This window comes from Squalius cephalus (genome assembly GCF_949319135.1).
Source record: "Squalius cephalus genome assembly, chromosome: 7".
Classification (NCBI taxonomy): domain Eukaryota; kingdom Metazoa; phylum Chordata; class Actinopteri; order Cypriniformes; family Leuciscidae; genus Squalius; species Squalius cephalus.
The window spans coordinates 33,956,332-34,099,054 of record NC_137128.1 but is presented as its reverse complement, the minus strand read 5'-3'; the positions used below and the strand labels follow the sequence as shown (position 1 = coordinate 34,099,054).

General features: G+C 39.6%; 7 protein-coding genes and 1 pseudogene across 10 annotated transcripts; 4 read left to right on the top strand and 4 right to left on the bottom strand.

Moving 5' to 3' along the window:
* Positions 1 to 6,111: 6,111 nt before the first annotated feature.
* gadd45bb (growth arrest and DNA-damage-inducible, beta b) lies at positions 6,112 to 7,852 on the bottom strand. The gene is made up of 4 exons (XM_079876816.1): positions 7,660 to 7,852; positions 7,446 to 7,547; positions 7,128 to 7,353; positions 6,112 to 6,792 (listed from the first exon to the last, which is right to left on the bottom strand). The coding sequence occupies exons 1-4, from the start codon at positions 7,701 to 7,703 to the stop codon at positions 6,688 to 6,690; spliced, it is 477 nt and encodes a 158-aa protein (XP_079732942.1). The 5' UTR covers positions 7,704 to 7,852; the 3' UTR covers positions 6,112 to 6,687.
* Positions 7,853 to 11,368: 3,516 nt separating this feature from the next.
* On the top strand, positions 11,369 to 22,494 carry map1sb (microtubule-associated protein 1Sb). The gene is made up of 7 exons (XM_079876423.1): positions 11,369 to 11,575; positions 13,070 to 13,171; positions 14,297 to 14,379; positions 15,565 to 15,705; positions 15,893 to 19,004; positions 19,084 to 19,289; positions 19,580 to 22,494. Exons 1-7 carry the CDS (start codon positions 11,428 to 11,430, stop codon positions 19,736 to 19,738), a joined length of 3,951 nt encoding a protein of 1,316 aa, XP_079732549.1. The 5' UTR covers positions 11,369 to 11,427; the 3' UTR covers positions 19,739 to 22,494.
* A 21,086-nt stretch (positions 22,495 to 43,580) lies between these two features.
* On the top strand, positions 43,581 to 53,924 carry LOC307161204 (interferon-induced protein 44-like; annotated as a pseudogene). Its single transcript, XR_013824069.1, has 7 exons — positions 43,581 to 44,162; positions 44,261 to 44,312; positions 52,153 to 52,348; positions 52,424 to 52,572; positions 52,695 to 52,866; positions 53,121 to 53,221; positions 53,318 to 53,924. The product of XR_013824069.1 is annotated as an interferon-induced protein 44-like (transcript).
* A 662-nt stretch (positions 53,925 to 54,586) lies between these two features.
* On the top strand, positions 54,587 to 58,497 carry LOC307161203 (interferon-induced protein 44-like). Its single transcript, XM_079875814.1, has 8 exons — positions 54,587 to 54,705; positions 54,943 to 55,429; positions 55,516 to 55,567; positions 55,703 to 55,898; positions 56,008 to 56,160; positions 56,278 to 56,449; positions 56,704 to 56,804; positions 56,901 to 58,497. Exons 2-8 carry the CDS (start codon positions 54,949 to 54,951, stop codon positions 57,084 to 57,086), a joined length of 1,341 nt encoding a protein of 446 aa, XP_079731940.1. The 5' UTR covers positions 54,587 to 54,705; positions 54,943 to 54,948; the 3' UTR covers positions 57,087 to 58,497.
* Positions 58,210 to 62,757, bottom strand: rabgap1l2 (RAB GTPase activating protein 1-like 2). The gene is made up of 9 exons (XM_079875816.1): positions 62,450 to 62,757; positions 62,148 to 62,317; positions 61,456 to 61,524; positions 61,201 to 61,311; positions 60,992 to 61,096; positions 60,807 to 60,890; positions 60,649 to 60,720; positions 60,338 to 60,529; positions 58,210 to 58,497 (listed from the first exon to the last, which is right to left on the bottom strand). The coding sequence occupies exons 2-9, from the start codon at positions 62,256 to 62,258 to the stop codon at positions 58,279 to 58,281; spliced, it is 963 nt and encodes a 320-aa protein (XP_079731942.1). The 5' UTR covers positions 62,259 to 62,317; positions 62,450 to 62,757; the 3' UTR covers positions 58,210 to 58,278.
* Positions 62,758 to 67,297: 4,540 nt separating this feature from the next.
* Positions 67,298 to 84,373, bottom strand: fam163aa (family with sequence similarity 163 member Aa). The gene is made up of 4 exons (XM_079877525.1): positions 83,967 to 84,373; positions 71,504 to 71,603; positions 71,187 to 71,301; positions 67,298 to 69,017 (listed from the first exon to the last, which is right to left on the bottom strand). The coding sequence occupies exons 3-4, from the start codon at positions 71,277 to 71,279 to the stop codon at positions 68,658 to 68,660; spliced, it is 453 nt and encodes a 150-aa protein (XP_079733651.1). The 5' UTR covers positions 71,280 to 71,301; positions 71,504 to 71,603; positions 83,967 to 84,373; the 3' UTR covers positions 67,298 to 68,657.
* Positions 84,374 to 88,371: 3,998 nt separating this feature from the next.
* On the bottom strand, positions 88,372 to 102,200 carry nrd1a (nardilysin a (N-arginine dibasic convertase)). 2 transcript variants are annotated; one of them, XM_079877521.1, is made up of 31 exons: positions 102,128 to 102,200; positions 101,491 to 101,727; positions 100,976 to 101,225; positions 100,639 to 100,720; positions 100,384 to 100,537; positions 100,129 to 100,202; positions 99,925 to 100,020; positions 99,714 to 99,836; positions 99,569 to 99,626; positions 99,418 to 99,491; positions 99,262 to 99,331; positions 98,773 to 98,850; positions 98,498 to 98,618; positions 98,123 to 98,181; positions 97,949 to 98,003; positions 97,683 to 97,787; positions 97,419 to 97,542; positions 95,394 to 95,480; positions 95,180 to 95,299; positions 94,979 to 95,030; positions 94,638 to 94,788; positions 94,423 to 94,550; positions 93,209 to 93,371; positions 93,092 to 93,123; positions 92,843 to 92,981; positions 92,695 to 92,742; positions 91,507 to 91,559; positions 91,335 to 91,418; positions 89,539 to 89,746; positions 89,342 to 89,431; positions 88,372 to 89,244 (listed from the first exon to the last, which is right to left on the bottom strand). In XM_079877521.1, the coding sequence occupies exons 2-31, from the start codon at positions 101,664 to 101,666 to the stop codon at positions 89,029 to 89,031; spliced, it is 3,270 nt and encodes a 1,089-aa protein (XP_079733647.1). In that variant the 5' UTR covers positions 101,667 to 101,727; positions 102,128 to 102,200; the 3' UTR covers positions 88,372 to 89,028. The 2 variants fall into 2 exon arrangements, with proteins under 2 accessions (XP_079733647.1, XP_079733646.1); XM_079877520.1 differs by having other exon boundaries at positions 101,491 to 101,791; positions 102,128 to 102,192.
* Positions 102,201 to 107,267: 5,067 nt separating this feature from the next.
* LOC307162253 (SLIT and NTRK-like protein 3) lies at positions 107,268 to 112,259 on the top strand. Of its 2 annotated transcripts, none has more exons than XM_079877464.1 (2): positions 107,268 to 107,778; positions 108,892 to 112,259. In XM_079877464.1, the coding sequence occupies exon 2, from the start codon at positions 108,916 to 108,918 to the stop codon at positions 111,556 to 111,558; it is 2,643 nt and encodes an 880-aa protein (XP_079733590.1). In that variant the 5' UTR covers positions 107,268 to 107,778; positions 108,892 to 108,915; the 3' UTR covers positions 111,559 to 112,259. The 2 variants fall into 2 exon arrangements, with proteins under 2 accessions (XP_079733590.1, XP_079733589.1); XM_079877463.1 differs by lacking the exon at positions 107,268 to 107,778 and adding an exon at positions 107,907 to 107,955 and having other exon boundaries at positions 108,892 to 112,253.
* Positions 112,260 to 142,723: the final 30,464 nt, after the last annotated feature.

Sequence of the window (142,723 nt, the reverse complement as noted above, 5' to 3'; positions counted from 1 at the left end):
TAGGATTGGGTCACTGTGATTATTTGGAACAGTCTGTTATCTGCATGGGTCGTTCTATCTGCAAAGTGTCTAGCTATCTTCTCTATCTGCGTGTTTGTACTTGCATCAAACAATCTGAAAACACTGTAAACATGATTCAACGCCGGCATCCAATAACATTCGTGGAATAGTACGGTACAAGATGTGTTTGTTTGCATCTGACTGCCTGTTTGTTTACCATTATTGGACTTGTTTTTTTATTTTATAAAATACTGACCCTTGCACTTCCAGTTAGTTTAGAGACGATTCAGAGAACTCAACTGCAGGAAGTGAAAGTTAAGCCACCCTCTTGTTTTGTCTCCCCTGAGCAAGCACTGTTAAAATGACCTGCTCACTCAGACATTTGGAGAGACTCATTGAACAAGATGACCTTTGATGACCTAAAGTGATCAGGTGGCCTTTGACCTCAGTGCTTAAAGAAGACAAGGAAGAAAAAAATAGGTTTGCTAACAGCTAAATAAGCAGCTGTAAATGTGTTTCCTATTCCTTTTTTTTCTAAATACATTTTTTACATTTTGTTACATTTACAGTAAAACACATCTAGCAGCTGTGGATCAGAACTTTACCATAAAAAATATTCACAGTGTTGTATTGGGGGGATATGATTGTAGCAACACATATTTGTATATTTAATAGTTATTAACTTTGTAATTAATGTTAAAATACCAACACTGTAAAAAGTGATCAGTTGACTTAACTTAAAAAAGTGAGGAAACCCATTGCCTTAAAAATAAGTAAATAAACGTCATGCTTAATTATGTGTGATTGTCAAGTTCACGTAACTTATTTTTTTCAATATGCATGACGTTTATTTACTTAAGGCAACGGATTTCCTCCCTTTTTTAAGTTAAGTCAACTGATCACTTTTTACAGTGAACCTATTTGACCAAAATATTGTCTAAAACATTTTTTTCATGCATAAATCAGATTTTTTAACAATATTTTGCAGTAGAATTGCATGTATTGTCTTTCAAAAATAATTTTAGTTTACTAATTAACAGGTTTTTACTGTAACATTTTTACATTCTTTTTCTCTGTTGTTTTTTTTGACAGTGTTATCTGAGCAATAGACAAGTAACTGATTTAGCTAAAAATCAGAAATTTAAAGTTATACTTATAATTATTGGAATAGCGTGTTTTTAGACTCAGATGCATAATTTAAGCATATGCTATGATCCCGATCTAGAGATGTTGCATTTCAGATCTGATTGAAAGTGACATTTTTGTCTATAATTACTGTTGTGCATTGTAGGCCATGTGTTTGGAGTAGATCTTAAAACCTGTGACTGCCTTTCTTTCTGCCACTGTGGTTCTGACCCCAAGCCCTGCAGAAATATTAGGTTTGGCATTAGCGGTCGTCTCTCTCCGCCACTGCTGATTGCCCCAGACTGATTGATTTCTGCTGAGGAAACAGGAGCCTAATAACGACTTTCACATATGAGCACGACACGTGACTTTAGAAATGTTTGCTTGATTGATTCGTTTCGGGCAACACTGAAGTTAGATCCGCTTATTAGTGAAAGTGACAATACAACTTCAAATGAAAAACGGGTTGGTTTGATAAGGCCCTGCATTTGGAGAATGCAAACAGATTAGGAGCATGTGACATTGTTTAAAGCTAATAAACGTTTTCTGTGTCTAAGTTTTGTGGCCCAATTCATCTGATCAGGGCTTTGTGTTTGGCATTGTCTTCGTGCAATGTGTGCTGTCAGATTACAGACTCAGAGCTGGCGGGCGCGTGCCTGACTTCCCACTGGCTCCGGAGCACTTAACTTCTGCTAATCAATCAGTCCCAGGAGGGAGTCCATGTGTTCCCATCTTCAGTTTAACGTGACCAATGAATGAATCTCTGTTACCAACGGTAACCCCCAATCAGACAGATATGGTGTTGCCTGACTGTCAGACTGAAGAGGAAGTGGAGAAACCACTGAGTGCTCTTATGGTCTGCACTCGCTGGCATCACAGAAAGTAGCAGTCATAAAATATCATCTACACGCACAACACAGACAATACGTGAGCTTAGAATTATAAGGTTCTATCTCCACTTTTGGTCGAAATTGAGTTTTTGACATAATCTGATCCATTAGGTGTTTATTAATGCCTGTGTGGTGTTATTTTTGTAAAAAAATATTTTGTTAGTAGTTATTAATAAAATAAAAAGGTTCCATCTCAGTTGTGCCAGCTGGGATGTAAAAACTTTGATGCTCAATATCTCGGAACTACCCTAAACGGAGATAGAACCTTATAATTCTAAGCTCACGCAGATTATACACAAAACACATCGTAGAATGGGAAATTTCTTTGAAGTATATGCTCTAATTGACAAGTTGACGATACACCTTTTGTTATCGATATGAACTCTGTTTTTGGAGAATGAAGAGGGTCATTTGTATTGATTTTGAACTGGTGCCCTTCAGTCGCAAAAATCCATGTTTGTGTTGCTATTCTTGCTGGTTCTTCCGTATTTGCAGACCATTAATCTCCAATGTCGTAAAAGGAAACATGCTGTGGTGGCAACAGGAAATGTGGGCTGTAAAGCTGTGCATGCTGATGAGTTTATTTACCATAGGACAGGCCCACAATTTGACAACAAGGTCCCATTGCGTCAAAGAGAACGGTGCGTGGATGCAGCATTAGGATTCCACGATTAATGATATGTGATGCAAGAATTAAACAAGCAGGCGAAAAACAATAAAATGATATGTGATGCACGTTCGATTGATTGTTGTCATAAATGAGTGTGTCTGAACTTCTATAGGCTTGTCCCATATGCCCTCTGTCTATGCTACTGCTTCAGGACACTTAGGTAAAAACATTAGGTTACACTTTATTTTAAGGTGTCTTTGTTAACCTGTAATTATACATTTAAGTACTGAGTAATATTAACTACATGTACTTACTATAGGGTTAGGAATAGGGTTTGGTTTGCTTTAGGGTTAGTTGCATGTAATTATGCGTAATTTATAGGTATTACTATAGTAACTGCATGTAACATAAGTAACAATGACACTGTAAAATAAAGTGTTACCAAACATTATAAATATACATTAAAATGAAATGAATTAATTGATTTGTACAAATGTATAAATGTACAATTTTGCTTTAGGCCATTGTTAAACAGACCTTGGCATTCAGTCAGAACTAATTTAAACTACTCACAGACATGAAATGTCATGTGACTGCTCTGTTTGCTGCTGCACAACAGTGGACTTCATAAGGAACGGAGTGATGAGAGGATCTTATTTTTCGCGGCCCCTGACCTTGGCTCAGAACATGAACTCATTAGTGTCTCAGACAGAGAGGGGGGACCCAGCTGCACATGACTCTCGTTCTGACTTCACACTATTTCAACAACATGGTCATCCATGACCCCAGTTAAGCATGCATAGCACGTTTGAACCTACGGTATGTTTTATACTGACTTTCTGGGAACATCTAAATGGTTGCATCCAATATTTATTGTTATTTATAAAGGTTTAAATGTTCAATAAGTATTGGATGCAACCATTCAGGCATGTGAAGGGTGTTCATTTAAAAATATTAAAAATGTTTATTGAAATAATTTCAGTAATAAACATAATGTGGGATTTTATTCTTTATATTTTCTGAGCAACAGGAGCCATGCACATGACCACGAATTAAGAATTCATTCCCACGTTTTAGTTAAATAGTGAACATGTACTAATTATTTCCCTCGTTTTAGTTATATCACAGCCACGATTGAACTGAATTTAAACAAGGGAATGAATTAGTACAACATAGCCATTATTTAACTAAATCAATGGAACAAATTAGTAAATAGTCATGATTTAATTAAGACGAGGGAAGCAATTAATAAAACATGGCCATGAATTAAGTGGAAACGAATTCTTAATTCTAAATAATAATCTATTTTAGAACTATTTTGAATGCTACAGATCCACAATCTGACTTCTGGCTTGAAATGAATCAACACTGAACTGATTTCAACTAAATAATGACTGTTTACTATTGTCTTTTTAGAGCAGAATTGAATTCTATTTGCATCATTGAATCATTGTAAAGCTGCTTTGAAACCATCTGTATTGTATAAAGCCCTATAATAAAAGTGACTTGACTATGTGCGAAGCTCCGTACACCAGTGGCTTCATTTGGATAAGTTAATCATGCATATTTCTGAAGCTCAAAGAACGTTTTCTGTTGGAATAAATATGGAAAGGGATGTTTAAACCTGCATTTTAGCCTGTGATTTTCTTCATTTCATGATCTTAAAATAGATTGCCCTATGAATATGCACACTGCAGACATCATAATTCTACTATGCTGTGTTTATATTCAGACTATAGTGTTTATGTCTGATGTAAAAACCCCACCATGCTCCATTTTTTGCTTTTCAGTGAACATTTGAGTCAGTGACATGCTCAAATATAGCTCCTTATAGTCTAAGAATAGAACGTGCAGTCAGACTATTCATGGCAGTGGCTGTTACCTCAGTATAGCGAGTATCGTTGTTAAAGGGCTGTGCTATTGCTGCCATGGAAATAAGAGCCTTCTGTTCCTGTTTTTCTTCTATTTTCTCCCTCCGGCTTGACGTCAGCGCAGTCCTGAAGTGCGCAGCTCAGCCCAGCAGCCGCCCAGGGTACGCACCATGCTTTAGTCATGTCTGTCTGCAGAGGAGCCCATCAACGTCAGCTTTGTGCACGGACAAGTGCCTCGGGTCAGAAAACACTGTTTTCTCTTGGGCTTTTACAATGAAGACACAAATATATCTGTCAGTTGCTTACTGATCCACCCCACCTAAACAATGGCCCCTGTTGATGACTTCATAAAGTGGGTGATTATTGCTCACTAACTTTCTTCTCATCACCCCTCTTGAATTGTGCCATTGTTTTTTTTGTTTTTTTTTACCCCTCTCCAGTAAGTGAACTTTTTTTTTGGCACAAGGGAACTGTAAACACTGCCACATGTAAGAACAGAGCTCCCTGTGAAAATACAGACATGCCATTCAACCTTTCTGTACAGCATTATGTTCTCAAGAAAAGATGTTTTCAAGATTTGCAGATGTTGATGGATGAGTCATGACATTATTCACTTCATTTTACTAAAGTTGTAGAGGAGTCATGCCCAGATGTCTCAGATGGTCTTTAAAAGAATATGGCGTGAGTCAGTGCATTAGTCTTGTGGGAAGTCATGGTGTTGAAGATGTGGGGGTCTATCACGTGGAGCCTCTTTCAACCAGTCCATTTAGCTGTCTGCAAAGTTAATGGGAAGATCACAGGCTATTTGATCAACGTACCCCTCCTGCATGTTTACTGTGGCTTGCAGGCAGCCTGACCTTTCACAGTCACCAAAGAAAAGGTCAGTGAAGTCACAGTGATCAAGCTATTTTCCCCCCTTTTTTTGGTCTTCTGAAAACAGCTCTAGTCTGTTGCTAATATGTTTGTGCATGTTTTCATGTCCAATCTATAAAGACATTGTTCTTTTTGAACAATATATTATTACATGACTGTGCCACTTTGTCTTTTTGGCTGAAGGCTAATATTAGAATCAGTGTAAAAGAATAGCTAAGCATGTTGTGATTTATCTGACTGTAGTTTCTCCTTCATCCTCTTGAGCAGGAAGATATTAAAAAGCAAGTGTAGAATGTCTATCAGCAGAGCCGTGTTCTCAGGTATATTTTGCGCCTCTTGCAAACAAAGCCATTTGTTTGAGAAACCGATAAGGAACCTCTTACTTTTGTACACATAGTGCTGCGTCTAGGCTGCATGATTTATGATGCAGGTAGGGGAAAAAACAGGTGTCAATATGTGAACAGCAGTCTTCTTGGGAATTATGTTTATTTACTATTAATCATAACTGTCTGTTGTCCCACAGAACAATTTAAGTCAATCTCTTCCTTATTGTGTGCTTAAAATAACATCTGAAATGATCATACTGGCTATTCCAACAAGGAAGCAAGAGTATTTTTAACTCATTTATCTTTTTATGACCAGCTCTGAACTGAACTCATGTCAGTCCATGTGAGAGTTTTTGCTCTAATGTCCAAAAAGATGCACTTTCTGATTTTAAATCTGGCATAAAAAACACAACAGGAACTGTTAATTTTTTTTAGCCATTAGGCATAAAATTTATTTCATAAGAAAAAGTACACATTTGTAAATGTATAAATAATAACCAAATATATTATTTGTTTTGAATGACATCAGTGTTGTGCATAAATAAAAAATTACGGTAAGACAAATTCAGCCCTTAAATAGCAGTCTCTTATTGAAAGCAGAAGTTCTTTTCCTCTGAAGACCTGTCACAATATTGTCAGGTCTGAGTCACGTGTTATTCATTCATTCCCCACGTGGAGTGCAAAGTGCGGCCGTACGCCGCCGTCTGGAAACATCCCGTAGCATCCTTGCTGCATCCCTCCAGAGGTACAACACAGTCCACAACCAACCCTTGGTGCTCCTTTGGTCCTTCCAAAGGGCGATAACACCGACCACGCATTATGAGGAATGTGGACGAATGTCTCTAGTATCCTCTGACACTTCGGATTCCATAAACATGGAAGTGGAAGCTCTGGAATGGACTATTAGACAGTCCCCTTTAATTGATGAGCGTGTCCTCAAAGGACGACATCAATATTCCTTTTCTCTTCAGCACATTTCAGTGCAGAATAGCTCAACGCTCTTGCAGGGCAATAGAGGGCACCCACTGGTTCCTGCAACGGCTTTCCTTGCAGTAACTCCCCACCTCGTTCAGCTTCAGATGCTCAGCTTGTGGGTTCTATGAGAAGGAAATAAATATGATTAGTATGGCAAATCTTTCACTATAGCTTGTTTTGTACTTCCCTAATTTGTGTTAAGGGTGCAAATTGCTTCCGGAACGCCAAGCTCATTATCAGACGCACTTAATATTAAAACTGTCTCATTCAAGAGATTTACACATCACAAACATATCACAAAAAAGCTAGTGTTTTGTTAAAAAAGTTAAAGATAGTTAATGACAACAAAAGCGATGTAATCAATCTGCACCCTTGCCCCCGAATGTTATTTTATAATTCGCACAGTGTCTGTTAATATGCATTTGTTATATGCGTAAAAATAGGCTAGGCTACTTACAGTGACAAGTATGCAGTGGAGGTCTCTTGGCTCATTGGCGTTGCTGTCAGTGGAGAGAGGTTCCTCGAGAACCTGTGCTAAACGCCTCATGCCGGACACACGCACAATGTTGATATCGATGTCACAGCAGAAAGCTTGGATGAGCGTGAAGTGGATCTGAAGCGCAACATCACTTTCGTCCTCCTCATCGGTCGCCAAAACGCACAGGACCACGCAGTCTGGGTCACTGTAAAAGTTAACAAAGCATTTAATTTAATATTCTATTCGGTATTTCCAATTTGCTCTAATGCATGTTACTGAATTGAGTAAAATACTTACACATTCATGAGTTGTGCAGACTCGTAGACTCCAACTGTCAGACAGTTTTGTCGTTGCGCAGCCACTAGCAGCTCCTCGAGAGCTTCACGTACTGTTTCCATTCTTTAAAAGAAAAAAATAATTGTCAGTTTTAATTTATGAAACATTTAAAATGAGAAGAAGGAAAAATATATATATTTTGAACCTCCTTAGTTATACGTAACAAGTAACTTACTTTCTGTCAGTGCTGCTGCATCCAACAACTTCCTCCAGAGTCATGTTTGTCCTTAAATTATATTATAATCCAGAAATCGAAATACCTCCAAATAATATAATTCCAAAGAATATGTCGATCTTTGAAGGCGGTTGTAATCCACAGAGATTTCGAGTGGTTTCTCTCTCGCACTGTCGCTACTCGTGTTTGACTCGAGCTGTGTGGGAGCCGAGGCTTTATAGCAGGAGTTGAGTAGTAGGCGTGGTTGAAACTGCAGTCGAAACCTCATGCTAGCTGCCTACGAAGGTTTCTATGGAGTCTCCTATTGTGTGGAGTATTGTGTCATCTACAGTTGTCTTTGTGTAGGGAACGATCAATGAGCTATTTTCCATAATGTAATCCTGCAGTCTAATCTGTTAAAATGAATTTTCATTAATACTGATAGATGGTTGCTGATACCTATTGTTAAACTTTCAAAAGAAAAAAAATACATTGGATAATATTTGAGATAAGCTAATATAGGTATAGGTCTATTTTATATGTGCATTTTCACTTTATATGTTGTTTATTTTGCAGTTGGCATTTCTATTGCATTCTCACAGACGTGTCTGTTTTGCAGTGGCATTGCAAAATGTTGTGCAAAAAGAATGAAAATAATAATAGCCTACATAGGCTATCTTCAAAAAATAAAAACATTATAATGTCAACTAATGCACGTGCACTTTTACATTAAAACGGTTGCATTCAGACTGTAAAATACATTTAAAAAATGTCTCATTAAAATAATGTAATAAAATAAATGAAACATTAGGCCTACGCATTATTTAACCTTGATATTAATCTATATGTTTTTCATTATTGGCTCAAATAATAATGATAATTATCATCCATGTATTGCTTGATGCAAAAGTCACCCATTCCGCATAACTATTTTGAACAGCCATTCAACTGAGCCCCAGACTGTCTCGATTGTCCAGCGCTCCATCTGGTGGCGAGAAGTGAGAACTGGAGGCCTGAGCACTGGGACAGGGAGGGACATGTACGGGCACGTACCTCAGAAATTAAGGTGATCATGAAGGTAATCATTCTCTGATTACATCAGAACTAATAACTAGATCCGAGAATTACACGAACCTCCGCGATTTCGTTGGTTTCGCTGCTTATGGTCAGATATCATTAACCTAAATCGTTTAGCTTTATTGTTGTGTCAGGTGATGATAATGTGTTATAACAAAATAAAGATGAGTTGTGAAGCGAAACACGCTCGGAGGTTTACTTGATTGTCAGATGTTCGCCATTTTGCATGATAATCAGTTCAACCAGGGCTGTCGTGATTAGATTACATCATTTCATTAAGATTATAGTGTGACAAAGTTTGTTGCACCATGAATCATCTGTTGAAAACGTGTTTATCATCTTAATCCTTTTCAGGTGGCATCAACGATACGACCTTGCAAACATAAAGAGTTAATAGTTTAAATGATAAACGCATAAAAGTTTTATGTAGGTCTAGCATATTGTACAATTGTATAGCACAATGGCCAGTCTGTCGATTGCAATCTTATTTCATATAGCCTTGTACACAATTTAAGTTTTACATTTTGATATTTCTTAATTCTTTTGATGTCCATAATATCTATAGACTATGCATGCACTTCATTAAAATATTTAACTATTTAGGCTAAATATCTATAGGCTACTTTGGCTATTTCTTAGCTTTGCTTTAAAAACCTTTTTCCCGGTCATGTTTGGCACATCTAATAATATTAGTTATGTACAATTGTATTTTCTTTAACAAGGTCTAAATCTGTATTTAAAGCTTTGAAATGCTTTTCGATATGCTGTGACAAACTTTTATAGATAGATAGATAGGCCTAGATAGATATAGATAGATTTTATGTATTAATTTCTGTGATTTGAGATTTTATTTAAAATTATAATGAAACGATATGTTTTTAAATGGTTTACTTAGATTTTTTACTTTGGATAGCCCCAAAGGGCTACACAATTATTTAGTAGTTATTCGGAGGTCGACCCCTGGCGGTGTGTGAAGGTCTTGCAGGGTTCAGAGACCAGAAAGGCTAATACTAAATACTGTATATAAAAGTTTCTTTAAAAATATGAAAACAACTCAGTCTCAGAAATTGAGTAACTCTTCAAATAACCTTTTATAACATACATGCTTAACAGATTAGCATATAAATGTAAAAACAGAAACAGTGAATCAAAGTTTCCTATAGTTTCCATATTGAATGGCCAGCAGCTATCAGCATGTAGCCCAAGACTGGTTGCCCACTAAGCTAAGCAGGGTTGAGCCTGGTCAGTAACTGGATGGGAGACCTCCTGGGAAAACTTAGTTGCTGCTGGAAGAGGTTTTATTGGGGCCAGCAGAGGGCGCTGCTAACCCTGTGGTCTGTGTTGGTCCCAATGCCCCAGTATAGTGATGGGGACACTGTACTGTATCAAAAAGCACCATCCTTGCTTCGGATGAGACGTCTCATTTATGACCACATGAGAGTCAGACGAGGTCCAGTGGTCATAAAAAATCCCAGGATGTCCTTTGGAAAAAGAGTAGCCTGGGTCCATGGCATCCTGGTCAAATTTGCCCATTGGCCTCCTAATCATCCCCATATACTGATTGGCTTCATCCCTCTGTCTCCTCTTCACCAATAAGCTGTCGTATCATCCAGGTGGATGCTGCACATTGGTGGTGGTTGAGGAGATTTAATTATTTTCAAGTTCTGTTTTAAAAAGTTAAAAAAAAAAACTTAATTTTTTTTAAGTTCTGTCTTTCATTATGGGACATTGGAAAAATGAATGAAGAGAACCAACCATCTTGAATAATCTCATATTTAGATTATTTATATATATATATATATATATATATATATATATATATATATATATATATATATATATATATATTACAGATAGAGGAACAGCAAGAGGTTCTTGTGAAGTTAAAGAATAATAACTGGAAACTGGAAAAAAAAAAGTTTAGTCTACATCCTTCGGTAATTAATAATAATAATAATAATAATAGAGTAATAATAATAATAGCCTAATAATAATACTGTCCTGTCCTGCAGTGATAAGTGATGAGCACTTTTTCGACCACTTTGACATTAATTACTGAAGGATAGCGATTTGACAACAAAAAAAATACTATTTTATTACAAGTTAGCTGAAAATATTTTACAGCGATACTCGTATGTAGTCTCATGATACTCATGATATCATGCACTGCAATTTGCGTGTTGTTCGTGCATGCATTTTTATTATTGTTGACCATCATTTCATCACTCACATGTGGTCTTCTTTTTTTAAATCTTAAGTGTGATACAATGTGAACATTGTGCAGTAGGCCTATACGTAAAAGTGCAAGTTGGATGCCTTGTGGCTGTCCACAAGGATGCCTCTTTTTTATTTTAAAATGCCTTAAGATAGCTAAATATGTTTGTTTTTGTTTTTTTTTCATTTATTACTGCTGTGTAAAGTGACTTGCAAATTCAAAATAAAGAGTTACTGAATGGTTGAGTTGTTTTTCGTTCATCAACAACTGAATGAATGCATTTTACTGAACTTGTGTATTTCCTATTTGATTCCTGTTAAATGCAAAAACAATAAATGTTGAAGATTGCTGCAATAGCCTAGTGATGCTTGCAACAAGGCGGTCTGAATCCTGGCTTCGATTGGCCAGCTTCAGTTTCATTCAAATTATCCGCCTGTTCCTTCAATAACGCTTGAATCGAATGCTTGTGTATTACATCATAAGAATAACTTTCCAACATGGCGTCGGGTGTAACGGCAGCGATGGAATCAGAGGACCTGACAGCCCATCCTGGATTCAGCAATGACAAATACTCGATGTTGATTATAATCGGTGCGCTCTATAGACCGCACATACTGGACTATATTGTGGTGGAGATTGAACGAGGTATACATTTTTAAATGTTGGATTTCTAGGAATAATAATAACAGTGTTAATCCAAACTGTTATAATATTTATTTGATATCATCATTATTTCTCATATCTGTGTGTCGTAGAACTGGTTGCGAGCATGTGGATATTCCATTGATTTTGTTATTCAGCGGTTCGTTCTTTGGTGAATAGAGATGGATGAAACACAGTCAACACAGAGCGACTCATTGCGCCAGGCACTTTCTGTCGCGTTCAGCAATACATTTTTACGCATATTTCAACAAGCTCTCGTATACCGTATAGACTATCTTTTAAAGCTATAATACCATGTATATTCTGCTACAAGATTCGCGCAGCTGTTCCCTGCACTGCAGTGTTATGACATCAGTAAATACAAAAATAGCCACCTTGTGCATCACCCTTTCCAGTATGCTGAAGTGTCACTGGTGTCTCGGTTTATTAGTAGGCCTATGTGACAGTCATTATATAGAAACGAATTCGTATTTTAAGTAAAGATGTGTTCATCACACATCAACAGTTTAGGCTGCATGTTCACACCCACCCCAGCGGTCATTTTTTTGCTTACATAATTTTAGTGGCATCACCCTGATGAGAAATCCAACTTTGATTTTGAAGTTGTTAATCTAGTTGTGTTTTGGAACAGCTGGTCTAAGATAGCCAATGATCACGTAGATCAGCTAGAAACCAGAGCATGCTACAAAACAAAAAAGCTACTAGTGTAAACTGGATTTTCCAGCAAGGCAGTCATCAACATTTCAACAACAGAGACAGAGTTGCCATTATAGTCATTAATTTGAGGCTTTAACAATATGTCAGATGTTGACAGCACAGATGTCTGAGTGAATCGATCACAAACTGAGAAGAGCTTGTCTACATGGTGAGCAGGCAAAAATGGAAATCTCTTTACAAAGAAATATGAATAAGAGCTTACAGTCAAATTAAATGATTTTTTTTTTCATATTTGCTTTCATTTAAGATGGACTTCACACAGAATTAATATGTCAGGTTTTAAATCTTACAATATTACAGTATGCCTTTATTGTCAGTCCACCTTTTTTCATATCAGGAAATTTACCTGACTTTACTGCTGGTAATGCCGACATTGTTAAATGTTTGTTTGTTTGTTTGTTTGTTTATTTATTTATTTCAGTGCAGGATTTTTTATGGTCATATTAGATGAGAACATGCTGCTCAGAGGCATTGGCGTATTGGAGACCAATGCCACAAAACAAAGCTTTTTTGATAAGCCAGTCAGCCAACTATCTTATTTGTCTCTTAAAGCCACAATGAGTCTCACATGATATTTCAATGACATGCTGACTGCAGTGCTTTTGCTCTGGGGGGTTAAGGCTGCTTGCTCTCAAATCAACGTTGTTTTTGTAAACCCAGTACAGTAAGTGCCAATAAGGACATTAGCACATGTTTTAATTCATTGAATTTTGATAATGCTTTCAATTCGTAAAGATAATTGCAGCTCCTTACAAATAGGTGTTCGGGCATGGGATGTGGACCTGGCAGTGTGTAACTTGGATGAGCAGCTGAAGCTCTTTACTTCTCAGCATTCTTCATATGAATCAAAAGACATAAGAGGTAAACTTTTTCAAAGTCATACAGTAGACATAAGTTTGTGAGGTAGGCATACAAAAAGAAGCAAATTTGGGTTGGCAGTGAAAGACATGAGCTATGCTTTTGAGGAACACTGTTGGGAATAATTTGGAGCTCATGATATTTAAGTGTGGGATGCAGTCTTATGAATTAACAAAGAAGCAACTGTGTAGTTCAGCCCCAGAACAGCTCCATTTAAAGTATCAGACATGCACAATGCTATTCCACTTAATAATGGTATATAGTCATATTTTCAATATTAAATATGATATGTAAATATAAATATAATAATGAGTTATGTACACTTATTAAATCCATTACCATAATCTGATTATGAAAATATTTCAGTTTAAAAAAACAAAACAAAACAACAACAACTGCATATTCCTATGTTAAAAGAATTATGGGTCATGCCAAACATGAGAATAGTGGATATTTATGTATTATTTATAGGCTAATACGTGTATATTTTATTGCAGCCTGTCTGATGTAAAAATGCATACGTATGTTTTCTTGGCTTTATTGGGAGAGAATCATTCATTCATTATAATTTTAATATTGTGTAATATAATTATAAATTTACATTGTGTAATGAAGACTGTGTGAACTGTGTACCCCGCACAATCGCAACTTCTGTACCTCCCACTTCTATTATTCAGTAAATGTTGTATTTAGGTTGGCGTGTTGGTCCTAATTTGCTATTTCCGTACACACAGCAGAAAGACAGGAAGGAAGGGCTTTCTACCAATTGTTCAGACTTTGGCTGCTGGTGAAAAAACAGCAGTGGAACATATTCTTGCATTAGTTTTGAAAGTGATTTTTCTGACAAACCATAGTTAGACGTTTGCATATCTAATACTCATGAAAAAATGTCTTGTTCTTTTATTTTGCATTGCTCTTACACAGTTCTTACACTGTAGAGGTGCATCATTTTTTAGCTTAGTTTAGTTTGCTTTGATTTACCTTATTGTGCAGACTTTTTTCATATTAGTATGCAATGCATTAATATTTGCCGTTGAGAAATCCACATATGCATGCCATCTTTGTGTACTTATTCTGATTATTTCCCTATTGACCCATTTTATTTGTCTCCCTGCAATTCCATCTTAGGTCAGAAGACATTTCATTTCAGTTCAGATGTACTGGAAATTAAAGTTGTAGTAAATCCATCTGAAGGGTTTCTCTACTCTGAGGTGTGTGACTGTTAAAGGCATCTATTCTTCTCTTCCTCAATTCTATTTATTTGTATTACACAATAATCAATAAATTAGATTAAATTAGATAGATATGTAATAATTAGCACATTAGATATGTTAAGGCTAAATTTAGTGCCTTGGCAAACAGTTAGCAGTCCTGCAAGTAAAATTGAGTGTCTTTTTTTAACGTAAACATTTGTAACAAAAAGTATATATATATATACCACACACTCACACACAGATGTGTGTTACCTGTATACAGTGCTATGCATAAGTTTAGACACCCATGCTAAAGTTGACTAAAAAGAGGAATAAAAAATCATCTTTTGGAAATTGAACTTAATGCCTTAATTAAAAAAATTAGGAAAAATCCAACCTTTAAGGACACCAATTTTCCTTGTGAATGAATAATGTATCGTAAATAAATAAATGTTCTTCCTTAAAATACAGGGTGCATAAGTTTGGACACCCCAATGTTAAATTCCCATAGAGGCAGGCAGATTTTTATTTTTAAAGGCCAGTTACTTCATGGATCCAGGATACTATGCATCCTGATAAAGTTCCCTTGGCCTTTGGAATTAAAATAGCCCCACATCATCACATAGCCTTCACCATACCAAGAGATTGGCATGGAGTACTTTCCATAAGATCATCTCTCAATGCAAATCAAATCAGCTATTAGGCTAACTGAAATAAAACCATGCCAATCTCTAGGTATGGTGAAGGCTATGTGATGATGTGGGGCTATTTTAATTCCAAAGGCCAAGGGAACTTTATCAGGATGCATAGTATCCTGGATCCATGAAGTAACTGGCCTTTAAAAATAAAAATCTGCTTGCCTCTATGGGAATTTAACATAGGGGTGTCCAAACTTATGCACCCTGTATTTTAAGGAAGAACATTTATTTATTTACGATACATTATACATTCACAAAGAAAATTGGTGTCCTTAAAGGTTGGATTTTTCCTAATTTTTTAAATTAAGGCATTAAGTTCAATTTCCAAAAGATGATTTTTTATTCCTCTTTTTAGTCAACTTTAGCATGGGTGTCTAAACTTATGCATAGCACTGTATTTACTGTATTCCTTGTCCACTTTGTAGAAACATGATATGCATATATATATTTATATATTTTTTAAATATACATTGAAATATTATTCATTATTTTTTTAAAAATTCAGGTCCAGAGCTTGATATCATCTATACCTCGGCACAAATTGCTGGTGCTCACGGGACAGTCTCTTGAGGACTCTGGGGATCTGGTCCTGCACACGGGGCAGTTCACTCCAAATGATTTCATCCAGATCTTTTTAGATGAAGAGGTTTGCCAGACTGTAAATGTGTATGCCAATATTTTAAAGTGTTTTCCTCACATTAATAGTGGATTTGAAAAAGTAGCTATATTTGAATATAATATGATTCTTCTGAGCATTACAAATGATTATGTTGTACTCTAATGTAATTTATCATACATTTGAATTAAAGCTGTTTTCTGTACATTTCCAACAGATTCAAGTTCTCTTAAACTCTATAAGCACACATGGCAAAGCAAACCTCACCTTAAGCTGCCCTAAAACTGGAAAATGGAAAAATTCAGTGCTAGGGAAGCACAACATACATGACATTATCGACATAAAGGTGAATCCTCTAATGGTACTACCCAAAATGGGGGGCCTTCAAGAGTTCACGGACCACATTTTTGAGTCCATAGAGCCACAGTCTCCATTTGATCTCTTAGAGCCACCTGGCACAGTAGGATTTCTCAAGCTATGTCGTCCGTGCTGTTATGTCTTTCCAGGAGGGAGAGGTGACTGTGCCTTTTTTGCTGTCAATGGTTTCAATATTTTGGTAAATGGTGGAGCAGATCCACGCTCTTGCTTCTGGAAACTTGTCAGGCATTTGGACCGTGTTGACTCAGTGCTGCTTACACATTTTGGAACAGACAACCTGCCGGGAGTTAACAGCCTGTTGGAGAGGAAGGTCGCAGAGGTTGAGGAAAATGAAACTGACTCACAGGAAAAGGAGCAATGGGCAAAGAATCTAATCTCTCCAGAGCTTGGTGTGGTTTTCCTAAATGCCCCAAACAGACTTAAAAAACTTCAGGGTGATCCTAATGTACTACGAAGCAGTGATCTAGCAGCAGTTATTTTACAGCATTTGGAAAAACTAAAGATCTCACCAGAACCGCTTTTTCGCAATTCAAGTGGCTCCATTGAACCAGTTATTCTTTTCCAGAAAATGGGAGTGGGATGCCTTGAGCTTTACATCCTAAATCCAGTCAAACGTAGCAAAGAAGTAGAGTCTTTCATGAATAACTGGCCAGATAATAGTTCCAAATCCAAGAGCTTAGATGGCCACCTAACCTCTTTGGTCTCTATATGTGCTTTGCTTGTTTGGCATCCTGCTAACCCAATGGAGAAAATCATCAGAGTTCTCTTCCCTGGCTCTACACCACAAGGAAAGATAATGGATGGTCTGGAGAGACTGAAGCATCTAGAGTTTCTTAAGCGCCCTGTGGTGTGCTCAAAAGATTTTGAAACATCAAAATCGGATAAGAATCCAAAAGTTGCAGAGAGTCAGGACAGTTCCAAATCTGTCAAAAATGAATCCAGACCAAGTAATGGTGCTTCAAAAGACCGAGCTGTTCGTGGAGATCTAGAGCTAAAAGACAAAACCAAAGGCATGAATGGGAATGATCTGAAAAGTGAAGAAAAGTTGAAATCTGTAGAAAGCAACGTGAAACCTAAACACTCCAGACTAGTTACAAGGAAGGAGTCTTTGAAGGACAAGAGCAATGAAAAAATAAACATATCAGACTCAAAGAAACAAGAAAATGGACAAAGAGAAATGTCAGGTAGCAAAAATGCTTCAATGAGAAGACCAAAGTTAGAGAGCAGACCCGAAGAGAGAAAAGCAACAAAGCCTCTTGGAAAAGATATCAAGAAAACCTCTGCAGGATTAATGAACTCAAATAAGCCTGGAAACGTAAAAAACGAAGCAAAATTACACAAACAGGCTGAGGACAAAGCCAAAAACTTTAAATCTAACAAGGAGCAGCAGAATCGGAAGTTGTCAACAGACTCAGAAGATATAAATTGCTCCATTATGTCTTCACCAGAAGATATGACCGCAGATTTTCTGGAAATGGGTCGAGAACAACATGATTTACAAACTGTTGACTTTGGGAACATGAAAAATGTCTCAACAGGTAATGTCCAGTCTATATGTAGTAGCATAGTAAATCCTAGCAAGTCCAGAGCATCTGCGAGACCCTTTGTCAAAACAAAAAATGAGCTCTGTGTGAATCTAGACCTCACTCCCACTGAGTATACTTTACTTGATGGGACTTTTAAAGATGGGCATGAGGAAGTTTGTGTCAGTCCCGATGAAAAGACGTTAGAGCTAACATCTCTTAGATCACGTCCAAATAGTGCTGGTCATACTCCTTATCACTTGTCACCTGAAGAGACCTGGGCCTCAAAAGATCATAGTAGTTTTGGCGTTAAGATGTGTCTTGGTTCAGAGAGCCAGCAGATGGGATTGTCCAAGTTTTCAGAGTCCGGATGCCCTAAAAGTAACCAAGAAAGTATCTCAACTTCCTCCAAAGAGAAGCATTCTAGTTTTCTGTCTCTCAGCTCTTTCAAGGATATAATGCCTGATATATCTCCCACTGTTACCACCACCACACACTCAATGCCTGCAGAAGTAAGTTCACCACAGTCCACTGAGGTTGATGAATCATTGTCGATGTCTTTTGAACAAGTGCTGCCAACAGTGAGCGAGTCCACCAACGAAGACGAAACATCTTACTCCAATGGACACCATGTCAATTCTGATTTCAAAGTAGGAATGTCTTTGTCTTTAAAGAAGCCTCACACACAGAGGGCACCTCATGATGGCCCGGAAGGGTGTTCATCTGGACCGCATTGTCTAGTATTTGATGGTACCCACGATGTTGACCTTTGCTTGGTCTCTCCATGTGAGTTCAAACATTTCAAGCCGGTTGGCGATCAAGAGGATCCACTGTCACTAGGTTTTAGTAACACCAGCCCATTGAACCTTTCTGATGATAGTGACCACTCCCAAGATGTAGCTAAGCCCCTTCCACCTTCATGTTCAGGTAACAAGGCCACTTATCCAGCTCAGGAGACCCCTCTCACTTCTGCCAGCGACTATTTTTTCATGGCAACAGACTCAGATATAAATCCTGGTGTAGAGGATTGCCCATCCATTACTGCAGACGGACTTCTGGATTCTGATGAAGAAGGGGTTGTGAACCTGCAATCCCAGAACCTAAATGATGGTGTGAATTCTTGCAGAGGGAATCATCCTTTGCCGAAGGATCCCCCACCCGCACCTCTGAAAGACTTACCTCCTCTTCCACCTCAGCCTGGTGCTTGTATGCCTGATCCTGTCAGCAACATAAAGCCTGGTGCAACAAAAGGCAGAAAAGCAGCAAGAGTTACACAGAGGTTAACATCTTCTAGTGTTTTAACACAAGGCACCAAAACCAGGGCTGGCAGTCAAGGTACTTCTGTTAGCGGCTCAAGAAGCAGCTCAGCAGGGGACATAATGGCTAGTCGTAGCACAGGCTCTGGTTCTAAACGATCGACAACAGCAGGTTTGAACTGATTTCACATTGTTTATTTTTGTATAAATATATTTATCTGGTACTGACTGGTGTCATAATGCATCAACAGGTAGCAAGGTTGGCACTTCAGTATACTTGGACCTGGCTTACCTTCCGTCGGGCCATGGAGCTTCCACTGTTGATGTTGAGTTTTTCTGTCGCTTGCGATCGTCCTGTTACATAATAAGTGGAGACGACACACTCAAAGAAAGCTTGATGAGGTCCATTCTGGATGCATTATTGGAGGGAAAATCTGTATGGCCTGAGGATGCACCGGTATGTATGAATATATGCAGAAGTCGTCAATTCAAAGAAACTCCACAGAACGTTGGCCTCTCTATCGCCATCTGTGGTTAAACATATAATTGCAAGATACTTTAATTGTTTTTTGTCATGCCACTTTCTGTCATGCCACTTCTACACGGATAGTTACCTATGGTTGCCTGTGATCACCATATCAGAGTGGACCCAAAACAATCTTCTGTAATGCACCTTTAAAAGCTACTACATTTTTGTGGGGATAATGAAGCATACTTAGTCTGTTTTATCTTTGTGTAAACTTCTAGGTGACCCTGATTCCCACGTTTGAGTCACTGATGATGCATGAGTGGTATCGGGAAACTCAAGAAAAACAACGGCAACTGGGCATTACAGTCCTAGGCAGCAACAGCACTGTGGCTATGCAGGAGGAAACATTCCCTGCTTGTAAAGTAGAGTTCTGCTAGATGGACCGGGATATGACACATGCTTTATATTTTCCATCTGTGTATCCCATGCTTATTTATAGGGATGCACCGATACCAGTATGGTATTGGGCCGATACTATGCAATGTAGCCTACTCGTACTCGTAAAAATGCTCCGATACCAACAACCGATACCAGGCAGTGTGTAAACAGTGTTTGTGTCCAAAAAAAGAAGGCTGTCTATGAAGTAAATGTATCTTATTAGTGGAATAATAAACAAAATATAGTAACGCCTATATAGCTGTGGTGCGCGAGCTGATAAGAGAAAAACGCGCAGCGGCACAGATGCGAGAGCTAGTCGAGTGCATCCCTTTTCACAGACGTCAGTGGAAAGTTTGTAGTTCAGTCGGATGTCAATGCCAAAGAAAGTAAAACGAGGATTGATGTAGCTTATTATTTGTTAACTGACGAGAGAGAGAGAGAGAGAGAGAGAGCGAGAGAGCGAGAGAGAGCGCACTTCTGTTGAATGCTCTTGATTGCTTATCGTTCACTCAGCACGTGTTATTTGGATTAAAACTAAATCGTATATGTAAGTAAAACATGAACACCTGATTTATGTATAATGAGTGGTTCCCTACATTATTACAGGACGTTTGCAGGTCAAGAAGTTCCATGAACGAAACTTCCAAGCGAGCGCTCCGAAAACCAACGTCTTGATAGACAGCGCGTGAATTGAATTGTCTTTTTTACGTCTTGCGCTTGTACGGACGAATTCACACAAGTTTATATAAAAACGCCCGTCTTGGCAAGTATCCCAGTAAACAAAATCGGTTATATCTCAAGTGAGCGTAGACAGTATTCAAATGGGGTCCGTGCGTTCGGTCTTAAAGGGGCAGCAGGAAATAAACCTGCTGCTGTGTTTTAATGTTAATCAAACAATGGACAAATAAATTACTCACTGCTCTTGACTATAGGCTACTATTTTCACCTTTACAAAAAGATTCATCTATATTTAATTTATACAGTAAAGAATATGCAATGTTTTTTCATATTTGTTTACTTTTTTTCAAATTTTTGTACCTGTTAGATCTACCCGAAAAACTCTAAAAACACTGTTTATTTCATTTGTAGCCTTTCTTTGGTCTATTGTATTTATTTGTGCTATGTGTAATTTGATTATTTGTTCTTATTTTATTACTGACTGCTTACTTGTCTTTAATAATGTTTTAAATTCACATTAATTAGGCTGGTAGTTTTTTTCAAAATTGGAATAAAGAATTGATTTTTCACTGGTGTCTAAACATTTGTACCACTGACCCAATCCTCAGCACTGAGCCCTTCTGGAGCTGCTCTAAATATGTGATGTGCTATTAAATTAAAGATAAAATATGATAGAGCAATAGAATGAACAGTGAAAGTAACAGAAGCTCATACAATGCATTTTAGCAGGCTTAATTAAGCATGAAAATAACTGAAGGAAATATATATTTGATGAACAAATTAAGCCAACTAATATGATTTAGATTCTTTTGGCTTATCTTCTAATACATTTAAAAATTAGAAATGTAGTGAAAATACAGGTATCGGTATCAGCGAGTACCAAAAATGGGAGTATCGGTATCGGACTCGTTCTGGAAAAAGTGGTATCGGTGCATCCCTGCTTATTTAAAGGGACACATACACAAATTTCACCACCATTCATATGTACAGTTATGTTCTCACCAGATGCTTCACCAAACAACATATTTTGCGTTCGTGAAGGATTCCTAAGCAGGTAGTTAAGGACTAAAATACACAGTAAAATCACAAATATTAAATCAACACCTATATATGTATTTACTCAAGGAGTATAATTGCACTGATTTGTTATTAAGAAGAGTATTTAATAGATTCTCACTACACAAAAGTAGACAGTAGTAATTCAATACTGCAAACTTTAACATAGCCCCCGAGGTCAGATCTTTCTATGGAAGAGGTAAACACACTTCTTTGGAAAATGCATTATTTTGGTTTATGTGGGTGAATGAGCTAGAGAATTGCATTGATTATGCCATTGTGCATGAAGACCATTGCATTGCTCTGAAAAGGATAGTATTATACCATTTTCCAGTCCCTTTGACTGTATGAGGACCGGTAGCTTCACGCCAATTCACACAGATATGGTATGAATGTACTGCACTATAATAGAAAATCACTATGAAATCTGTATAAATATGACGGCATGTAAGTGACAATTTTAGTTCATCCCATTTGGAAATGTGATAAGTAGAAGTGGCAACTGTGTGACACCAAGTATAAATTGTAACTGCAGTACAGAGCCTCTGATATCTACTGTATGCCTACTGTGCTTCTGTTACTGACTGCTGATGTAGTGCATACTGCTCCTTTATTTTTCTAGATGCATCTCCTTAATTCAGCACTGTAAAGAGAATGTCTGGTAGGTTTGTGGGGCACAGAATAATTTTGAATTCATGCATTGCTACAATCATATAGAGGAAAGTGTAATATAGGCTATGTAATATGAATGATATGAATTAAAACATTTAAATGTCATTGTAAATACTTTGCTGATTCCTTGTCAGTGTGATAGGCTAAAACAATCACACAATGCACAGACATCATTTGAGGAAAAGATTGCTAAAAGTTGAGAGAGAAAAAATTCAGGTAATACTGCAAAGTATCAATAAAAATGGTTGAATATAATTAAATTGGACTATCCCATAACAAGCAATCATTTAAACAATGTTAATACAATATTGATGCGTCAATGCTAATTAATAATAAAAGTTACAAAGTGATGTTGGTTCAATATTACTTTTGCACCCACACTTAATGTTGAAATAATGGTGAGATAAAAAACAATGGTAATGTCACTGAATTAATGTTATGAAGTGATGTTTCATCATCCCTTTTGCAAAAACATTTAATGGTGAAACAATAATGAGATTTCAACAAAAATATGAAAATGTCATTATACTATTATGTTGATTCTATTCAACACAGATCTTTTCTGTTATAGGGATACTCCACTTTAAAATGAAAATTCTGTCATCATATACTCACCGTCACCCTCGTGTTGTTTCAAACCTGTATGAATTTCTTTCTTCTGCTGAACAGAAAGTAAGATATTTAGAAGAATGTCAGTAACCAGACAGTTTCTGGTCTCATTGACTTCCATAGTATATATTTTTTCCTACTATGGAAGTCAATGAGACCAGAAACTGTCTGGTTACTGGCATTCTTCTAAATATCTTCCTTTCTGTTCAGCAGAAGAAAGAAATTCATACAGGTTTGAAACAACATGAGGGTGAGTATATGATGAAAGAATTTTCATTTTAAAGTGGAGTATCCCTTTAAAAGAACACCTTCTACCCAGTGTTGTATTTAATCTTTTCAATCTGGTATCCATGAGCAAGCACTCTCTCTACACTGCAGAAGTGTGGAAGATCTGAAAACACAGACAAACAAGTAAGCTGTTGACTTGTATCTTAAATCAATACAGAAATTGACCATGGTGAACATATTTAGACAGTTTGTGAACCCTGCCTTGTTTTCAGACAGTTTAATATAACTTATAAGTCCAGTACAAAAGTTACTGCCACTCATCAAAGACAACTGTCACAGTTGCTAGGCGACAAGAACAATCCTCCGTTGGCTTGACCGTACCATTTAACAATGCTCGTTCCGACCTTCGTGGCCTCCGAAGGGTGCAGCCTCTGAATTGGGACACAGTTACAGTTTTGGAACCGGGACACTGCCGGCACAAAGTGTGATATTAGCAGCGAATAGCCAATCATATGGCTTGAAACATAGAGAAGCTGCATGCGATTCACTTTTCATGAGAGAGTCAGTGTAATTCTCTATTCTGCTCAAGATTAAGAGATTGAAGACTGTGAAGTATAAATGCATTTACACTGCAAGGAGAAAATATCTTGCAATATCAGTGCAAGAGAAAGTTGTGAAGTTAGTTTATATAGCTGATCAAATATTTCAACCAGATGGAACTGGATAAATATTCTGAATGTTCTGTCATTATTTTCCTGTTATCACTGTAAAGCTGCTTTGAAACAATCTGTATTCTAAAAAGCGCTATAGCAATAAAGGTGACTTGACTTGACTGTGAAATTGACTGCAGGGCGGGGTTTTGTGCTTAACTGGTTTACTGGAAATAACATAATTAAGCAAACCTGTACCTAGGGTGACCATGTTTTAGTTTTCAGAAAACAGGACGGGGCCGTGGTTGATGGGCGGGGGCGTGGCTTGGGAGGCCCCATCCGATTGGGGTGAATGCATCAAAAAATATTTGACAAATGCATTCACAACCTTGCAACTATGTTATTGTACTTTAATACAAGGGTGTAACTTTGGTTTGAGAAGTGGGGGGGACACAAAATTGGGGAAAATTTTTTCGATTTGAATCCCATTTCCTGCATTTACATACATTTAGGGACTATGGTGATACAAAATAATTAGTAATAATAATTTTGAAAATAATTAAGTTGATTATAATGATAAATTCTGCCAAAAAGAATAGTAGGCTACTAAACTATGTATAACAAAAATATGTCTTACTTTTTTATTGTTTAATAGGGGCCGATTGCCAAGACATGAGAGAATCATTTTATAAAGTTAAAAATGTTCACTATTAATGTTTTGTGTGTAAATAAAATTGAAATAAAGTGAGACTCAATTTCCACTGTAATGTAGAAACAACATAAGGACAGTATATTTTAAATAATTGTTTAATAGCATATTTTTATGAATGAAGGCCTTTATCACTGATATTAATACCGATGTCTCTTTGAAAATGATTTTTTCCCCCAAATTTTAAACATTTATTAGGCTTCAAAAATATAACAACTTTTAATTTAAGTGAACTTTAAACAATCCTCACTTAAGCCCATAATAAATGTAATATTTACCTGGACTCGACTGCCATTCTTAAGTTGTAATAGATCAGAGACAATATATCACAACTCCCAGAACATTCAGGGCTTGTGCTTTCAATGTTGCTGCGTGTTCAGCTCCTCCATCTACAGCCAAAGTCCATCATATTCCAGAGAGGGATACTGATACTAAAAATACTAATAGCCTATCTATATTCTATAGATCAAATTTGTTCTACTTAAAAACTTTATTATTAACCTACCCCCTTCTACTGAGTTTAAAATCATCTTTAATGTTAATTGCTGATTATCTTTCATCTGAAATTCTTCAATTATCTTACTTCTTTCCTCAGAATATTTATTATACTTAATAAGTACATGCTCCACTGTTTCTCTGATTCCACACCATTCACATAATCCTGTAGGATGTTTTCCTATTATTTGCTTTGTTGAATTAAGTCCTGTATGTCTCAGTCTTAATCTAGAAATAATAGTCTTCCTTCCTTCTCCCACTTGAATTCCTTCCTCTACCTACCAATGGTTGTATTATATGTAATTGTCTACCCTTTTTCTCATTATCCCAATACGATTGCCAATTTTTATTTATCTCCCTTTTAATTATTGATTTGATTTCTAATTTGCTATACCTAATTTGCATATCTTTGACATAGCCTGTTTTGCTAATTTATCTGCTGCTTCATTTCCAGACACTCAGTGTGTGCCGGAACCCATAAAAACTGAACTATCTTATTTGTCTGTTGCATCATGAACAATATCTGTAGGATTTCCAAAACGATATTCTGTCTAGTATCTGACTTTTAAGCTTCCAGGCACATCAAAGCTGAACTTGAATCTGAGCAAATTAAAGTTTTACTTAGCCCCATTTCATTTATTTTATTAATTGCTACCATAATTGCTAGTAAATCTCCTGTAAACACAGATACATTATCTGATACTCTTTCCCCTCTTGCCACTTTTAATCTGGGAATGATATACGCTACCCCACCTGTCACTTCTGTGGATCCTTAGATGCATCTGTGAAAACCTGTATATATTGTTCATACTTAATACCAATATATTCTTTTGTCATCTCTGCTTCCAACATCCTCTGATCTTTATTTTGTCTTGATTCCAATAAGAATAGATCTACATTTGGTTGAGGTAAAATCTATAATGGTGTTGTTGGCAATATTACTGCTGGAATAACTCTATACTAATTTAATTTCATATCCTGAACTAAATCCTTAGTAATACAGCCAAAACTATTAACTTTCCCTTTCCCATATTCCCAACATGCTTCAAGTATACCTTTTGTTGGATAACTATCCTTCTGCCCTTTTAGGTTTACCCAGTATGCCAGTATCAATTGTTTCCTTCTTAAGTGAATTGGCATCTCCCCCATCTCCACCTGTAAAGCTGAAACAGGAGAGGAAGGATAAGCTCCACAACATATTCTCAAAGCTCGTGATTGAATTCGTTCTAATTTTCCTAACTGTGACTTAGTTACTGTTCCATATGCGATACAACCATAGTCTAACACTGCTCTTATCATTGTCGAATAAATAGTTTTTAATGCAACTCTATCAGCTCCCCGTTCTCATCCTGAAATACACCTCATTACATTTAAAATCTTCTTACATTTATCCTCCATCTTATTTATGTGTAGCTACATTCCATGTAACCTTTATCAAACCACATAGGCTACCTAAAAATCTTATCACTGTAACTTGTTCTATCTCTTTGTTGTATAAATTAATCTTTAAATCAATACTTGACCTTTTATTTGTAAAAAAATATATATTTGGTTTTCTCCACTGAGAATTTAAAACCCCATTTGTAAGACCATTTCTCAACATTTTTTAAAACTGCTTGCATTTTATTAACAATATAGCCTACTCTACATGCCTACCTCTAAGCCACAGAGCTCCATCATCCGCGAACAGCGATTTATTTACATTCTTATCTATTGTGCAAATACATCATTAATCATAATAATAAACAACAAAGGACTTATAACACTACCCTGAGGAGTTCCATTATTCTGAGGAGTTCAATTATTCCTTTCCTTGATATATTCTCCAATCTTTACTTTAATATTTCTTTCAATTAAAAACTCTTTAATCCACCGTCGAGTCACGCTGCTAAAATTGAAATTCTAGGTGTGTTCGACACACACATAGACTGTAAAAAATGTTCGACATCGGCTGCGGCTGAATGTAACCGATCGGCGAGAGCAGCCGCGTGCAGGCGTGGAGGAGCTGCAAACGTAGACGTGAAGTCGGACACTTTCTGGTTCCCGTAGTGACCGGACACTTTCTGGTTCCCGTAGTGACCGCTCACGTGGTGTTCCCTTACGAGAACGTTCTCTCGTACTGCGTTGCAAACGCTGTGGGAAAACTCCTTTTCTCGAGAATATTGAAGCCTTTATTTTAAAACGCATTGCATGCAGCACAGGCGAGAGCATCAGGCTCGCGCGAGCGAGCTGATAGGCTGTGCTGTGGGCAACTGCACGAACCAATGGCGGATCAGCAGAGGCGCGCGAACCAATCAGGTCGCTTGGCACACTGCCAGTGTCAAGCGCGCGAAACTGCACGTGATCAAAGCATATAAATATAGATAATAATCCGCCATTTGACAGATTTAATCTCCTTCAGCTCTCGACTCACCTCGTCGCTGATCTTCTCCGGATAGAAGCCTCTCGTCGTCGAACAACCGTCCAGCGGAACAGCTTCGCATCCCGGCATCTGCCAGCTGAGCGTTTCCCTGTGGCATCCGACGAGTATCCTTTTTCTCTATCTCTCACTTTCTAAAAGAGCTAAATCGCTGTTTTCACAGCGCGCGGCGTTGTTTCAAATGCCGCTCTCTATTTGTGAATCCTGCGGGGTTCCCCTGCACGTGTCTGACAGACACACACAGTGTGCGGCCTGCCTCGGCCCTGAGCACGCCGAGTCAGCGCTCACTAAAGGCGGCTGCCTTCTCTGCGACGGGATGCCTGTTTCTACTCTCCGCTCGAGACTCGCGCTCGCTTCGTCGGTGAGTGGTCCCGCCCGTCTTCCATCTTCGGCGCCTCGCAAGCCCCGTAGGAAGAAGCGGCGCGATCAGAGGCGTCCTGAACGCGGTGAGTTTAGCGAATGCACGCCGGGCCTTTCTCCACGTGCTTCGCCCACGCCCTCTTCTCCAGTTCTGTTCTCTCAGAGCGACCAACGCCCCTCGTCTGAAGCGGCGGGACTCGTCTCTTTTGGCGGATCTGTTGAAGAAATGGATGACGCAGTTTCTGTGGCGGCATCTGAGAGTGAGGATTGGTCGGGCTCCGCGGACCCCGCCCCCCCCTCTCTCAGTTAAATCCTTCTGACACCCGAGCGAACATCGACGCCGAACTCTTCCGTGTCATGTCTCGCGCTGTCGACGAGCTGGGACTCGACTGGCTTTCCCCAGCCGAGCCCGCCAGAAGCCGCCTCGACGAGTGGTACCTGCCGGGGCGCCAACAGGCCCCTCGTCAGCGCGCCGCTCCATTTCTGCCCGAGGTCCACGAGGAGCTCACTAAAAGCTGGCGCGCGCCCTTTTCAGCGCGAACGCGCTCATCGGCTTCTTCAACGCTCTCCACTGTTGACGGCGCTGAAGAAAAAGGTTACGTGTGTCTCCCCCCACTGGAGGAAGCGGTCGCTGCACACTTATGCCCTCCCACTGCAGGAAGTTGGAGGTCTAAAACTGTGCACCCATCCAAGCCGTGCAGAACTACTTCGGCCATTGCCAGCCGCGCTTATGCTGCCGCCGGTCAAGCCGCCTCTGCTCTTCACGCTATGGCGACCCTCCAAGTGTTTCAGGCAAAGCTCCTCCGCTCTATGGATGAGTCAGGCCCTGACCCAGACACTTTTAAGGACCTCAGAAGTGCGACGGATTTGGCGCTACGGGCCACAAAAACCACCGCTCAAGCCCTGGGCCGCAATATGGCCAGCCTGGTTGTTTTAGAGCGCCACCTGTGGCTGACTTTGACGGAAATCAGGGACGCAGACAAGACCGCCTTCCTCGATTCTCCAGTCACGGCATCTGGTCTCTTCGGCCCATCTGTCAGCGGCTTCGCAGAACGCTTCACTGAGGCTCAAAAAGCTTCCAGCGCTATGAAGCATTTTCTACCCAAACGCTCCAGTTCGGTCCAACGGCGCCCCAAGAGCACGCCGCGACCTGAGAGGGTAGCTTCAGAGGTCCTCCAGCCCCGCCCAGTGGCTGAGACCAGCCAGCGCCTGAAGCATGCAAAGCGGTTCCCGTTCCCTAAGCGTCAGGGCCCGCGGCCGAAGCTCACGCTCGATCACGAGCCCAAGAAGCCGTCCTAACCGGCATAAAGAGGGGTCATTGTCCCGCCGCGGCCGGACCAGCCCCGAAGATCGCTCGAGTGCTACTCTCAGCCCCCTCTTCAGTTCAGGCGGTTGGAGCAGTTTTAAATGCAGTACATGGGCCCGTCACCTGTCACGCACCCCTGCACACAAACGCTGTTTTAACAGCGACCCACAAAAAGCACAAATCGAGCAAAATTTCCCCCTCACATACATGTCAGTTCGAACCCCCAACTCCGGGTGTTCCAGATATGATAATGCCTCTGGCTCTGCGGGCTCTAGCTTGGCAAGCTATCCCCGGAGTTTCAGAATGGGTGATGAACATCATAAAGCGCGGTTACTCGCTTCAGTTCGCCCGCAGACCACCGCATTTTCACGCGGTTATACAGACCACGGTAAGGAGCACACTGAGTCATGTCCTCCGCACCGAAGTGTTAAGTCTGCTGGCCAAAGGGGCCATCGAGAAGATCCCCCCTTCTCAGAGCGAGTCAGGTTTTTACAGCCGTTACTTTCTTGTTCCAAAGAAAGACGGCGGCCTGAGACCCATTTTAGATCTCAGACATCTGAACAAGGCTCTCATGTCACGGCCGTTCAGAATGCTCACGACCAGACACATCCTGGCGCAGATTCGCCCAGGCGACTGGTTTTTCTCAATAGATCTAAAAGACGCTTACTTTCACATTCAAGTGAACCCCCACCACAGGCCATTCTTGAGATTCGCCTTCGAGGGGCAGACATACCAGTACACAGTCCTACCATTTGGACTGGCACTGGCACCTCGTACATTCACGAAGTGCATGGATGCAGCTCTCTCCCCCCTGAGACAGCGGGGCATGCGCATCCTGAACTACCTCGACGACTGGCTCATATTGACTCAGTCAGAGGCGGAGTCACATACTCACAGAGCCTGGCTCCTCAGACATCTGGAATGTCTAGGGCTCAAGGTCAATTTTGCCAAGAGTATTCTGTTGCCCAGCCAACGTATCACGTTCCTGGGAACAGTTTTCGACTCCGTAATTATGAGAGCATGGCCCACACCGGCCCGTGCTCTAACAATTCAGCAGCTCGCGACATCGTTCACAGAGGGCTCTTATGTACCCCTCAGAACGTTTCAGAGGATCCTTGGCCTCATGGCCTCTGCATCATCAGTACTCCAACTCGGCCTACTGCGTATGCGTCCTCTTCAGCTGTGGCTAGCACCTCTGGTGCCACCCCACGCCTGGCACTCAGGCCACTTGATTATCAAGGTGGACCAGCGCTGTGTTCAAGCCCTGGCCCCTTGGAAAGACGCCAGCTGGTACCAGCAGGGCGTAAGCATGGGGGAGGTCTCAGAGAGGAGGGTGATTTCAACAGACGCTTCCAACTCGGGTTGGGGAGCTCTGTACGAGGGCAGGCCTGCCTCCGGCCTCTGGTCGAGCTCGGAGAAACGCCTACATATCAACTGCCTCGAAATGAGAGCAGTTTTTCTAGCCCTAAAAACCTTCCTCCCTCACCTGGCTGGACACCACGTGCTGGTCCGGACGGACAATATGTCGGTGGTCTCTTACATAAATCGCCAGGGTGGCCTCAGGTCCCGCAACCTGTTTGCCATAGCCACGCAGCTCCTACTTTGGGCTCACACCAACCTGCGCTCGCTCAGGGCAGCTCACGTGCCAGGCACGTTGAACAAAGGAGCAGACATGCTCTCTCGGGGCACAGTTCCCCCAGAGGAATGGTCTCTCCACCCTCAGACAGTTCTCCTGCTATGGGAGGTCTTCGGGAAGGCAGAAGTAGATCTTTTCGCCTCAGAAGACAACTGTCACTGCCCAATCTTCTTTTCAAAGAACAGGGATGCGTTGGCCCACGACTGGCCCAACCTTCCTCTCTATGCGTTTCCTCCGGTCTCGATGCTCCCTCAGGTCATCGAACGGATCAGGAACACCAAAAGCGCGGTTCTCTTGGTGGCTCCTCTCTGGCGGACCCAGATTTGGTTCCCAGAGTTGATGCAACTGTCTGTAACAGACCCGTGGCCAATTCCACTGAGGTGCGACCTCCTGGCTCAGGCCAACAGGACAATCTGGCATCCCCGTCCCGACTTGTGGGCCCTACATGTATGGCCACTCAACGGGTACCCCAGGATCTCCCAGAGGGTGTCCTGAACACTATTATGGAGGCTAGAGCTCCGTCTACTAGACGCCTCTATCACCTTAAATGGTCAGCGTTCTCCAGCTGGTGTTTAGCTCGGAACCTCGACCCACACACTTGTGAAGTGCCAAAAGTGCTTTCTTTTCTGCAAGAGATGTTGGATGCGGGTCGCTCCCCCTCCACTCTCAAAGTGTACGTGGCAGCCATTGCTGCTTTTCACGTATTGGAAGCCGGAGCCTCCTTAGGTAAAAACGACCTTATAGTTCGTTTCCTTAAGGGCGCCAGAAGGCTTAACCCGCCTCGGCCACCGTCTGTACCGGCCTGGGACCTTTCTCTGGTCCTGCGGGCTCTTAGGGGACCTCCCTTTGAACCACTTCAGTCAGCTGATCTCAAGCCCCTCTCTCTGAAAACCGCCCTGCTTCTAGCACTGGCGTCAGTTAAAAGAGTAGGGGACTTGCAGGCGCTTTCCACTAGCGCTTCCTGTCTGGAGTTTGGCCCTAATGACTCCAAGGTCACTCTTAGGCCAAGACATGGATATGTGCCTAAGGTGCTCTCAACTCCGTTCAGAGCCCAGGTTATTTCTCTGTCAGCTCTTCCCTCCTCTGAAGAGGACAGTGATTCTCTCACGCTTTGCCCCGTCAGAGCTTTGAGAATTTATCTGGAGCGTTCGGCCTCTTTCAGACAGTCCGAACAGCTCTTCGTTTGTTTCGGGGGCCGAACCAAGGGCCTTCCTGTGACTAAGCTCACGCTGTCCAGATGGATAGTTGACGCCATTGCTCTGGCTTACACCTCACTGGGCCTCTCTTGTCCCATAGGTGTTAGAGCTCACTCCACGGGAGGCGTCGCCTCTTCGTGGGCTTGGTCGAGTGGTGTTCCTATTGAGGACATTTGTGCGGCGGCCGGCTGGTCCGTTCCGTCCACATTTGTGAGGTTCTATAACCTAGATGTTCCTGCCCTGCAGGCACGAGTTCTTTCTGTCTAGACCCTGGCTCTGTGGACCCAGACTAGTTTTGGATTTGGACACACAAGCTGTCATTATGAATTATGATTAAGCTAATCTGGCCCTTGGCCCAGATCTTAATTATTGGATAATCTCTGTGCCCGATGTTCGGTCTCGTTTATCCTGGCTATTCTGTAACTTCCCGGAACTTCTGGTGAGTCAGAGCGGCCAAAAGATTAATAGCACGGCGTTTTAAATAGCGTTCCCACAGCGTTTGCAACGCAGTACGAGAGAACGTTCTCGTAAGGGAACGTACTTGGTTACTTACGTAACCTCGGTTCCCTTAGAGATAAGGGAACGAGTACTGCGTTGCCTTGCCGTGCTATTTCTCTTATGTCAGGTGTTTTTCGCTTCAGTCGATTATACCTGTCAAATGGCGGATTATTATCTATATTTATATGCTTTGATCACGTGCAGTTTCGCGCGCTTGACACTGGCAGTGTGCCAAGCGACCTGATTGGTTCGCGCGCCTCTGCTGATCCGCCATTGGTTCGTGCAGTTGCCCACAGCACAGCCTATCAGCTCGCTCGCGCGAGCCTGATGCTCTCGCCTGTGCTGCATGCAATGCGTTTTAAAATAAAGGCTTCAATATTCTCGAGAAAAGGAGTTTTCCCACAGCGTTTGCAACCCTTTATCTCTAAGGGAACCGAGGTTACGTAAGTAACCAAGTACGTTTGCATATGCCGCGTTCCAGGTTCCAGGCAACCTGTAACCCGTGTTTTTCCAACTCGTAACTGGGAGTACATAGATCTAGTATGAGTTCACGGGTGGGAAGTTACGGGTTTTACTGCCGTTCCAGTGCACTTTCACGGGTATAAGGTTGGAAAAACACGGGTTACAGGTTGCCTGGAACGCGGCAATACTTTACCACAGCTGAAGTGAAATAATGCAATATTTGCCAAATAATGCACAGATGTTTCAGAGACATTTTCATTCAATACTTTATGTACTGCTTCATCCAGCGTCTGTTTGAACAAGAATAAAGTTCAACATAAGCTACTATCAATGAAGTGGAGTCTACGTTTTTTAATCAGTTTTAATTTGATAAACATGACACAATATAACATCGTAACTACATGAAAAGAGTGTTTACTGTTATAAAAAACTGATTTGTGAGCTTTAGAGGAACTAAAGGTGTTCGAATAAACACGAAACCATAGACTGTAAAAAAAGAGGGACGACACCCCTTCGCTCTCTTCCATTGATGAGAACTGAAGCCGCCAGAGTCCCGATATGGCGCTGACATATTGGAACTTGAGTCTGCGCAGTAGCGATCTCGGGACCAGACCTGCGCAGTAGTGAGCAGGAAGTAAAGCTGCGAAATCAACGCTCCGCCCTCACTCGCCTCAGGGAAAGTGCATTCTGCACACTTTTTAAAAAATTGATTGCAGTACGACAAGAGGCTTGTTAAAATAAAGTAAATATCCTCAGTCCTCCGAAGATCCCGAAAAAATGTCCGTTGGTGCTTCAGTGACTACTTCGCTCGGAGAACCTGTCAATCACAGCTGTCAATCATGACGTTACACCACCGCATCACGTAACTAACTAAAAACCAACTTATTTTTGAAACAGACACTTGAACTTACATCAGCGTGATAAAAACGACAGCAAATGAAAGAAACCACCTTTGGAAAAAGATATTTGAAGTGTAATTTAATTGTTTAGTTGGTCTCACGTCCCGTTGAATAACACGGGGAGGCGGGGCTTATGACCTATACTAGGACCAGTCACCGGGGGGCGATCGAGACGTTTTGGCTTCACTTTTCAGGGCTTGTGCGGCACGCTTGCACGAAACACACGCGATCGTTGTCAAGCGGTGAATCCGGCCAATCGTAGAACAGCTGTGTCGTCATCAGCCCTCGTGCAGCCGCTCTTGAGAAGCTGCGCTGGCTGAGTTCTCCGGCTACTCTCAAATCGCTCTCGCGGTACTTTGATGGCACACGTCACAGTCACGTCGACTCACGTGGCGTCGGCGCTGCATCAAGTCGGACAAAATTTCTAACCGGCATGCACTGCTTCAAGTCAGCCGCCGATCGGTCTGCAACTCTGCGCAGAGCTGCATGAAGTCGAACAAGCCTATTGTGTCTGTGAACCTAAAGTCCGCCTACTTTGATTTGATTGGTCATTTCAAATATTCGTGTGACAGACTGAGGCTGAGATGAACACGCATGTATTTAAGGTACACGCTTAATGGCCCAATGAAAAATAATGAAAAACCAGGACATTATAATAGGCTTGTTTGAGATGAGCAAAATCTGCGCAGAACCGATCACCGGTGATCAGCGCGAGATGCATGCCGGTTAGAAATGTGTCCGAGTGCGTCCGCCTTGCTCTGATGTCATGCTGACGTATGTCAAAAAATCTCTCGCGAGCGCAAGGCGGACGTGTCGGATTCTGCAGTCGCGCGCAGTTGCTCTCCACCGACTGCGCTGATCAAAAGCACGATGGGAAACGACTTGCTGACGACACAGCTTAATGCTCATTGGTTTAAACAACTGTGATGTATTGTTCTCTTTTAAAATGTTTGATTTTAAAACTATAATATCATGTTTTATGAATATGAATATTCCCAAACTATCTGACAGTGCGATCTCTTTGGGTTATGCAATTTAGTTTTTTATAAAAATAAAATAAAATAAATAAAAACACATATGTCTGTATTAAAGAAAAAATTATTGATAAACATGTATTTGGAATGGAATTAAATAACAAGTAGGCTATACTTTGGGTGTCTTGTTCATTTTATATTTTCATATAAAAGCAACAGAACTTGAATTACATAAAGTTTATTAGCAACACTGTGCACGAGCGTGAATCCCGCAATATCCATCTTTGATCTCGCAGGTGTCAGATCCACTACGAGAAGAGAGAACTGTCCGGCTTGCCTGCGCTTTTTTCACTCCTCCTCTCACTGCAGCCGCCTCCTCTCGCATACATTTCAGGCGAGGCAAGGCGCATCTAAAACAAGCCTATTTTCATCACTTTATAAAAAACAGACAGGATGGACGTGAAAACAGGACATGTCCTGGGAAAACAGGACGTTTGGTCACCCTAATGTAATGAGGCTGAGATGAACACACACACACACACACACACACACACAGGCACACAGGCACACAGGCCTCTGTATTCTGACGTGCTCTCTGCTTGCCGCTGCGGATTGAGGAACGCGCTTATAACAAGTCGGGGCGAAGCCGAAGCCGGTTTCATACAGTATGTTTTGTGTGCAAAGGCAAGCATGTATTTAAAGTACACGCTTAATGGCCCAAATGAAAAATAATGAAAACCAGGACATTTTCATCACTTTATAAAAAACAGACAGGACGGCCATTGTTATGCTGATGACACTCAAATCTATATTTCATCATGGCCAGATGAAAACGCTAAATTATCCAAATTGACAGAGTGTGTTAAAGATATAAAAGATTGGATGACGCGCAATTTTCTTTTATTAAATCCAGACAAGACAGAGGTACTACTTATCGGTTCAAAAAACCGTCCACAAAACCTCTCACAATACAACTTTAACATAGTAGGATGTCCTGTTACTTTATCCTCTACAGTAAAAGACCTGGGTGTTATATTAGACTGTAACCTGTCTTTTGAAAATCATATTTCATATGTTACAAGAACAGCCTTTTTCCACCTTAGAAACATTGCTAAGCTATGTAATATCCTATCAGTTTCTGATGCAGAAAAGTTAGTTCATGCATTCATGACCTCGAGACTAGATTACTGTAATGCTTTATTAGCTGGTTGTCCTGCAACCTCAATAAACAAGCTACAGTTAGTCCAAAATGCCGCCGCTAGAGTTCTAACTAGATCAAGAAAATATGATCATATAACACCAATTTTATCATCACTGCATTGGTTACCTATAAAGTTCCGTATTAATTACAAGGTATTGCTACTGACTTATAAAGCCCTAAACGGCTTAGCTCCAGTTTATTTAACGGATCTTCTATCGCCCTATAATCCATCGCGCTCTTTAAGATCACTAAATTCGAGGCTTTTGGTCATACCTAGGATATCCAGATCCACCAAAGGAGGGAGAGCATTTTCACATTTAGCTCCAAAACGTATCGGTTACTAACGTAACCTCTGTTCTCTCTAGAAGAGGGAACGAGTATTGCGTAAGTAGCTTACGCAGCGGAAAGTCTTCTTTCTCGAGATACTGAAGCCAAAAAATTATCCTTAATTTTTAATAATCTTGTCAACGCAGTGCAGCAGCATGCAGACCTAGGGCAGGCAGCTAGCGTGCCCATTGGCTGCCCTGCGGCAACTGCAGCAGCCTATCGCTGAGCCCTTGTCGTGACGTCACGACCAATGAGCGCGCTTGGCGCGCTTCATGCGTCACAGCCCGCGAAAAGGGGTGTGGCTTAGCGTATATAAGCAAGGCTCAGAGGCTGCTTCACTGGTTTCTGTCGCTTGAAGCGAATGAGCTCGTGGCGCGAGCACGGCGGGTTACGCAATACTCGTTCCCTCTTCTAGAGAGAACAGAGGTTACGTTAGTAACCGATACGTTCTCTTACGAGAGGTTCTCTCGTATTCCGTAAGTAGCTTACGCAGCGGGAACTCCCTTGTCAACGCCGTGCGTGCCCAGCATCCACTGAATGAGTCCCAGGGAGAGCCCGGGGAACGTGATAACAGGGAGCCGGGCGGCCAACAAGGCCAGCGCAGTACACAAGCACATATTAGGGAGCACAGAGCGGCCAGCCGGTCTGAACTGACAATTCCCTGTATAGTGCAGCTCAACCAGTAGAGCTAAATCAGCCAACGTAGCCCGCGCACTGATAGTGGGCCGGTCTACGCGAGACTTAGACTGATAACACCTTCGCCTGCAAGGCGGGAACTTCCAGGTTGTAAAACCTAACAAATGTAGAGGGGGAGGCCCAGCCTGCCGCTGCACAAATGTCATGAATGGAAATCCCGCTGGACCACGCCCACGATGAGGCCATGCCTCTGGTGGAGTGAGCTCGAATGCCCAGTGGGCACTGCAGGTCTTTAGACGCATAAGCGGTTGCAATAGCGTCCAATATCCATCTGGACAGGCTATGTTTCGAGGCGGCGAGACCCTTGGTGCGCCCTCCAAACGAAACAAAAAGCTGCTCCGAGCGCCTGAAAGCGGCGGAGCGTGTGATATAGTTTATCAGTACCCTGACCGGGCAGAGGAGATTACTATCAGCCTCGCTGCCGAGGGTTGGCAGGGCTGAGAGGGAAATGACCTGCGCTCTGAAGGGAGTGCCCAAAATTTTGGGAACGTAACCATGCCTCGTTCTGAGAATAACTTTAGAGTCATTAGGTCCGAACTCGAGGCATGCGGCGTTAATAGATAACGCGTGTATGTCTCCCACTCGTTTGACTGAAGACAGAGCTATCAGAAAAACGGTTTTGAGCGTGAGGTATTTCATATCCACAGTTTCCAAAGGTTCAAAGGGATGCGCTTTCAGGGCCTCCAAGACCAGTGAAAGATCCCACATAGGAACCGAGGGGGGTTCCTCTAAGGAAGCGGGTGACAAACTCGTTCCTTCCTAATGCGCGGCCCAGCTCTGAGACAGTGAAAGCTGAAATGGCCGCAACATAAACTTTGAGCGTGGAGGGGGATCTTCCCGCGTCCAGCAGCTCTTGAAGGAAACATAACACTTGCGATACCCCACATGTCTGTGGATCGAGCCCCTTGACAGTACACCATTTACTAAACACAGACCATTTTGACGTGTAGAGCCGCCTCGTAGAGGGGGCTCTAGATTGTATGATCGTGTTCATAACCCCTCTTGGCAGATCAACGGGAAACCGTTGAGGCTCCATGCATGCAGAGACCAGTGCTCTGGATGGGGATGCCAGATTGAGCCGCGAGCTTGGGAGAGAAGGTCTCTCCTCACCGGTATCGGCCAGGGGACTGTGTCTGCCAGCTGTATTAGCTCCGGGAACCAAGCTTGGTTCTCCCAGTATGGGGCTATGAGGAGCACTGTGTGGCGCGCTTCCCTGATTCTCCTGATGACCTGAGGCAGCAGAGAGAGCGGGGGTAAAGCATACAGCGGGCCGCTGGGCCAGGTCTGTGCCAGCGCGTCCTCGTTCTTCGTAAAGAACTCTGGGCAGTGAGCATTGTCTTTTGACGCAAAAAGGTCGACTTTCGCTTTGCCGAAACGGCGCCACAGCGACTAGACTGTCTGGGGATGTAGAGACCACTCCCCGGGGGGAACGTTGTCCCTGGACAGTCTGTCGGGGCCCTCGTTCAGGTGGCCAGGCACATGTGCGGCTCTCAGCGAGCGCAGAGAGTGCTGAGCCCACACGAGGAGGCGTTCTGCCAGGGTGCAGAGCATCTTTGATCTGACACCGCCTTGGCGATTCACATAGGCCACTACCGATGTATTGTCCGTGCGGACTAGAACATGGTGACCTAGGAGGAATGGGAGGAAGTGTTTGAGCGCTTTCTCGACCGCGAGCATCTCTAGACAGTTCATGTGTAGGAGACTCTCCTGGTCTGACCAGCGGCCAAAGACCGGTCTGCCCTCAAAGAGCGCTCCCCAACCTAGGTTGGAAGCGTCTGTCGAGACAACTTTCCGGTGTGAGATCACCCCCATAGTCACTCCTGTGTGATACCATTCGGCTGCCAGCCAGGGCTGCAGGGCTGAAATGCATCCCTGATTCACTCTGACTCGCGAGCCGCCGGCCGTCCAGGCTCGGTGGGGCACGCGCGCTTTCAGCCAGCGTTGAAGCAGGCGCATGCGCAATAAACCCAGCTGGAGCACTGCTGCAGCTGAGGCCATATGCCCCAGAATACACTGGAATGTCCTCAGCGGAACCTGGTTGCCTATTTGGAAGGATGCGACAAGGTGACGGATGCGGCGCGCGCGCTGCTCCGACAATCTGGCCGTCATAGCCACCGAGTCTAGTTCTATTCCTAGAAAGGAAATTGACTGACGGGGCGATAACGAGCTCTTGTTCCAGTTGACCGAGAGACCCAGACCCTCCAGATGGCTGAGAAGCGCTGTTCTGTGAGACACGAGTTCCGTCTCTGACTGCGCCAGAATAAGCCAATCGTCCAGATAGTTCAGTATTCGCATTCCCTGTCTTCTCAGGGGAGCGAGAGCCGTGTCCATGCATTTCGTAAATGTACGGGGTGCTAAAGACAGGCCGAACGGCAGGACTGTGTATTGATATACTCGACCGTCAAAGGCGAATCTCAAGAATGGCCTGTGACGGGGAGTTATCTGGATCTGGAAGTATGCATCCTTTAGATCGAGCGAGATAAACCAGTCTCCTGGGCGAATCTGCGCGAGGATTTGTCTGGTTGTAATCATTTTGAACGGCCGTCTCATGAGGGCTTTGTTCAGGTGTCTCAGATCTAAAATAGGTCTTAATGCTCCGTCCTTCTTGGGTACGAGGAAGTAGCGGCTGTAAAAGCCCGACTCGCTCAGAGAAGGATGCACCTGTTCTATAGCCCCTTTGCGCAGAAGCTTTGCTATTTCTGCTCGAAGCAAGTGCGCTGCTTCTAAACTCACTTTCGTCTCCGTCTGCGCTCGAAAGCGCGGGGGGCGACGAGCGAATTGAAGCGAATAGCCGTGTTTTATAATATTCAGCACCCATTCTGACGCACCCTGAATAGCTTCCCATGCTTTCGCACGCATAGCTAGGGGTCGAATGGTCTCTGGGTTCAGATCGCCGCGCTGCGCGGGATGGGGAACCTGTATCAGAGAGGATGAGGCGGCGCGCGCGAGCGGCGTGAGTCCGCTTTATGAGAGGGCGCTCTGAACGCGTTACCATGGGGACCGTGTTTGTGTGTAGCAGTGAGCACGTGGGAGTGGGCACATTCGCTACACTTATGACACTTTCGGCCGCAGCAGGAAAGCCTTGAGCGGCGTGAGTCAGCTTTATGAGAGAGCGCTGTGAGCGCGTTACCATAGGGACCGTGTTTGTGTGTAGCAGTGAGCACGTGAGTGTGGGCACATTTACTACACTTATGACACCTTCGGCCGGAGCCGGGAAACCCAAATTTATACCCTTTCTGAGATTTATCTGGGCCGCCGTAAAAACGGCGTTTGTGTGCAGGCGAGCGAGTGATATTACTGGCTCGTTGGCTGCGGTGTAAGCTGCTGCAGTAGCCTGACTTGAGGGGACTGACAGAGCTGGGCGCTTTGATGGCGGTCCGGCCGCGGCGGGACTCAACCATCTTTTCCTCCTTACAGCTGCTAGGAGGACTTCGCGGGCTCAGACTTCAGCGTTATCCTGGGCCGCGGTCCCCGGGGGGGCGGCGGTCTGCGATGGCTGGTCGAGCGCGACCTAGGACGGCCGCCCTGGCGTCGCTGCGAAGTAGTGGGTGGCCGAGACGAGCGCTGTGTGGAGCTGCGCGCAGGAGGCTGAGCTTGAGAGCGGCCTGCGGCTGGGCTCGAGCGGCGGGGCAGGAAAAGGTTCATAGCCTGCGACGCCTTCTGCACCTCGGAGAAGCGATCCACAATCCCGCTGACCGCAGGGCCGAAGAGGCCAGTGGGCGAGAGCGGGGCATTGAGGAACACAGCGCGCTCCGACTCGCTCATATCCGCCAGCGTCAACCAAAGATGTCTGTCGATGACGGTGAGCGCGGCCATAGATCTGCCGATGGCTTGTGCAGCGGTCTTTGTGGCACGGAGCGAAAGGTCCGTAGCGCTGCGCAGATCCTTCAAAGCTGTTTGATCCGGGCCCTTCTCGTCCAGTTCACGGAGGAGGTCGGCTTGCAGGATCTGAAGCACAGCCATAGAGTGCAGGGCAGAGGCAGCTTGGCCGGAGGCGGCGAAAGCGCGGCCGGCGAGAGCTGAGGTGGTCCTGCAGGCTTTGGACGGCAAAGCGGGCTTTGAGCGCCATCTAGCGGACGGCGGGCAAAGGTGCGCTGCCACGGCTTCCTCCACGGCGGGGATGGAAGCATACCCTTTCTCGGCGGCCCCGTCCACCTGGGAGAGAGCCGAGGAGACTGAAGAGCGGAGTCTAGCGGAGAAGGGCGCATTCCAGGACTTTGATAGCTCTGTGTGGAGCTCAGGCAGGAAGGGTGCTGACCTAGAGGCTGGCGCTTGGCGGCGGCTAGGCAGAAAACACCCATCGAGCCGATTCGGTGCAGGCTCCTTAGGCGGGGACCAGTCCAGTCCCAGTCGGTCGACCGCTTTGGTGAGGAGGCGGAGAAGCTCCGCGTCGACACTGGCGCGGGACCTGCTAGACTCCTGGGTCGAGGAGGCGGAGCGGTGAGAGCCCGACCACTCCTCGCTGTCTGAAGCCAGCAGAGAGCAGCTGTCAGCGGCGTCATCTGCTTCATCCCCTGAGGCGACGGCAGTGCGGGCAAAGGCCGGCCGCTGCGCGTCGGTGAAGGGCGGGGGAGAAGGAGAAGGCGAGGCTCGCGGGAGGGGATCCGGCGAGCACTCAGCCGTCGTGGCCGGCTCGGGAAGCCTTTGAGAGCGGCGTTTCTTCTTACGCGGCCCGGTAGAGGCAGCCGGAGAAGGGGGAGGATCTTCAAACATGGCGAGTCGAGCCCGCAGGGTCGACATCGGCAAGTCCTCACACTGTTCGCAGCCGCCCGCAGAGAGGGCGTGAGCTGCGTGGTCGAAGCCCAGGCAGAGAGCGCAGATCACATGGCGGTCTCCGTCGCTGAGCGCGGCTCTGCACGAGCCACAGAATGAGCGAGGCATTTGCAACAACGCCTCACGCTCTTTTAGATGCAGAGTGTGTCGTGGAGCGAGCACACAAACACACACAACACAGAGCAATAAAAGGATATATTCGCCGGATAGCGGAGCAGGCAGGGAAAGCTGAAGGCGGCGAAGGCGGCCGGCTTCCTCAGTCTGAGATCCTCGGCGTGCTGGTCGCTTGATTCGACGGCGGCTTCCTCAGAGTCCAGCGATGCGGAGAGCTTCGCTGAAAAGACAGAAATCAGTGAAGCAGCCTCTGAGCCTTGCTTATATACGCTAAGCCACACCCCTTTTCGCGGGCTGTGACGCATGAAGCGCGCCAAGCGCGCTCATTGGTCGTGACGTCACGACAAGGGCTCAGCGATAGGCTGCTGCAGTTGCCGCAGGGCAGCCAATGGGCACGCTAGCTGCCTGCCCTAGGTCTGCATGCTGCTGCACTGCGTTGACAAGATTATTAAAAATTAAGGATAATTTTTTGGCTTCAGTATCTCGAGAAAGAAGACTTTCCGCTGCGTAAGCTACTTACGCAATACGAGAGAACCTCTCGTAAGAGAACTCTGGAATAGTCTTCCTGATACTGTTCGTTGCTCAGACTCGCTCTCCCAGTTTAAAACTAGATTAAAGACGCATCTCTTCAGCCAGGCATTCATATAATACTTTTAATCTTACAGTTAAATCCGACCTCTAGTTCATAAACGCCAGAGGAGAACTGGCCCCCAACTGAGCCTGGGTTCTCCCAAGGTTTTTTTTTTCTCCATTAGGTCACCTGATGGAGTTTTTCGGTTCCTTGCCACTGTTGCCTTTGGCTTGCTCAGTTGGGGATATTTGGGGATATTTAATTTAATTAATCAATCAACGATCCTATTGATCAGCATTACCAAATGTGGACGTTCCACTAGAAACAAACATTGATGTATTGTTTTAATTTAATACTGTGAAACTGCTTTGATACAACCTACGTTGTGAAAAGCGCTATATAAATAAACTTGACTTGACTTGACTTGACGGCCAGGACAGGACGTGAAAACAGGACATGTCCTGGGAAAACAGGATGTTTGGTCACCCTACTGTACCGCCATTTCATTTTTATGACGTGCCTTTACAACGTTGAGTTTCAGTAAAAAAGAAAGTATCTTTCTGGTTACCGAAAGAAAGCGGACGAATCTGAAGTCTTGTTCCAAGGTGAGCTGATTTCACAAAAAGTTATTTTTTTGCAAGATCAATGAATTTTTATATTTTATATTTAAATATTTACATTTAGCATACTTTTTATAATGTGACAATTTGAATGACTTGAATTCTTTCATATGAATTTGGGTGTGGACGGGACACAGTTGCAGTTTTGGAACCGGGACACTGTTCCATACCATTTTAAGCTTTTCATGGTTCATTCCATGTTTTATAGACAACCTCAGTCATGCTAATTCAGATTAGCACAGTTGGTTTTAAATAAATCTTGTTTAGGCTATTTTAGTTTAGGACTTCATAGTCCAGGGGCCGGTATAGCATGATATTAGTTGAACAAACTCATGGTTGTGGGATGGCAAGCGCTATAGCAATAAAGGTGACTTGACTTGACTGTGAAATTGACTGCAGGGTGAGGTTTTGCGCTTAACTGGTTTACTGGAAATATCACAATTAAGCAAACCTGTACCGCCATTTCATTTTTCAGTAAAAAAGAAAGTATTATTTTTCTGGTTACCGAAGGAAAGCAGACGAATCTGAAGTCTTGTTCCAAGGTGAGCTGATTTCATAAAATATTATTTTTTTGCAAGATCAATGCATTTTTATATTTTATATTTAAATATTTACATTTAGCATACTTTTTATAATGTGACAATTTGAATTACTTGAATTATTTCACATGAATTTGGGTGTGGATGGTAATCTGTAGCATATATTTTTCAAAATACTTTTTAAAGGACCTCTTCTTTCCATTCCATTATAAAAGCATGCTTTAAAATGTTGGTTGAATGTTTTTCAGATCATTATGAGCACCACCATCACATCCAGCTTGACCAAATGGCAGAGGAAGAAGCTCTGCTCCTTGCTCAGCCATGACAGACTCAGCCTGCTGTTCAAAGCCAGTGTGCATGGCTACAATTTCAATACATTTCACCAAAAATGTAATAAGCAGGGACCAACTGTTATTGTAGCTTACAATAAGTCTGGATATATATTTGGAGCTTTTACTAGCAAAGATTATGGTCAAACTGGCCAATATGTTGTGGATGACAAAGCATTTCTCTTCAGCTTTAATGACAAAGAGGTTAAAGAAGATCCTCTCCGTGTGTTCAGTGGAAATCCACAGAATGCTTTAATTGACAGTGGTCCAAACTTTGAATCTTTAGTGTTTCTTTACGATAACACAGCCACCGTCTACATTAATCCAGGAACATACAAATTCGATCCACATAAGATGCATGGGAATGACTTACAGCTGACTGAATGCGAGGTGTACAGAGTTGAAGGTTTGTATTATTTTGTGGTAATGTTTAGATAATTTATGAGAGAGTATTGCACTTGCAGTAATGACTGTGTGAATAACTCTGGTTTTGATTCCCACCAGACTGTGGAGGACTCATGGAGAAACTATGGAGAAATGTGCAGTGGAACCCTGAGTGAGTGAAGCAAACCAAATTCAGTGTCTTCTTAAAAATAATTCATCAGTCAATGTGGTCTGGTTTCTTTGTTTTTAATATCAATGTCTTTATGAAATGCTTCTGACTAACTGTGTCTCAGGATTGTTTAAAGCTACAATATGTAATTTTTTTCGCCACTAGCGGTCGCTAACCTCTAACAATAACAAAGCCGTAGGTTGATGATGCATAAGCGGAATTATGGAACTTGTCATGCAGATGGATCTAATAATGTTTATAGATGAGTGAATACATTGATGTTTTTAACATGACTGTGGTGCATGGCACAATTGCTAATGAGAGACTGATATCAGCGCCACATGCGACGCGAGTCCCGCATATATAAAGGAATAAGGACATTTCATTCTACCGAACTACCTGCAAGTGCAGAAATACTTCTCACACAGGTCAGTTTATTTGAAGAATTAAACTTGTGAGGTAACGCAGCGGTGTTTCATTTGGTCTACACTATCACACTCAGGGCTGCCAACTTTTGAGTTTAGCTTAGAGTGAGATTTTTTGGGGGGGGGGGGTAGGGGTAGGTTGTGATTGTGATTGTCAAAACATTTGGTAACTAAATAAAATTGTATGAAGTTTAGTGACAACATGTTACGATGTTTACATTGTACAATGACTGGTAGGATACAGTTTTTATTATTGCTTGACAAAAATTTCAAGATTTCAATTCCATTCTTGTGATTTGATTCCGATTTTGATTCAATATTGACTCATTTGGATACATGTTTATTTTAAATTTGTGTTTGGGGTCAAAATGCCCCCAATGGACTTTTCCTTCATTTTTTAAAAGTGTTACCTTCATCGCAGGGGCATGAAACTCTGTGACTTTTCCTAAATAATCTATCTAAACATGCACAAAAAAACTGGGCTTGATTTGGTTGTTCTAAAGGTGTGTAAAATTTTTTTTACCATTTAAGGTGTTTGGGGTCAAAATGACCCCACATTGAAAATGAATGGGAAAATGAAAAAAATGACTTTTTTTAATTTTGTTTGTCAAAAAAATAAAAGTAAATCCATTATAAATCTGAAAATTTTTACAAATAAACCAAGGTCTGGTCCTAGAGCATAAATAAAAAGTAGAACGAATCTCATACACACACACACACACACGCACACAAACACACACATGTATGTGACTGCAACAGAGAGCATTTTTACAGAAATTGGCAAATAAAATAAACAAAACTGGCATAAATCGGAAAAAAATTACATTTAAATCAAGCTCTGGTCCTAGAGCATAAACCCAAAGTGGAATGAACTTTCTATCTCATACACACACACACAAACACACACAAACACACACGTATGTCACTGCAACAGAGAGCATTTTTATAGAAATTGGCAAATAAAATCAACTAAACTGGCATAAATCTGAAAAATGTCACATAATTATGCAACATGGAACAAGCTTGCCCCCCCCCCCACCCACATACACACACACACACACACACACACACACACACACACACACACACACACACACACACATTACAGTCATGTCATAGTGGTGACTTGTAAATGTATGTATAATAATTTGCAAAAGCAAGATAATTCAAAATATATCAGAAAACAACAACAAATTATAACTCTGACAAAACTACATATTTTTTATGTATTTCAAAATGTTTAAATAAATATTCACAAAATATATATCATAAAGTTGTGAGGAGAAGTTTAAGCATCAAGAAAAATGAAGAGAAAATGAATGAGTCTCTATGGGCCTCTATTGGATATATGTGGTCATTGCAATTTCTTTCTTTAATTATAATTTCTAAAGTTTTTCCACAAACCAGCAGATGTCAGTATTCTATCCCTAACACATAGAGCAATGTCCAAAAACTATTTAGATTTAATTAAGATCATCATTTAAGTGATTTTTTCTTTAAAATATCTTTTTTCATGAGCCAATTTATGGCCTAGTTATGTAATTGTGCAGTAAATAGTTAAAAAAACTTCAAAATTTCCACAAAAACACAGCATAAATGTATAGTTGAGAAGTAAATAAAAAAAATGATATATAGTTTTCCATATAAAAATGTATATTTCCTTATGTAATCGCTCTTTAAAAGTTTGGGGTCATTTTGACCCCAAACACCTTAAGTGTTGTCCTTTTTTAACACTGATTAAAGGTTAAAAAAATAATCTCACCTAATGCTGTAAACATAGAGGGCCCAATCTGCTGGTATTATTAAAGGTTAAAAATAACAAATCAAATTAAATATAATGCAGTTTTTGTTATAATAACAATTATTTAATGACATAAGTAAAAATATAATAAATATGTAATATAGTGCTCAGCAAAATCTCTCTAGCTATTTTTTCTATTCAATTAACATGCAATGGTCATTAAATGGCTTTCCTGAGGTAAATGTAACGTTATGTGACATAATTTTTCTCCTGCTGTTATATTGACCTCTTTCCGTGGTTGAAAAACACTAATTGGTCGATATTATGTATACCCTCTCTCGGGTCTGGCCTTGATGTGGCGAGGGGGCTTGCGCGTTCCAGTGACCCTGGAGAGCGATACCGTCGGGAGCTCGCTCCTGGTAGGGTCACCCTAGGCGGGCCGGTCTCCAGGGTAGGTTCCAGACAAACAAAGACCCCAGCATGTCGGTACGCTGTGAGGTGGCAGCCCCACCAACCGACTATCCTGCGGAGGGCTAACAACACACCCAGGAGAAACTCTTTTGTTACGAAACCGATCAGAGAAAGAAGCCGGACTTCCCAACACGGTAACGGACCCCAGCCTGCCCCCGACCAACGAGTACGGATCAACCTTCGTCGCAGGATCCGAGTCGCCACATGGAATGTCCAGACACTTCTTCGCCCCGGAGCTGCCACCCTGCTGTCCCGAGAGCTCTGCCGCTATAACATCTCCTTGGCAGGGCTCTGTGAAGTCCGATGGCACGGCAATGGCGAAATAACAGCAGGCGACCATTGCTACTTCTGGAGTGGTCCCGAAAGACGGACAGGCCTTTATGGTGTGGCACTTGCCATCCCAAAGGCCCTCCGCAAGTCCCTCATCAGCTGGACACCCCTGAGCGACAGATTACTGTCGGCCCGCTCTCTCCACCAACACGGCAAGATGACAGTAATCGTTGCTTATGCCCCCACCGATGTCGCTGATGAGGATGCGAAGGATGTCTTCTTTGACCAACTCCATCAGGCTGTTGGCCAAGCCTCACCACACGACATCACCATCATCCTCACTGATGCCAACGCCACTCTGTCCAGCAGTGATCGGTCCACAGGCTCACCTGTCGGCACAACCTTTGCTGACAGGTCCACAAACGACAACGGTAACCGCCTTCTCCTTCTCTGCCACCACAACAACCTCTGCGTTGCTGATACCTGGTTTCCCCGGAAGCTTATCCATCACTGGACATGGTACAGCCCAGATGGCAGAACCAGGAAAGCGCTGGACCATATCCTCATTTCACGACGCTGGAAGCCGTTTGTCACTAACTGCCGTGTGTACCGAGGAGCAGAGCTTGGCAACACAGACCATCGCCTCCTGGTGGCCCAGCTTAAGTTAAAGCTGCGAGCCAACCAGCACACCAAGACTAAGCCTCGCCTGGACTCCTCCTTACTCAGTGATCCAAACATCGCCACATATTTCAGTTGCGCCATCCGCCGCACCTTTGATAACCTGGCTACCGACAAGGTGAAGGACTGGAAGACCTTCAAGGAAAGTGTCATCCAGTCAGCTCACAATGTCTTTGGATGCTTTCAACCTTCCCCGAATAAGCCTTGGATATCGGAGAGGACACTCAACATCATTGACCAGCGGAGGGAGGCCCGGCTCCGAGGTGACCTGACGGAGTATCAGCGACTGAACCGCCAGCGCAATGTGGCTATAGCTGAGGATAGGGAGAAGTTCTGGCAAGCAGAAGCTAAACACCTAGAGTCCGCGGCCAATAACAACAACATGAGCCGTGTCTTCAGTCTGCTGCGCCAAGCCCGTAATGGCCCACGCATCAAGACAGCCCTGGTGAAAGATTCTGATGGCAACCTTATAGCAACTGAAGCAAACTGCCTCGAACGCTGGAAAGAGCACTTCAGCCTCCTTCTGCAGCACGGTACCTCCCCGGCTGATCCCGCCATCTCATCGGCCGCTAACGCTGCAGCCCCTAGTGTTGTCTGCAGTACAGACCCTGTCACACCTGAGGAAGTCAGAGCCGCTCTGGAAAAACTTAACAACAGGAAAGCCCCCGGCATCTGTGCAATAACCGCTGAGATGCTAAAATCAGGCGGTGAAAGCATCGTCGAGTGGCTTACCCACATATTCAATGAGGTGTGGGAGACAGAGAGGATTCCCAGCGACTAGACCAGAGGAGTCATCTTGCCCTTCTGGAAACGTAAGGGTGACAGGCTAGTCTGCGGCAACCACAGAGGCATTACCCTTCTCTCCATCCCCGGCAAGCTCTTTACCAGGATCTTGCTCACCCGTGCTCTCCCAGCCATCAGAAGCAGCCGCCGTCCCCAGCAGGCTGGCTTCATGCCTAATCGCTCCACAACAGACCAAATCTCCGCCGTTCGCTTGCTGATAGAGAAGACCTATGAATTCCGTAAAGATCGCCATCTTTATATCGGGTTCATAGATCTTAAGGCTGCCTTTGACACCGTCTGCCATACTTCACTGTGGAGTATCCTACATGCCCTTGGAGCACCACCCAAGATCGTTGCCCTGTTCAAGTTGCTTTATAGCAACGCTCAGAGCTGTGTCCGTATCAACGGCAGAGACTCAGACTGGTTTCCCATCTCCAGTGGCGTTCGCCAGGGCTGCGTGGCTGCTCCTGACCTCTTCAACTGCATCATTGACCATCTGATGTCCAGGGTTTGTGAGCGGGTCCCCGGAGTGAACTTCGGCAGTTACCACCTGACTGACTTGGAGTACGCTGACGACACCATCCTGCTCAGCACGTCCTACAGCCAGCTGAGAGACGCTCTGGGCATATACAGTGAAGAGGCTGAGAAGCTTGGCCTCCAGGTGAGCTGGACGAAAACCAAGTTCATGTATGTCGGTGATGGACCGCATCCACCTTCCCTGCGGCTTGGCAATAACATTGTAGAGCCTGTCAAGAACTTTGTGTATTTGGGATCCATAGTGACAGACAACGGGGACCTAAAACCAGAAATTACCCGCAGAAGAGCCCTGGCTGCATCAGCCCTGCAGTCTCTCTGGAAACCACTCTGGCGGCACCAGACCATCTCACGCAAGACGAAGATCCGGATTTACAACTCAGCAGTACTCTCCATCCTGCTTTATGGCTCGGAGACTTGGCCCTTAAATAAGACACTGGCTGCAAGATTAGATGGCTTTGATAGCAGGGCTCTCAGAACCATCGAGAACATCAGGTGGCCCCAGCGGGTTTCCAATCAAGTGCTTAGAGCCCGCACATGCCAGTCCAGAGCATCCTGCCTGGCTGCGCAACGTCGCACCCGCTGGTTTGGCCATGTCCTCCGCCATCCTCCTGACCATCCGACAAGAGCCATTCTCCAGTTTGATCCGAAGGCTGCAGGCTGGAGACGACCACGAGGTAGACCCCGCACCCGATGGCTTGACGTCCTTGCGGGCGACCTCCAACAACATGGAGTTGCTATGGAGGATGCAGAGCAGCTGGCACAAGACCGTCAGCACTGGAAACAACTGGTTCATCTGGTCGGCTCAACGCACAGGGATGGGACGCCCCCCTACCCATCGCAGGAGCCAAAATAAAAATAAATAAATGTTATATTGACCTCTTTCCGTGGTTGAAAAACACTAATTGGTCGATATTATGTATACTTTCGGTAAGTTGTAGCCTACTGCATCTTTAAATAAAAAAGTAACAGGTGATCGGTTCACGTGCACTTGAACTGAGGCGCTCAACGATCTGTCACGTCACAGTTACAAGCGCCAAACGCATTTTTGTCTGAATTTCGTAATAAAATTTACGGAATCTAAGAGCTGAGAATTAGTTTAATATTAAAGTACCTCTTTGCTCCGCAATTTTTCTGTGCGTGAGAAAATGGATGTGTGCCGTGAGAGCGTGTGAAAAGTGTCAATGCGTGAGAGTTGGCAGCCCTAAAGTGCATCTGAGTGTGTTGAAAGTTATAATGTTATTCAATGTGTTAGTTTGTTGGCTGTATGAGACTGGCAGTAAGCTAGATCAACATTACACCGTGTCCTAACTACACGCGACGCGATAAAATTCCGGCGACAGGCGGTGTGTCTGTCCACACTAGACGCGACGTGACTGTGAGACGCCACAACGTCAATCAAAAATCACAGCCAATCAGAACAGCGTGTGTGCGGAGTCTCGCGGCAAGTGCACAGCACTAGAGAGTACTAATCTTGACAGCACTCGCAAGAAAATGGATAAGTAGCTACATAATCAAATTCACAAATATTAAACCATTTAAAAAATACATAGGCTACTGAGTTACTAAAACAATCTTTGATACTTGTTTGTTCACAGTTTTAATAATCTTGTTTCCATTTGTTTAATTTCAAGATCTGAGGTGAATATCCATTGTTGCTTATACAGATTCAAAGCTGGAGCCCTAAATGATATTCAGCGTCACATAACATGCTTTTAACATTAAATAAAGCACATAACAGTACCTGAGATTATCACTGCAACACTTTGATGTTTCAGCGCGACGTCGCAGAAAAATAGAAACCGTTTCTAAATTAGAAACGTCGCGTGTCGCCGTCGCGCCTGGTTACGGACAAAAACTCTGATTAACATGGAAAAGATACCTTTTATCGCGTGTCGCGTCGTCGCGTCGCGTGTAGTTAGGACACCGACACACGATAAAAGGTATCTTTTGTGTATCTTTATTTAATGTCAAAAGCGTGTAATGTGACTTTGAATGTCGTTTAGTGCTCCAGCTTTGTAGCTGTAAAAGCAACAATGGATATAATTCACCTCAGCTCTTGAAATTAAACAAATGGAAACAAGAACGTTAAAACTGTGAACAAACAAGTGTATTATTTGACAAAGATTGTAGTAACTCAGTAGCCTATGTATTTTTTAAATGGTGTAATATGTGTGAATTTGATTATGTAGCTACTTATCCATTTTCTTGCAAGTGTCGTCAAGTTTACTCTCTAGTGCTGTGCACTTGTCGCGAGACTCCGCCCACACGCTGTTCTGATTGGCTGTGATTTTTGATTGACGTTGTGGCGTCTCACAGTCGCGTCACGTCTAGTGTGGACAGACACACCGCCTGTCGCTGGAATTTTATCGCGTCGCGTGTAGACACGGTGTTAGAATAACATACTGATCATATTCTAACATTTCATCATGTTGAGCTATATAACATTGATTAGTTTTATGTACATTTGCTCACCTGTCTAATAAAGTACACGCAAGAGTGGCGTGTCTGTCAAGTCGAAGTTAGTCGCGGACGTGGAGCTCTCGGCATCTCGAAAACGCCACGCTGATATTGATCCTCATTTTATTTCTCCTTTTGTCCCAAAGTCTGCTTGCCGCGGTCCATAATGTTTGAACGAAACAACAACAGCGTGAGCGTGCCACTATACGTAACGCAGTTGTCTGCGTTTGTCGCCATGGTTACTATGGCAGTACAAGCGGAAACCAGGGATAACGCGGATATTACGTCATTGACAGACAGGCGGCAATGACCAGGGACGAACCATTATTTAAAATTGGAATTTCTCTGAAATTAAAAATCTTTGGGAACTTTTGGGATATTGTAAGTGCACAACTGCAGGAAATTTTGGATATTTTATTACAAAAATCTTACATATTGTACCTTTAAGGAATTTGACAATTATAATTACTAATGTTTTTAGGAGAAGGAAGGAGCTCTTGAGCATCATCTCGGGCTGGAAGCCTTCTGTAAGCTCAGTTAAACATGCTCGGATTCTACTGGTGGGTCCTGTCGGGGCTGGGAAATCAAGCTTCTTCAACTCTATCAACTCTGTATTCAAGGGTTATGTGAGCACCCAGGCCAACACTGGCACTGCTGGAACCAGTTTGACTACTCAGGTAGAAGTGCAACTTGATTATTACACCTCTGATTACACCTCTCTGTTCTGTATTAAAAATATTTGTGCAATGTAGTTCCGTACTACATAAGGCCAGGTAGTGGTGTCAGCCATGTTCCCTTCGCTCTGTGTGACTCGATGGGTCTAGAGGAGGGTTTGAACAGAGGTCTGGATGTAGATGATTTTGCCAGTATTTTGAAGGGTCACATTCAAGACAAGTATCAGGTAAGAACTTCAGTAAAAGGTAAACATAATAGGTTTAGAAGATGTTTTACTAGCTAGTTACAGGAATAATTTTTCTTTTTATTCTTGATGATTTAAAGATGTTTGACATATCTTTTTCTTAGTTGAACCCATCAATGCCTATACAACCAGACTCCCCTGCTTACCATAAATCTCCTGACCTGAAGGACAAGATTCACTGTGTGGTGTATGTGATTGACACCAGCAAAGTCAAGCTCCTCTCTGACAAAATGATCGAAAAGTTTGTGGTTTTTCGAAGGAAAACCAACCAGCTCGGTGAGTGACTGACAATAATGAAACAGATTTGAATTCATTTAAAGTGACATGAGTGTATTTTGTCGTTTAAATTATGGAAATTCAATTTACAGTCTCTCTCAAGCAACCTGAGGTCAAGTCCCTTTCTCAAGAGCACCTCTTTTGGGGATTGAGTGTACAACTAACATAAATCTTTAACCACTAGGGCTGCTTCACCCAATAGTTTAATGATCTCTGGGATTTTATGGCATTTAAGGTGTTATTCTGTACTTCAGGTATTCCTCAGCTGGTTCTGCTCACTAAGGTGGATGAGGCCTGTCCCTTAGTGGCAGAAGACCTGAAAAATGTCTACCAGAGCCACTATATCAACAAAATGGTACAAATGAATATAAATGACTTTAATGTCTGTATTCTATACTGTTCTCTTTCACATCTTGTTCTTGAGTATTTCTGTTGAACTGTTTTGTGACAGGTGCAAGAGGTGAGTGCTCAGCTTGGAGTTTCTTTGTCTGCTGTGATCCCAGTGAAGAACTACTACCAAGAACTGGAAATAGACCCTCAAACTGACATACTGCTTCTAAACGCTGTTGTTCAGATACTCAGAGCCGCTGAGGGCTTTTTTGATGATTTTTACAATCCAGAGGAGAGGTCTGAGTAGAGCTCAGTCTCTTTTCCTTGTCTGACCTAAAGATGGATGTAGCCTATTATTTGTATTAACAAATTGAATCTTTTGGTTTTAAACGCATACATTTATATTTGTTACAGTCTGTGCTTTGAGTGTTTCCCTCTCTCTGTATATGCATGATATCATTACTCCTTTCATCTCTCTGAGTATATGTTAGTGTAGGGACGCTTGTGCACCTGTGTTACTTATTTTTAAGAGCGGACGCATTTGTAAATCGAATGTGTTTGGTTTCCAATGTCATCTGCTTTATTATTTTATTATTGTTATTTGTTTGTGTTTTGGTAATTTGCTGTTAAGCCTTTTCGAGTTATTTTACCTTCTTGGTTCTCTGATGAAACAAGTTTTCTTTTGCTTCTTGTAATTTGTTTTTGTATTAAATGTTTCAATATAATTGCATCCTGGCTTCATGTGTCCTTGTTGCACCTTTTGCAGTGCAATTGTAGTCAGTTACTGATTCCAAATTACATGACAAATATTGTATTTAGTATAATCCATTACATTACACATTTAAGGTGATATAATCTGACTACTTTTAGATTACTTTTGACCTAACTCATTTATCACACTGATTTGAACAGGAATGAATGAAATATAGTTTTGAAGGAAAATACAAAAAGAAAGAAAATATATGAATAACATGAAGTGCATTAAATTTTACATTACGTCAGGGTTTCCTACACTTTTTTTTTTCTTCAAATGATACAATTTTCAAATGAAAAGAATAAAAAATGACTAAATAGATAAAACAAGATATGTATTTTATTTGTTTACCATGTGACCATTAGAGAACCGTGAACTTAATTTTATTATGTATTATCATAATAAATGTAGCCTATTACAAATATTATTATTTTTATTTTTATTTTTATTTTTTTGCAGGGCAGCAGAGCTACAGTTTAAAGATCCGAAATGTCCTTAATTTTGAGATTGTCTACATCTTGGTCTGATAGAAGCTTTATTAGGTGTCATTACTAAACTAGTTTTTATTCGAGTGTTTTAATTATGAAACATCACATCACTGATTTACCGAACCTGCCAGAACCAAACTTACGACGACGCGTTTCATTTTTGTGACGTAGGCTACGACGTACCGCAAGTTGCGTTTCCCTAAAAACGAAAGTTATCTCTTTCGGGGTTGCGAAAGAAAGCAGGAGATTCTGACTACTTGTTCCAACGTAAGCTGTTTTAATTTCATTTGCATACTTAATATAATTTGAATTATTTGAGTCATTTCGGATGAATTTGGGTGCATGGGTGAAATAATAGCCTACACAGGCTAGGCTACGTTGCTCTTTTTTATATAGGCTAGTTGCATGCATATTTTACAATATATTCAAAATACTTTTAAAGGACATCTTCTTTCCATTCCATTATAACAGCATGCTTTAAAATGTTGGTTGAATGTTTTTCAGATCATTATGAGCACCACCATCACATCCAGCTTGACCAAATGGCAGAGGAAGAAGCTCTGCTCCTTGCTCAGCCATGACAGACTCAGCCTGCTGTTCAAAGCCAGTGTGCATGGCTACAATATCAATACATTTCACCAAAAGTGTAATAAGCAGGGACCAACTGTTATTGTAGCTTACAATAAGTCTGGATATGTTTTTGGAGCTTTTACTAGCAAAGATTATGGTCAAACTGGTCAAAATGTTGTGGATGACAAAGCTTTTCTCTTCAGCTTTAATGACAAAGAGGTTAAAGAAGATCCTCTCCGAGTGTTCAGTGGAAATCCCCAGTTTTCTTTCACTGACAATGGTCCGAACTTCGGTTCTTTAGTGTTTCTTTACAATAACACAGCCACCGTCTACAGTAATCAAGCAGCATACAAATTCGATCCACAGCAGATGTATGGGAATGACTTACAGCTGACAGAATGTGAGGTGTACAGAGTTGAAGGTTTGTATTATTTCAGATAATTGCTGAGAAAATAGTGCACCTTCAGTAATGATTGTGTGAATAACTCTGGTTTGGATTCTCACCAGACTGTGGAGGACTCATGGAGAAACCATGGAGAAATGTGCAGTGGAACTCTGAGTGAGTGAAGCAAATTTAGTGTATTTAGTAATTTAGATTTTAATTTGGTCTGTTTTCTTTATTTTAAGTTCAAGGTCTTTTACAAAATGTTTCTCACTTCCTTAAGGAATTTGACAATGAAATTAATATTTTTAGGAGAAGGAAGGCGCTTTTGAGCATCATCTCAGGATGGAAGCCTTCTTTAAGCTCAGTTAAACATGCTCGGATTCTACTGGTGGGTCCTGTTGGGGCTGGGAAATCAAGCTTCTTCAACTCTATCAACTCTGTATTCAAGGGTTATGTGAGCAACCAGGCCAACACTGGCGCTGCTGGAACCAGTTTGACTACTCAGGTAGAAATATACCCTGATAATTACCTCTGATATTTTACAGAGGGATATATTGTGATTGGATATCTCTATACTGTATTTAAATTAATTGCTAAATATTTGTGCCTTGTAGTTTCGTACCTACCACATAAAGCCAGGTAGCGGAGTCAGCCATGTTCCCTTCACTCTGTGTGACTCGATGGGTCTGGAGGAGGGTTTGAACAGCGGTCTGGATGTAGATGATTTTGCCAGTATTTTGAAGGGTCACATTCAAGACAGGTATCAGGTGAGAACTTTTGGTGAAAGGTAATAACAACAGTTACTAAGTGTGGCAGATGTTTTATTAGTATTTTCAGTCTCACTTCTTAATGATTTAAAGTTTTACTACATGTTTTTTTCTTAGTTTAACCCATCAATGCCTATACAACCAGACTCCCCTCATTTCCATAAATCTCCTGACCTGAAGGACAAGATTCACTGTGTGGTGTATGTGATCGACTCCAGCAAAGTCAAGCTCCTCTCTGACAAAATGAATGACAAGTTCGCGGTTTTTCGAAAGAAAACCAACCAGCTGGGTGAGGAAATAACAATAATGAATTAGATTTAAATACATTTCAAGTGATATGAGTGTTTTTTGTCATTTAAATAATAGAATATTAGATTTTCAGCCTCTCTCAAGAAACAGGAGGTAAAGTCCATTTCTGAGCATTTCTTGATGTCACTTCTTCTGTACAATTAACACAAATCTTTAACCACTAGGGCTGCTTCACCCAATAGTTTAATGATCTCTGGGATTTTATGGCATTTAAGGTGTTATTCTGTACTTCAGGTATTCCTCAGCTGGTTCTGCTCACTAAGGTGGATGAGGCCTGTCCCTTAGTGGCAGAAGACCTGAAAAATGTCTACCAGAGCCACTATATCAACAAAATGGTACAAATGAATATAAATGACTTTAATGTCTGTATTCTATACTGTTCTCTTTCACATCTTGTTCTTGAGTATTTCTGTTGAACTGTTTTGTGACAGGTGCAAGAGGTGAGCGCTCAGCTTGGAGTTTCTATGTCTGCTGTGATCCCAGTGAAGAACTACTGCCAAGAACTGGAAATAGACCCTCAAACTGACATACTGCTTCTAAACGCTGTTGTTCAGATACTCAGATCCGCTGAGGGCTTTTTTGATGATCTTTACAATCCAGAGGAGAGGTCTGAGTAGAAGGTTCTGGATTAGAATTAGAAATTAGAAATTACCTCTTTGTTTACATTCATATTGTTTTAGGTGACAAATGCATCTTTGTTTGTGTAAGGTCTGTTGACATTTCTACTGTTGCTCTTAACATGCAAACTGTTGGTGATCCAAAACATGCAATCAGATGTCTAATATTCAAAGCTTTCTTTTCAGTTTGAGAGAAAAATTTGTAGTTTATAAATGAAGTTTATTTGTTGTGGAAGATAATGAAATAAATACATTCACAAAGTACCATCAATTAACCGTAAATATGTTTGAAGACAATTGTTTGTACTTGATCTAACCCATAAAAAGTACTTTTGTTTATGTAACCTAATGTAGTTAGGTTGATTTAGTGAAATTAAATTAAAAACCAGTTCATTTAGAAGCATAATAAGTTGCAAAACACTTTTTGCAGTGTATGCTTAAACTCACAGTACAAAAACTTCATACAGTCTTCATGAGAGATTGCCTTTAGAGCAACTGATATGTTGCAGTCATCTCATGGGAGCAGATATCTACTCCTATCACCCATCCTTTAAGAATCCTCTCATTCCCAATGTCTACAACCATACAGGTTGTTCCACCTTGTTTTGCATTGCAGAAGTAAGCTAATTTCTGTGAATTTGTGAGACTTCTGGTTCATTAGCCACTATAGGTAAATAACTAGAAAAATAACCAAGTGCTACAAACCAGTGTGTTTATAATTGCAACACTATACATTAAAATAACATGGAAAAAGAAACAGCAGTTTGCAGTATCAGGCAGCATTACAAGCTGTTTTGTACAGCTAAAAGTAACTGGAAGCGGATGACACCAGACACATCAAATTAGCTCTTAAGGTGGATAATGTCCTCTGTGGCTAGTTGCGTATTAAATTAGTCTTAAAAGTTAGCCATGTAATTTTTTTTTTCTTTAAGACTGGTCATAACTTTTTTTTTAAAGAAAGTTAAACAGGTAAATTGGTCTAGTTTGAAAATGAAAAGTAAGTCTTTTCAGATTACCCCTTGACTAACTGTTGGTCAGACTACTTAAGACTCAGAATTAACATTGTGACTATTGTTACTATGCAACTGGCCCTAAGGTCTGAGAGAATAGCTTTCTCATCATCTGAGAGACTCATTTCAGGAGTGCTCTCATGAAATATTTTTCTTCTCCACTAGTAGAATGCTCCTCCTTTTCATACTTTGGTCGCTCTCCCTTCTCGTTGGGCCCAGGAGAGCCTTCTGGTGACCCAGCTGGAATGGGGGTTATTTGTGGGGCTCCAGGCTGAATCTGATTGAGAGGAGTTCTGATGGCCACTGGCAGCTGTCCTGAAAGAGTCCAGAGTTTTTCTGAGCCATGTGCTCTTAGCAGCCTGAAGTTCAGTCGTCACAACTGTGTTTTGGTGCTCCAACTCCTTGGGAAATCAAGATGATAAATAAATGATGAAAAAGAGATTTTTTTTAGCATAAATGTATGCATTTAAAATCATTTACATGACACTTCAGTAACATTTAATAATAAGCTTCAATTTATTAACGTAAGTTATCATGAACAATGAACAACATTTTTAACAGCATTTGTGAATGTTAATTTATAAATTTACTATTGTTCATTGAGTCATGTTATTCACAATAAGTGAACAAATGTTTATTTATAAAACTTGAATTGTTAAAAATGTATTAAAATAGATTAATGAATTCTGTAAAAGTATTGCCCATGGTTTAAAAAATTTTAACTAAAATTTTTAAGTACCATCAACTTGGATGTTTAAGTCATTTCAACTGCAATGTTTATATTATGTTTATATAATTTATTGTAGCTTATAAATAACTTATTTTGATGAGTTAAAGCAATGTAAAAACATATAATTTTACACCTTATGTCATTTATATTCATTTATATTATTTTACTTTTCATTTTATATTTATATGAAAAATTCAAATTCTGTTTTTCTTGGTTAATCAATAAAGACTTTGCCAGAATCAGAAATGTTTACAAATGTTGTAAAGTAATATAGAGTAAAAAAAGGTAGAAGAAAAATTAGGGCTGTTAACGTTAACGTGTGTAGGCTACTACGGTGGCCCAGTAGTGCACAACACAACGAAATTTAAAAAGCACACATAAGTTCACATCACAACGATATGAATCCACAACACAACAGAAATGAGCCACAACACAACGGAAATAAGCCACAACACAACGGAAAATGTAGGCTACAACACAACGAAATAAAGCGCAACACAACGGAAATGCTCCCGACCACTAGAGGGCTCTTGGAGCGCGGTAAAGTTAGTTTTCCTTGCTACTATTCTATAGAGTCAGCAGTCTTAATATATCAATACCACGATTAGTTTTAACAGTATGTAGCCATTGTTTAATTAATACAAATTATACGTTTTAACAACTTGAAGGAATTGGCGGATGTTCCCTCAGGGATCATGCGCTGTGGTATCGCGTCAAAGCATTCTAGAGTAGGCTATAAATGCAGCTATAATGCACGTAGGTGATTTTGAATTAATGAATGTCGACATACAATGGTTAGCTACATACTGTAAAACTAATTGTGGTGTTGATATATTTTTTAGACTGCTGACTCTATAAAACAGTGGCATGGAAAACTAACTTTATCGCGCTCCGAGATCCCTCTAGTGGTCGGGAGCATTTCCGTTGTGTTGCGGCTTTATTTCTTTGTGTTTTACATTTTCCGTTGTGTTGTGAACTTATGTTTGCTTTTTAAATTTCGTTGTGTTGTGCACTACTGGGCCACCGTAAAGGAAGGGCACAGTTATTATGGGTTTATGTGAGGATTGTTTGAAGTTCACTTAAATTAAAAGTTGTAATATTTTTTGAAGCCCAATAAATGTAAAATAAATCATAGCTTTCAATTACACTGTAATGTTGAATGGCTATAATTAATGTATAAAATTTTCGTCCAGACATCGCTGTATTAATAACATTATCAGTGATACTGACCTTCATTCATAAAAAGATGCAAAGTACAAGTATTTAAAATATATTGCCTTTATGTTGTCTCTACATTAATTTGGAGATTAACTGTGAAATTACTACAATATAAAACATATAAAAAAACTTAAGTGTTTTTAATTGTGATTAATGAGAAAAAAAGTGTGATTAATCAAGTTAATGTTTTTAATCGATTGACAGCACTAAGAAAAATATATTTAAAAAATCTTCTCACAAGTCACATTTCAAGTTTCAAGTCGCATGCTTTTCATCAGGCTTTTATGTCTTACTTGTATCTTGCATTTGGACTCCACCATTTGTAGCTTGGTCTGGGCTAGCTCTCTCTCTAACTCTTGGACCTGTTCTCTGAGAGAGGCCTTCACTTCCTCCTGAGCAGAGCTTTCTTCACTCTCAGAGCACTGCTGAATTGATCCATCCATACTAAAGATGTGTCTGCACCGCTCACACTCCAGCATCTTGCTCTGAAATAATAAAATATATACAGTGTATGTGAGAAAATAGGCTGTTTAAAGAGAAACATCATACTACAGTAAGACTGACGGTGAAGGTCAAGCTGCTTTGAGGTCAGTTTGTTTCTTACCTTGATAACCGCCAGCTCTTTGTCTGCTTGAGCTTTCTGGTTTTCAAGATTAGTGTTCAGTTGGGAGCAAATCTAAAGGATCCAAGAAAATGAGCTGAAAGTCGGCATCAAATGCAACAATGTTTATTGAATATGTGGAGGTGTGATTGAATGTTTACCTGCTTGTAGTCGGCGATGATGTTGTTTGATCTCTTAATGTCTGACTCTGCTTTGTCCAGCTCTCTCCTAAACATCTTTTTTAGCTGTCGAACACATCAATGCATTAGACAAGGGCAAAGCATGAGCTCTCTTTCACAGAGATTGTTCAAACACTTTACTGCTCAAATCAGTGATGTTAAAGCACCTGTGAAGCCTCCTCCTCCTTTCCCCTTTTCTCCTCCTCTGTAATCCTCAGAAGCTGTTTGGTTTTTAACAGCTCCTTGGTTAATTCATCCACCTGGTCCTCGGTCTAAAAAAAACACACCAGATCTATCTAAACATGCACAGCAAATAAAACAGAAAATGAAACTAGCCTGTTGCATATGCATGATAACTCGTAATAATTAGACAGACCTGATCTAAAGCAGTCCTCAGTGCAATCTTGCTGGTGACAAGTTTTTGTGCAAGATCATCATTTTCCTGCTCCAGACGCAAACTGGTTTCCTGAAGCATACGGTTTTCTCTCTAGAAAAAAAAGAAAGAAAATACCACAAAACTACAACCCTGAAGTATTCAATGCATGATTATGCAAGAGCTATAGTTTTGTAGATATGGGTGTTGCAGAGCAGGACGGAAGCTTTTTGTTTTTGTCAGGGTGTGATCACTTACCTCGTACCTGTCGAGTGGGTCTTCTGGCTGCAATTGGTTATCTCTTAATTTTGGCTTCTTAGATGGCACCTGTTTAAAAAGGGGATTCAAATAACTTTCAAATCATATCAGGTAGCCTATATGCAAATCTAAAAGGCATGAAAGGAATGTACTTTAACATCTTCTAAGTAATGATTATATAATATTCATAGTTGCAATTTTATCGATAATATTTTTTAAATTATGTATTTAATTCATATAAAAATGTACACACGCACGCACGCACACACACATATTATTTATATATCATCATGTACGTATTTATTAAACTTTTAGATCATATCAAGTGCAAAAATTTTGAAGGCATGAAAGGAATGTTCAGTAACATCTTAAGTACTTATGTTAAGTTCATAGTTGCAGGAGCATTTCTTTTTGCAATTTTATAATGATTTTTTTGTATTAATTTAAAAAAATGTGTGTATATATATATATATTGTACACCATGTACATATATTTATGATAATATTATAATATTTATGTTTGTGATCACCAAGGAGTAAACATTTTAACAATAATTGATCACAAACACTAATATTTTTTAAAAGAGATTTGAAAAAAATAACCATGCTGTTGTGCTACTCCATTAAAAATTCCAGCATGCCAGCTTTAAGTCAACATGTGACAAACGTGAGGTCCAAAGTTGCTGAACTTACCACTTGTTTCGGTAGAGACTCCACCACTAGACTGGCCAGGATCTCCTCCTCTGACATTTGGTCAATAATATAGGCATCATAAGCAACAGCAATAGACACTTCTTCCATCATTTTGGCAGGTGAGTCGAACACAAGTGATCTCAAAATACAGAGTAGGCCACTGAACGTTTCTGGAGAAATGACAACAGGTTTGACAGGCAACAGTCTATGTCTGTCTTGTCTCAATGCAAGCCCAGCCCAGCCCTAAGACTATGGGAGGAGTTTCATTTCAGTCCACCTTTGTCCTGTGGTTCTTCACTTACCTAATAAGCAGGTATCAAAACACTATGGCCTTCCAACTGCTCCCTGTTGAACTTCCTCACAGTATTATTCCACAATCCAGCAGCCAATACTAATTATTTCCTCGTTACTAAACCAAAGGTTACATGACTAAATCAAAATCAATATCATTAAAATTATGAATCCAACACAATTAGGTTCCAGAACAGATATATTTTTCCCTTTTACCGTCACAGATTAGAGTTTGCAAGCCTGCCTGTGGCTTCAAGCACAGGGCAAAAGACTGTGAAATTGAAATTCTTGCTGTAATCCTGAAGGTCGCCCCTCACACAAAAACACTGTGGTTTGCCGGGGACAAGCAGGTGCCAGTACATTCCTCCATTCCTTAAGCTGCTTATATCTGGCTGCTGTATGTTCATTGGGATTGATGGAGGCTGAGAACTGCTGTTTTTATCATTTCACTGCAGCTTCAGGCTGGCATCGTGCAGATATTATAAATCAAAATGGTCAAAAGCACTAGTTTCTTATAAAACTACCTTTGCTTCTTTGTCTGTTATGCAGAGCTAATCTGTTGTGGTCATCAGCTTGAACAAAGCCGAGCTAATAAGGCGAAAAATAAGAAGGAGAGAGAAAGAGAAGGGGAATGTGAACAAAAGTGGGGGAGGATGTTATTAGTAATTGAAAGAAGGGAGGAGAAAAGAGCAATAAAGACAAACAGCAAAGTGTGACAGTGTTCAAAGGTTCTTGTATTGGAGGAGGTGCCAACTCAATCTTCAGGTATCACCATGAACCTGTGAAACAAACAAACGCACAACTGTCTCCAACGGTGTGGTGGGAGTGGCTCTCACCTCCATTTGCTAAGTGTGCTGCTTATTATGGCTGAAAACTCATAGTGAGTCAGTGGAAAGCTTCATCATGCTGAGAGTGAAATTCTTTTACAGTTGCTGAACTGCCATGGAAATGAGATGCATGGAACAGCTATTTGCTTAACAAGATCTTAAACTGGTCCTTCAAGTCGTTTAACACAATCACAATGCACAGATAGAATGCAGTCCCAGCCCTGCTTGACACTCCCGGTTAAGTATCTTCAGTGCTTGTAAAAATATCAAAGTGAAAGAAAATGTTGCAAAGAGAAAACGGTAAGATTAGTGGATTCTGATTTTGTCAAAATTACACAAATGTGTGTTTACTCAAGCAGTGGTTTTGTACACTACCGATCATATGTCTGGTGTTATGTTTTGGATGGATGCATTAAATTGATCAAAAGTGACAGTTAACATGGTTACAAAAAATTCTATTTCAAATATCTTTTCAACTTTCTATTCATCAAAGAACCCTAAAAAAAAAATATATACAGTGAGGAAAATAAGTATTTGAACACCCTGCTATTTTGCAAGTTCTCCCACTTAGAAATCATGGAGGGGTCTGAAATTGTCATTGTAGGTGCATGTCCACTGTGAGAGACATAATCTAAAAAAAAATCCAGAAATCACAATGTATGATTTTTTAACTATTTATTTGTATGATACAGCTGCAAATAAGTATTTGAACACCTGAGAAAATCAATGTTAATATTTGGTACAGTAGCCTTTGTTTGCAATTACAGAGGTCAAACGTTTCCTGTAGTTTTTCACCAGGTTTGCACACACTGCAGGAGGGATTTTGGCCCACTCCTCCACACAGATCTTCTCTAGATCAGTCAGGTTTCTGGGCTGTCGCTGAGAAACACGGAGTTTGAGCTCCCTCCAAAGATTCTCTATTGGGTTTAGGTCTGGAGACTGGCTAGGCCACGCCAGAACCTTGATATGCTTCTTACAGAGCCACTCCTTGGTTATCCTGGCTGTGTGCTTCGGGTCATTGTCATGTTGGAAGACCCAGCCTCGACAAATCTTCAATGCTCTAACTGAGGGAAGGAGGTTGTTCCCCAAAATCTCACAATACATGGCCCCGGTCATCCTCTCCTTAATACAGTGCAGTCGCCCTGTCCCATGTGCAGAAAAACACCCCCAAAGCATGATGCTACCACCCCCATGCTTCACAATATAGATGGTGTTCTTGGGATGGTACTCATCATTCTTCTTCCTCCAAACACGCTTAGTGGAATTATGACCAAAAAGTTCTATTTTGGTCTCATCTGACCACATGACTTTCTCCCATGACTCCTCTGGATCATCAAAATGGTCATTGGCAAACTTAAGACGGGCCTTGACATGTGCTGGTTTAAGCAGGGGAACCTTCCGTGCCATGCATGATTTCAAACCATGACGTCTTAGTGTATTACCAACAGTAACCTTGGAAACGGTGGTACCAGCTCTTTTCAGGTCATTGACCAGCTCCTCCCGTGTAGTTCTGGGCTGATTTCTCACCTTTCTTAGGATCATTGAGACCCCACGAGGTGAGATCTTGCATGGAGCCCCAGTCCGAGGAAGATTGACAGTCATGTTTAGCTTCTTCCATTTTCTAATGATTGCTCCAACAGTGGACCTTTTTTCACCAAGCTGCTTGGCAATTTCCCTGTAGCCCTTTCCAGCCTTGTGGAGGTGTACAATTTTGTCTCTAGTGTCTTTGGACAGCTCTTTGGTCTTGGCCATGTTAGTAGTTGGATTCTTACTGATTGTATGGGGTGGACAGGTGTCTTTATGCAGCTAACGACCTCAAACAGGTGCATCTAATTTAGGATAATAAATGGAGTGGAGGTGGACATTTTAAAGGCAGACCAACAGGTCTTTGAGGGTCAGAATTCTAGCTGATAGACAGGTGTTCAAATACTTATTTGCAGCTGTATCATACAAATAAATAGTTAAAAAATCATATATTGTGATTTCTGGATTTTTTTTTTTTTAGATTATGTCTCTCACAGTGGACATGCACCTACGATGACAATTTCAGACCCCTCCATGATTTCCAAGTGGGAGAACTTGCAAAATAGCAGGGTGTTCAAATACTTATTTTCCTCAGTGTATATTCCACAGAACTATTAAACAGCTCAACTTTTACATTTACGCATTTGGTAGACACATCCAAGGCATTCATTTTAGTTCTAGAGTTCTTGCTTTCCCTAAGAATCAAACCCATGACCATGATGCGCTACAGTTTGAGCTACACTTCTCAACATTAATAATAAGAAATGTTTCTTGAGCATCAAATCAGTATATTACAATGATTTCTGATGGATGACACTGAAGCCTGCAGTAATGATGCTGAAAATTCAGCTTTGCCATCACAGGAATAAATTCCATTTAAAATATATTTAATATAGGAATAAATTTTCAGATTTTTTGCTGTATTTTTGATCATTTAAATGTAGCTTTGGTGAACAAGAGACTTCAAAAGCATTACAAATCTTATTTTAACCCAAACTTTTTAACGGTATAGTGTGCATGTTTGTATTAAAAACTTAATTCTAAACCCTCTTAAATTTGTATTAATTATATCCTTTAAGCTAAAATGTAATTATTTTAATTGAAAGGCTAAACTGTGTTTTAACTTTTAGAATTGTCTATTGTGTTTCGTAATTATTTTACTGTTTCAATTTAGCTGAGAAGCAGTTTCTGGCATCCGGAACAGATGCCCGAGCCACCTCAGCTGACCCCTCTCGATGTGGAGGAGCAGCGGCTCTACTCTGAGCTCCTCCTGAGTGACCGAGCTCCTCACCCTATCTCTAAGGGATCGCCCAGCCACCCTGCAGAGAAAGCTCATTTCGGCCGCCTGTATCGGGGATCTTGTCCTTTTGGTCATGACCCACAGCTCATGACCATAGGTGAGAGTAGGAACGTAGATTGAGCGGTAAATCGAGAGCTTCGCCTTGCGGCTCAGCTCTTTCTTCACCACGACAGACCGGTACAGCGACCGCATTACTGCAGAAGCTGCACCGATCCTTCTGTCAATCTCCCGTTCCATCCTTCCCTCACTCGTGAACAAGACCCCAAGATACTTGAACTTCTCCACTTGAGGCAGGAACTCCACCAACCTGAAGTGGGCAAACCACCCTTTTCCGACTGAGAACCATGGCCTCGGATTTGGAGGTGCTGATTCTCATCCCAGCCGCTTCACACTCGGCTGCAAACCGCCCCAGTGCATGCTGATGGTCCTAGTATGATGGGGCCAGCACGACAACATCATCCGCAAAAAGCAGAGACGAAATCGTGTGGTCCCTAAACCTGATACCCTCTGGCCCCTGGCTGCGCTTAGAAATTCTGTCCATAAAAATTATGAACAGAACCGGCGACAAAGGGCAGCCCTGCTGGAGTCCAACATGCACCGGGAACAAGTCTGACTTACTGCCGGCAATGCGAACCAAGCTCCTGCTCCGGTCGTACAGGGACCGGACAGCCCTTAGCAAAGGGCCTCAGACCCCATACTCCCAGAGCACCCTCCACAGGACGCCGCGAGGGACACAGTCGAATGCCTTCTCCAAATCCACAAAGCACATGTGGATTGGATGGGCAAACTCCCATGAACCCTCCAGCAGGATAATACCCTGGAGACGGTATAGAGCTGGTCCAGTTTTCCACGACCGGGACAAAAACCGCACTGTTCCTCCTGAATCCAGGGGTTCTACTATCAGCCGTATTCTCCTCTCCAGTACCCTGGCATAGACTTTCCCGGGGAGGCTGAGAAGTGTGATCCCCTGTAGTTGGAACACACCCTCCGGTCCACCTTCAGTGGGAAAAATGTTTAAAAAAGTGGAAATGTTCAATTAGGTAAAACGTTTGATAACCAGTCTTTTTCATAGTTTCTCGTAATCTGCTACTAGAATATAGCAACATGAATAGGAATATGGAAGAAAAACACAATTAAAGCCAACAGAAGCATTGACAGTTAGTTCGAAGATACATATAGAGAGACTTGACAGGAAACTTTTCAATCATTGAAATATTTTGATCTTTATGTACATGTATTTTATAGATGTGAAATGGCTTTTATTACTCTGATCACAATTGACCAATTTTATAAAAGTCTACAGGCATTTATAAATGCTTAATTTATATTCAAAAGCATTCTGTGAAATATGTGCACAATAAGCTACTTTTTTTCTTCAGTATTTTAAACCATAGACTGATGTACTTCCAGATCCCCCCCCCCCCCCCCATTTTTGCCAAAAAAGTATTCACATGTAAAATAGAAGTGCCTTCTTGTGATTTGTAATGTGATCCAGTTACTAACAAAGAGTGTTTAGGACAGTAAATATCGACATCAGAATGCACAATTCATGGCTACTGAAACAAGTATGTGAGAAAATATAATTTACATACACACTTTTGCAAAGACAAGGAAACTATTGTTCAAGTATCATTTCGATAAGAACAATGAAATGTTTTTTATATATATATTTTCCAGTCATTTTCTCACAGTGACTTTGCCTTAAGAAGATTTTTGAAAATGTTGTGTATAAATCTGAAAATTATATGACATAGATATCAGAAACTGCACTGAAATTTTAATTTAAAAAGCTCTTAATTTAAAAAGTAGTGGATATGGACAAATAAATAAGTGAGAATGAACAACATATGACTCCAACTTCAATCTTATTTGATTTTTCAAAAACTGCCAACACACATTTCACTCTGTGCCACTGTGAATTTTAGTTGATGTGACATATATTTAAATATGAATTAACCAATATATTCATCATCAGTAATTCATTTTACATTTTCCCAACAGATCTTCATAGACAATTACATTTTGGTTAATTTCTCATCCTAAAATAAGTGTTTCAAATAAAAAGATTCAGCATATCAGGGGCTATTTAGATAAAGCTGAATGTCATGCTTTTTCCAACAAAAGTACTTTCTTTTACAAGCTATTAAAAACTTGTGTGGAATGTTTGCCTTTTATGTCACCATAAACAATGAAATACTTAAGATGAGCCTATAAAGCTTCCTTGGGATGCTCCATTTCTTTTTTCTAAATTGAAAATATGCTTATATATCTGACTTTTCCAGATAAATTAGATATCCTATTTGCATTTAACCTTTAACATTAAAAAGGCCAAAACCCCCACAAACACTTCACGTCATATAACACACAGCCCTCACAGCAGAGAGAGAAACAAAGAGAGGTAAAACAAAAGACAATGGAAGACTGAAGATAGCCTTAGACCTGCGTGGAAGAATAACATGGCATCCTGTAGGTCTTTTGACTCTTGGCGCAAGGAGATGGCACGGCCCCCAGATGCTCTGATTCACAGAGGCAGCTCTGTCCCTGGGTTCATCTCCGGGTCTGTGAGGGTCAGACGTCAGTGCTGATGGCTCGTGTATTGGTGTAAAAGTCTGGTGTACTGCGGTGGCTCAGCACGGGGCCGTACATGGCGGCCAGACCAAGGGCAGTGGCGCCATGGTTCTCGTAGTGAGCGGGCATGTAGGACAGGCGTTCGCCGCCATTACGCATCTCATCAGAGCCACGGAGGTAGTAGGGCGAGCAAGTGGGGCAGTAGCTGTGCTGCGGAGCGGGGTCGTAGGGCAGCGAGAGAGGTGTGACGGCCGCCCCGTCCACTCCTGGAGCGCTGCATGCGTTGCAGGCGAACTGTGGCTCAGGATCTCCGACCGAGCCCGCCTCCCCTTCTGACTCATTCCTCTTACAGCAGTAATACTGGGATGGAGGGACAGTTAGATATACAGGGGAAACAAGATCAGGAATTGGCGCTTCAACACAGATTTTCCTCAAATTGTTGAGTAACACGCTGAGTGTACTTGAGCACAAAACACAGAAAGATTCTGGAATGGATTTTAGTTATTTACATAATAGAGCTGTTCAGTCATGATGTCATTTAGGTCAACAAGTAAGGCTAAAACAACGTTCAGTACTTTCCTATGGGTTTTTGATTATGAATTCTATAAGGTCTGTGGTCAGCACTATATGAGACTTTAAATTACAGTCACATCTCAATAGTGAATTTTGCAAACATACTGTATGGGGCTGGTCCGAAATCGCATACTCTCTTGAGTGGGTACTTATTAATTACTTCACGACCGCTAAATAAAGTATGTTCTATATGGTATGAATCTGTGTAGTGTGAATGTAATTCGGATGTACTACATTCCCCATGTTGTCATTATCATGTGACCTACCCGTGGCCTCATGGGATAGTAAGTGTCCATAGAATGCACACTTCAGAATCTCGCAGGAAGTAGTAAGTCATCTGGGTAATTTTGCCTACTCTTATATGAGTACTGTGAATTCGGACATTCTTGTTTTGTCACGTATGCTACTGTTTTTCACCTACTACATAGTAGAGAAGTATGAGATTTTGGATGCAGCCATTATTTGCAAACGTTCCCACGACTTATTAAAGGTCCCGTATTATGCCCCTTTTCACAAGATGTAAAATAAGTCTCTGATGTCCCCAGAGTGTGTATGTGAAGTTTCAGCTCAAAATACCCAACAGATCATTTTTTACAGCATGTTTAAATTGTCATTTTTTGGGGCTCAGAAAAACGCGCTGTTTTAGTGTGTGCCCTTTAAATGCAAATAAGCTGCTGCTGCACGGCACAGGGGGCGGAGCTTCATGAGCTCGCGCACAGTCTCTCAGGACAATCTCATCTCACGGAATGATGATAATATCAGAAACTCTCAGTAACGGTGTTCATTTCGAGTCGGACAATAATGCCTACAGAGTCAGAGTGCTATATAGAGATTAAACAGGTATAGTTTAGTAGTTTAATTACAGTTATAACGTATTTGTCATCTGCTTGTATGTATCCACTATTAATAGCCTACAAGTCTGCTGTTTCGGACCAGGTCCGAATGATGATCAAACATATGCTGATGAGTTTAATAAAGTTTATTGTACATCACACAAAAGATGAAGCGTCAGATTTACTTCAGAAAATCACCGTAAGAGCTGAGTAAACACAGTAAGTTATAAAGTGCGCAAGTACATAAACGAATTTCGGTAGAGTTGAGGGAGCATTTTCTTTAAAAACAAAATAATTCCACCTCGTCTTCAGCGGCTGCCTCAGATTTCGGGAGTAAATAGAGAGAGCTATGTGGATTAATACATCCAGCCACACAACACCTACAACGCTTGGGAGACATTCTCGTCAGTGCAGCAGCTGTGAACTCGATCAGGGCGGGTCTATGTTTGAACGGCAGTGTCTGTCAACACTCGTGGGCGGGGCCTGTGCTTAGTGACGTCACTAAAACAGCATTCTGAAAACAGGTCGTTGGGAGACACTGCTGATGATTTATGGGGATTAATAAAAAAGGAGTGAGTGGATTTTTATCACTATTGGGTGGTTGTGTACACACACTGCCAACACACATTTATGTCCAAACAGCATGCAAAAGTGAATTTTGCATAATACGGGACCTGTAATTCATTTCCTCATTTTAGTTCAATTGTGGCTATTTTGAATTACTTCATTCCCTCGTTTTTAGTGGTCTCAAATTTAATTTCACTACAACTACTGAACGGAACTACAACTACTGAACGAATTAGCATATTGTGGAAACGAATTAGGACAATGTGGCCATGATTTACCTAAAATGCAGAAACGAATTAATAAGTCGTGGCAACCAATACTGAATTTCTAGCCACTATTTCTATTTTTTTTCACATGTCATTTGTGGGCCTCTGTACTTAGCCGTAGTTTTTGAGCGTTGCACTCGGGTATCTCGTTTCCCACTCATTACATTCCAAAAGAAGTTAAATAAAAAATTTAAAAAACACAAAAAAATCTCATGATGTATATGAAAGGTCCCTTATACCTTACAGCACCCTGCAGTGAAATTGAAATGAAATGTAAATGCAATGCTCACCTGGAGTCTACAGTAACAAAGCACTGCAATGATACACAGGAGTATCACTGTTGCGAGAATTCCTCCGGTTATGACAACAGTTCCAGCTGTCATCCGACCAGATCTCCATCAAACCCTGAGAGCAAGACAGAGAGAGTCAATTGTCTGACTGAAACTTCATTTCCATATGTAAAAACAGACTGAAACTGCGTTGTTAGTCTGTTCACAACACCAAAACAAAGTTGAACTTCTGAAACAATTTGAACTAAATAACATTCAAAGGACCCCTGATTTATGTGTTAAAGCCTGTGGATGGGATTAAACTCAGCAGCACTTACATTAGAAGAGAGCAGAGGGGACGACAGGCCACATAGAGTTTGTATTGCTGCTTCTCCTGACGCACTGCTCATTGGTTGCAGATGCTCACCAGTAGAGTTTCTGAATATCACAAAAGAAGTGGAACATGTGATATGTAAAAACAGATTTGTTAAAAACTTCTATTTCAGCAATTGGATAACAGCCACAATAACCATTCCATCCAAAAGGAGGCAGTATAATATAGGACATCACCACAGCACAGTATACTTATGTGGCATCAAAGATTCACAGAGGTACACAAATGATCTTTTTTGCTTGCAGATTATTTAAATAGTAATGTAATAACTAAGAGAAAATTAAAATATATATATTTAACAAAGAATAATGTGTTTAGAATTATGTTTATATCTACAAAAACACCGTAAGTGAAATATGCAGACACTTGTTCAACAGAACAAAGCAACAAACTAAGGTAAACTTAGAGGCGACATTACTACAGGGCACTTTGTAATATGGCACTGTTAAAATGTCGCCTTAAAGGGTTAGTTCACCTAAAATTTTTAACTATCTCATAATTTACTTACCATCAAGCTATTATACTGTAGGTGTATATAACTTTCTTCTTTAAGCCAAACACAGTTGGAGTTACATAAAAAAATATCTTGGCTCTTCCAAGCTTTATAATGGGAGTGAATGGTACCATAGGCCAAAAAAGCACATCCATCCATCATAAAAGTAATCCATATGGCTCCAGGGGGTTAATAAAGTCCTTCTGAAGTGAAGCAATACGTTTCTGTAAGAAAATATTCATATTTATAACTTTATAAATTGACGAGAGGAAAGAGCAAAACGAAACATCAGTTAGGAATTTTTAAAGAGAAATGTCGGAGGAGCTTGTGTTTGTTGCCCAGTCTTATTTGCTTGAACCGCGAGTTCTACTCCCACCTAAGCTTACGCTACTCCTACATCCTACGTCATGCATCGGGTCAGAGGTCACTCTTCGGCCGGAACTCGACTCGCCGGCCCTTACCGGAAGCCAGAGATTATAGTTTATAAAGCCATATGGATATTTTCGGAAAATATCCGATAAATAAAAACGGATTGCTTTGCTTTAATTAACCCCCTGGAGCCATTCCCTCCCATTATAAACAGGGTTCTAAATTAACTTTTTTGATCACCAGCCAATGTGGCTGGTAACTTTCTAAAGTTACCAGCCAATCAGAATATCCACTAGCCAATTTTTTTCCGGTGAAAATTATGAGTGCCACTGAATGCATTTGATTATTTTATTAGAATTGCTGGCATGAAAAACACAAAGTACAATACAACAAAATATACACAGAAAGTGCAAACATTTAATTTCAAGTTTGGGATCTAGCAGCTATCTATCTATCATTTGAATCGCATGTCTTCAGAGCTCTTCTTCTTCAATACGACCTGTCTTGGCAGTTTTAATCCTTCCGTTAGCCATTCACGACCCGTCAGCCATTTGGCATTAATGACCTACCGAGAACAGAGCGGAACCGAGCGGAACAGAGCCTCATGCATCACTGGCCAAACTGGCTGGTAAGTTTTTATTAACACCCGCCAAAATTAATTTTAACCCGTATTTGGCGGGTTGGCGGGTGTTAATTTAGAACCCTGATTATAAAGCTTGGAAGAGTCAGGATATTTTTTTATATAACTCAGATTGTGTTCAGCTGAAAGAAGAAAGTCTTATAAACCTAGGATGGCTTGAGGTTGAATAAATTACGGGATGATTAAAATTTTTGGGTGAACTAACCCTCAGAACCCAGACTCGATGGAAAGCAGTCTCTAGTTCAAAATCAGGGACGTTCTCAAACCTATCACACATACTCTTCCAGTCCATTTTTTTTTCTCAGAGTAAAAGCACTAAATTATATACAGGAATGGTGGAATGCTAATGCTGTTAAAAGCAATGTGCCATCTATTCTCCCTGGAATGTGTCCAAGCAGCGTGTTCCTGTCCCCCTGCGCTCCTTTGCCAGCGGTTAAACTGGAGGAAAGTACTGATCTGGGTTCTTGTGGTGGGCTGTTGGAGGTCAAACCCCTCCATCAGTGCAACAGTGACAGCAACGGGCCACTGATAGGACATGTTTGGACAATCACATAGCCTGATGGGCTAGACAAGGTCGCTGTAAGTACACAGAGAACGCTTTGAATAACAAGGATAGGTGGGGACTGGAGAGTGCTTGTGTTTATCCAAGTATTTTCATGTGCTAATTTGTGGTGATACTGAACTGTGAAATTTGACTTCAAAGTAATGCCATTTCTGCACACAATACCAAAATCCAAAATCTGTTCACTTGGTGACCATCTTGGCAATGCAGCTAATTTCTATTATCTACTTGAATAGGAAAAGGCTTAAAAAAAAATATTTATTTATTTATTTAATTTTTTAAATCTTGCAATTCTGACTTTTTTTTCTCAAATTTGCATGATATAAACTTGCCAATTGTGAGTTATAAAGTCAGAATTGCGAGATATAAACTCACAATTGAAAGGAAAAAAGTCTATCTCGCAATTCTGAGTTTATAATTTATTCCGAAAAGTCAGAATTGCGTGATATAAACTCGCAATTGCGTTTTTCTCAGAATTGTGTTATTAAGTCAGAATTGTGAGATATAAACTCACAATTGTAAGAAAAACGCAATTGCAAGTTTATGTCACGAAATTCTATAAACTCGCAATTGTAAGAAAATGTCAGAATTGTGAGCTGTTTTTTTATAACTCATAATTACGAGTTTATTTCTCTGAATTCTTGAAAAGGGGATATAACTCATAATTGCAAGAAAAAAAGTCAGAATTCTGACATTAGGTTTTATATCTCGCAATTGTGAGATAAAAAGTCGCAATTATCTATTAATGTTTTTTTTATTCTGTGGGGGAAACAAGCTTCCATAAGTAGGAGCTACTCACCAAAAAATTAAAATAAATATAAATAAATAAATAAATAGATCTCAAATACTCATTTGAGAGCAGTGTTGGGGAAAGTTATTTTGAAAAGTAATGCATTACAATATTATGTTACTCCCTTAAAAAGTAACTAATTGCGTTACTTATTTACTTTTTTAGAAAAGTAATGCGTTACATTACTTTTGCGTTACTTTTTTTCCACCTGGGCTGGGCTTGTTTTTGTTTTGTTTTTATACAAAAAAAGTTATATTTTTGCCCAAATATAAAGACCCTTTCACCCCAAAAGTGACATAATAAGCCTCAGGCTGAAGGAAATGCAAATTCACGCATGTACAGTAAAAATCTATAGTAATTTTTGCTTATGGTTTAACTGAATCATTGAAGGTCTGGAGATTAAATGCATAAAACTGTATGCTTAATTTAATATAATTAGTTATTGGAGGTTTGCATAGTATTATGATTCTGCATTTCACTGATTTTATTCATTTTGAGGATTGAATCTTTTTATGTGCAAGTGAGATGAGTAAATGCACTCTCACATTTAGTCAAGATAGAACTACAATAACCACCATGTTTACACACAACGCCTCTGCACTTCGATTTCGATTCAACATGGGGACAAGTAACTTAGTAAAGTAAAGAAAGTAAAGAAAACAAAGTAACTTCCGTTACTTATTTGAAAAAGTAACTAAATTTGAAAAGTAATGCGTTATTTTACTAGTTACTTGAAAAAGTAATCTCATAACGTAACTCAAGTTACTTGTAATGAGTTACCCCAACACTGTTTGAGAGTTAATTACTTAGTTTTACTTATCTTAAACTATTTAAAGTGGTCTTAGCTGGTCAAGCTGGGAGACCAGCTGAACACCAGCTCGGCCAGCCTGGAAGACCAGCTTAAACTAGCTACTTCCAGCTTAAACCAGCCTTTTTTTTTTCTTCAGCAGGGCACCATGTCGTAATTACTGTAATATCGAGATGACAACATGTGACATTCTACTGAAAGAATACTCATTCTACTGGGAATTATGTGTTTCTATGGCAACACTATCAACGGCTAAATGAATCTGCTGCAGTCAGGTCAACACTTTTTACTGGTTGAAATCTCGTAATATACATTTCTGAAATACATAACTTTGACAGTTACCTCTGATAACAGATCACTCTAAATTGTAATGTGGATTCATGCATTTTCTGTAAAGCTGCTTTGAAACGATGTGTATTGTGAAAAGCGCTATACAAATAAATGTGAATTGAATTGAATTAATTACAATAATTACAACATGGAGTGTGTTTTTCCCCATTTTACTGCCCGTTTTCAACGCAAAAATGTGTTCTTTGTGAATAGCCCCGAGTAGTAGTAGCTCAAGAATGTTTCGTTCATTTTGTGACGACACATGAGTTGTCTGAGACAGTGATTCGCTATTTTTGACATGGCTACTTTCGTTAATTTGTCATGTGACAGCCACATAGACTCAGTATCTGTAATCGGGATGTGATAAGTTCACCTCCCGAGTACTGCATGTTTCGTTCACTAGTCCAGTAGAACTGCATAAGCAACGTTTGCGTAAGTGGACACATTCGAGGGGATTTAGCTATTGAAAATGTAACATTTACATTAAATCTGTAAATTAATTCTAGTTTACAGCTCAAATACACAAAATTACGTCAATAAGGGTTATTACATTTTGATAAACGGGATTCAAAGATCCAAGGTTCCTCAAACTCGGTCCTGGAGGGCCACTGTCCTGCACAGTTTAGCTCCAACCCTGATCAAACACACCTAGCTGTGAGTTTCTAGTGATCCTGAAGACATTGATTAGCTTGCTCAGGTGTGTTTGATCAGTGTTGGAGCTAAACTCTGCAGGATAGCGGCCCTCCAGGACCGAGTTTGAGGAACCCTGAGTTAAATGAACTGAACTTACCATCACAATTAAGAATAGTATGCTTTTTTGAATTCAGCCACTGTGATGATTTTACCAATTAGGTGATCAGGTGATCTTTGGGATTTCCTTTCATACCACCGACGTACAAAGCAATCCTATTCATTTTCCAATGTATGGCCTGCCTCGTTCTTCTTACACCCAATATGTCTCTGACCATACATACTGCATAACCAAATTACAGATAAAACCACACTGCAGTGTACACTGAAGCCAAAAAAGCAGAACCATAAAATTGAGCAGTGCTTTAAATTGGTCCTCAAGAGTCCCTGGAGAGATATTTTTTGTAAATAGAGAGTCAATTATTCATAGCGAAAAGTAAAAGACACCACTAAGCGCAATGAACATTGTACTCCTACCATACCTTTTGTTTGGTGGTTTATATTTTGGTGTTCTTGAGGTTAATGAAAACTCAATAAAAAACAGACATGTCAATGCTGATGATGGCTTCCCCCATCCCACAAACATGTTCATTAACAAGGCGCACAAGGTGTACATTGCAATTTTTTTTTTGTGTTTGTATGTTTCAATGTGTCTATTCATGAAACACGTATTCATGCATAATAATATGAGATGATCCCATGTACATGTAGATGTATGTGTATTATGGCATGTGAGGAGAAGCAGACGGAGATGTGGTGCAAGAGGAAGTGTGACCCGGTGCAGACCTTGTCAGCATGCTCGTTTATCACCTGGCTCACTCTATTACACCAATGAGTCTGCAGATCAATAAACAGATGCTCGTATATCTCCGTTGCCATGGTACCCAAGGCTGCTGACCCACTTCTCCCCAAATACCCCAGCACCCCTCTCCTTCGCCCATTCTCTTTTTGCTTTCCTTTTATTGTTTTTTCCCCTCCATTTACCAGTATATTCAGTGCGTCACCAGTATATGTCAGCCATCTTCACAATGTGAAGGCAGCACAGGAACCACATCTGAAACGGATTGGATCGATTCCTTTCCAAGAGCTCTTCCGGTCCGATTTATAGGTGAAAAATCGTGTCTATTGGAGACGTCCAATAGATTACTTAGGCGCGCCGAAAGAACACCACAGACACAGTACAATCAACATGGGAAAATCTCACAGTAAAACAAGCAGCTGTGAAAAAAAAAATGATACACCGGTGTTTTTTGCCAGATGAGAAGTTTTATCTATGTATCATATTTTACTCTTTTAATTCATTTTATAACTGTATTATCTTTATATCTCTTTTTATTCCTTTTTTCCTTGCTTTTATTTAGAAAAATCACAGAAATAACGGTTTGCTCCTATTCATGGATTTGTCAAATGGGTGGGGTCCCTGAGTGATTATTTTAATTCCTTTCTGTGTAAAGCATTTGAATTGTGTCAAGCTTTGAATTACTTTGAAGCTTTGAATTACCATAGTGTATGACATGTGTTATATAAATTAACTTGCCTTGCCTTGAAACAGTATATATATACATACATACATATAAATGGTCTTAAGAGCCTTTGACCAGCTATATTTTTAAATATATGAATAGACAGACTCCATTTCTGTTCATCAAATGTCTGTGAAATTTGTTCAGTTTATGTCTCAGTTGTTGAAATGTTTTATGTTCATACAAATATTTACACGTCAAGAAATTTGATAGAAAAAAAACTGTTTCTTTTTTTGCTGAGTTTATATTTTATACACAGACACCTTTTGACCTTGAGAACCTTATAGAGTTTTCTTCACCTGCTCACTTCATCTCACCTTCTAGAGTTTCTTGGCAACTTTCTATTTTTCTCTCCTCACCTCAAAAAATGTGACTCCTCTCATTTCTTTAGCTTCCCCTCTGCTTCTTTTTTAAAGAACCACATGATGCCACTTCCCCTCAGTGCTCTGGTAGTGTGTGCTGTCTGTCCTTCCTGTCTTTGCTCCAGAACAGTTATGGACTTTTTATCTGGCAGCTCTATCTGACCTCTTATCTATCTGACTGCACCAGGCCCAATATAGCTGTGGGGGTTCCACATGTTTATGACACAAATATGTCTGCAATGTTAAAAGCAAAATCAAATCATATTAAACATGACAGGAAAACAACACTGAACTTCATTTAGTACAGTGTAAAGAAGTTGCATTAATGTCTCCAAATAAGAGGCTGTCATATAACTAGATGTAAGGAAAAGAACATTTTAATGAATACTCACTCGAAAGCTGCTGTTTTTACAGTTTTTTTTTTACTATGTTTGCTGTTTTTTACTGTTTTAAGAAAAGCAAATGATAAGCACATAACCTAGTTTGAATAAACACTATAAACACAAATAAGATTTATATTTAATAAGAATTTTATTAAGATTAGCAAAGCTAATAGTAGAATGCAAACCCTGCTATAAAGACCAACGCTGCATCCTCACCTCATACTGTACTACATTTGGTTTGAAACTTGCTTTGCGACTGTTAAAAGTATGTTCTATATAGTATGAATGAAATTCCGAAGTACTCATCCAGCATGTTGTCACTGTCAGTGGCATCAGTTGCGTCGCTTCACTGTCATTCATAAATCCTCTCCTGTGGCCTCATGGGATAGTAAAGTGTCCATTAGATGCACACTTCAGAATCACGGCGGAAGTAGTAAGTCATCTGGGTACTTTTTTGCCTACTACTGTTTTATGAATACTATGAATTCGGACATACTGCTCAACTCACACACTGTTTTTTTGCCTGTAGTATGGAAGTAGCCATTCAGATGCAGTATAAATTTCCATGCTAGTCCAGGCTGCTTTATATAGTGCGATTAGTTCTAGTCTTGTTGGAAGCCTGGAGGGGCACCAACATCCAAAACAACAGTATTCTAATGAGCAACTACTGTGGTCTTTTCAGCAGCAGTGTTGTTTTCTCAGTGTAAATAACCTCATATATCACTATTTAAAGTGGCAGCAAAACAGTTCATGTCACTGAGCAAGCTAAACAGGACAAAATAAGTGTCCTATATGGTTAAAAAAATGCTAAATCTAAATGGCTAGCCCTGAACGAATTCCTGTTTGGCAAGTTTGACACTGTGTGACTATCAAACAGCTAATTTCCCTCAACATTTTCATTTTCCTTCTTTTGATTTCACCAGCTTTGCAACAAATCACAGCAGCAGGGCGCTAATAGAAAATAACTTGCAAAGAGCTGAGACTGCATTGTATGGACAGCCCAAAGGGCCATTATTGGAACTGTCCAAGCTTTCATTTACTCTAATTGCGGTTCTAACCTTGATAATATACACTTTAACCACTGGGTCTAATAAGAGAAGAAACGAGAGACGGAAATCAAATCCCATTCAGCGTAAATTTTCTCATAATCCTTTTTCATTGTAGAGAATTATCTTACAGTGGGCTGGTTTCTTAAAGGATTTAGAGAGATCATGCTCAGCTTCTCTTTGGGAGCTGAAAGTAAAACTGAATTTAATCTTATCACAGGTCATTGTAGAGTTTTTCTTTATTTATTTTTTTGGATTGTATTCCTTGTCAGATCAGACTCAGAAATAGATTAATAATAATAATTCTTATACATCAATGTGGTAACTGATTCTATCTGTCAAATAAATGAGCATTTTGTCATCATTTACTCACCCTGTCATCTCAGACCTGTATGAAATTAATCTAAAGAAGAAAATAAATCTATATTATTGGAGCCCATTGACTTTCATTGTATGGATGAAAAAAATCTATAAGACATTTTTCAAAATATCTTCTGTTCCACAGAAGAAAGTCATACAGGTTTGGAACGACATGAAGATGACTAAATGACAGAATTTAGGGTGAACTATGCCTTTAACACAAGTCATTTTGGATAAGTGTCAGTTAAGAATATCAAGTAGCTGACAGCTGTAAGAAGCACTAAACACGCATATATTAAATACTCCCTGATGTATAGAACCACTCAGTTGAACTCAATGGGCTCTGACACAGTCAATGAGAGATATTTAAGCAACTATTTAAAGGAATCGAATCACTGACTCTTGAGTTTTATAAGATCAGACTCAGAGCCCATGTCTCTGGTGACAATGAGAGTTTTGGAGATTCGCTGAGATTAGAGTTTGGAGAGAAACCGATTATAAGAGAGAGAGAGCTAAGCTCCTTGTTCTCACCTTCATTTTACTTATTCCACCATCATAAACTCTGAAGATCCTGGTCATTCAACTTTAATGTCTTTTGGATTGATTGAAATAGAGCTATGCTTCAAGTTCTTGTTCAGTTTTCCACATCTATCATCCAAAAAACCCACAACATTTTAGAGTTTTTTATAATACAAATAAAACCTCCAAATCTGTAACGTCTGATGCAGCTTTAGTTTTAGCTTCTCTCTCTGTATGCCAGCGGGTCTCTGCTGCCTGATTTATGGACGGCCAGAATGCACATCCCGCCCCAAGGACAAATCAAGAGACAGCTTCAGATGTCAGGCTATAAAGCAGCTGCTGACTGGGTTCTTATTCAGCAATTGCCGCTACCCCACTTAATTCACTGGCGTTTATTTAAAGCACAAAGAGAGACTATCAAAAATTGAGTGGGGATTCTTTACAGAAATTTTGATGGACATGGCGCTCATGGTTAAAGGTGACATATACAAATGTTTTACTGTGTCAATCAGTGTGATATTGATCATCTCAATGTGCTTTGAAAAAAAAAAAAACTTAAGGTGTATATATATATATATATATATCTATATATATATATATATATATATATATACTGTATTTTTTTTTTTTTTATGTGAATGTAAGTGTGTGTATATATGAAAAAATCAATATATGATTTTTTATACACACAAATTTATTTTTATTCCGCTTTTTTGATAATTTCAACAACAACAAAAAATGTTTTAAATGTTTTAAAGCTCATAAAAAATTTGAGATGTTCATGTCCACATGATACATTATAGCAAAACATAGTTTTAAGAAGTAGTTATATTGATTTAGCAGTATTGTGGCAACAAAATTGTATTATATTGGCAAAAATATAAAACAAAATAGTTTTATATTAGTTTGAATTTTACCTATATCAACATGTCACTAATGTCACTCAAAGTATGAATGCACATATATTTGCTTAAATAGACAAGCTTGATTGCTTGTATCATTGCAAAATGTAAACTATATTATCACCCAACTCTGCTAAATGCAGAATGAATATAAGATATTATAAACATTACCATCATGATTTTCTATTAAAAAAAAGCAGCTTTTTTGCGTATTGTGAAAAGCGCTTCACAAATACATTTGACTTGCCTTGGCATGTATGAGCAGACAACCATGTCAGGACAAGAAATCAAAAAAAAAAAAAAAAATCATGTAAAATAATAAATACAACAAACACAGTCATAAATATAAATGAATTTTCCCACATTTCAGACAGGATCACTGACAAAAGCTCCAAATCAACCTGCGGCAAAAGCTGCGATCCTAATGGGCTCATTCAGGCGAAAAATTAACTTTTTAAATCATTGCTTACACAGCGTGAGTCAATAAAGTGAAAATGGCAACGCAGTCAAGTGTGCACATGTCCAACTCAGCAATAAGTATTAAACTTCTCTCTTTGGATAGCTCAAGCAATACCGAGCTGATGACTCAGATGCCGTGTGCTCTGTTCACTCATAAACACATTGTAATTTGTTTTTGATGTGTGTTACATTAGTCAGCAACAGAAACCACCGCAGTCACAATGCTGAGAGGCTTCTCTTGACAGCTTGTCGGCCTGATCTATGATGTCACTTATAACAACGCTGTGGGGAGATAGTAAGGTGAACGTCCTTCTTCATTATTAAAATGAATCTCTCCTCCGCAGCCATGCAGGAGCTCTGATCATTTTTGAATGAATCCCTTCTCCTGACTCCTAAATAATGGCATGAATATTTCGGTGTGGAAGCCTCTAACTTTGCACTTGAAATCATGGCAAGCCTGCAATTTTAAAGTCGGCCCTTTTCAATTATTCAAGTATCATTCCAGTAACAATATTTTTCCATCACCAGGCCATTTAGCCAGGTAGCGAAGGAAGGATTTTTCACCCCATTCTCTTCAAAAAGCACTCATCTCTGCTGTGTATGAAGAGAATATATTTATGTCTAAATCTGGGACAGTTGCATGGATTTCAAAAATGAACAGAGAAAAGAGGAATATCGTCACTCGCTTTTCTTTGTCGGAGAGTAAAATGCAATCATGTCCATTTAGGTACGATTATTATTACTTTTAATGTCAAAGTTGTTCCTAACTAATTGCATGGATGTAGTCAAATGATGAAAGTTTAAGAATCTGCCATCTTAATTGGCAGCTAATCCTAATATCGGGGTACAATAATGTCCCCCTCAATGTCTATGGTAGTTTACGGTCCTGCAAGCAGTTAATAATGTCACTACATAATCAAACAATCTTCCACCAATTTCTCTTTTTATCATAGTATAGTAGTATTACATCATGTTGTCATCGCTCTTTGGCTTTTAAACCCATTGCTCGCAACAGACAAGAATTGTTCCCAGAAAAGCCCTTGATGGGCTCTTCCTTGTCAAGTCGAATCACAGTGAGACTGTGTTTGACTCAGGCAAACAGGCTCCCTCAACCAGTACATCTGCCAAGAGCACACTGCTGGAGAGCTTGCCATGTAAATCCAGCAAAACAAACAGTTGAAAAGCAGCTCCAAACACGCCAGGCTCCCTTGGCAGATAGAGCATCACTGGCCTAGAAATCATGTCTCCACTAAAACAGCATCTGTGTATGTGTCCTGTCTGCTAGAAACAGACAACATATGCTTCCCCCCTCTGGAAAACATTACTTCTTGGCCAAAAGCTATAGCTTTGCATGAGACATCTGACTACTATTATGCTCAGATGTCACAAAAATGAAATCTACACTATGACAAACTATCAATCCAATCTATCTATCTATCTATCTATCTATCTATCTATCTATCTATCTATCTATCCTAATTTAACCACTGTATATACAGTATAAAACAAACAAAATAAATAAATAAATAAATAAATAACTCTAAATCTGGCACAATGTAATCACTTTATACAAAATATATAAAATGTCTTTTCAATTATAGATACTTTACACAGCGATCTTCATTCTTCAATGAATATATAGAATATATATAGAATTCTACGTATTGTCAAAAAAGTGGTTCAACATTAATGTGTTTTTCTTTTTTTGGGGAGGATGGTAACCATGTTATATTTTGCCAGAATCACCAGATTTTAGGGTTCTCTCACCTTCATAATTCCAGTTTAACCCTGCACAAGGCATACAACAACATGAACAAGTGGACAACAATTATGTGTATTGTGTCCAAATGTTCTGGATAGTCATCCCACTTTCACTGTTGAATGCTTGCTTATGTGTGTTAAAAAGAAATATATATATATATATATATATATATATATATATATATATATATATATATATATATATATATATTTTATATATATATATGTGTGTGTGTGTGTGTGTGTGTGTGTGTTTAAATTCATGCAAACAAAGAGCATGCACCAAAATTCATAACCGGACACATTTACAAATTGAATTGCCACTTCAACCCGTACATTAGACTGCATAATGAAAATCAAACCATTTCTGCACAAGTGCATGTCAGCTCATAGAAGGACATTTCAGTTACCTTAAACCTGTTTCTCCTCCAGGGTGCAGGGTATTATTCCAAATGACTGCTGTCTGTCAGTAGTGAACACTACTGTAACTGTTCATCTGGGAAAGGATCGTCTGAGGCTTTGCTTCGTTTGCAGAATTGCAGCGTCCACTGACTGAACAGCTAGCTTTTATTATCTATCTCAACGGATGGCTGTCACATCATCATTTGTTGCGCCTGTAATTCCGTATATTCCGTGCGAAATCCCGCGTGTATGCGGTGAGAGACAATATAACACATCCGAGCTCGCAAATGAATGAGTAGTATTACCCAGATTCGGTGTAGTGTGCAGGCTGTGAAGTGCGCTTTCGGTCCCTCAGGAGGAAGCAACAGCCTGTGAGATGATGATGATGCTGTTGTGCACGCGCGGCGCGGAAAGGGTCAGGAAACGAACCCACACCTTTACAGACGTTAAACGAGATGAAAGCATCAGCCAATGAGCGTGCGTCAAGTTTCACATGGCCACTGGCCAGAGGATATATGACAAAGAAAAAAAAGTGACAGCATTCACATGCAACTTTACTTGGCTTTATGATGGTGAGTTTATAATGGTCAAGTAAATAGGGAACATGATATTTTATTTTTTTAAAGTTAATATGACTACATAGCGAAAAGGTTCAAGTTAATATGACTACATAAAGAAAATGTTAAATAGACTGCAAAGCATTTGGTTGGTTATAAGGTTATATATAGCCCTGAATGAATGAATGAATGAATGAATCCTATCTATCTATCTATCTATCTATCTATCTATCTATCTATCTATCTATCTATCTATCTATCTATCTATCTATCTATCTATCTATCTATCTATCTATCTATCTATCTATCTATCTATCTATCCCAAAATAACCACTAGGCCTATATATATATATATATATATATATATATATATATATATATATATATATATATATATATATATATATATATATAATTCTATATACATTTTATATATAATAAGACAGTTACTGTAGACTTCAACAGACTTTAACTTTAACTTTTTTTTTCTTTTTTCATGTATCAGTGCTGTTGCAAGGAACTAGGCAGATGAACCACTTGTTTGAAACACAATGCTGGTCTACTAACCTATTAATTGCACATTTCATATTGCACAAGACTGGACCAAATAAACACATCAGTAAATTAATATTCAACTAATTATGAGAATAATCAAACCCCACTCACAATTTGTTTAGTTTAGTTTTGTTTTTTGAGGGAACTTTACCTTTAAGTATCATGACTTGTCAATCTGTTTTTGGCAAGCAAATGAATGAAAATACCTTCGGTTTACAAACATGTTCCAGTATGTGGGAAGATTAATGACGTTTGCAGACTTAAACGAAGACACAATCACCCGCATACAGTATGCACAAAAACTCAATCAAGCTCTACCTATAGTATATGCATGCACACACATTTATATGTGCTCACACACACAGCAAGGTGCCACTGACAGATTTGATTATGACAGCTGGCAGGGATTTGTTGCATAAATTAGAATAGTACCAGCAGAAGGGATCTGTGACAAAGCTGAATGAGCCTACTGAACTCATCTGTGTCAATGCATTTAAAGCAGGAAATGTGCTTTAGTGCAAGCTACCATACTTGTCATTTGACATCTTTTTAATTAAATATTACACACGACATGGGAATGCCATTCCCTCCTCTCTCACTGCTACACTGTCTTTAGATGTGAAGGAATGATTACATAAAAATGTCACCTCAATGAGCATGTGCTATTTTTTTTTTGCTGCAATGCCATTTTCCAGCCACACTGATCTTTTATCAAGTATTTTTTTTATATTAGTGATAATGTTCAGTTTTTTTTTTTAAATCCATACATTTCCACAAAATAAAACAAGTTATAATTACAACTACGAATTTATCTGTTATTAAATGAATTAAATTAGGGCTGTCTGAATCTAGCATTAGATGTCATTATCTCACCATCGAAAGGCCAAACCTAATTAACCTGCCTTACAGAATCCCTTGTTTCATTCCCTTGCTTTGATGCCTGGGAGGCACATAATTCATGTCCTTCTTATATTTTCATGATCCGTAAGAGCAGTGAGGCTTGCAGCTCCATGCGTACAACTGAGAGAACTCCCTGTAGAACAGGAGGCTGACTTTTCCCATACACCTGCCTTATTTATTCATATTATCCAGTCGTTTTCTTTCTCAACTACACCTCCTCCCACTTAAGCAGTTTGTCAATTAATACACTCCGCAGGAGTGAGATGAAGCGACAGCGTAGTGACGAATCATCTAACTACAAAAGGCAGGCAGTCTAATCCAAGACAGTCTAAATATTTAGAATGTGATCCCTCTTAAACTGTGCCTGTTTCAGCAGATTGATGAAATTCTAGCCAGTGTAGCGCACCTCTAAAGAGTGCTTTAGGACAGCAGTATCAGAACAACGAGAGACGGGGTGGTCAGAGAAGAAGAGCTATTCTGGAGCACAAAGAGATCAACTCTCTTGCTGTGCTGCTATGTGCCACCTGCCTGGACAAGGAGACGCAATGCCAACTCCATGTGATGCCTGGTAAGAGTTGGCACCGTGACAATTCAGCTGAGTCTAAGGTCACATTTAGAGAGCTGAAGGCAAACTTTTAAATATGGCACACCACCTATAAATCACATCCATATATGACCCCTACAACAGCTCACATTATTTCAATATCCTGTTATCCACCTTATTTTTCAAGTATAAGAGTGGGCGCTGCCATTTGTAAATTCCGGTGTCACCTGCTTCCAGTCATTTTCAGCTGCCTACAAATCAGCTAGTAATATTGCAAACTGGTGTTTCTTACTATACTATTTTAATGTATTGTAATAGGTTTACACTGTAAAAAAAAATTACATCCCCAAGTCAAAGATTTCTAGTGACTGATCACATCTACATTTTTCAATTAGTCTGACGTATTATTTCTCATTGAGCCAATGTTAACAGACTGTTGCAACAAGAATTGCACTTGGGCCAATTTAAAAATTTAGATGTGACCAGTCACTAGAAAATTTTGACTTGGAGAGGTTAGAATTTTTTTTACAGTGTACCAATTACTGCACTTTTACAATTTCTTCTCATTATTTCCTTATATCGGTTAATGTCTCGCATATTCGCTTTGAAAAATAAAGTGAATACTAAATGGAACATTTTCAACATAGTAAACATGAAACAATATTTGCAAAACATTTTACTTCTGCTTCTGAAATCAGACAAAACAGGACTTAATTAGCAGAAGTTTAGGCCGACTCCTTAATTTATATATAAAAAAAAAAAAACTGTCGAAAATGTGTATCTTTAACGACACACTGTTATGTGATGTAACTGATTTAATTTCAACTTTCTTCATTTCAGTTGGGACGTCATTAAAAATCATGATGATAATCAGATGATATTTCAGAACAAGTTGATGCAGGACAAAACCGTGGGAAATATTATATTACGATTGGCGGAGTGGGAGTAAGGGCAAGGTCACAGTACAGGAGGACTATGAGACTACATGAATCGCCATGGTGCTCACACTACACAAGTTTTCTTGTCATCTTCTTGTCTTAGCGCTCAAACTACACAACACAAGAGATATGCAGAACCACACGTCACAGCAACAATCTCAAATGAATTCGTGAAATATTAGAGAGCCTCTCATCATGCTTGCTGCACTGTCCAAGTCATATGTGCAGAAAAAAACAGACCAAAAAAAGAAGAAAATTGGGCAGAAATACACAGTGATTTTTTTAAGAAAAATATCCATATTTAAAATGAGAGAGTCGAGTTAAAGCGGAAAGGGTGACCTCTGCCCTTACAAAAACACACTGCTTAATTTCAGAAGCCCTTTATTAACCCCCTGGAGCCATATGGATTACTTTTATGATGTATGTGCTTTTTTGGGGCTTTAAATCTATGGTAGAATTCACTCCCATTATAAAGCTTGGAAGAAACAGGATATTTTTTATTATAACTCTTGATTGTGTTTGGCTGAGGAGTTACACCTAGGATGGCTTGAGGTTGAGTAAATTATGGGATAATTTTAATTTTTGAATGCACTATTCCTTTAATGAGCACCGTTTTGGCCGAGATCCGGGGGTTTTGTTGCAGACCTTGGAAATCTGTTTGCGACAGCAAAATACAGCCAAAAGTCGTGTAGTGCGAGCCTGCCTTAAGTGTGCTCTGACGTCAGCCCAAAAGAAAAGTCGACTCGTTTCTGTGGCGGATAAAATGATTACATTTGGTACAATCAATTAATCACATACAGTAATACCAGGATCCAGTATTACGAAAGTATATAGTAAATTCAGATTTCCATGTTTACATTATTTTCGAATGGTGATTCATAATGGAGATGGAAATATTAAAATGCAGACAGGCCATTAGCAGTTTTACGGTGCTTTTAATAAATATATTTGCACACTCTGAATTCAAGCAGTTATATTAGCCATCCCTCAGTTTGCAGATTGAAGTTGTGCCAAATGCAGAATGATGCTATAGCAGTAAGAGAAGCATCATCATTTTGGTCTTGCATGCTCAAATGCCCACCTCTGAAGCATCATTACACATCCTCAGTATCAGGCGTCATCAACCGGCTACATAAAAAGCAGTCCAGCAATCTCCCTTTCTGCATCTCATTCAAATATATTTCATACTTTTCAGCACTGTGGCATTACATTATAAATGTATTAGTACAAACTTAACACTGCAGGCCTATTGATAAAATACACACAATTCTGAGTCATGTTTATGTTTTAAAGGTCCACTTTAAAGGAGACCTTGTGATCTGCGTCTGTCAGCAGGAACCCCAAACTGAGCAACATCCATGCCCGCACACACAATCACACATTCACACATACACATCAACGTCATTTCAACAGCAGGGCTCATTATATGAATGCATCGTATGAGTGCATGGGGAGTCCTCCATTCCGTGCTCATCTTTGCTCAAGTATGACACAGAAGACAGGAGGAGAGGATGGAAGATGGTGGTAGGGGGTGCGTGCCTGCTTGCCAGTTGGCAGATTGAGTCCATGCTTTTGCTTATTTGAGAATCTTGTGGTAAGGATAGAGATTGAGGTTGGAAGTAAATGCCTGGATGTCTGTGATGGTAGTGGCTGAGGCCAGTAAAGTGGAAGCAGGAAGGAAGGTGAGTTTGGAAACCTCCCCATACAGTGACATCTTACTGCCCTCCTCCTCTCCGGTGGCCGGATGTTCCTTACTAGGAGGGTCGTTTTCTTCTACTCCAAAACCAACAACCTGAAAAGACAATAAGACTGAAACTCCTGGGGCCTGGTGTATAAATGTTGCGTACGTAGATTCACTGAATATATACCCGGTATGCGGGTAAACTTACATGCACACTGAGCTTCCTGTTGCCTTGACCCCGATGTTCCATGAACCAGTTCACCAGTTCAGCCTTGGTCATAAGTTTCAGTGCATCAATCTGTTGTACAAGTAAAAAAAATAAAAAGTCCAAGTATATTCCCACAATTCATCATTAACACATTGCTGAGCTGTCAGGCTTTGCTCATGTGCAACAGGGCTCCTCACCTCTCGGCTGAGTCTGTCGAAGATGTATTGCTGCGTGACCACCTCTGTCCAGTTCCTGTCCACCTCCTCGCCGAGATGGGTGTCTTCGCAACCCTTCAGCTTGACGAGAGCAGTCACCTGTGTCTTAAAGGCCTCATCACTCAAGCTGTTCATCTTCTCTCCAAAGCTCACCAGAAACTCCTCAATCTTTGTCTCCACCAGCTCAGTGCTGGAGCGCAGGAAGTGCGTGAAGAGAAGAAAATACGTTTTTGTCAGTTTCAGACCACATTAATGCACCCAAATTAACAGATAACATCATTTACAATGATCATAAATATTTGCCCCTTCTAGCAAACTGAACTCAACACGCACTTAACATAATAGGGTTCCCACACTTCCTGACCACACTATTATTCAAAAGTTTGGAGTCATTTGGATTTTTTGAAAAATATTTTTCAAAGAAGTCTCTTATGCTCACTAAGGCTGCATTTATTTGATCAAAAATACAGTAAAAGTTGTAATATTGTCAAATATTTTAATACATTTTAGAATTAATTAATTAATTATTAATTTAATAATTAGAATTTACAGCAGCCATTACTCCAGTCTTCAGTGTCACATGATCCTTCAGAAATCATTCTAAAGCCGGGTGCACACTGTACGATTTATAATAGTCCTTTACAATTGTTCCTTGTCAGACTGTACGAACATGATCCCCGCTGTAAACCATGTCACACTGTAAGATCTAAGTTGTCAATGTCAGACTGTACGACAGACAAGACGTGTCAAAAACGGACGCACACAAGATAACTTGTCCGGAGTTTTTCATCAATCAATGACATGTTCGGTGACTGAGCTGCATTATATGCGGGATTGAAATGGTGGCTACAAAGAAATCTCTAATGTTAATTTTGGTCATGGCTTGTCTTTAAAAATGAAGACAATTTGACGGTCGTCGTAGGAGAGTCACACTGCAGGACTGAGAGTCAAATCTTCTGACACTGCCAGAAATAAAGGTAAAATTTGATCACAATGGTCATTAATCGGCTGTTGGTTAACAAGTCAAACTAACGATTTAAGACATTAGCCAAGGATCAGAGGAATCTTTTAGAATTTGCTAAATTAGTCTCAGATGGCCAAATCGTGGCCAAAATCGTACAGTGTGAACTCGGCTTGAGATAATGATTTGGTGCTCAAGTAATATTTCTTATTATCAATGTTGAAAACAGTTGTACTGCTTAATATTTTTGAGGAAACTTTTCTTCAGGATTCTTTGAAGAACATAACGTTCAAAGAAAGAACAGCATTTATTTTGAATTAAAATGTTTTGATTAATTTAATTGATCCTTGCTTAATAAAAGATGATTTTCTCATAACTTTTCCAGTTGTTTGTGAAGCCTGAATAAAGTTTATTTTAATCATTTGATAGGGACCTCAAGATTAATTCTAGATAAAGAAATACTTTAGAACTAACCTTTTAAGATTCTTTTGAAATTCACACTTTTGAATAATTATTCTGTTTCCAGTGGTAACCCTGATATATAAACAACCTTTTGCAATATAGACTTTTATGAAGCAATACAATTTTATGCATCATTAAATACATGGATGTAGTGTTAACATTGAGTGTATTTCACTTCAGAAATACTAAAGAGAGCCAATCAGTGTAAAGTAACACTGCAATTTAGTCGAGATAGAGGTGGAGATAAAGGTTAATTATGATTCTGAAGTCAAGAGGCAGCAGCTGCAGTACATAAATCAGATCATTCTGATGCAGCAGTGAGAACTGCAACTAAAAAAGCACAGTGAGAGCTCACTTGAACTTTGTGGCCTGAGTCTCCACTGTGACTGAGAATCCAAGGACACCTGATGTGTTTCTACAGGTTGGGTAGACGTGATATCTGTGAAAACAGATGGAGTACAACTAATTAAAACCAGCAACTGGAGTAAGATAAATGTCTTAATGTTGTCCCTTCACCACAGACTTACCCTAGTGTCTCTTTGGTTCGGAGGAAGTCAAAGCATGGCTCCTCCATGTGCATCTACAACACAGCAGTCACAATGATAAGACATGGGTTAATGTAATGCCGCTCGTGTACGAACATGCTTTAGTCTGCAGCCAAAACAGTAGAATAGTATAGAAGTCGCCTTATATTGGAGTTTGCTGATATAAGGTGCAGAGGGGTAAGAATTTCTGGTTAATTAGACAATGGTTTTTAATATCATTATATTCAATGTGAAAAAAACAACAACATTCCTTTTAGTGAGGCTTTAGTTCAATATTCAAACAATAATCCCAGGTAACACTTTATTTTAAGTTGGTATAGTTACACGTTACTACATGTACTTACTACAGTAGTAACAGTAAATTATGCATAATTACAAGTATCTAACCCTAAACCAAACCAAACCATAACTCTATAGTAAGTACATGTAGTTAATTAATATTACTCAGTACTTATTTGAGTAAGTACAATGCAAGTGTAAGCTAATGTCAGGGATTGCCCACAATGAAAAAAGGTTATTAACATTTTTAGCTGATAGTTCCAGAAGTTATCAGCAGCGATTAATCGGCAAAAGTAAATACATGGTCGGACACTTTAAAACGAGAGCAAGCTCAAGCTGTCAGAGTGTTTTAAAGTAACTGCTGAGAAAGACAGAACTGGACAGTGTCCAAATCAGTCTTCAGTATAAAGTAAAGTGGATGAGTTGAGCTTATGGCCATGCAGATGTGTGTGCTCAGCACCCTAAAGAGCAATAACTGAGAACTTCTTTTGAAACTGGCCGGAGAGACTGACTTTATTGCTTAAAAAGCAGGAGATGCTGTTCTTATACATATATAAAGTTACGGTAACACTTTACAATAAGGTTTCATTTGTTAACATTAGTTAATGTATTTAATAACCATGAGCAATACATTTGTTACTGTATTTGTTAATGTTAGTTCACAGTGCATTAACTAATGTTAACAAGATTTTAATAAAGTATTAGTATATGTTGAAATTAACATTAACAAAGATTAATAAATGCTGTATAAGAACAGTTCATTATTAGTTCATGCTAACTAATGTAGTTAACTAATGAACCTTATTGTAAAGTGTTACCAGTTACAGTAATGTTTACTGTAAGTGATACCCTTCGTTATGAAGTCAGCTACCAAAACGGAGTCATACTCACCACTAGTAGCTCCATCAGTGTGTGCTCACGAAGGTTCTTAGGACCAGACTACCAAAAGACAGAAGTAGAAATTAGGGATAATCACTGAGATTATACCAATACAATATACAAAATGTAATGCGCTGCTGTTGGTTTAGCTTGGTATTACCTGGTAATAGACAGTGACCTCAGAGTTCGCATCTCCCTTGTTGAGAGACTTGACTTTGCAGAGATGATGTTTCTGCGGGAGCTCTACCACTCTGAAGAGAACAGGGACCTCTACTGACAACTTCTTGAACTGCAATTTTCTGAAAGCGGGGGGAAAAAAATGCAATGCTATTTTTGATTCTATTTTTTTAAAACATTGTGGTACTGCTATACAAAACAACTGGTAGAAATAAAAAATACAAGTGCTTACTCAGTAACATACTGCAAAAACCCCATGGTTTCCTACAGGTAATGAGAAAAGAAAAATGTTTTGAACCTTGAATGTTCCTCAAAAAACAAAAAGTATGTATAAAGTGTGCAAACTCACAGTGCTAGTAAAGTTTCCCTGCACTAGTCCTTCAGCATACAGCTCAGACTTGAATCTGCTCACAAACTCCATGAGCTCACCCACACTTAGCCCATCCAGCACAGCCTGGTACTTCTGAATGGTTGACCAGCGAGAGTGCTCTAGAATCAGAAGCCTCACGTCTCTGAGGAGACACAAATGGACAGACAGAGAGAGAACTATGACTTTATACTTTGTATAAATATATTACAAAGGCTATATAGACACTAGTATTCTAGACTGCAGGGGTTGTGGAGGAACCCACCATGGTGTTATATACCAATTATATTAAGATTCAATTTGCCCATTCTAGAGTCGTTTTGACACCACATACTGCATTTTATCCTCTGAGGAGACACATATGGACAGACAGAGAGAGAACTATGACTTTATACTTTGTATAAATATATTACAAAGGCTATATAGACACTAGTATTCTGGACTGCAGGGGTTGTGGAGGAACCCACCATGGTGTTATATAGCAATTATATTAAGATTCAATTTGCCTATTCTAGAGTCGTTTTGACACCACATACTGCATTTTATCCTGCATTTAGCAAGAATGCAGGACAAAAATTACAGTAATACCATGTATAATGTTACAAAAGATTACTAATTAAAATACATGTTCTTTTGAACTTTCTATTCATCAACGCAAAAAAAAAAACCTCTTACTTGAGCAGAAAATCAGCATACTAGAATGATTTGTGATGATGTGACACTAAAGACTGGATTAATGGCTGATTTGCATCACAGGAATAAATCACATTTTAAAGCATATTAAAAGAGAAAACTACTCTTTTAAACGGTGTTAATATATCACAATATTAATGTTTTTTTCTCTATTTTTGATCAAATAAATGCAGCCTTGGTGAAAATAAGTTTTTTTTTTTTTTAACCAACCCCACACTTTTGAACGTTAGACCTTTTATGGCGGCATAACACAATCACAAATGTGTTTACATGCTCGAATGTTGATTCGCATACATAGCGGCCAGAAAACACACCATAGATTGGTAGTTTAAAGACGCAGTGAAAAAAATATTTTAAGACTTACATTTTCATTTTCTAAATGAAAGAAACATATAAAAATTAACAAAAAATTGCTAAGAATGTTGGTGTACGATGTCACTACTGTACTTGTGGGTGGGGCTACAGGGGCAACTGCAGTAAAGGCAAACGTAAAAGAGACACACTTTCCAAGCTTCTCAGGCTTGATGAGGATGTTAAAGTAGGTTTTCTTCAGCTGCTCTGCAAACATGCTGAATACGTCAGGAGCGGAAGAGAAATCAGCGAGATAATCCACAATCAGGTTGAACAGCAACTGCAACAAATGTCAGCAATTTAAACAATAAATGAAAAAAATAAAAATCAACTTCTGAATATAACCTGATTTGCACTTGTTACTTACCGGTAGTTTGTGGTTGAAGCCCTTAACCTTGATGACCAGGCCATGCTCCCCTGCAACCAATTTATATTCTAGCTGGGCCACATCAGCCTCGTAGGCCGGCTCTGCCAAGTTATGCACCAGGATATTCACAAACAGGTCAAAAAGCACCAGGCTAAGAGGAGGAGAGAGGAGAGAACAAAAAGAGAAGGTCAGATGAAAAGGTAAATGGATGAGCAAGAATAGAAACTAGAGATGAAGTCATTCCAAAGAGCTAAGCAGACACTAATGGCTAGATGGTGTTTCCATGGCTACAGCATTTACAAGATCTGCTTGAACGACTGTACGTTTTTACATGATCTTACTTTTTTGGAGACTTCTGAACCACGGGTGATATGAGGTGGAAACGCACATATGCTGGAGGAAGAGAAAGAAAACGAAAGTGTGAGCTGGATAAGCGAGCACAGAGGTTCGGCAAGAGACTTTTTGAACTCCCCATTCAATCTATTTTGCTTTTAGACATCAGGTACATGATATATTGACTGTAGAGACAAACACAATGACACCTTTGGGGATCTTGAACTTGTTGTCCTTCTTGTACCACAGACACCCTCTTTCATTGTTCATTATTCTGACAGGGTACTCAGTGTCAGGACAGTCAGAGGTTTTGAGGGCGAAATCAGTAGCTGGAGGTGAAAACAAACAACAAACAGTCTTGAAACAGGCTACAGATGCAGTCCCTGACAACAACATTATAAGACGTCAACTAAGGACACCTACCGATGAACTTGTTCTCAACAGGTAGGTGAAGGCTCGGGTTTAAATCGAAATCAGAAACCCAGAGCTCTCTCCATTGCTGCTGTATGTCTGTAAAAGGACAACAAAAACATGGTTCAGACAAGTGTTTGTGTCTCCAGAGCTGCACAATATAGAGGATAAATGCTTAATGCTACTTCTTACAATAAATTTCAATTATACTCAAGTCAATTTAAAACCTTCAGCAAGCACATCTGCCTGAGCAAGGAAAGGAATTCCTCAAAGTGCACTTAAGTAAGAAATAGCAAATATTTTACTTAAATGACATTCTGTAAAAACTATTATTCAGCATTAATGTCAATCAAATGGACATCTAACCACAGGCAGGCATATATAACAACTAGGGATGCACTGAAATTTCGGCTACCGACATTTTTCAGCTGAAACAGCTATTTCTCTCAACTTTAAAAATCGATTGATTTTATTACAAAATTCAAACAATAAATGTTGTTTTGGCGCTCTTTAATACTGACAGATCGCTGTAGCGGAGTTCAAGCGGCAGAACAGATCAAGCGTATCGATCATCTCATCTCCTCTTTACTACTAGTTACAGCACAAAATAAACATGGGCAAACATGAAGTATGTTGAAAGATACATTACAACTTACCGAAATTACACGTAATCACTCAATCAGTGTTTCAACCGGAGAAAGACGTCAATAAAACAGCTTGTAGGCAATGTCACTTAAAGGGTTAGTTCAAAAATGAAAATTCTGTCAGTAATCACTCACCCTCGTGTTGCTCTAACCCCGGAAGACTTTCGTTCATCTTTGGAACACAAATTAAGATATTTTTGATGAAATCTGAGAGCTGGATCACTCATATTTTCATAAAAAATATCTTAATTTGTGTTCCGAAGATGAACAAAAGCCTTACTGGGTTGGAACAACATGAGGTTGAGTGATTACTGACAGAATTTTCATTTTTGGGTGAACTATCCCTTTAACGTTATATTTACCTCAAGCAAGTTATTCAATGTCCATAAACTAATTAGTTAGCTAGAAAAAAATAACGCAAAAGATCATTTTGCTAAATATATGCACTGTTATTACAGTTTACTGTTGTTTAACTGCTTAGATTTTACCAACAATCTGGAGTAGAAACAATATTAAAAACTGCCTTATGTCCAATTTAAATGTTTGTACAACTCAGTTTTAGGTATTTGAGTGTTGATTATTAAATAATTGATTAATTTATTATTGGTTTTTAGCCAAGTGCATCCTGAATTTTCGGTTTCGGCCTAGAATTTTAATTTCTGTGCATCCCTAATAACAACTTTTGTGTGCAATATGACATCTAGAACATTCAGATAAACAGATTACTGAGAGAATGGAGAGAGTTAGATCCACCCATGCTTACAGGCAGCAACAGCTTGTTGTGCTTGGACTTGGATGTATTTCCCTTCTGAATAACCACCCACAATCTTCTGGTTGTCGTTTACTGTGGTTATGTTTAAAACCAAAATACTCCCACACAACCAAGGGGCTTCCTAATTTTGGCATCAGATCTTCATCTACAGCTGCAGTGGCTGCACTGATTCATTTTGATAAGCTAGCGCATGTTCTCCACTTCAAACTGGTCCTACTTCCGCTTGTTTGTTCAAGTGTATGAGTATATTAAGTATACTGTATATCAGTGGTTCTCAACTCCAGTCCTCGGGACCCGCTGCTCTGCACATTTTGTATGTCTCCCTTATTTAACACACCTGAATCAGATCATCAGCTCGTTAAGAGAGACTCCATGAACTGAACTGAGTGTGTCGGATAAGAGAGACATACAAAATGTGCAGAGCAACGGGTCCCGAGGACTGGAGTTGAGAACCACTGCTGTATATAATTCTGTGGTTCAGTAAGCTTATTCCAATAGGTTAATCTGCAATGTTAACAATTCAACACTGTGCATTCTGACTTTCACTTCCTGACTCAACAAATATGGACACATATCAAATGAAATGAAAACGGAGAATTGAAATTAAAAAGAAGTACAAACCTTCCACACTGTATTGGGTCCCAAACCACTTTTCCCTAAGTGGACACTGGCCTTCATGCTCGGGGGACAAAAGAAGCAAGTTGGCCTTCTCTGGTGTGAGGAGCTTCAGTGCAGCAGAGATCACCTAAGAGAAAAAAAAGCCCACATTATAAAAGATTTCCTGTTTTCTTTCGCTAGGCATGCTGAAATAGCACAAATATGTACCTATATTTTTACAAAACCTGTTAAAAATTAAAATCAGTGGTGCCTGTGAAGGACAACTACCTCCGGTTTGAACTCAAACATTAGCTGGTCTCCTGTTAAAAAGTCCTCTTTTGGGAACAGCTGCATGTTTTCACAGATGTCCTCCACATACTCAATAGGATCAGTCTGTAAAAGTAACATTGCAAGTACTAAGTCTACACACAAATACTCATAACCATCTACTTTTAAAATGGTTCTAATAGCCAGGAATACAAAAATACAAAATTTTTGTTGAGAAACAGCTAAGCGTTCATTGGCTGACAATAGTGTAAAATGCTTAATCGCACCTGCTCCTGATAGTGGAATTCATTGGCCTCGATCTTTTGAATTTCTTCATATATTCTGCCAAAGAAAAACAAAGCTTTTCATAATGTCTTTCAAGCTTCATTATTGAGTAAAGTGTGTGCATAGATTCTACTTCAATAAAACTCTGTGTTGCACACTTCACATAAAGGGCCTACCTTTGTTGGGGCCCAAGAGTCTGAAGCATTTTCAAGTACTGGAAGACCAGATGAGCAACCTGAATAACGAAAAATATGCAAATGACCATGGATGCATTCCTTCTGAGTGGGACTAAACTTCACAGCAATCGTGCCTGTTATAATTTGGGATGGCAAAGGGGTGTGTTTGTGCCTCAAAGGCTTTGTAATCCTATTTTACACATAATCTAGCAAAGCTGTTAGTTTCTCAGCTTTCCCCCAGTATTCCTATAATGACATTAAGTGTGAAAAGAATATTATATCTTAAGGATCCTTGTAACTGCTTATTTTTTTGACATGAACTAAGTGTAGAAATGTAAAACAATGCAGTAATTGGGCTGGTGACCCTTTGCAGACCTCATAGAAGTTCTGGAAGCCCTCATCGGTCAGAGTGATGGAGATACTAAAAATTGAGTAGGTGGTGTTCTGATCAAAACCAGTTTCACTGTTTCCACCAAACAAAGCCAGAGCCCAGCACCTAATCAGAGAGATAGAGAGATCCAATTCAATCGTTTTTGCCGTTGGTACAAAAGTTATGCACAACACTTCACTATGTTACATGTACAGGTTACAAAGAAAGCAGAAAAACCTTGCCAATCATTAAAAACCAAATCATGAGAGAAAGGCCTTACTTCCTCCTAAGCATGGACAGAATGCTTCCAGTTCCCTCGTGGCCAATCAGCCAAGCGATGTAATGCAGAGGCTTTACCCTGAGGACCGACATAAAGAGCTTTGGCTAAGCGTCACATTATTTGAGAAATAATATTGGCATTCCAATACAGACCAACAAAATCAATACGTAAAGACCCAATGAAATGGCTTTATGAGAGCAGTTTTGATATATTTGCTATTGAAACAGGAAGATAGGGCAGGACATAACAAAGATGTGGATATACTGTAGATGTTCTCAAGCTAACAGATACAGACTTAAATTAACCTAAATAAGTCCCTTGTTGATTTCAGTGTAATTTTAACAACACTTTTCAAAAGATGTTTTAAAAAATGAAACCCAGTAAAAATACACTGTAAAAGCACTGAAATTCACTGTGGATCACTGTATATCTTTTAGACAAACATTTAACTGAAAAGGGCCATGCAGAGCACCACCTTGGCTGGTTTACCTGTAATGCTTCTCTTGAGGGGGTAGAGCCCATGTGATGGTGAGGGCATGTACTTTTCTAACAGGCACCACTGGAACAAACCAAATATTGGTTGTTAAAATATTGGAGTTTCAGACTTTGTTAAACCTCATTCGAGTATGAAGCTCTTTAACATACCTCGGTAAAGTTTGTTGAAGTCAAGTGTTTCAAAGGGGCTCAGCTGGTCTGAAAAATCAGGCTTTTGCTGCCCACTGGAAGCAATTGAAAAACATTTTAAATCGCATTCATATCATCACATTTTCAGAATTAAAAATAGTAATTTGCTTACTTGTTGGGCACTTGACTGAAGATTTCTCTAACCCATTCCTCAAGGGTGTCAAGATTCTCTGTGAAGGATAAGAATAGAAGAAATTTTAGGATCATTTTCCATTAGAAATTCCATATCCAAGTAAAGTTCTGTATACATTACCTACCTTTAGACTGCACAGCTAAGGTCATATAGTGAGCAGAGTAGTACCTCTTCCAGAACTCACGGAGTCGCTTGTAAACATTGATATTATTTTCCTTAGGTTCAGTCTTCAGGGTCTGTGCATTTCCTTAAATACGATCACCAAAACAAAAGCAACTGAAACTCTAGAACAAATCAAAGAGCAACTCTAAAACAGCTTTGTATGCTTGACTTACCCCAGCAGAACTTGCTCATGGGATGGTTGGGCTTTGCTAGGCTGCCAAAGAGCATTTCCTTACGGTGAGAGTCTGAAGGCTTAGCAAGCTGGTATTCTGTGGCCAAAAAAAACCCAAAACAACAAACAAACAAAAAACCATAAGGCCGTTAAGCTGCCTAGTTAAGCTATCAAGACTATTTTAACCTATAAAAGCTTCACTCACCACTGTCCACAGCCTCAACCTCACGATCAATGGCGTCTTCAATCATAAGAGGGCAGATGAAAAACTGAGCCCATCTGAAAAAAGACAATTGCATTATTTTAAAGGTTATAACATTTTTATTTGAATGCTTTTGGTTAGGAAAATACAAAATGGGATTGTGCGAAATATTACAAGTGCACTTGTTCCAAAAAAAAAGACCAAAAAAAAAGGACATCAGGATAAGGTGATAAGATCACATCTTTAGAGCTACTTCACCTGTCAAGGGCTTCTTTGAAGCGTTTCCTTTGCACATCAAATTGGAAAATGGTTCTCTCACAATCAGTTGAAGCATTATCACTGCCACCATGCTTTTTCAGGAATGCATCAAAGCCATTTTCAGAAGGGTACTTTTCACTGCCCATGAACACCACTGGGACATAAGAAGAGAGATACGGTCAAGTGAAACATTATCACTGAGAATAAAGCATTACTGAATACAGTAATGGCAGAACAGCTGCAGGTGTGACTTACTGTGTTCAAGGAAGTGTGCAAGGCCAGGTAGGTCATTAGGGTCACTGAAACTCCCTACGCCAATACAAAGGGCCGCTGCAGACTAATTTCAGGAGGACAAAAAACTTATTGCACTGAAATCATTTCAACACACTAAACCTGATATTTTACTGTAATGCCTGATTTTCATTTTATAGCCGATAACTGATAAATGACTGATATTTAGAATTCTAGATTACTTTGTCTAAATAAAAGTAAAACTACAAACTAAGATCAGTCATTTTAAATGTAGAGTTATGACGGTTTGAATAAAAGCAGTCAATATTACAATTTGAATCCATAGACAACAAAATCAAACCTGTTTTTCAGATCCTTTTTTCTTCATCCTTTCACTGTCCTCATCTAGCTCCTCAAAGTCACTATCCTGACTGTCCCCTTCCTCTACAGATTCCTCGTCCGTTCCTTCCCCTGAGTCTCCCTCCTCTTCCTCTCCCTCTGCCTCTTCCTCCTCCTCTTCTGAATCTTCATCGTCATCTTCAGCTTTTCCATCTAAGCCACTCCGATCAGAGATCAGAAGAGCCCTCAGTCCATTACTCAGCTCAATGTATCTGGATGAAAAGAGAAAATATTCTGTTAGCCGGTTTAGTCATCAGCACTTGCATGCAGTGTTGTGTTTCACACTCAGAGATGGAACCAGAGCTTGTGATTTACTTGTGTGATCTCACATTTCTGTTGACTCCCTATACTCCAGTGCCAACACACTGTATCGTAAAATGATCTTTTAAAAGGTTACACTTGTTATTTTAAGAATAAGACAGGTGTTGACTGGTAGAACCAAGATATCAGTTTTAAATCTGTATGTCTGGACTTTACCTGTATTGTTTGGGGTCACTTGGGGACTTGATAATTTGAGGGTCCCCTGGGTTGTCATCTCCTCCACTGTCCCCTGGAGGTTCGTTGGGGTCTCTGAGTGGTTCTCCCCGGTCTGGACCAGCAGACTGAGCAGGGCTGCTAGCTGCAGCACATTTGAACTTGTTTGTTTGGGGCATCTTGAGAAATGATGCGACTTTAGCACTGGAGTTGAGGTGAATGGGGCGGTTTATGAGCCTGCTACAAAACAGGGGAAACGCACGCGCAGCCTTCAACAGAGCGATACTGACTTTGTTTTTTCAGTCTGAAAGAAATGATATGTATATTAGAAACAGGATCACCATTAAAAGTAAACACATAATGTACACTATCTTAAATGATACAGTCGGGTCTGGCTTTCACGAGGGAATACTTTAACTTCGGACACATCTTTTTTACAACAATGATCATCACTACTGTGCTACAATGAAGCTAATCCGCTACAGACACAATTTAACATGACGCAAAGAAGACACAGAGATTCACTAGCTATGTTTAGTAAACGGATTCAGTTAATTTATCTAAAATATGATACGACCAAATGAGTTCAGTTCCTGGCAATATTTCACAAAGTTAGTCAAGTTTCATCGCCGTCTCATACCTGCTGTCCTGATGATGGGTCAGCCGAACTTTACAGCACAGGGCCTGTCACCGGTAGGTTGCGTCTATGCAACAAGAAGAGTTCTGATTCGCCAAAGATCATTGACGTAGTAAAACGCGAGTCTGTGATTGGCCAAAGTTATTGCCAGGGTGAATACATCTGTTTCATCTGTCTCAGCATTCCATACGGTGGTGTGTTGTTGTCTAGGTAATGTGGATACTTACATTTCGATTTCCACCATCGATTACGAAACTTTTGTAATGACACAATATCTATTCTTGTTCCTTTTTTATAGAAGTAAACGCCAGAGAACATAATCCAATCGCCTCATACCCACATCATTTTTTTTATTTGTGGTTGTATGTCTATACAGTGATTTTGGATTTATTTAAAATTACAGACGTTTTACTTTACTTTTAGAGAGATGGTTTTGTGGGTGTGTGGATAGATGGATGGTGATCCAAAATAAATTACCTCGAAGAAAAGGATGTAGCCTACATAATTGGACATAGCCTACTAAGTACTAACACACCCTCCCTTATGAATTTATATACATTTTAAGCTTATACTAAAAGACATGTAATGTGTGAACTATCCCAAACACATGACCTTTAAAAGAACTGTAATGATAATATGTCTAAGATTGTCTTGACTATAAAAACATATTTTGTCAAGCCTCTATTAAACCAGTAAAGCCTGGCATGTAATTATAGTAAGAAAATCTTGTGTAGAGAAAATGCCTATTTAGGCCTATTTGAATTGGTTTCAATAGCCTATATCAGATTGCTGACCAGCCTATATTGAATGTTCAGTAAACTAATAAAAGTGCACAAGCACAGCTTAAGTGTTCTTTTGATCCTCCATTCCTTTCCATTTAATTACCTACAGGTACCCTGTGAAAAGAAGCTTATAATGCTGCATCCATGACAACCAGATATGTACTGTCATTATCAAATGTTAAGAGTAGGTTATGCACAGTGTTTTTGTTGCATATCACATAAATGCTGCTAGCCTATTGTGGATTAGACCTGTTGGTTTGTGCTTGAGCCTTATGTGTTGTGTTTAATGAGTTAGACCCTGCTGAGAGTGAAAGGAGTTTGTTTCTGGCAAGGTTCTTATTTGCTGATGTTTAGAACAGGTAATCTGTTCTTAGTCATTTAATTCTGGTTAATTGTTTCTATATTTTACGATTTGATGTGGAGATAATCATAATCATTGGATTCCCTCCCTGTATAATCCTGTGTGGATATATCACATGCCCGTGAACGCGTTTGCATTGTTTAGTAGTGGATGACTGCAACTCTCTCCGCCAGTAGGGGGAGCTCTCGTCATGGCATATTTTCTGCTTCATTTATTACTGCTGCTTTGATGTAATCTTTTAGCATTTCAAGTACGATGCTTCACATGATAAGAGGTGATTTCCCTTGGAGCACTCCTCCTGTTCTGTGAAATGCTGTGTCGCAACATTTTGAGTTTGGGTCTGGTGTGTTTAAATTTTTTAACAAGATACTTTTGACAAGGAAATGCTGTAGGCCAGAACAACACTCAAAACCGACAAACAAATCAGACAATGAAAATTAAAGGGATAGTTCACCCAAAAATGAAAATTCTGTCATCAGTTACTCACCGTCATGTCTTTCCAAACCTGTATGAGTTTATTTCTTCTGTTGAACACAAAAGATATTTTAAAGAATGTTGGTAACCAGACAGTTGATGGCACCTATTAACTTCCATAGTGTTTTTTTTTTTTCTTTTTTTTTTCTATTATGGAAGTCAATGGCCACCGTCAACTGTTTGACTACCAACATTCTTTAAAATATCTTCTTTTGTGTTCAACAGAAGAAAGAAACTCATATAGGTTTGGGTGAACCTATTTGAGGGTGAGTAAGTGATGACAGAATTTTCATTTTTGGGTGAACTATCCCTTTAAAGGAGAACTCCGGTCAATTTTAACATTGAGCTAATTTTTTTTGTAAATTTGGAGTGCTGTCAGTACAGAGAACAGCGACAAAAATCGGTGTTGCCTACACCGTGTTATCCTCTTTTTAAAATTTGCACCCTGTTGACTAAAATGGGGCAAGTTTTAAACCTGCTTTTAGCCTCTTAACATCCTTGATGTGTCATTACAAGTGCCCAGCCATGTGAGTGATTCCTTTAGAGTTAACACGGGTGAATCTGACTGCATTAGATGTGAAAGATATGAATAAAAATGATGTTATTTCAGCCAGCGCACATACCTGTATTTACATCCTGTTTTCGGTCAAAGTCCATAGTAATCGATTGTCGAGTTCACGCGCATAGGTTTAGTACGTACGATCATGCGCCCGAACTCGACAATCGATTACTGTGGACTTCAACCGAAAACATGTGCGCTGGCTGAAATAACATCATTTTTATTCATATCTTTCACATCTAATGCAGTCAGATTCACCCGCGTTCACTCTAAAGGAATCACTCACATGGCTGTGCACTTGTAATGACACATGAAGGATGTTAAGAGGCTAAAAGCAGGTTTAAAACTTGCCCCATTGAAGTCAACATGGGTGCAAATTTTAAAAAGAGGATAACACGGTGTAGGCAACACCGATTTTTGTCGTTGTTCTCTGTACTGACAGCACTCCAAATTTACAAAAAAATGAGCTCAATGTTAAAATTGACCGGAGTTCTCCTTTAAGTCCGTGGAAACATGTATTTATGTTAAGGACAATACAATCTTGCCCTGAAATATGAATCATTTCCAAGCAAAATAAATAAGCCCATTCAAAATGAATAATATAACACAATAATATTAATGATAATAAAGTGCAACGTTTAGGGTCAATACAGGTAAAATGGAACAGCTTCTGACCATTTGTCATCACCGTTGATTTTAAAATATGATCTAAATGGCTACATAAGTGCTTTAGAACTTAATGCTGATTTTTAATGGATGAACATACACATAATGATATATGATTTAAGCTATTGTGCTATATACTTATAGTCAACCTACGGATTGGTCCTGAATGGTCTTATATGAAAAGATTTAACAAAAGATTCTAATTGGTCAACCAAGGCATTCAGTGGTCAGATTTTTCCAACTATTCACCGTCGTCCATGGCAACGCTGTATATCTCATAACTGATGGCACTTCAGTATTAATATAATGTAATTTTCCTGCAGTGTTCACCTTCTTGCCATAGGCTGATTGTTTTGTAAATTTTAGTATGCAATATAAAATATACATTTTTATATGATAACATTTAGTTATAGCTGTATAACATTTAGTAAAAATAGCTGTTTTTATATGATAAACAGCTGTTTATATTGTAATCTAAAAAACAAAACAAAAAAATTCAAATGTATATTTTTTATCATTTATATGTTAGTAGTACGGACACTGCCATTCTCCCGCATGGCTTCTAAAATAGCACCCTTCATCCACAGCACTTAATCCATCAGGAGTTTACCGGGGACTCCAAGGGACAGGTTCCAATGGCAACTGATTTATATCCTAATTAAAATGGGAGGGTAGTTTAATTAGCCTAACACTGGTTATTGCTTAAGGCCGGCCGTCCTTGGTGGAGGTGTGAGGAGAGGGGTCATTGCTCTGTGCTATCTATGAGGAGCACCTCACTAAATGGTTAAAGCACCTGTGGATCCAGATAGCTCCCGCTCCAGCACTTCAGTGTCAGCTACGCCCTTCATCTTCAGTTTCTAAAGCTGGATAATTAATGACCAGCTCCAGGCTAAATGAACGTCAAATGGCCTGACCACCATATTACATCTCGTGATTTATTTTTCTTCTGGAAAAATTACACCTCTAATCGTGTCTCTTCAGTGGCAAATTGAGACAGTTGGTTTTGTCAAACAGACTTTGTTGGTTTCATGTGAGAGGGATTTATAATTGCACGAGAGTGCTTTAAATGATTTGTTAATTAGTCTAAGGTGGTTAAAATCATGTAAATCCTTAATACAATCATTCTTCAAACAAAGCTAATCTTTTGTAATTATATTAATTACATACAATTACTTGCTTAAATTGATCAGTGGAAAGCACGACTTGGCTATTATAATATTATGGAATGGAGATTGAATTGTTTTCTTTGAAGGGGGTTGAAATATGCGTTCAGGTCAGAATATGGCATTAGTTTTCAGAGACGGTTGGGGTTTCTGGACCCCATTACTATCCTGTCAATCACCTCATTACCGTGTGCCCTACACCACATACCTTTAATAATTTCAACCCCACAATTCCTAATCATTTGTTTATTTGTATTTTTTGTTTCTCTTCTAAGGTCTCTGGTCAATAATCTTGCAGCAATGTGATGGAGAAACACTGCTTTAATCACCTTTAACAGGCTTTTGAAGAAAAGGGAAGCTGCTGTCGCAAGCTAATTCACTGGAACATGTTCAGATCTGCAGCCCTGATCTGTGTGACAGCATTAAAGATTTTTTTTTTTAAGGATCTTCAGGAAAATGCTTTAATGCTCAAAGGCACAGAGAGCTGCTGAGACAGAGTATTAACTAGCTTTAGCTTAGATTGTCTGTTACCTGTGGGAAATTCACAATAAAGGGAAAACTAAAGTCGATATGCCTATGTGCTCAGAATATTATATGAGAAATTAGTTTGCTTTGGTTTTAATACATAAAGCAATTGAAGATCGCAGGCTGGTATTTATTAAGCATTTATTTATCCATGCATATCACTGTCAAATGACAAATTCATTATGAAGTAATTAACTGGTGATTTATAAGATAATTAATCAGCCATATGAGAAATCAGCAAAAGTGGGCATCAAGTCAACATTGTTCATTCTCAGTTCCAAAATAAGCAACATGCCCATGTATGAAGCACCACATTGTTGTGCAGTAGCAGATGGCACTATGTTTCCATGGTAACCAAATTAAGGTTTCATTAAATTGTTAGGGGCCTATATCATGAAGGATGATGAATAAGTAACCCAAGAAGCCATGTCGCTATGGGAATAGTTACAGTATTATTTAATAATACGAGTAAAGTGGCCTAAATACCGTCGTCAACGTTACGTATTCTGGGTACAAACAAACTCAACTACTTTCTTTCGTAAATCAATGCAAATCTCACAAATATGTCTCATGAGAGCGAGCGTAACACATTAAATCGCGTTAAGAAGCCAAGTCAAATCTGAAACGGTGTGTCGCGCGCCGACTGCTGCCGCGTTCATATTATTCTCATCATCTCGCGCATATTTTGAAGCGTTTCATAGCAGGGCTGCAGGCGGGCGGGCGCGCGCGCTCGGTGCAATATATTTTACTTGGAAACCGAAGTCCGAGGCAGCGCCATCCTGTGATTTTATTTCCATGCCAACTTGAACCGGGTTAGTTTTTGTAACTGTTTCCAACCGAAATGTACTAAGATCTCGCACATCATCAGTCCTCACAGTGGTGCTGAACTGCAGCCTTCGCTGTCTTCACTGTTGAGCGCTCGTCAGGGGAGCGGACCTGCATCCTAAAGCAAACCTTTCTGAGACATTGCAGTCCTGTCACGTCTTCGGCTCTCCTATTTGCTTCCACCACGAGAGCGGGGAGAAGAAGAAGAAGAAGCGGCTCAACGTTGGTGACATGGCAAGAAGCAGCATTATTTAAAGTGCTCAATCTTCTGCTCTTTTAATTCCACTGCAGCAACCTGAGTGAGTAGCGCACATTTCTGCTCAGTCAATGCCTCTGATATGGATCCGGACGCGGGCGGTGGTAAAGCCAGACAAAGGGGAATGTTAATAGATTGCATTTTAGCGCACTGGATTATCATTATGTGTTAATTATATATCTGACAGCCTAATATCATGGCATGAATCGCTCTTGGTATGGTAAGCTAAAGGACAATACATTGTTTTTAGCTTCCATAAGTTCAGCTTTTTTCATGCAGTGCTTGAATGGTTTCCTTATGTCTGTATTGCATACTCAGTTCAAAGCTGGTTCTGATCTGGGTCTCAGCTGGGTCTGTTCTGTCGAGAGAGCAATGTGATTATATGGACTGGATTTCAGTTTAACTTGGTCTCTCTTTTTTTATTTTTTTATTTTTTTATTTATCGTGTTGGGTTTACATGGATTTGCCAAATAAGAATATTATTTTTCTCTTATCATACTTTACCTCAAAGTACTGTAACTGCAAGATTTTTTTTTGTCTGTTACCCTAAAGATTTTGCTTGCAATAATATGCTTTGCATGCATTAGTGGCGGCCTGAGGGAGCTACATTATTTCAATGACCTGTATGCACATACCCCTTCAGCAATCAATAGAACCTAGGTCTTATTAACATCACATTCCTAAGTGCCCTGCTGTGCACATTAGCTAATAGGTGCTCATGGAGGAGGGGAGAAAGAAATATTTTCCATGGAGGTCAAATTGATATTCCAGAGTCATTAGCTGATTTAGAAACTAAATCGAAACCTCTAGAGAAGCATTATGCCTTTAAATGGATTATGTCACATTTTGCATCTTCTCAATATCACTTTAGTAAATGCAGCAGGCATACTTTTAAGTCAGTATTAAGCTCTGGTGCATTTGCTGACATTGGTAATTGAAGCCTTTATTTTTTATTTCGACTATATTGTTTGCAGTAAAAAGCTGCAGTCAAAGCTGCTAAGCTGCATTATGCTCCGTCATACAGTATAGATGATAGCCTCCCCTATTCTTCAGTATTATCACAACTAACTTGTCAAAAGTCAACATCTTTTGAATTGAGCAGTTGTTTATCATCCTCTCTGTATTCACGCCACTAAAACTGTTGTATTTTTTTCAGTGCAGTGAAGGAACTCTTGAGGCTATGCACTTGCCTGCATTTGGTGAAAGCATGTTGTGGGTTACACTGCTAAGCACAATTGCACTTGGATGGACAACACCTATCCCTCTACTTGATGATTCAGAAGAAATAGACGAACCTTGCTTTGAGCCCTGCTACTGCGAAGTGAAGGAAGGCCTGTTTCACGTTCATTGTGACAGCAAAGGATTTACAAATATTAGCCAAGTCTCACAGTCATGGCTTAGACCATTCAAGCTCTACCTGCAGAAAAACTCGTTACGGAAGCTCTACTTCAACAGTTTTTTGCACTTGAACAATGCAGTGGCCATTAATCTGGGCAATAATGCCCTGCAGGACATCCATGTTGGGGCTTTCAATGGTTTGAGCTCCCTGAAGAGGTTGTACCTTCACGAAAACAAGCTGGAAGTGTTCCGGAATGACACATTTCTCGGACTGGAGAGTTTAGAATACCTTCAGGCAGACTATAATGTTATCAAGAGAATAGACAGTGGGGCGTTCCGAAATCTCCACAAACTCAGAGTGCTCATCCTTAATGACAATTTAATACCCATGCTGCCGGCGTTTCTTTTCAGATCTGTCTCTCTGACGCACCTTGACTTGAGAGGCAACCGACTAAAGACGTTGGCTTATAAAGGGATTTTGGAATATATTGGTCGCAGTCTTATGGAGATCCAGTTGGAGGAGAACCCTTGGAACTGTGTCTGCGATATCATCCAGCTCAAGGCCTGGTTGGAGCGGATTCCGTACACTGCAGTTGTTGGCGAGATCACGTGCGAGTACCCTTTCCACCTCCACGGAAAGGACCTCAGAGAGATCAAACGCAGTGAGCTTTGTCCCTTATTAAATGAAGGGGAAATTGAGTCAATTCTAGCCGTCCTACACTTACCATTCTACACAGGGAGGGCGAGGCCTACAAAGCCGTCATCTATAGTCTCCCCTAATCAAAACACTGTCTCCTCTGTGGAACAAAGAGAAAGACCTCCAAAGCCAACAAAAAGACCCAGGCCCTCAAAGACACCACCAACACCACGCAGTGTGTTCCCTAATCAGCCACCTGTAGCCGGATACCAGACACGGCCGCCTATACCCATCATTTGCCCCATTGGATGTACCTGTAACTTGCATATTAATGACCTTGGTTTGACAGTCAACTGTAAGGAGAATGGGTTTCGGAACATTTCTGAGTTGATGCCTCGACCCTTGAACGCCAAGAAGCTTTACTTGAGTGGAAATCTCATTCAGAGAATATACAAGTCCGATTTTTGGAATTTCTCCAGTCTTGATTTATTGCACTTGGGAAACAATCAGATATTTTACGTTCAAGAGGGGGCTTTTGTTAATCTCCCTAATTTGAGAAGCCTTTACCTGAACGGTAATAGTATTGTGAAGTTAACTCTTGATATGTTCCATGGTTTGCACAGCCTTGAGTATTTGTATTTCGAGTACAACGAGATACGAGAAATCCAGCCGGCTGCCTTCAGTTTAATGCCCTCCCTGCAGCTTGTCTTTCTCAACAACAACCTCTTGCGCACATTGCCCGTGGGAACGTTTGCAGGTACCTCGCTGACACGCCTGAACCTGCGGAACAACTACTTTCATTGCCTCCCAGTCAGTGGCGTTCTGGAACACCTGCATGCTGTAGTCCAGATCGACCTAAATCAGAACCCCTGGGACTGCTCCTGTGACATCATCCCTCTCAAAGAGTGGCTGGACACGCTGAGCTTAGTGGTCATAGTCGGAGAAGTGGTGTGTAAGACCCCCGAGCTGGTCTCAGGAAAAGATTTACGCTCTCTGAATTCTGAAGTGATTTGCCCTGAGCTCCGACAGTCCTCACTGTCTCCTGCCGAATCAGATGGGCTTATCACTACATATCCCGAGGTGGGGCCGCACCCGCCGAAAGGTGCCATACCCCTCTCTGTTCTCATTCTCAGCCTGCTGGTTCTGTTCGTGTCTGCCTTCTTTGCTGCTGCAGCTCTTTGCGCATATGCTCTTAAAAAGCGTGAAAAGCTTCCCTTTAGGAAGCAAGGGGAAGTGGGCCTGGCAGGCATTCAGATGGAATGTGGAATATTCACAGAGCAGCCACCAACCTTACCAGAAACTCCTCCTTCCAATCACGTGTACGATAGCATCGGTGCTCCCTCTTCGCACATGTGCAGCAACCCCGTTTACAAAAGCGGACAGGAGTCGTCGGGGCAGAAGCATCCATTCTCAGAGACAAAAGAGAGTGGTTCGCACTACAGAACGCTGGTGGAGAAGGAAAAGGAGTGGACCATGGCCATCTCCAGCTCCCCTATTAACACTATTGTCAGCGTCGGCCCGCCGTGTGGTGACATTGCCGGCTTTCATGAAAATGGAATACTCTGTCCGACTGTCATTGATAGCCAAGGTCCCACACCCAAGGTGGGATTAGTGGACAGTCTTTTTGGCACAACTCCCCAGTTTAGCAACCTGCCTGACAGACACACACATACTCCCTCAGAGTATCCACATGCCAAACAGGATGCCAGACAAAAGCAAACGATCACAACCACAGGGACAAGGACAGGATGTCCTAATCAAACCCAAAGTGATTACCCTGAGCTGAGGGCTAGACTCAAAACAAAGATGGATTACATTGATATGCTGGAGAGGTCATATCAATTCTAAGACATGTCAGATATAAGACTGCACATCCAAAATGAAAATGGTAAGATGGAAAAAGAATTCATGCGATGTAAGATGGTACGGTTTTCCCTCAAGTTGCTCTGGAGGAAATCCCTTGTTCAGATTTTTTAAAGTGCCTTCATAAGAGCAGCCAGCAATGTTGTAAATGAGTATTTTTGTATCACAGTTTTATTTATCTAAAATACATAGATTTACATTAGAAGGAAAAGGTTTCCAGACTTTGCAATGTTGGTAAACGTGAAGCAAATTATTCGTATGAATGCAGGGCGTGCGGTCTTGGCTTTTAACTCGTTTGCATCAAAAACTTCTGAGATATTTTTTATTTAACTAAAAATTGTCTATCAGCAATAGAGATACTGCAGTTATTGTATAACTGTTAAGTGCTTTGTTGATTCTGTATTTTCAAATTGAGTAGATTGTCTTTATCTGGACTTATTGAATGGTTTTATGGACCAAGCTAAGGTCAAAACATGTAAAAGATTGGGAACTATTGATCATGTCTAGGGACGTAATTTCCATATCTCACATAGGCAAAGACAGATATGTGCATATATTTATTCTTAGATTTCAGTGTTGCAATTATTATTGTAAGACATCATGTTAAATCAGTGTATAATGATTATGCCTCTGGTTTAGCCTTCCTTGAAAAAATAACCCATGAATTCAATAAAGGGTGCTAAACTAAGCCAAGTTCTGCAAACTGTACCATTTTGAGTTGCAGACATGCAGATTTTGGCCTCTGCAGCATGCACACACACACACACACACACACACACACACACACACACGCACACACACACACACACACCCACACACACACACACACACACACAGAGCACTTTATCCACATGCTTATAATATGCTTCAAAAATAGATTCAATAGAACAAAGTGTTTCAAACGAGACCTTATATGCTGGAAACTAGAAAATAACAGCGTGAAATTTGTCAGAGATTGCATGATATTGACACAGTCAATTTGCGAAAGACTCTGTCAGGTCACCCACATACCTGGAGGAGAGGAAGCAGAGAATATGTGCAGCATTCTTATAGCATCCTCTGCAGTCTCCAGTCCCCTGAGTGTCCATGGGAGGGCATCAGTTAGATACACCTATTCACCATGCATAAGCTGGCTTAACCTAGTTACGCAGCATTGCGTAAGGGTGAAAAATACCTTTTTTTGGCGTCATACTGTAAAAACCTTGAATAAAGCCAAACATGGAAAGAGATGAAGCTGAATATTTATCAATATCGGAAGTTCCATCATCCCGCGATTTGACTTTTTTTTTTTTTTTTTTTTCTCATTCGCATGATCTTTTTTCGCTTTTATAATTTCTCGTCTCATTGTATGAAATGCAATTACAAACCTCCACTTAGAGCCAGCAAAACACATATTCCCATTTTAGTCACAAAGAGCTACAGTAAACATTAAAGTAATGGAGTGTCTAAAGTATGAAAGTGTGTGCCTGATTGTTTTAGTTGCTCTCAAAAGGGTTTTGCTAATTGGTCCAGCTTCTCTTGAAATTGGCCAGTCGACAAGCTGAAAGTCCAAGGACACGCGTGTGAAAGGAGGGTAACGTCAGAGCCCCGGATCTGCTCTTATCGCGCTGCCCCTGTTTATTTTTGCTAATGTTGTACTTGGCAGATTCCATCCCTCACAGGCCATCCATCATTTACACAGTTGGACGTTTATAACGGCATTTCTGCTTCTAGCATACAGACCTGCTTGTCAAAGAGAGCAGCTTCCTAACCACCTTTCCTCAGTGATAATTCACAAAGCTTTTGTCCAAAGTATGAGGAGAGATAATCCTCTCAATGCCACTCCAGTAACCCTCATTATACGCCTCTGCTACCCAATCCCACAGACGGCCTGGCCAACTGATCCTGTATGCAGAGAATGCGATCGCAGGGGCAGTCAGCTGCTCGGCTACATAGTGCTCATGTGCCTCGCCAAGACAAAGTGGCATTTAACCAAGAGACCATGAACAGAGAGAAACGGGCAAATGTGAAATGACAGCTTATGTTTAATGGTTGATGCAATCTAACCAGCAGTTACTTTCTTTGAGAGTATTGTGTGACTATTTTTATGGGGATGCTCCTAACATAAAGTGGCATCATTATGAGGTTAATAATTACTTCTGGAAAATGCTCTCAGTACAGCCATTTAACAAAATACTGTTATTATGAATTCTGAACACGACATATGGCGATGAATGCGAAAATGTAATGCGCCGCACCACGGATAATGTGTTCCCAACACGTAAATGAGCCACAAAGTACCTGCAGAATTTTCAATGGGATGCAATTAGTCAGCAAACGGTGTGTGCCGTTGCTCTCTGACATTTGCATTTTTACCAGAGACTGTGGCCTTTTCCTCTGGCTGTCACGCCTGTAATGTGTCTGCTCAGACATGCCGTCAAAACCCTTGCCCCTTGGGAAATTCAGGGACACCATAGTGCAGGCAGTTGTCATTTTACTTAGTTGAAAAGCTGGACAGCTTGGACATGGTTCAAGTGTTCCACTGTCGTCAATGCTGTTCTTTTTCCAAAATTTATCACAGAGCAGAAAAATATGAAAAAATTTGCACCGACTTGCATTTAGATGCGCTTCTCTGTTCTGAAAAACCTCAGCGAACGCCTTTCTAATACTGATGATACCTTTCTATATTGACCAATATTTCTGCGGTATTGTGTTGGGTGATATTTGCTGCATGTGGTTTGTGCTTTAACCTTTCAATATATTGAAGTTGCTTTTTTTTTTTTTTTAAAGAAAAGAGGAATAATAAGAATGTGCTTGAAAGGGACAGGCAGAGACAGAGAGAGAAAATGGAAAAGTTCTTTAGAAACCACTCACGTAGCTTAAGTCGTTAGATATAAGATTTTACACAGGTCACTATTTATTGAACCAATTTAATCACTATACTGTGAACATTTAGTGAACATTTTTTATTTGAATCTAATTAAATTGTTTAGATGTTACCACACAAAGCACATTTTTCTAGTAGGGATGCAAAATGTATCTGCAGCCATTATGTGCGGCCATTATATTAATTTTCAAGAATCAATGAATATTGGATATTGAATGAATATTTAAATGTCATTTCCTTTTTTTTTTAATATTATATTAGGCTCTAAGTGAGTGTCAGATGATGGCAATGGTTAATCTTTAATAACACTCTTAAATTGATTTTTATTTGTGAATGAATGAATATTCATCTTTCATACTGTACATTATAATGTTGTGATGCCTAAATTTACTTGTAGAATTGGAAATTATTTTGATTTATTTATTAAGACACAATAGTAATAATTTTTAATATTAACATTTATCAGTTAATATAAAAATATTCTCCTACTTATTATCAGTCAGAATAGTAATTTTGAGGTATACCTATTTAGCATGTTTTCAGTGTACTTTTTTTATACTTTACAACACTACAGTATCATTTTTTTCCCGCATTCGCATGTCACTCTGTGGCTCACATCTACCAGATTGTCAGATCAGCTCAGAAACCCTGATTGAATAATAGATTGTGGTTGCTGGTATAGGAAATGATAAGAAAATATTACCTCACCGCACACTTCTCTAAATGTACAGCCGGTGCAAGACCAGGCTCGTGTTTTGTATGCTGTACAGGATCAATCTCTGTTTGAAGCAGATTTGACACCATACTGAGAGCTTTGTCTTGGGAAAAGAGAGTAGGATGCTGTCAAACCAGATTTTTTTTTTTTGTTTCTCCTCCTTTACCTTTCTTTTTTCATCTGGAATTAAACTCTGCCAGCAAGGAGAAAAGTTGTATTTTAGTGTCTGACGAGTGACTTTTTATGCCCAATTTCTTCATACAGCACAGCGGTGCTGATACAGTTGGTGCGATCTGGTTGTTCCCTGTCCATGGTGCTGAATTTCTTTTGTGCAAAGGATAGAGAAGGTATCAGCAAGGCGTTCTGCGAGGCTCTGTGCTGTGCTGTGCAGCTTTTGCGGTGTGCTATTTCCTGCAGTGGGAGCTGTTTTTATGCATTTGAGGATGAATCTAGAATCTAGTACACTGTGATGCAGCAATCTGCACCGTTTCTTAAGTCCACCATCTGTTGTAGTTCTTGGACATTTATGGGAGATCTGTCAGTGTAATTGTGTGTTTGTCTTGGCTGGGAGGGCATTGATCTGACCTACGGCATCTAACGGAACACCAGTCACTGTCTCAGTAATTGCAGGTTTTCATTAAGAAAACTTGATCAGCATGCAAGGGGGAGACGAAATGAAAACAAAGCAAATTATATGTTGTATTTGTTTATTTGAATTGAATTGATGTGAATTTCTATATTTAAACGTTTGAAAGTAATGCTTTTTATCTCTGATATCTGCCAAAGGGTTTATGGGAAATCACTATATTACAAAAGAGGCTTCTTGGAACTTTAGACAGCATGGAATGCTTTTAAACGGCACTTTATTTTTAATTAGGCCTATCTATTATTCTCAATGGAGAATTTTGCTGATCATGTTTTTTTTTTTCCCAGCAGCATGTTTCCTGGAAATATCTCTCACCTAGCAAATTCCTAACATCTTCCTTAATCTTATATAAAGGGAGAAAGAGAGAGACATGCAAACACAAAGCGATTGTGTGATTGAGTGATGATTTTTATTATGCTAATATTAAAATGCTGAAGTCTCCAGAGATGTTTACGCTTGTGTCAGAGTGAGCTGCTTTGGGCAGCCCTAAATTTGGAAAGCAAACATAGAAGCAGGTGAAAAAATAAAGCAGAAAAAAGCTCAAATGAACAAAGGAAGCTCTTTGTTTATTAATCTACTATCCACGTTTCATGTCCTACTCAATCAGTTATGATATAAAATTATGTTAGAGATCATGTACATGAAACGAGAGAGTGAGTCCTTGATGTGATAGTGTTGACACGGATGACGGCAAATATAGTATACAGTCGGATTCCGGAAGTAAAAATCCCATTAATTTTCTCCGTAGGGGAATTTAAACCTTTAAAGACAGACCCACTGTGAGCTTCAAGGTTGTTAATTGATGCTATATGCTTTTGTTTTTAAATTGTGTTCAGAAATAGTTTTGTGTTCAGTGGAATTCCTGGTGAAAAACTACATTACCCATGATTCTGCAGAGAAATCTCCAATCAGAGAATCAAGATGAGCAAATCTCTCCAAAAGAACACTTTAGCACCTTCCTACAAGCATTCATGGGGACTGTAGTTCTTTCCCTCATTAAAGGAGTCATGAATTGAGAAATCTAATTTTCGTTGATATTTTCATATATAAGAGGTCATTGTACTATAAAAAAATATCCTGTAAGTTTCAGAACTCAAAACTTCCTAGTTAGTCCAAAAACAGGATTTATTCAATTTTATTTTTATTTTATTGAAACTGCCCAAATGACTAGTTTTGGATTTTGTCACATTATGATGTAATAGTGTGGCAAAAAAAATCAATGCCTACTTCTACATCATCACCTCTTTAGCCCCACCCACCGATTCACCAATGTCATGTAGGAGTCCTTCTTACATATATTTTATTTATATATAAATCTAAATAATTTATATTAGATTTATAGTCATATATAAATCTTATGTTATATGTATATATAAATCTGAGATGCAAACACAGGATTACTCCATCAACAAAATGAAAGAGATGCCTTTGATGTCTTTGCATTGCCTTCATTGTGATCATATTAAGAAAGTGTAAACTTTATTTTAACGAAGATTCCAGATCGCGTCAGTAAGACACTGTTCATTTGCTTAATTTTACTGTGGATTGGGTTTTAACAAGACTTTTCAACATGAAAATAAAAGATGACGCAGTTCCGATTATATTGGATCCGACAGCAATGTCACTCACAACACACAAGTGTGAGTAACTATGTTTTTACCATGTTGCTTTGTCTGAAACAGATTTGATATGTACTATTTACTATATAAACTGTATGCTGAAGTCAAACAGTGAATAGTTGTGAATAGGCTATGTAAAGCATCACATGACCAAACCGGAACCCAGTGTTAACAGCAGTATCAACTGACGCCGATATCTATGGACTTTTAAGGTAATCAGCTTTGTTACTGGCGTTTTATTCTATTTAAATATCTAAAAATTAGTGTGAAGAAGAAAAATTGCAAAACTTTTAGATCAGTCTGCATATGCGAGGGACATTGGTTATGCTCATCTTTGTTACCCAATCATAGCAGTGGGCGTTCTCTTGAATGTGACGCCCATCAAAACGGAGTGTTTGAAAGAGAGAGTCAAAACCAGGAGAGAAAATAGCTTATTACTTCTAGGATGTTTTTTGATGTAAAAATAACATTATAAGTGGGCCTCAGAGAGCATTAAGAGAGGGATTATTTTTAAATCCCTATGGGTATTTTTATGAATAGGAAAAATACTTCCAGAACCAAAGCCACTGAAAAAGTGGACGGGCACTGTTGCACTCTTTTAGGAAATATCTAAACAGCGTGATTGACCAATCAGAATTAAGTATTCCAGAAAGCTGTTGGATAAAATAATATACTGCAGTAATGATGGAATTCAATTCACAATATAACACTAGTTTCCATAATAAGCTAATTACAAAAGATTCCACTGAACTAGATAAGACCATAACTAGTGAAATGTAGCCTCAAGTGCAACATTTTAATTATTAACCCTTAATCACTCTTTGGGGTCAATATGACCCCAATGGACTTTTCCTTCATTTTTTAAAAATGTTACCTTCATCTCAGGGGCATGAAACTCTGTGACTTTTCCTAAATAATCTATCTAAACATGCACAAAAAAGCTGGGCTTGATTTGGTTGTTCTAAAGGTGTGTAAAAAAAAATTTACCTTTTAAGGTCTTTGGGGTCAAAATGACCCCACATTGAAAATGAATGGGAAAATGAAAAAAATGACTTTTTTTTATTTTGTTTGTCAAAAAAATAAAATTAAATCCATTATAAATCTGAAAATTTCTACATATAAACCAAGGTCTGGTCCTAGAGCATAAATAAAAAGTAGAACGAACTTTCTATCTCATACACACACACACACACACACACACAAACACATAAACAAACACACAAATGTATGTGTTTGCAACAGAGAGCATTTTTACAGAAATTGGCAAATAAAATAAACAAAACTGGCATAAATCTAAAAAAATGTACATTTAAATCAAGGTCTGGTCCTAGAGCATAAACCCAAAGTGGAACGAACTTTCTATCTCATACACACACACACACAAACACACACAAACACACACAAACACACACATGTATGTCACTGCAACAGAGAGCATTTTTATAGAAATTGGCAAATAAAATAAATAAAACTGGCATAAATCTAAAAAAAATGTACATTTAAATCAAGGTCTGGTCCTAGAGCATAAACCCAAAGTGGAACAAACTTTCTATCTCATACACACACACACACAAACACACACAAACACACACGTGTATGTCCCTGCAACAGAGAGCATTTTTATAGAAATTGGCAAATAAAATAAACAAAACTGGCATAAATCTAAAAAAAATTACATTTAAATCAAGGTCTGGTCCTAGAGCATAAACCCAAAGTGGAACGAACTTTCTATCTCATACACACACTCACACAAACACACACAATCACACACATGTATGTCACTGCAACAGAGAGCATTTTTATAGAAATTGGCAAATAAAATCAACTAAACTGGCATAAATCTAAAAAATGTCACATATGCAACATGGAACAAGCTTGTACACACACACACACACACACACACACACACATACACACACACACACCCACACACATACACACACACCACAGTCATGTCATAGTGGTGACTTGTAATGGTTCTGCAAATGTATGTATAATAATTTGCAAAAGCAGATAATTCAAAATATATCAGAAAACAACCAATTCTAACTCTGACAAAAATACAGATTTTTTATGTATTTCAAAATGTTTAAATAAATATTCACAAAATATATATCATAAAGTTGTGAGGAGAAGTTGAAGCATCAAGAACAATGAAGTGAAAATGAATGAGTCTCTATGGCCCTCTATTGGATATATGTGGTCATTGCACTTTCTTTCTTTAATTATAATTTCTAAAGTTTTTCCACAAACCAGCAGATGTCAGTATTCTATCCCTAACACATAGAGCAATGTCCAAAAACTATTTAGATTTAATTAAGATCATCATTTAAGTGATTTTTTCTTTAAAAAATCATTTTTCATGAGACAATTTATGGCCTAGTTATGTAATTGTGCAGTAAATAGGTAAAAAAATTCAAAATTTCCACAAAAACACAGCATAAATGTATAGTTGAGAAGTAAATTAAAAAAATGATATATAGTTTCCATATAAAAAATGTATATTTCCTTATGCAATCGCTCTTTAAAAGTTTGGGGTCAAAATGACCCCAAAGACCTTAAGTGTTGTCCTTTTTTAGGAGTGATTAAGGGTTAAATCTCATGTCAGATTGACAGAAATAGTTTCGCTATCTTAATGTTTGTATAAGCAACCTGAAGCTATGTAGTGTTTCTGCATGATAAGACATAACAATAATAAAGAGCGTTTTTTATGTTTTATATTGGATGCAACAATATAATTACAAAGAGAGCATAATTAGAGTCTTGTGCCCTACCACCTCAAGAATATGCCGCTTCAATTTCTTTTTCAGTCAATCCCAAACCAATCAAAATATCTGCGGAGAGGCATATCCACTCTGTTTTTTCTTCCCCCTCCATTTTCCTTCGTTTAAATGAGAGTGCTGACCCCATTAGATAAAAAAAGAAGAGAAGACAGACTGTGTTCATTTTGAGAAGAGTGATTAATTACAGATGTTTCTGAGACAATGAAATATAGATCATACCGACTGGGACTCCAGCCGGGTTTACTCAGTGTCAGGCTCTTCCAATTTTGATCAGAAGGAAAGGAATTTATTGCCGAGCGCTTTGGCACAGGTTTTTGTGATCATTAACATTCTCTTCAAAGGCTTGCAAAAAAGCATACTAACCACAAAAAAAAACAAAAAATCCACACAAAAAGGGAGAGAAGGAAAGCTGTGACTTAGTGTGATGTGTTGTGGTAGATTTATCTAGATATTTATTATTTTATTTTTTTTGCAGAGTGTTGCAACTCATTTGGAGCTTGTGTGGCTTGTGTAAATGCCGTTCTGAAATGAAATCTCTAAACCAAATCCTTTGGTCGACAGATGCACGAGAGAACGAAATGGAAACGAGAGGATGTGCGAAGGAAAAGGCGAGAGAAGATATACTTTGCATGGCTGAGATAAAGGACAGATCATTAGTCAGGGCTCTTAATATAACTGCAGGAACAGGAGAGCATGGCACTGCCAGTTTTTAGACATTTGGGATCTATTTCCATTTTATGTGTACTTATTTCATAACTATCTGCAGATGTTAAACATTACGTTAATGAAATGTGTAATTTACTTTTACACTGATAACATGACTTGGGTTAAGCTAAATTAAACATTTTTAATTTCTCCTGGAAAAACAATGACTATAGTCCACCTGCATTTTGGAACATTTCCAGAGAAAACATTATGCCAAAAAAGCAATTTATTATTATGACAAAATGCAAATTGTGATAGACAAATCTCTAGCTATTAATCAGATGTAAATGGAATAAGTTATTATTATAAATAGCATATACATAAGTGGACACTTTAAAATGAGCTTCATGCAGGGTTCGCTTTTTTCTTTTTTTCAAAGAAATCATTGATAGATAGATAGATAGATGGATGGATGGATGGATAGACAGACATACAGACAGATTGATAGATAGATAGATAGATAGATAGATAGATAGATAGATAGATAGATAGATAGATAGATAGATAGATAGATAGATAGATAGATAGATAGATAGAAATGTATCAAAGTTTTCACAAAAAGATTAAGCAGCACAACTGTTTTAACATTGATAATAATAATAAATGTTTCTTGAGCTCCACATCAGCATATTAGATTTATTTTATATTTATATTAGATTTTTTTTTTTTTTTTCTTGAAGAAATAAAGTCATACAGGTTTGGTACAGCATGAAGGTGAGTAAATCATGACAGAAATGTAATTTTTGGGTGATCTATCCTTTCAAGGAAACTAGAAAGCTTTTGCTGTATGAACTGCTGTCTGACTAATATCTGACCAGTTAAAAAATAAGGGTTAACAGTAGTTTGGGAAGTGTAAAGTCACCAAGAATTCAAACTTGATTATTCTTGTTTTTTTTATGTTTATTCTTTTTAAATATGTTTTCCTTGCACACATAATTTTGTATACATTAATATTTAATCAAAAACATTAACTTTTAACCCTAACATTTAACACCTTACAACAACATCTCTTCTCCCATGACGTGTGCAATGACGGGACAATAGGCGGGACAGGGCAGGAAAATAATCTCTCGTCCCCTCCATCAATCTGTCACTCAGTTAGCAATTAGCAAATGACAACAATACAACGATCTAATCAATTCCCAATGGATAAAATCCAGGCCTAGATTTTTTTCTCATTTGCGCTTCAGTCGGATATACACGACAATAGAGAAGAATTGCAACTTATACAATATAATATAAGACGATTGCTGCTTCCGTTTAATGATAATAACTATGAGCTTCCTTTTTGTAATTCATAAAAAAATCCAACCTTGAAATTCCAAGGATTACAGTCTTCTTTTTAAGTGAATTATAGTACTATATTACATTACATACTATAGTGGAATTATGGATTAAAACACCAATTCTCTAAATATCCAGTTTAATGCCAGTAAATCTGCTCATGTAATTTATTTTTGCAAGTCTAGGTTAAATTCAGTGGAGTGAGCAGGAGTGACACCGTAAAGTAGTTTGCTCGATGCCTTCAGAATGTTGATGACGGTTTGTTGGTGTCGAGGGACGAGTTTGCAGACTTCATAATGAGAGTGAGAAGATTCACCATACACTCATTAGTACCGTAGTGAAAGGAAATTTTATACAGTGGCAAAAAAAAAAAAAAAAAAAAAAGTGCACAGGCTTGTCCCATAATGCTCCAATAAAGGCCTAATGATTTCCTCAGTTGTAACGCAGGCAGAGTTTAGCGGTCTCCATTATGAGGCTTTTTCATTTCCTCAGAGGAGGGCAGGTTATTGTTCACATCACTAGTCTCAATTCCAGAACGGTTAGTTTCAGAGAGCCCAGCGGCTTCAGGGAGTCTTCTCCGCTCTTAGGCTCGCTGCCAATCGTCTCTTAACTCTGACTGCTGGAATAACACCCTCACAGTATCAATTATTCCAGTCTATTTCCCAGTCTGACACTCGCCATTATCCTCTCAGATATCATCGCTGTCATTGAAATGGAGCCACGGCGGAAGCGTTTGTCTACCTGGGAATTTGCGCCTGCTCATCCCTGACATGGAATGGATGCACAGATGTCACATTAAAATGATGGCTCATCTTTTGCGACCCACGTGTTCTATAGCCCATCTTCTGCAACACGGGCCTACTACTTTACCTTCTACTTTGTCTAGACTCTTGAAGACGGAGGAGGGCTCAGATGGCCAAATCGATTTCGCTTCAATAAGGTGCTCACACGCATGTCACAACAGTGATATTCAAATTCTTTTTGAAGTGCTTCGCTCGCAGAGGAAGCTCTGTACCCAACGCCGCATTCATTCGCTCACCCGTGAATGTGGAGGAAAAAATGGTCCGTGACTAAGCACAATCTCTTTGATTTCAGTGTGGAGGATTCTGGGAATTCACTTAGACCAGATGAATGATATGCATTGGTTTTTCTTTTTTTCTTGAATGATCGAAATTGCGTTCAGATCAATTACAAAGAGAGGCCTTGAAGTGATAAGCACTTTTTTACTGTTAAGTTTGCCCCGGTTAAACGTGCACACCATCAAACGAGGGTCTGACCTTGGCTAGCGCACATGAAAGAGAAAATGACAGTGGCGGCTGTATGATAGGCAGTGGTGCTGTCTTCTGCAGTCTCTTATTTAGGCCCAGTCCCCGAAGTCATTTGCAAGGATAATTAGAGAGGTACATGAATTGTATCTGCAGAGCTTCTCTCCCCGTCCTTAATAAAATATGAAGTTTTTAATGACAGTGTGGTGTTATGCACCATTCATTATTCATCACTTTACGTAACCTTTATGTAAGTCCTAAATTAATCGGAACTTCAATAAATTTGAGGGACGGAATTTTGAAGGTTTCACGGTAGTTATCGATTGCGGGTTCTGATTCGGAATGGGACAGCCCTAAGGAAATGAAGAGGATGAGCAAACATGAAAGGGAGTCCTGTGCACACGCACATCGTAGATGAAAACGATGAGATCAATCATTCAGTGGTATTTGTTCATGTGCTGGATACATAATCTGTTCCGTACAGATTAAAAGAGATTATAGTTGTAGATCGGTCGTGTTTCAAAGCGCCGTACCTGGTTAACGGATTTCATGGCTTTGCAGAGATAGAGAGTGCGAATTTGCATTTCCCTGAAAACAACACAGGGAGAGCATGTTGTTTTAAGGGAATTAACCTTTGATGTTAATGAGGCACATTTCCAAAGCACATTTCAGCAGCCATATCTGAACTCTCCACTGCACGCTATCAGCTAGCATCAGTTGCTGCAAAGCAAACTGTTCTCTCAATCTCCCTCTCTCTCCACAAGGCCACTAGCCAGGTTTTGTATCCCATGAGACCAAGAGGGAAGAGTTCACTGAATTATGGATGTTTTACAGTGCCAGGAATTCTGCTGAAATCTTCTGCAAATAAGCTTTAAATCACTGCAGTGTCAACGCAGATTACCTCGAAACCACTGAAATGCTTAAAATGCAGCCAAAAACTCAACAAACCCAACAAGTACAACAGGGCAGACAATGCAGCAGACAATGCAGCAACGGAGGCAGAAAGGAAAATAGCATGTTCAGATGTGTCTTTATATTATGCTAATACTAATTTGTTTTTGTTTTTCAAGGAACTTAAGGGGGCGTTCACACTGACAGTGATTAAAATGTTGGAGGTCGCTGAGCTGTTGGTTTTGACTGGGCGTTCCTATTGCCGCGGTACTGTCTGCGTTCCCATTGGTCGTTGCCCTGTCCTGTCGCTGCTCGTTTGCATAAAGTTGAGCTCATGAGAATAGATGATGTATGTTTGCTTTGTCTCAGTGAATCACTGTTGATTTGTGGCTGGTTAGCATGGCTCCATTAATGGCCATTTATGTTTTAGGCCAAATATAAACATACAATCATTTATTCTAATTTTTAGATGTTTGTAATTGGATGTGAAATATTTATACTATTTTATGCATTTATTTTGTACACTATCACATATTATATCACCAGCCAAGTAGACCTAACTGCTTGTAAGATAAATGGAAATGCTAACGTATAGCTCTTTAGGTATTAAAGACCTCCTTAGTTTGCACCAAATAAACCATTAATAGGATTTATTGATCACAAAAGAAGAGAGGGAAAAGTAAATGAGGTTTGGTTGGATCTTTAGCACACAGTGTCATTTTGAGCTCCCTGTATTCAAACTCTAAGCTTGCCTCAAATCACTAGAGTAACAGCTGTGGTTGTTTGCTAAGGGGAGCTAACCCAACAGCGATACCTCAACCTGAGCTTAGATGTGCTGTTGCTACAGACCTCTGTGGCCCATTGTTAGACAGACAGCTGCAATCTGTTCCTGCCAAAGGCCAGTTTTTATTCTTCTTATTGGGTTTGGTCTGAGCTCTCTGGGTTACTCCTCTGCATCCCTCTTCCTCTCTCAACACACGAGGTTCCAGTTAAAGGGATAGTTCGCCCAAAAACGAAAATTCTGTCATCATTTACTCACTCATCTTGATGCAACTGAAGAAAACACATGCAAATAGAAAAAGCAAATTAAGAAAACATCTTTATCAGTTTGACACATGTGTTGCAAATACTTACAACGCAACCAAATACAGAAACGCGCTGCAAAATGGCACAAAGCTCAACTGCTGCAAAGAAAACATATGCAAATAGGAAAAAAACAGGCATGCAAATTAAGAAAACATCTTCACCAGTTTGACAACACATGTGCTGCAAATGCTCACAATAAAACCAATACAGAAACACGCTATAAATAGCACAGAAATGTTGCAAGGGGAACCCAACAAGTGACGAACCTGGCTGGGACCGCATATTGTTCATTGTCTACTCATCAGTGGTGTTGTCGATGACCTAAAAGTGAATTTTTTGTTTATTTTAACGTCTTGATCGTATGTGTGTTGTGAGTATTTGCAGAGCGTTTCTGTATTTGCGTTGCATTCACAAAATTCTGTCTGGTACTGATAAGCCAATTATTTTTTTCATATTATGGCTGATATCTCTTCTGTGAGCACTTAACCTCATAAAAAACAACAACAACAAAAAAACATTCCTGTTCCTTGTTTTTGCCTCTTCACGATGACTCGCTTAATTTAGCAATTTGTAAGTCGCTTTGGATAAAGGCGTCTGCAAAATGATTAAATGTAAATGTGATATCGGACAATTGGCTGATATTACAATTATATACTATTTTGTCTAAATAAATTAAAAAAATGAAACAAGAACATGGTATTTAAATGCTATATAGGTGAACTCAGTCAACCAAAATTTAATTTAATTAAAAATTACACATTCTTATTTCTTAGACCAATAGGAGAGTTTATGGAACATTTCTTTAATCATATCTCTGGCATCTGAAATATGACTGAATATGTGCAATAAAGCATTCTGCCGCCAGAGCAAAAGGGAACATATTGGTGCTAGGAAAGAAACTTTCTTTTTTCACTGCTGCAATGCAGAGAAAGATCCATCAAGACTGTACTTGATATGTCTGTTTGGTATATTGTTTATGCCTATTTCATCATCATGGCCACCACCACAGTGATTGCATCATCTCTTGCACTGAAACATTTGAACCCCCAGAATCCAGTAGAATTTCCCTTAGGTATTCAGCGTGAGTTTGACTGCAGTCCTTATTTCAGTATTTATATTTTTCGATTTCATTTCAACACTCAAACAGATTAGTGAGAGAAAGAGAGAGAGATAGTGAGCGTGTGTGAACATCTCATATCATTTGGCTTAATAAATGCAATTCTGTTCCAAAGTTTCAGCACAGCCGAGTGTCAGAGAGAGTGTGCTATTAAGCATTGTGAAGTTCAGAGAATTCCATGAGTTGCTTCACACAATGGCTTTCATCTAGATTAATTGAAAATGACTTCGGCTGAGTACAGCCTTTGCAGACACAATGTCTGCTCGGTGCTGTAATTATTATCCGTTGATTTGGACCATGCTGTACAATTTACTCTTTCTCTTCTCTTTTTTTCTCCTATCCATTATTGTTGTTTGGTAAAGTAGAAATACAATTTCACAGCTCAGAGGCTGGGTCAGGACTGGAATTATGATTAATAATATTCCACTGAAAATGATTCAGTTCTCTGTGTTGGTGAAAACTAATTACTCTTCTTAATTGTACAAAATATTGCCTCACGAGACATGGAATATTAGAGGAAAAACAAAAGACACGCACAAAGCTATAGCATATTACCCAAGTTTCACCCAGCGCATTGTAATGACCTGACAAAGGCGTATCGGTGGTGTGCAATTATTGATAATTCAAGAGAAATTCCTATTGAATTATTCAGAATCAGACTCACAGCTTTCATTTAAAGCTGTCTGCTTTATGGTCCCTGTTCCCCATTCAGATAATTGAGCCAATCCATTTGGCTTGGTATGGTGATAAAGTCCTCTGTGCTTGCGAGTTCAGTTATGACACTTGAGTTATTAATTAAGCATCTTAAATTTGGTCACTGACTGTAATGCAAGGCAGTTAAATTGCCAACGGAATCCAGTTGCACATTGTGTCAATTTACATGAAGTTAAAAGACTTTTGTAAATGCATTATCTTTCCAACTTCTGCCCTATAGCTCATCCCTAGTTATTCTTCCCCTTCGACAATACACTGAGGGAGAATAATCTGATCCTTTACAGAAGGAAGCACCGTTTATTTATCACATGACCGCTGTTGCTTGGCAACCCAAAGCCTTCGGTTTATCCACCAGCACAAATAATAAATCCATTATACAGAAAAGCAAAGTAGCCTCCAACAACAGACATACTCATTCATTCATCCATTTCCTATTGCAACAGAGCCTCTTCATTTATTATTTGATATCGAATTATTTATTAACAATGAATCCATCTATCTATCTATCTATCTATCTATCTATCTATCTATCTATCTATCTATCTATCTATCTATCTATCTATCTATCTATCTATCTATCTATCTATCTATCTATCTATCTATCTATCTGTCTATCTATCTATCTGTCTGTCTGTCTATCTATGTGTATATACAACAAAAATTAATGATGCAACATTATGCAAAAATGTTTTCACATTTTTACATAAATTTGCACTCCATATTCAATACGAGAAAGCAGAAACAGATTTGTCATAACTTAGCAAATTTATAAAAAATCGACAATTACTCCAGTCTTCATTGATCCTTCAGAAATCATTCTTATATGCAGATTATGTGCTCAAGAAACGTTTCTTCTTACTATTAGCAATGTTGAAAGCAGTTATGCTACTTACTATTTTTTTAGATACCGTAAAAATTATTTCCCCCCAGAATTCTGTCTGTCTGTAGGTACATATGTACAGTATGTGTTGATGTATCCCATTTTACCCATATCCCTATGAAAGGCCAAAAGATGATAGATAGATAGATAGATGTAAGATTGTATGTAAGATCTCTCTGTACACAATGAATAAATGTTGTCAATGCAGTTCATCTTATCAAATCAACAAAATGAGTTTTCTGTACAAGAACCTCATAGACACCTGTGAACCTGAGAGCAATCCAGACTCTTCCAATATCTGATAAGTGAGAAACAATAGCTTTCTCTAGATACAATCTCTCTAAAGTGTCCACTTGATTTTTTAGATTGTCCCTGTGCTATCTGCTGCCGGACTATCTTGAGATCCTGTCACCAATGCAGGTGCATTGTGGAAAAAACAGAGGCTATCTGTGGTAATCTGTAAAAAATACCTCTGAATGTGGGGTGTATATTGTGTTCTGCCATGCACTTCAACCACAGAGACAGAGAAAGTGATCCAGCTTTTAATGTTTTCGACTTCCCAGCACATTCTCTTGTACTGGGCTGCACACATTCAGAAATGCGATCGAATGTGACCTTTTTTCCTACACAGAAGTGGGAGTATGTTTTTGAAGAGTTCATCTCAAAGCCTTTGACTTGATTACTCAAGCTGTGTTGTTTGTGCTTGCAGGCATCATAAAAGACAGAGAAACCCACAAAATAGCAGTTTGAGAGCTGCTATTCATGCTGCAGAAACACAGGTTAATGACAGAGCTAAAATGTGTTTAAAAAAAAAAAAAAAAATTGTTTTATTTGAAATAAAACCATTAAACCGGCTGCCTTTGACATCACATGTTAAAATGTTCTAGTTTTATATTCCTAGCCAGAATTTCTAGCAAGCAATCCTTCAAAACGTGCCAGTAAGCAAACTAAGATACTACCCAGACGACCTTGGCACAGAGCGGGCAGAGAGCAGACTCATCTTTGTGTGTGGTCACTGGCTGTGAATGTATTCAAGGTTGGAGGACCAGAGCGTCAAGTGTGGTGCTTACAGGAAGGTGCGGGAAGCCCTTAACTGTGACCGAGTATCTACACAGACGCTAATTTGAAATAATGCCTAGCACCTGTATTTCATTTATTGTTTTCCTCTTCCGTAATGATGTGGGTTGACGTTGTCCTCGTGACCGTCTGCCTGCAGTGATTAAAATAATGATCAATCACAGTGCACTGGATGGGCCCTCATCACGCTCACATTCCCACTGGGGCTCGAACACATTGATGAGAGCGGTTGATCCATTCACTAATGATTCAGAGCAGAGTTAGAGTCAAGACTCATTACAATAACAGATGATGTGCTCTTTGATGACATGGAATTGCTCCAAGGAGTAGTTATTGAAGAAGCCCTCACTGAAATTAACGGTGAGAAGCAGTGTTTGTGCTGGCAAAACAAATGCAACAGAAAAGCTGTGTGCATTCCCGACTCCTCCACTTATTCTCCATCACGCATTCAGCCATGAAACTTCCATCTTATATTTGTCAAAGGAATAGCCTGTTTCTAATGTTTAGGCATAGGAATGGCAAGTAATTTAATCATTTTAGTTTGATTTTGATTTCTCTTAATGATTCAAATTCCTTAACAGCCCTATTAACATTAAGTACAAGTACAACATACTTTAACACAGTATCCGATCTTAGTTATTTTTTATTATTTATATACTATTATTAATATTTTAAATTAGCTTTTATTTTTATCGTTTCACTTTTCATTTTAAGATTAGTTTCAATTACTTTATGTGCTTTTGTAATTTTTATCGTTTTTTTATATTTACATTTAGATTTAATTTATTTTCATTTCAGTTTTAGTTTCTGTAATTTTAATACTTCAACTTAAACGAAAAATATAAATGTATATTATCTATATAATATTATATAATATTTACATTTTTGCTTTATTTAAATGACGGAATGATTTTTTTATATTTTTAGTTTTAGTTGACAGTAACACTGCTTAGTACATGGAGTTAGACATGACGGAACTAGTTGCGATTCGTGTGATTGATTCAGAATAACCTGCTTATAAGAGTCAAACTGTATGGTTTTGATTCACTAACAAAAATTGGCTCATTCAAAGAGTCATTCACTCAAGAATCAGACTGGTGTGCTGTATGTCTCACATTAAAGGCCCACTGAAGTCCCTTGGAACGCGCAGCTTTGTATGATGTGTTGACGTAATTCCCACTGAAACAGGAAGCTAAGGCGGGACGTATTGAACGGCTCCTCCCCCTTTTCAAATAGCCAATAGCGTGTAGTTTACCTCACAGACTGCAAGTCGTACTTGACAATCCGAGCGCTGATGAAACGTTGGATTCAATAGTAGAGATGTGAATAAATTCTTGCCATTTCATTCTTAACCAACGTTACAGTTAGAAAACGGAATAAAACTCGAGTGTTTGAGCAACTGAACACACATTTCCAACCCAATTTGTATGTGATGTGTCAATGGTCGCTTTGCCCATGTGGTATTTATAGCATAGGGGGCAGGACGCATTAGATTCTAGAGAGCATTTGATTGGACAGAAGATGTGATGAGAAGCTGAAGTCCGCGGTGATGTCATAAAAATCCTTAATCCATTTTAGCGGAAGAGAGAGACTGAAAGTTTTGAATGCTTATATCTCCTAAATGCGAATTTTGTCATTGTTTTGGAACATATCAGCTTATTCATAACCTTAGGGCTAACATATTCATACTAAAAACTAAAAAACTTAAATTTTGATTTCAGGGGGCCTTTAAATATTACCGCCTGGAACACTATCAGAATATTTTAGTACAATTTCCATCTGCATTGAAAGAATGTGTTTACAGATCTGAATGTCATGAAAATGATTCGGTTCATTGTATTGTTTTTCTGTGATGGGATTGGCCATCCGTCCATGGTGTCCCGAGACGCTGAGATAGGCTCCAGCATCCCTGCGACCCTGCAGAGGATAAAGCGCTTTGGAGAATGATTGGATGAATGTATTGTTTTTTTAATGGAACAAGACCCGGTTCTCAGTTTCCAACCTGATGTTTAAAACAAGTGATGTTGTTGGATAAATAGCCAGTTCATGTAGAAGGCTGAAATGTGGGTGACCAAATCCGGTTTCTCAAAACCTGATAACAGATGTTAATGCATGCTAATGGTAGGCTGAAAGTGTGCCTCGTTCATGCACTTTCTACATCAGCATTTCCTTCCATATTCACTATCACTAGCTCTCTCTTAAGTACTTTTATTTATTTATTAAATTTTTTTTGCAGGCAAAGTGTGTGGAGCTCTAAGCTCCTCATGGCTGCAGCATATGCAGAACGATAACAAACAAATCTGCTATAAATTCTACAAACCATTTATGAATCACTTTGGAACTGCATGTATTACATAAAACATTTCCCGTATCAGAGAATTAAATAGATAAATCCAGAAATGTACAAACCAACTCTGCCTGAAATTCAGCTCAACTGCACACAATCTGAAAAAAGTGTGTGTGTGTGTATATATATATATATATATATCCACCCTGCTATCTCTTGCCGCGTCGGGGCGGAGTACGTTTCTGTGTGTGTACAGCTGTGCAGCTTCTGTTTAGACTCGACTCCAGGGACGTCGCTTGACAGTAATCCTACTCCAGCCCTGATCTTTCAAACACACTTACAGCTACAGTGTACGATACAAAAACAAAGAAATGCTTTAAACTCAAAATCGATTGTGACTATAAATAACGCTAACTAGCCATTTGTTAGGGATGCATAAGTGGGAGACATCCCTCACCTAGCCTATTCAATCAATAGGCTCTCATTAATGTTATCCATCGTCATTATCATCTTGCTGTTAAGTGCAAGGCTTAACTTTGCAGGAGCGTGAAGTTCCTCATGATTGCATATGTTTCAACTGCATCTCTGCACTTCTGCCATTCGTAATTCATGAGCTTCTCTTTTTTAAATTGAGCTGGGAAAATGGAGGACATAAAACCATTTCTCTGCATTTTTCATATTCTGTGTCAAAGTAATTAGGACCACTGTATTTCAAGCAACAACTTGGTATCACGTCCTCCAGGGAATGAGAACAAACAGGAAGCATTTTTTGTGTGTGTGCAACTTCCCTATTTATCTCCTTACTATCTGAGCGTTTATGCATTTAAAATAATTAAACTATTTTAATGAAGCTCAGCATGCAATAACAGTCTTGGAGTGTTTAATTATTTTAATAGTTTTGATTCCGCTGTAATTCTTCACAACGCTCATCAATGGTGAATTATATCCTCCGTTTATTACAAGCTGTAATAGCTCATTTTGCAGAGTCATAGCGTAAGTAACCATAAATAAAGGTCTTCTTATGTTGTTTTTGAGTGTGCTTTAAAGACATCTACTGATGCCTATGGGCTTTGAAAAGAAAATTGATTTGATTTTGACTAATAAAGCATCTGCATGCATCCTTTCAAAGATGAAAGAACTTGTTTACCTTGGTTCATTAAATCTAGGACATTATTCATTTGCAGTATCATACAGGTGGTGAAGTAAATACCAGGCATAATTCAGTTCCATATTTAATTACGTATAATGTAAATTAATATGACATAATTATAATGGAAATTTATCCTGAAAGCTGGCAGTCGCTTAGTGGGAAGAGATTTACACCATGACTGCAGCTTAGAGAAACGGGGCTTTTAACTATTTTCTGACACAATTATATTGTACTACTTTTCGACATAATAATGTGGGCTGTGAGTCATCACTGTTAATTAATGCTTGACAATGGTCGATGTTGTATTGCACTGCAGGACGTCAGAGCATTCATGAGGTATTAGACAAAGCGTTCTCCAAAATACTCACTTTTAAATAAGCATTCATTTGAAACAGATCAAACTGTGAGAGACAGTGGAAAAGAGCGAGAGCCACAGCTCCAGTGTTGAGGAAAAGGCCTGTTTTGTATGTACAGACACAGAGCTCATTACAGAAGAGGCAGAAGCCAAATCCTTCAGTGCCCGTAGGCAGGGATTTACCGAGGAGGAGATAAAAGCTGGTTCATGATCGCAATAGAAGTACATGCTTGGTCACTGCACTTAAACACTTCATTGTTTTGGCATTCAGTTGAAATAGTGCTTTGACGGAGCTGTGTGAATACATTTGTTTCTGTCAAATCACATCTCTGTTCTCATTATAGAAAGGAGTTTTGCTGTTGCTGCGAAGAAAGTAAAACACATCGGCGGGCCGACTAAGTTGGGAAGCTGTAAGTGGGAATTTTACACGCTTCGAAACGATCGTTGTCAACACCTTCTATGTGCTTCGCAATTGCTTCTAAAATGTGTGACCTCCAGCTGCATGAACACAATTCATTAGCACGATGCAAGGGCATCACTGAAGGCTTCTGTTTAAAATAGCAGCAAAAATCATTTTGATTCATATTCTTGAGTATGTAGGTATGTGCATTCATGTGGGCAAAGTATAACAAGCGATTTTGCAGTACTAACAAAATCAGTCTCCGCAGCACTTCCTTTTCTACTGTATGCATTGACATCGATTCCTAGATGCATTTGATTTGCTCCCCTTCATTTACTTTAATTGTGCAAGCTGTTTGACATTCCCCGAAGAGTCAAGAATTGTGAGGAATCCGGCGAGAAATATATCAAGGCTAGACTGCGTACATGACAGATATTCTTGTTTGACTGCGCTGACTTTGTAATCCCATGAAAGTATAACTACCTGGAGGCTGCACTTGTGTAGGCTGGTATACATTTTCTTGATGTCTGATTACAGAATTACAAAAAAATCAAACCTCAAGGGGTGCGGATGGGGCATGAGCAGCAAATAAACAAATACAAACATCCTCTTAATAACTTTCTGGGGTTCTGTTGTTTAATATCAAGAAGATTGAGTATGCAGATACACTGTATACTGCAGAGAGCAGTCCCAGAATATGGAGTGGTGCTCATTACGTATCCCTCACCAGTCTAGCGTTTAATATTTGTAGAACATTGTAAAATGACGAAAATTAAACTGCTCGGATTCATTAGCTCTATGTGTTGCAGCAATAAGAAAGTAATTAAACCACTGCAGGCATTATGATGCTCCAGTTAAGAAAGAGGCCAAGTCTTTTGAATTTGTTTGTGCTGTCATGAAAAATGGATCCGCAGATTTTTTTATAATGTTGTTTTAGATTGGCAAGAAGACAAGAGCCGTAATGTCGCTTTTTAACCTCTCACAGATTTACAACATTCCCAGTGCTTGTTAAAATAATAATTGCAAAAATATACAGTGAGGAAAATAAGGATTTGAAAACCCTGCTATTTTGCAAGTTCTCCCACTTAGAAATCATGGAGGGGTCTGAAATTGTCATTGTAGGTGCATGTCCACTGTGAGAGACATAATCTAAAAAAAAAAATCCAGAAATCACAATGTATGATTTTTTAACTATTTATTTGTATGATACAGCTGCAAATAAGTATTTGAACACCTGAGAAAATCAATGTTAATATTTGGTACAGTAGCCTTTGTTTGCAATTACAGAGGTCAAACGTTTCCTGTAGTTTTTCACCAGGTTTGCACACACTGCAGGAGGGATTTTGGCCCACTCCTCCATACAGATCTTCTCTAGATCAGTCAGGTTTCTGGGCTGTTGCTGAGAAACACGGAGTTTGAGCTCCCTCCAAAGATTCTCTATTGGGTTTAGGTCTGGAGACTGGCTAGGCCACGCCAGAACCTTGATATGCTTCTTACAGAGCCTCTCCTTGGTTATCCTGGCTGTGTGCTTCGGGTCATTGTCATGTTGGAAGACCCAGCCTCGACCCATCTTCAATGCTCTAACTGAGGTTGTTCCCCAAAATCTCGCAATACATGGCCCCGGTCATCCTCTCCTTAATACAGTGCAGTCGCCCTGTCCCATGTGCAGAAAAACACCCCCAAAGCATGATGCTACCACCCCCATGCTTCACAGTAGGGATGGTATTCTTGGGATGGTACTCATCATTCTTCTTCCTCCAAACACGTTTAGTGGAATTATGACCAAAATGTTCTATTTTGGTCTCATCTGACCACATGACTTTCTCCCATGACTCCTCTGGATCATCCAAATGGTCATTGGCAAACTTAAGACGGGCCTTGACATGTGCTGGTTTAAGCAGGGGAAACTTCCGTGCCTTCCCTTCCTTTTCAGGTCATTGACCAGCTCCTCCCGTGTAGTTCTGGGCTGATTTCTCACCTTTCTTAGGATCACTGAGACCCCACGAGGTGAGATCTTGCATGGAGCCCCAGTCCGAGGGAGATTGACAGTCATGTTTAGCTTCTTCCATTTTCTAATGATTGCTCCAACAGTGGACCTTTTTTCACCAAGCTGCTTGGCAATTTCCCTGTAGCCCTTTCCAGCCTTGTGGAGGTGTACAATTTTGTCTCTAGTGTCTTTGGACAGCTCTTTGGTCTTGGCCATGTTAGTAGTTGGATTCTTACTGATTGTATGGGGTGGACAGGTGTCTTTATGCAGCTAACGACCTCAAACAGGTGCATCTAATTTAGGATAATAAATGGAGTGGAGGTGGACATTTTAAAGGCAGACTAACAGGTCTTTGAGGGTCAGAATTCTAGCTGATAGACAGGTGTTCAAATACTTATTTGCAGCTGTATCATACAAATAAATAGTTAAAAAATCATATATTGTGATTTCTGGATTTTTTTTTTAGATTATGTCTCTCACAGTGGACATGCACCTACGATGACAATTTCAGACCCCTCCATGATTTCCAAGTGGGAGAACTTGCAAAATAGCAGGGTGTTCAAATACTTATTTTCCTCACTGTATGTCCTGATCACCCTGACTCAAATTTTTCTCTTGTTCAATTTGTAAAGAACTTACAAGATTCTTCATCAAATTTACAAAGCAATGAGAAAGGCAGCAGCAACACTCTCAGAGAGCAGAAAGCAAAAATATAGAAAGAAATGAGGACATGAATTTGTGCTGTACAAGAACAGTGCATCATATTTCCAAGCAAAGTCTTATTGGTTTGTTTATTGAAGCTGGTGGAAAAACTCATTTTATGGATAGTAATAAACCTCTCTCTTTATTGAATACACAGATCAATTATAGACTGGGGAATCAAAACTGTAATCTTTTTTCCCCTCCTGTGAGCACAGACCCACAATTCTGCTTCGGCTTATGACAAACAAAGGAACCTCTGTCTAGGAGTTTTATTTCAGAGTCCAGATATAAAAGAATAGGCTACTATGATAAAAAAAAAAAATATTTGAATTGAATTGAATCCTTTTTGTCCGTTTATTTAAAAAGAATTTATTTTATTTTTTTTCATTTTGTGTCATGACCGTTTCATGTTTTTCATCCATCTGTTGCCAGAGAGCTTTGGCATGCAGCTTTCATCTCTACTCTTCTCTACTTCACTATCATCATTGTTTTGACCCTGGCGAGGACAAACGTGATTGAACATACCTTGTTCAGAGAAACAGAAACACCCTGTTTCAATCAGACTTGGAGAGCAGGCGAATTAAAACTGTGAGGCATCAACAATAGATTGAAACTGAAACAAGCGTTAGACTAGTTGGACAGAGAGATATGGAGATATGGTAATAACATGACTCATAGTTCGGCAAGGTCACCTGACGTTCTGTAGCTAAAAAAAAGACATATAAAACAGTGTACGCACACATTCGACAGCTTCCAAAATCGGCTTTGATTAGCTATGATGGCAACTTAGCATTGCTCAACCATATGTGCTCTAAATCAAGTAAACCCCTGCTGATGCCTTCCCTGTGAACTCGTAAACAGCGGCTGGCTGAATTTTCAAATCTGCCGATTTGATTAACGTCAAAAAACAATAACCATCAATTACTTTCACAGCGACTTCCTGACAGCCATGCGCTGCGATATTTGATTTCACATTAACCAACTGCTTACATGAATTGTGGCACATTTCATGCTAGCTGGCAGCTCGCTATCTCTTGGTAAATCTGTTTTTATTAATGTAAATAAGTGGCTATTGTGACATCCTCCTGAGAAAATTAAAACACACTTATATAGATATCTATGCTCTTTGAACTGACTTAGATTGTTTAAACATTGTTCAATAAAATATGTGGGTAATAATGGATAAGTGTGTGTTGATTTTATTCATTTAGCAGCTGTTTTTATCCAAAAATATTTATTTTCATATATATATATATATAAAGCTGACTTAAATTCTAAATACTTTTTCCTATGAACTCTGTTTAAATGGAAAGATAGTACATTTAATTAAGGCCTAATCAGATAATATTCTTTTTGATTTATTTATTTTTATAAATCTTTCTCTCTTGGAAAAAACATTAAAAGAGTTTGTTGCTCAGTGCACAGTGCTTAATGAAGTTTCTCCATTTTGATTTATTGTTTTTGTATTGTATAAGCCAACGAAGTTGAACATAAGGAATGAATAAGAAGTGTGATTATTGACTATCCACAAGCAGGTCTTAGTTAGACCAGAAAGCTCATCAGCACCTGTCATGCGGTACTGTAAGAACAGGAGTAAGAACGTCAATGAGAAAGAAAAAAGACAGAAAGAAAGGCGGCAAGAGAAAAGAAAGGAGAAAAAGAGTAAGAGACGGTGGGGAGGATGAGACACCCACACGAGAATCGAATCCTCTGTAAATCAATTCTTCAGCCAGGTTCCACAACAGTCTGAAATCTTCTATCATCATGATGAAGTGAAAACACAAAGGATGAGGAAAAAAACAAGACTTTTGTTAAGTTTTAAACATCAATACAATATCTAGATAAAAACGGCGGCCCATGTTTGTGCAAGAGGCGCATGCTGCCTGAGAAACCACCAAAAACAACATGTTAGCTAAAAAAGGAATTGGAATTTGTCTTCTGATCAGGGCCTTTAAAAAAAAATAAATAAATAAAATAAATTGATTGATTGCATTGTGGTGATTGGTGATCCGTCCAATGTGAAGGTTAAACAAAATCACAGCACTGAATATCAGCTCTTTTGCTTTTACACAGCATTTCTTCAGGAACTTCAGACAAAAAACAAATTGGCCAGTTAGAATGTACATTTGTTTTCTCCACCAAAAAATAAATAAAAAATTCTAAAAGAAGACAAACCATCATTTTTGCATGGCACCAAGCAACATGAACTGAAATAGCATATTTTCCAGGCAAGTGTTCTGAAATTACTCCACTCCAGGTTGTTTGTTCCTCATTTGCTGATTCATTATGCTTCTGTGAGAGAATTGAAAACAGACGCTATAGTTCTCACCACTCACATACTCTGATCTAAAAGAACACAGTTGAAACAAAAAGTGAAAAGTAAGTCCCAGTGCTGTTTCACTAACTTTTAGCAATTTTGGAACGCAGATTGTCCAATCAGAACAGTTAAAAAACATTTTTCACACCTTGGAAGTGATAAAAATGTATATATAAAGTGTCATCAATTGTAATTTATGCAGTGTCATCTGCTATTCTTTGCACCTGTGAATGACTTTATGTAAAAAGAAAAAAAAACATTCGGGGAGATGTGAACATGCCATAATCCTAAAGCTCAGCATTTTAAAGTGCCCCTATTATGCTTTTAGCGAATATTACCTTTCATGCAGTGTGTAAAATAGCTGTTTGTGAATGTAGGTCTGAAGTTCTAGAAAGTTCTAAAGATCGAAGTGCACAAAAAATAAATTTATTGTCTCTCTCTTAAAATCTTTTTTATTTTTTTATTCTGAACTGCTGCAACGAGTCGTCAGCAATTCCAGTCTCACTTCCTGTTACATGCCTACGTAACAATGTAACAAAATTGCATAATGCCAGCCTATGGTCTTCATTGGCTGCCCGCGTGACGTCTACTTTGACCTGCCCTGTAGTTGAGGCCTGGAAAAGTTTGGTCGAGTAGATGCTGTTTTCAGCGCTGCAAATCCACTTTGCATGCGCTTCAAAAGGTTGAGGACTCGCGTTGGATTTGATACGGTAAAATCGAAGCCATTGTCATTATCACTGTGTATCAAGTTCTGAGGAAGCCTCCAGAGCTGAAATTCAGATGTGGTAATAGGCATTTTGTTTCCGACACACGCTGTAAGCAGTAGACCAATCACAACAGACTGGGCCATCTGACCAATCAAAGCAGAGTATGCTCGTGGAAAGGAGGGGTTAGAGTTACCGTTTTCTGAGTTTTTGATAAATGAGGTGATGTGCAATTTATATTATGAGAAAATGAAAGTGGTTTTTTTTTTTTTGACCTTGGATGCATGCAAACCGATTAAATAGGAGCCCTCCATAAATTTGGAACCTTTAAAATAGCATAATAGGGGCACTTTAAAGAACGTTCATTAATATTTTTGGGAGTTATTTTAAGTTATGGACATATGGTCAGAGATAAATCATGTTTTAGTGATGCTATTTATATTTTTGCCTGCACCTCCATTTTTAGTCGGTCGAGCATCTTGCTTCTGTGATCAGTCCAGCCCGTTGTAGTAAGATGTTGGTTAATGCTTAGTCTTCACTTGGATGTTATGTTGAAATCACCCTCTAAAACAATGAAAGCTTTTGAAAGTTCACACTTTTTGGACAATGTTGTGGCTTTTATTTGGAGAAAATCGAATCTATTTCATGAAGATTACTCTCCTAGAGGCTGCAGATGGCTCTCACCGGGTTACATGCTTTTGATAATTGCTACTGCAGAGAGGCCTGAGGTTACAGCAGAGTAACGGAGCATTCCGAATGAGAGCCATCAAAGTGCTTTTCATTAGCCTCCTTCAGTCTCCTTATCAATTAACTCCTTTAAATCACACATTCACAAAGCTCGGCGAATACGGAACGGGACGTGAACAACTCTATAGTGGAGCGCCATCATCAAGACAACCACTAGACATCTCACCTTCACAGAGAGCTATTCTAGAGGGAGTAGGCCTGTATTCTCAGCCTTTCACTTCGCGGTTGTCTCTAATTGCCGTGATTATGCATTATTAGTTATGCCGGTGTATTGGAATGACTTTATCACCTCGAAAAACAGTGAGGTGGGAGTTTTCGAATGAGACCCTGTTTTGTCCCCGTCTGACAATGAGGCTGCAATTACTGATTTGCCATTTCCAGTGAGTCCCATGCCTATTGTTTTAAAAGGTGCAGAGGCAATGATTGATGCGGATGTTTTTGTAGCTGTAATAGAACTCCTGTCACTGACAGTGAAGACGTGATGGCCGCATTGTGTTTTGTGGGGTATCCATCAATCAGATTGTCATATGGTGGCTTGCTTTGCACTGATAAGCTAATTGCCTTTTATCAAATAAAAGAAAGCAAATATTCTCAGATCGATAAGACTATCTTTAAAATGGCCTAATTGCTTAAGAAATGGGTGGAGAATGTATGAATGCGGCTATTAGGAAATGTTTGCAGGGATAATTCGCTCATTAAATGCATGCCTTGATCCACAGATGCACTGATACAGTTAGCACTGAAATTCAGCGCTTCAATTCTACATTCAAAGCACGCGTGACAGAAGAACATCACAGTCTCAATAGGACTCGAGATAACCCCTAACTCCTCTAGCGTATTTAAAATTCAGTTCTAGCACAATAATTCAGTTCTTATAGGTCTACAGATCTTATAGGCTTCATCATCACAGCCAACATGTTACTTATAACAACTCATAAATCATACACTGTGATGGCCTTGAGATGAGTGTCATATTTGGTCAAGCATAATATTTTTGATCTTATAATATATATATATATAAATATTATTCATATTTTAAAACTTTGGTGAAGCTTTATTTAACAGTGTCCTTGTTACACGTTTCATGTAGTCAGTAATAATAATAAATTCTGCTAATCCTAAACCAAACCCTAATCCTAAAATGTATAATTACACACACAAGGACACATGAAAAACTCACGATATCTGAATATATATAAATATATACATTTTCTTACTTTTTACTTGATGGTTAGCTTACACCATAAGACATTTTGAGAGTCATATTTGAAACTTTTCTCTGAAATGGTATAAAAGTTTTTCAAAACAACATGAAACAGCATTGTTATTGTTAACTAAAACTAATTAAAACTATTCAAAATTAATTTGATTAACTGAAATAAAGCTGAACTAAAATATAAATATTAGATGAAAAAAAAACAAAGCTTACAAAATGAAAATTTAACTGAAACTGAAGTAATACTATTACTAAAACTATAAAGCTAAATAGAAATGTTTTAAAAAAATCATAAAAATAACAAAAAAAAAAAATTACAAATCTAAATTTAAAATGAAAATATACAAATAAAGGCTAATTCAAATTATTAATAAATATAATAGTTGGTAATATAAATAATATTAATACAAAAAGGACATTTTTTTTTTTTCCTCTTTTAATTATTGACAGTTATATTTAGGCATGTTATTGCCCTAAAGAATGAACCACTAGCAGAGCAGTTCATTATATACAGAGCATCTCTGTGCAGCTCATCTCTTTCCGACAGGCGACATTTGGATAATAATGGTTAAATCTGACATAATTATTTCGTCTTAGGCACAGACTTCTAGTCACGGCTATAAGAAGATGCAGCGATGAGCTAATTTACTGTATTGTCAGAGGGCCTATCATGGCATCTTATTAGGCTGCATTGCAAATCCTAAGCTAAATGATCTGTGTCTGGCCTTCCAAGGGAGAAAACAGCATTCTGCGGCACAACTTCCGCCAGCGCAAATGAGATGCAAGATTTGAAGAGAAATCCTCTCCCCCATACAGATATAAAAGCAAGGACGTGCACACACAGCCGCCTCCCGATCCAAACATTGACTCATCAACACACGCCACCTGTGAAAACACCAAGCTATTTTCACAAGAATAAAGAGATGCACCAACTTGCACGTTTAACTGTTATGCACCACACTTAATTCCAGCACAGTTGTGTGCGCGTGTGTGTGTGTGTGTGTGTGTGTGTCCTAAACCTACAATTTATCACATGAATGCCAGATAAACCTAATCACTATGCTAACATTTGCAGCTCCAATTGTGCCAAACACAGACGCGTTAATTAATCTAATGTTCTTGCGGCAGACGCACACAGTCGCGCATGCAGTCACACTGTGGGAGTGATTTGTAAGGCACCATGTGGGGCTCTAATCTGCGGGTTGCAGCGGGATCTTTACAGCCTGCTCACGGGCCCGAGTGGCACAAATTAGGCCCAAATTCAATCAGTCGTCCAAGCAGTCCTGGGCCTTTCCTGCAGGCCTTGAGGCGCCTTGGGACGCGAGCTCCATCTGCACTAGGGGTAAAGAAAGCTTGCGCTCATGGCGCTGGGGAGTTATGAGTATTGCAGGCGCCATCTCTCCGCACATTAGTGTCACGGCTAAACTAAATAAGGACTCGGGTTTGAGTGTTTCGATGAGGAGTAATTTAATTTAGGGAACAGCGTGGTGTTGTAAATCACAAGGATGAGATGCTGGACTGCATCTGGAAAAGGGTTTATCTCAAGGCAATACCAGAACATTGAGTCCAAAAGAAATCACACCCTGAGATTATATTCCTGCAGACAGCGTTCAGATCTCTGTATTTCTGTCGTTTTT

Coding starts and splice junctions, on each gene's coding strand:
- gadd45bb (XM_079876816.1), bottom strand. CDS start 7,703: ATGACTCTGGAGGAAGTTGTTGGATGCAGCAGCACTGACAGAAA. Junction 7,548..7,659: donor TGCAGCAGCACTGACAGAAA/GTAAGTTACTTG, acceptor TTTCTTTTAAAG/AATGGAAACAGTACGTGAAG. Junction 7,354..7,445: donor TCTGCACAACTCATGAATGT/GTAAGTATTTTA, acceptor TAACTTTTACAG/TGACCCAGACTGCGTGGTCC.
- map1sb (XM_079876423.1), top strand. CDS start 11,428: ATGGCGTCGGGTGTAACGGCAGCGATGGAATCAGAGGACCTGACAGCC. Junction 15,706..15,892: donor AGATCTTTTTAGATGAAGAG/GTTTGCCAGACT, acceptor CATTTCCAACAG/ATTCAAGTTCTCTTAAACTC. Junction 19,005..19,083: donor TAAACGATCGACAACAGCAG/GTTTGAACTGAT, acceptor ATGCATCAACAG/GTAGCAAGGTTGGCACTTCA.
- LOC307161203 (XM_079875814.1), top strand. CDS start 54,949: ATGAGCACCACCATCACATCCAGCTTGACCAAATGGCAGAGGAAGAAG. Junction 55,430..55,515: donor TGAGGTGTACAGAGTTGAAG/GTTTGTATTATT, acceptor GATTCTCACCAG/ACTGTGGAGGACTCATGGAG. Junction 56,805..56,900: donor GCCACTATATCAACAAAATG/GTACAAATGAAT, acceptor GTTTTGTGACAG/GTGCAAGAGGTGAGCGCTCA.
- nrd1a (XM_079877521.1), bottom strand. CDS start 101,666: ATGCCCCAAACAAACAAGTTCAAATGTGCTGCAGCTAGCAGCCCTGCT. Junction 98,619..98,772: donor CTGTCCATGCTTAGGAGGAA/GTAAGGCCTTTC, acceptor CTCTCTGATTAG/GTGCTGGGCTCTGGCTTTGT. Junction 94,789..94,978: donor GTTCAGAAGTCTCCAAAAAA/GTAAGATCATGT, acceptor TCCTCCTCTTAG/CCTGGTGCTTTTTGACCTGT.
- fam163aa (XM_079877525.1), bottom strand. CDS start 71,279: ATGACAGCTGGAACTGTTGTCATAACCGGAGGAATTCTCGCAACAGTG. Junction 69,018..71,186: donor TTTGTTACTGTAGACTCCAG/GTGAGCATTGCA, acceptor CCTCCATCCCAG/TATTACTGCTGTAAGAGGAA.
- rabgap1l2 (XM_079875816.1), bottom strand. CDS start 62,258: ATGATGGAAGAAGTGTCTATTGCTGTTGCTTATGATGCCTATATTATT. Junction 61,312..61,455: donor ACCCACTCGACAGGTACGAG/GTAAGTGATCAC, acceptor TTTTTTTTCTAG/AGAGAAAACCGTATGCTTCA. Junction 60,891..60,991: donor AGGAGGAGGAGGCTTCACAG/GTGCTTTAACAT, acceptor TGTGTTCGACAG/CTAAAAAAGATGTTTAGGAG.